Raw genomic sequence first — 144,179 nt, forward strand, 5'->3', positions numbered from 1 at the left:
CATTTGGTTAACTGTTCTTTCAACTTAGCATCGTACTCTGGATTCAATGGAATATTTCTGACCTTCACAGGTTTAGCTCCAGGTAACAATTCTATATTATATGTCATTAATCTACAATCACCAATATCTGAATCATTCATTGAAAAGATATCAAAATTTTCCAAACAAATTTTAATAATCCTAGGTTTCAATTCTGGATTTTCCTTAATCATCTGGTTTTCATCTAACTTCAATTTTTGAATAATAAACTGTACCCGTTCATGCATTTTTTGCCCCGACAACTTTTCTGGCTTATCCAACTCATTAATTGTTTTATTACAGGTGACATCTTGATTATCCATGATGAAACAATGTCCCATCTTCACATTTCTCAGCAAGGTAATAGGTTTTATTGACGCATTAACTACATTAACCACGCAGGACCCATCTTTCCGTGAATAACAGGACGTTACATTTTCAGGTGAAACGTGTCCAGAACGAGCCCAGCTTATATAATGCTGACCTCTGCGAATCAAATAAGTCAAGAAAGCACTGTAATCTTCCAGGTAATGCATAGATTCAATGAAATTAGCCATATCTCTAGCTAAATCAGAAAACAGCAAATTCTTAGCCACATTATTGTAAAAATCACGCCAAGATTGTCTAGAAATTTGACCAGGATGCATAAGCCTAAACAGCCGCAACTTAGCATTGAAAAACACATCCACATTCTGACCACTCTTTTGTTTCAGGGCGTAAAAGAATTCGGTAGCCGACTCTGTATCAGCAAAGGGTATCACCAACCTTCTTATCAACAGGTAATAACCTAAAGCACTTAGGGAAGCATTAGCCTCCGGCGTAATAAGCCTCCCCATCTTCTTCCCTTTGCACTCAAAAATCCTATTGTACAGGACGTCCTTGAAAAGCATAGGATCCTCCAACTTTGCGAACCTAGCAACCCTCCATAAGGATAAGAAATAATCCTCAAAATCAATGTTTCCATCCCAAAATGGAGCATCCCGCACAAAAATAACTATCCCACTTGACTCCTCTTACAAGACAAAACTCCTTAAACTGCTCCTCTACAGTCTGTTGGCTTACACTACCGCCGGCCACCTTTTTATAGGCCTTAAGCACTTCAGCCCTTTCCTCAATTAAAGGAAATATATCCAACAATTGATTCTCATATTCGGTCAGACAACTCTCACGAACATTCATCCAATTTCCATTCCCAACAGGACCCAAAAACTCAATCTGCGAAAACTTCAAATGTCCAGGAGCACTTTTCACCCTTTTAGCCTCAAAATTTGTAGAATCCAATTTAGCCTCCACACTCAAACGATTAATGAAAGATGTATTAAACGAATCATCTCCCGTCGCTTTGACTGCAGATACACTAGCCCCCATACTTGTCTCATACAAAAAACCGCTAATATCCCCATCCGCTGGCAATTGCGCCACCTTTTTCTTAATAGTAGCCAAATCAACATCATAACCTAACTTCTTATGCTCATCAGAGTTCTTAAACTCTTTCACCTTATTCTCCAGCCGTTTATTCGCCGCCGTTAACTTATCCACCTGACCTTTGACAGTCGTATGCTCCTTCAACATTGCCCTAACATATTTTTTTATGCTTTCAGGCACAACGTCATTCTCCACCTCGCCCAACGCCAACTCCACATTCGCATTGGCACCTGCACCAGCATCCTCAGCCGCAGCATCCTCCTCCTCCCAATTTTCGGGAGTTCCATCATCATCCTGACTGTCAGTCTCCCGAGGACGTTTAGGCGGCCGTCCACGCTTGCCTTCATTTTTACCCCGCTCTCCTTTTTCACCATCAGCCATATCCGAGCACTAGAACTAGATCCGCCGTGAAATTTAGATCAGAAGAGTTAAAGAATGAAATTCCACAGAAACCTGAAATATAAATCAAGTTAAAAATATAAAAGAATAAAACAAAACTGTGAAAAATCCGAGATAAAAAAATATCTCAAAAAGTGATTGACTCCAAATTAAACACCACTTCCCCCACCCTTAACTCAGCAGTAGGCCTAAATAACACGTAGCACAATAAGACTGCGCCAAATGTGATATAGACAGACTTACATAAGTTAATGATAGAGTAGACTTAATGTTCAATTCAAAATGCAAACAGATTTTTAAGTATTTATTATATTGGATTAAATGCAGTTTTTGAGTAAATAAGATTATATATTGATACTATATTTAGAAATGATTAAATATGTTAATAAGTCAAAACTACTGATTATTCAAAGCTGGAAAGTTCTGAAGTAGCAGGATGTCTGTCTGTATATCAGGACACCAAGCAACAGGATGACTGTCTGTTTAATTAATACAATGTATTAATTAACTATGCACTTTGAAGGGGTAGAATATCTGCCTATGCAAACTATCTAAAGTAGTAGGATGTCTGTGAATAGCTGTATTGGTCTTAATAAAGACTCGAACCCAAACCAGATAATGTTCTGTGTTAGGACTCTCAATATCAACTAACTTAAATATATTTTCTCTTTATTCTTTCTGAGAGCAATTAAAGAGTAATTAAGAGTAACAACTAACATATGTCTGCAAACTTAAATATATGACATCACAACATAAATATATGACATTTGAATATTTATTAAAAATTTTTGTCCTCTCCTAACCATTAAAATAAAGTTCCAAAATTTTATCCATATTTCTTTTCCCCTTATTCTTGCTATTTTGAGTAATTGGCTCAGTGGTGTTCTCGCGATCTAGCCAATAACATAATTTTATACACAGCAAACAATAAAAAAATATTTTGTGTTCGGGTCTGGATATGTTTGTAGTACAATTATAATTACTATAGGGTAAACCCTATACATTTAACATCCATGAAAGTAAATTATAACAATTGTAAACTGCCATTATAATATTTTGTCAGCCTTAGCCACTTTTATTCAATACCTTATAATCGACATACTTGGATTATTGTAGACAGAATACTATGAGTTGTAATATTTTTTATCACATCGTAGTATAGACAGCTTTCCACGGACAGTAAAATGAAAAATTTTAAGATTATTTTCAGTTTTGTTGTCCCCAAATCGGCTCAATACCGGTTCTAATCCTGCAAATATTTATCGATTTAGATATTCTTAATTAACTTACTAACATTTAACCCCATAACGCTACATTAATAATGGCACATATCTAAAGTATGCAATAAAATATGTATTTAATTACGGTTTTGAAAGCTAACCACTGCTTTAGTAACTCATATTATCTAATAATCAATATGGGAAGGAAAGCCCTTTTTATACAGGATAGGAATTTATATTCGGAATTTTTAAAACTTAAATCATAAAATTTTTGTGTATATATATTCATAAAGGGGTCATTAGACAGTAAATTACACTTGTACCCAAAGTTTATCTTTTTGTTAGCCCAAAAACTAAGGGTACTTTTATTGAATTTTGATTGATTGGTTCAAAACAATTAAACCAATGAATCTAATATAAAAAAAGGGAAATTTTGTTTATCACCATTAGGGAGTTATATCAATTTATTATACATTGTCTTATCCTCAGAGATCTCTGTATTTATATAATTTTGCTTCATAAATATAAAATTTAAAGTTTCTGAAAACATTCATTATCTAAGATCTTTTATAGTACATTTATTTAGAATGTTATACAGTACATGAATTATTGAACAGAGAAAATTTACCAAAAAAATATATTTAACTAAAATCATAAAAAACTTTATTTATTAATTTATCAAATTTAAAGTAAACATATACATACACAGCTAGCTTAAGCCAGGTACAGGTTTACCTGAGCACGCCAAAGAAACTAACTAGCAGGGGTGTTCTAGGAAGGTATTGTGAGTTCATAATCACTCTTACTTAAATCGTAGCTGTAGCTTCCCTACTATGATTTTTTTCAAAATACATTTTCTTGGCTGCTGGGTTTCAATTTTTTTTTCTACTATAAAATAAAAAGAATTGTTTATTTCAGCGAGCTGGTTTACAAAGTTTAAAGAGCAAATCTAAATGTTAACTGAATATTTCAATCATATAATCTAATCCATCAATGAAAAATAATAGAAAATTCATAATCTTTTACTAATTATAAAATTTTAAACAGTATACTTTTAAAGTTATATAATCTACATTTAGGCTAATAAACTATCCTTATCTTTAATTTAATTGATGAAAGCAATGATAAAAGCCTGGTGAATCTGTATCAGATTGTCCCAGAATATTTTTGAGACAATTCTGAAACACCAAGTCTATTTTTCATTTCTCTACTGCAAATTATATCTTTGAAGTCACAGATAAATAAGATTATTTTAAACTTAATCATCTAAACTAGGATATGTTTAAAACAAGTATACTGAAATAATCCTTACACTAACAGGTAAATATGGCAAGGACTGTGTCCATTGTGACAAAAAAGACAAGAAGACTAGGTGATACTAAAATAGTTTACATAGTATAACTAATTCTCAAAAAATACGCTGTTAGAGCTATACTACACAACAAGAACAAACTTCTTAGTAGAAAATATATTTCACTTTATTCAAGCCTTCTCAATTTTAATCATTTGAGAGTTTCTGTATATTTAATGAATGTGAACTATAACATTAACAATCCTGTGTTTCCAACTGGCACATGCAGTACATGTTGAAATATCTTAAGTAGTGCCAAACTGGTAATTTAACTAAAGTACTTGCTATGCTTGATTATGAAGATCTTATTCTGCAAAGAAATACCTGATCAGATGATAAAACAGAACAGAAATGCAATTGTAATATTAGTTTGACTGCAAGATCCCAAAGATTGAAAACAATACAGGTCAGTATAGATCATCTGAATTAGTATATCAGATTCTAAATAGTAAAACACCTTAAAAAAAGAAAAGACCTTTTTTTAATAATTTGTTCAACAAACAAGAAATAGGTTCTGGTATCAATCATCAATGTAATTTGAGTCAATTATCTGATCATATTGTTTAACATGCACTGATATTACCTGTCAGAAACTCTCAAATGATTAAAATTGAGAAGGCTTGAATAAAGCAAAATTTAATTTCTACTAAGAAGTTTGTTCATGTTGTGTAGTATAGCTCTAAAAGAATATGAATTTTTTATTACTTTTCATTGATGGATTGGATTATATGATTGAAATATCCAGTTAACAGTTAGATTTACTCTTTAAAACATGTAAGCCAGAGCTCGATCTTTAAATCGTTTATAGGTGATTTAAACCGGGGCGATTCATTTGGCGCACCATCAAATTATTAATATCAATCTTTAAATCGAATTTGCATGGGTGATTTGAATCGGGCAGTGGCGCGGGCCCGGCGCGCCAATGCCACTCACCGAGTGGCATTGGCGGTTTAAATCGGGGTGATTTATTTAATAAATAAATATTTTTTTTTAATTACTTTAATATTTTATTGCAAAACTATCGTGAAAACATTTTTATAGTTATTTTTAAAATAAATTATATATTAATGTTTTATATAAAATACTATACTGACACGGTATTTTATATAAAATACCTTACTGACACTGCTTAAGTAATAAAGTTGTACTGGCGCGGATCGATATTTTAGTGAGTGCGCAAGCGATTTAACAACACCGCACCGAAAATCTTTTAAAAATCAGGTGCGCTGTGGCTTACCACCAGCGCGCCTACGGTTTACCTCTGAATCGCCCCGATTCAGCGCGGCATAAAAACGATTTAAAGATCAAGCTCAGCTCGCTGAAACAAACAATTCATTTCATAATTATAGTAGAAAGAAAAATTGAAACCCAGCAGCCAAGAAAATGTATTTTGAAAAAAATCATAGTGGGGAAGCTACAGCTACGATTTAAGTAAGAGTGGTTATGAACTCACAATACCTTCCTAGAACACCCCTGCTAGTTAGTTTCTTTGGCGTGCTCAGGTAAACCTGTACCTGGCTTAAGCTAGCTGTGCATATAATACAATTGCACTTAAAATGGTAACATAAAATGTGTCTGAACGGTAAGACGAAAAAATTACAAAAAATAAATGTCTTTTATAAATACAAAATGTAAATTATGATTAAAATAATGAAATGAAAGTAAATATATACATATACAACAAAAAAGTATAAATTACTGCAGAGTGCATGTTCAGCACTGAAACTGGACTTCCCCCCCCCCCCCCTCTTAATATTGAAATGAAATAAGAATAAAGGAGGAGGAGGTATTTTTTTCTCTGCCTAATTCCTGCAGGGATTTCTAACCTTGCAGAGCATATACTTGCGATTCCCTAACCCTGCGTGTGACTACCAAGTACCCAATATAACCTAACCTAACTTTACATGAAGTAATTAATGTAAACAAAAATTTATTCCTACCCCTCACCCCACTTAATTTTTTGCCTAACTCTTCATTTTAAAATTTTAGATATAAGATACAAGACTGATTAAATGGAAACAACGAATATTGTCCAATAAAAAATAACGTTATATAATGAAAATGACAGATGATAGGCCAGTATACAATTTTCATTGGTCAATTACAATGTATACTGACCTATCATTGGTCATTTGTATTGTATGACGTCATTTTTTATTGTACACTATAAGCTGTTCATTAAATGTACAAAAGGGTTTGTTTGAGGTTCTTGTAGCCCACAGATTCACAGATTAGAGTCTGGTTTTAAATCAAGTTTGGATTCCAGATTTTCAATTCTTCTTTCCAGTCGCTCAATAACTTTGACAAGTGCATCTGTTGAGGGGTGGGGGGACACACTTACATGGCTCTCCTCATTTAAACAACCTAAATATAAATTTACTATTTTCTAATAGCAAAAAGGAAGGGAGGGATGGGACATTGAACTGAGAATTATACTTGAACCTAAACTTAATACAAATGAGTACTTTTTTTTTATTGGGTGAATCAAGCTAGCAGGGCCATACCGAGGTTTAATTTTGTTTAGAGTCGTCAGCAAATTTAAGATCCTTGGACAAAAGTTACCAAATTTATGTCAAACGCTTTGCTAAATTCAAAATATACGGTATTGTTAAACATAATAAACCTCTTTTTATGACATTTTTTGTAGCAGCACAAATACTCTATAATTAACGTTACACTGTCCTAAAAATATATGCAGATTTTTAAGAGAAAATATAATTTTAAAAAAATATTTTTCGTAAAAGAAAACAATAATCTTAATTTCGAAACTCCATTTCTCCTACTTTAAAAACTATTCCTATAAAGTAGTATGATGCCAGTCTGTTTGTATGTACGTATGTATACAAAGGAAAAGTTTGACTTTTTAGGAAAGTTAATTATTGATACAGGCCTCAGGGTGTCAATCGTGGGGATTAAAAATACCAAAATATATTTTTCTCTCATCTTTTTTAACAAAAATCATCTTCTTTAAAATGATCCACATATTTTTATCAAAATTAATAGGAATTAACACAGGAAAACAAAAATTTCTATCATTCAAAATCATGCAAAAAATAACCAAAAACCATGAAGAAATATACAATATAAGTCTCGTGCAAAAGCAATCATTCATTAAAAGTAGTAACAAAATAAAAACAAACTTTCTTTCAAATTCAAAAGATATTATACCAAAAATTATTTTTAAAAAGATTAAATATCATATGAAAAACATGCTAATTAATTACCAGATAGGGAAATTGCACCAAAAGAATAAAATCATTTTACCCCAGAAAATACAAAAATGTATTTCTTAACATTTGTTATACATTAAGAACATTGGTTTACAATGCTGACAAAAATTTTAAAAATAGTATGTTTTTCATCCTAAATTTAAAAAAAGTACACTATTCTAGAAATAAAGATATATTTCGATTTTGGCAATCATTTTCAATTAATTTTGTCTCTTGTATAAGTGAATCAAGCAATATTAGCTTGGTCGTTTTAGACCTTGCATAAACTGTACTTTTGACTCTTGAATAGTACGAGGCAATTAAGTTTTTCTTCTTTGGGTGCAAAAACCCCGATTTCCCCATTGAAGAAAACTCACTCTGACTACCTGTAAATACATTTTCCCCTAACACCGATTCAGTTGTTAGCGCTGAATATTTGATGTTGTTAAATTGTGAGTGGCGTATATACTTTATAAATATAGATATGTAAGTACGTCTGACTAGACGTTAAAATCTACTTGACAAATAAAAAGGTGCAACGGCTTTTTTCTCAAAGGGTATTGTTTTGCATAGAAAAAAACTCCCCCACCTACTATATTTCCCATTTAATTAAAAAGAAACGATAGTGAACCTTATTGGTCAACAACAGGCAATTATAATTAATTTATGATCTAAAGCAACCTATTACAACGCAGTGTTCGGACATTCAGACATGTACAATAAAAAAGTTGGTTGGCTGTTATTAGCAAAGGGTTTTGTTTTAATCCAATTATCCAATCCTACTCTAACCTACAGCGTTTGCAAAAATGTTTTTTTAATTCATTAATTTTCATTAGCACTTTATTTTTGTACTTGCGGCTAGAAGAGTCAAGTAAAATGTTTTCTTTTCAATCTATAATAAGATTAGTTGTTTACCCAATAATATTTTTTTCGCTGCTAAATGAGGTTAGTTATATTTTTTGTGATTTCTCTTGGGAGATTGATTGGTGGTACTCTCCCACAAAATAGCTATAAACACTCACAGTACTTATGAAAAGCAACAATGTAAAGGAGAACCACTTCAGTTCAGCGGTTAGCGAGATCCTTCGTTACAGACAGAAGGGATTGTCAGAAAATAAAATTACCTTCATGTGTTGTTGTTTTCAGAATATCAATCACCTAAACAAGATTGCTTGCATTTTTAGATATCAGAACATTTTTTAAATGTGAGCTTACCCCCTCTGATGGTTTTTTTGAATTATTTATTTTTATGTTAATTTGTATACTTTAGACTAAAGCAAAGAGTTTAATAGTCCCCAAAGTTTTAAAGTAACGTTTTTTTATTTTCTTGAATTTTGATTGGTTGGTGTATTAAATTAAGTGTCTAATCGTTTCAACCACTAGTTGTAATATACAGAATGAGCAACTTTGTGTAACACAAATGGGGATATACATCAATTTATCAGCTATTGTCTTATTCCTGATATATATAGTCTGGATTGAAGAATTCCTTAATTATATAATTAGGAGCAGTGTATGTAATATCTGACCACATTATTGGGTAGGAAGTGTACACATTATAGTGTCTAATTTTGCAACAAATTGGTTTATTTATATTATGAGATTATTTGTATTATTGACTATTAAGAATAATAAATTAATTGATCCATGAATTCTCATGTTTATAAAGGGGGGAGGGGGTTTGTACAAAAACATTGAATTTTTTATTTTACCTTTTTCAGAGTGTCTCTTGAAGCACCATAAGACCATGAACGGTTGGTTTTACTATCCGTTATATGAAGCTTTTGGGCGTTGCAATACCTACCTTCCTAGATAGAAAGAAATACAAGGATGACAACATCCACAAGTAGCGAAGTACTAAAATTTTATGGAAGGACAAACAGACCAAAGGGACGATGTTCAGTTGATAAATGTAAATAATTCTTAGAAATCACGAAACCTTACATATATATTAATAAACAATATTTTCAATGTTTTTTATGCATGATTATGACCGACAGGCTGACGGACAAAGTAAATTATAGAGTAGGTTCGCTTCTAATAAGTAGATAGAAAAACATAAAGCATGTATAGTTTTACTAACTGTTACGATAAACTTTAAATCAAGAAGATACCTGTAGGTCTAGAAATATTTTGTAATGATTGCATTCTCTTCTTTGTTTTATCCTAATTTAATAAAATTAATTGTCAAAAATACAGCAAAACTTCTTTTCCCAGTCCTTCCTTACAAATTTGGGTGCTTAAACGCTTCAATGTATTAAAGCCAAAAGAAATAGCATATTCCTCGAAAAAAAGTTCTCATAACTAATGGACTGACAGACAACCAACTGTGACTGCAGAGAAGCCTCGCTTTGATAAACATTTATCTTACCATTTCTTTAAACATGGAACATATTGAAAGAAAACCAAAATTTCATCGACAATCCTTAATAAATCATAAACATCTTAATAAAAATCAAAACATAGATTAGATACTTTGTTTATGATGTTTTGTATTGGTAGTCCTGATTCTCTTAAATTAGGATCCAGATGCAAATTGTAAGCAAAATTTGTTGCAAAACTACAAGATATCGTTTAAACAACATTTTTGGAGCGATATAGAGTTGCTTCGCTTTCTAAATCATACCTACCTGTTATTAGAATTTTCATGTAAAGTTTCAAATCGACAACATGTCTAAATTAACGAAAAGTGCTAGCTGCCTAACTGTTACGGACGGACCGACCCTAAATATAGAAACCTTCACTTTTAAAAATGCTTACTTTATTCCACTCAATGTTCCAATTTGCTTGTAAACATTCGCATTCTAATCAAGTTTTCCATCAGTATTTTATTTTTTAAAAGCGAAGCTTTTCTATAATAAGGGTCGGTCCGTCCGTCCATCACGGATAGCTTTTTTCATTATTTTAGACATGTTAGAATTGTCCTATCGATTTCAAATTATGCATGGTGATTCCTTTAGTAGTTAGTTACGATTTAGAAAGCGTAGCAACTCTATAATCATTACCAGAATGTCCGTACGTCCATTTTAAACATGTTTATTTTTTTTACATTTTTAACAACAAATTTGTATGTGACCTAATTATCCGATTGGTCTGATTTTTGGTATTCTGATTCCTGGGACAACAAAGTACAATTTATAAACGAAGCAACTCTATAATCAAGTCCTAAAAATGTAAGTATGTCCATAATCATTTTCCTGTATCAAGCAGTTTTTCAACAAATTTACTTACAATTATGCTTTGACCCTTATACAATCGCATTCTGATTATTCAGTTCTGACATTACACAAGTGTTAATTAGGCTATAAAAGTTTTCCGGAATTTTAATAAATATAATAGATTTGAAATCTGCATAAAATTTTAAGGAATTTTTATAAAATTCGTTTTTTGTATAATTCTTTATCTATAAGCGCAAATACAAATTAAGTTAAATAATTTTGACATCTGTGATTGGTGGATTGAAAACTATCTGCGCTCTGATTGGAGAAGCTTAAGTGACGTACATCATTCAACCAATTAGAGCGCAGGTAGTTTCCAATCCACCTATCCTATTGGTCAAAATTTATTAACTAAAATTGGATTTGCGCTTTTAAATAATGAATTATATAAAAAACGAATTTTATAAAAAATCCTTAAAATTTTATGCAGATTTCAAATCTATTATATTTATTAAAATTCCGGAAAACTTTTATAGCCTAGTGTTAATGTCCGTTTTTCCTACCGTTTCAGAGCTTCGCTTTTATGGATGTTGTCATCCTTGTTTAAATATGTAGAATTATTATGGCAATTTTGAAAACTATTTGCACAGCAATGATTCTTATATAAAAGTAAGAGGATAACAGTCTGTGTGTGTGTGTCTGTCTGTCTGTGTGTACCGAAGAATCCCGAAAACCGCTGAAACGATATGGTTTTCCTTTACAGTGTTGCTTCTCATAAGTCCTTAGAAGGTGTATAACTATTTTGGGGGAGGCTACTACATCCCCTTTCAAAAAAATTATTCCAATAAAAATTTGAACCTTCAAAAACTAGTATTTAAAAATTTGGGTATAGTCCTTTCCATGACATCGCTCCATATGGGGCGATGATTTTCTATAGCTCCTTCAAGGAGCTATAGCATAGCCTCTTATCATATGGAGCGATGTGATAGCCCCTTTTAAGGAGCGTTCATATCGCCTCTTATGATAAGAGGCTATGCTATAGCTCCTTCATGGCCTCTTAATAGCTCCTTTGAAGGGGCGTTAATATCGCCTCTTATGATAAGAGGCTATGCTATAGCCCCATGATGGCTCCTTCATAGCCTCTCCATCGCCCCTCCGTAGTCCCTTACCTTAATTTATATAACAACCCACTTGATGGCCCCTACATCGCTCCTCCATCGCCCCTTCTCCAAATTTATATTACATTGTACTTTGATGGCCCCTACATCGCTCCTACATCGCCCCTACATCGCTCCTACATCGCTCCTTCATCGCTCCTTCTCCAAATTTATATTAAATTGTACTGTGATGGCCCCTACATCGCTCCTACATCGCTCCTTCTCCAAATTTATATTAAATTGTACTGTGATGGCCCCTACATCGCTCCTACATCGCTCCTTCATCGCTCCTACATCGCCCCTTCATCGCTCCTTCTCCAAATTTATATTACATTGCAACTTGATGGCCCCTACATCGCTGCTACATCGCTCCTTCATCGCTCCTACATCGCCCCTCCATCGCTCCTACATCGCTCCTTCTCCAAATTTATATTAAATTGTACTGTGATGGCCCCTACATCGCTCCTACATCGCTCCTTCATCGCTCCTACATCGCCCCTTCATCGCTCCTTCTCCAAATTTATATTACATTGTACTTTGATGGCCCCTACATCGCCCCTCCATTGCCCCTCCATCGCTCCTACATCGCCCCTCCATTGCTCCTTCATCGCTCCTTCTCCAAATTTATATTACATTGTACTTTGATGGCTCCTACATCGCCCCTCCATCGCTCCTACATCGCCCCTCCATCGCTCCTACATCGCTCCTTCTCCAAATTTATATTAAATTGTACTGTGATGGCCCCTACATCGCTCCTACATCACTCCTACATCGCTCCTACATCGCTCCTTCATCGCTCCTACATCGCCCCTTCATCGCTCCTTCTCCAAATTTATATTACATTGTACTTTGATGGCCCCTACATCGCCCCTCCATCGCTCCTACATCGCTCCTTCATCGCTCCTTCTCCAAATTTATATTAAATTGTACTGTGATGGCCCCTACATCGCTCCTACATCGCTCCTTCATTGCTCCTACATCGCCCCTTCATCGCTCCTTCTCCAAATTTATATTACATTGCAACTTGATGGCCCCTACATCGCTCCTACATAGCTCCTCCATCGCTCCTCCATCGCTCCTTCATCGCTCCTACATCGCCCCTTCATCGCTCCTTCTCCAAATTTATATTACATTGCAACTTGATGGCCCCTACATCGCTCCTCCATCGCCCCTTAATAGCCCCTTACCTTAATTTATATAACAAAGCTCCTATATGGCCTCTCTATCGCCCCTTAATAGCCACTTAATTTAATTATATAACATTGCCCCTACATAGCCTCTCCATCGCCCCTTAATAGCCCCTTACCTAAATTTATATAACAAAGCTCCTATATAGCCTCTCCATCGCCCCTTAATAGCCCCTTACCTTAATTATGTAACATAGCCCCTACATAGCCTCTCAATCGCCCCTTAATAGCCTCTTACCTTAATTTATATAACATAGCCCCTATATAGCCTCTCCATCGCCCCTTAATAGCCCCTTACCCTAATCTATATAACATAGCCCCTACAAAGCCTCTCCATCGCCCCTTAATAGCCCCTTACCTTAATCTATATAACAAAGCTCCTACATAGCCTCTCCATCGCCCCTTAATAGCCCCTTACCTTAATTATGTAACATAGCCCCTACATAGCCTCTCCATCGCCCCTTAATATCCCCTTACCTTAATTATATAACATAGCTCCTACATAGCCTCCCCATCGCCCCTTAATAGCCCCTTACCCGATTTTATATAACATAGCCCCTAAATAGCCTCTTCATCGCCCCTTAATAGCCCCTTACCTTAATTTATATAACATAGCCCCTACATAGCCTCTCCATCGCCCCTTAATAGTCCTTTACCTTAATTTATATAAAATAGCCCCTATATAGCCTCTCTATCGCCCCTTAATAGCCAATTTATATAACATAGCCGCTACATAGCCTCTCCATCGCCCCTTAATAGCTCCTTACCTTAATTTATATAACATAGCCTCTCCATCGCCCCTTAATAGCCCTCCATCGCCACTTAAAAGCCCCTTACCTTAATTTATATAACATAGCCTCTACATAGCCTCTCCATCGCCCCTTAATAGCCCCTTATATCCTCCTTCAAAACAGTTATACACCTTCCCAGGATCTATTGGAAGCTACCCTATAAAGGAGAACCATATTGGTTCTGCAGTTAGCGATCTTCTTTGATACATACAGACAATGATCCTGTTACTTTTTATAAGGATTAAAAATAAAATGGCCTAAAGCCATCTCATTACCCATAGGAAGCTTCACTGTAAAGGAGAACCATGTCGGTTTAGTGGTTAGCAAGGTACAGACAGACATACATACAGACAAAGATCCTGTTACTTTATTATAAGGATTAAAATAAAATAGTTATTAACCTCCCCAGGACCTATGAGAAGCTACCCTATTAAGGAGAACGATCTCAGGACCTATAGGAATCTTCACTGTAAAGGAGAACCATATTGGTTCATCGGTTAGCAAGATCCTTCGGTACAGACAGACATTCATACATACAGACAAAGATTCTGTTAATTTATTTTAAGAAATACAGATAAAATTGTTATAAACCTTTCCAGGCCTAAAACCATCTCAGGACCTAATTTCTGCCGTTGACAACTCGAGTTAAGTTACTATATTATTTTTACAATGTTTAACTTATCTGTTATTATTGGCTGGCGAAAAGTTTGGGCAAAAAAAAAATTTATTCTTCAATGAAATATCTCTCCAGTATAATTTTGCCAAGTGCTAATTTATTAAGAATAAAGTTTGCCACAAATTTACCAAAAAATCTCATTGTCATTTCGCCAGGGAGGATTAGGATAGTTCCCAAAGTGTTATAAGTTGGCTTATCCAAGAGTGCTGTCTAGTCTCCAAAGTTTTATAATACCGTTTTCTTATTCGTTAGATTAACAACCTTGGGGACTTTTTATTGTTTTGTGATTGTTTAGTTCATTAAGTTGAGTGTCTAAATGTTTCAACCACTAATTCTAAACTAAAGAAGGGGTAATTTTGTGAATCATCAATGGGAATAATTAATATATAAACATACATATATATACAGTGTTTTTTTTTATGAGAGCATTTTTGAAAGCAATTTTACCCTACTTATAGTTATCAGAATTTAATGATTAATGGCTTATTCTCTTCGTTTTTTATAACCATTAACAGAAAAGCAAAAAAATATTTCAGTTTTTATTTAAAAAGTACAGTAAATTCAAAATTTCAAAACATGGGTGTCAACATCTAAAATAGTTATTTCTCGCATCGTATTATAAACGGCTTTCCGCGGATATAGAAAGTACAATTATGAGATTAAAACTAGTTTTTTTAGCCCCGAGGTGCAGAAGGCACCGGCTAAAAAAACTGGGTTTAATCTTATGATTGTACATATCTATATTCGTAGAAAGCTGGATATAATACGATGCTAGACATAGTTTTTTTCGTATGGATGAGAACCGGTTCCTATCCACCGGATTCAAATGAATACGAGAAATGGTTTTAGCGCATTTTTCTTATGCTCAAATCTTCTACCCTTTCCAAGAATGGAGGGAGTACATTGGGGGGCCAGTATTCCCTCCCTGGTTGAGATATGGCCTTCAAATTTCAAAATGTTCTAGTACATGTCACAAGTAGTATCTATATAAATTTTTAGCTCAATATCTCAACTTTGAAGCGTTTTGCAGCCATTCTTGCAAAGGTAGATTATAAGAAAAATGCACTAAAACCATTTTTAGATGTTGACACCTAAGTTTTAAATTTTTTAATTTACTGTACTTTTTGAATAAAAACTGAAATATTTTTTGCTTTTCTATTAAAGGTTATAAAAAAGAAGAGAATAAGCCATTAATCATTAAATTCTAATAACTATAAGTAAGGTAAAATTGCTTTCAAAAAAGTTCTCATAAAAAAACACACTGTATATATGTATATATATCATTTTATCGACAATCGTCTTATCCCTGTAGATCTCTGATTATCAGAGCATTTTTGAAATATTTGCTGCTTATTTTTTGGCTGCCTTTGGCAAAATAATTTTTTTTCATAAAAAATGTATACAAAATTATCGTATTAATTTGGTAAATATATCATTGCACTTGAATTATTTTTAAGTCACTAACGGCTAATCCCATAGATGACCCTAGGAGTACTTTAATGAATAGATGTGGTGGAGAGGGGGGGGAGGGGGAAGGTTAAGAATTTAAGGGAAGTGATACCTTCCGGGGGCTGAAAGTGTTAGTCCCCTCCCCAAAATGAAAACTTTTCCTGCGAGTAAAATAAGCTTCAATGTAAAGGAGAAGCATATCGGTTCAGTTGATACTGATAAACATCCTGTTACTTTAATGTAAATATTAGTTTAAGGATAGTCTGTATAATCTCAGGGATAAAGGAAACATTAGGCAATTTTTACAATAGTCTCCAAAGTTTTATAATGAAGTTTTCTTATTCGTTGGCTCAAAACTTTGGGGACTTTTGTCATATTTTGGTTGTAGTGTTGCAATTTTGTGTATCGTTATTAGGGATGGATAAAAATTTATCGGCCATTGTCTTATTCCTTTAGATCCTTGGTATAATCAACTGAATAACAGTTCCAACAACAAAAATTAAGATATTGCTTCGCTTTTTATGGACAAATATCCTGTTATTTTATTATAAGGAAAAAAAATAAACTATCTTAAAATCATCTCAGTACTCAGCGGTTAGCAAGATCCTACGGTATAGACAGACAGACATACATCATATCGGTTTAGCAGCAAACGAGATCCTTTGCTACAGACAAAAAAAAACTTTGTATATCGACTAGCGGCTACGCCCCCAGCATCTATTGGCTCTGTATTCAAAGGGGAATGAATAAAAGCCTAAAGCCTTCCCAGGACTTAAAATAGAATAGCCTAAAACCATCCCTCGACTTAAAATAAAATAGCCTAAAGCCATTACAAGACAAATATTAAGCTTACCTGAAATAGAAAGCCCAATCTGTTTAGTAGTTATTGAGATCTTAAGTTTCAGAACAGAAAGCCTTACTAACGTGGACAAACACAGGATATTTCGGACAAATGTCGGAGTGGACATTATATAAGTAAAACGCAGAAGTGTCTATAATATCTTAAAAATTAGGTTTCAACAACATTTGTTTAGTTATTTCTACACAGGTTAGGTTAGGTTAAGATATAAATATACAAATAAGCCCCCTGCAGGGGTTAGGCATATAAAAAAACCTATTTGACAGTTGTAAACAATGTGAGAAAAAAATATGTTTTAGTTTAATGAAATGTTCTATCTGTTTCAAACCTTTGCCTTTCGATAGAACTTACCTACTTTGGAAAACTGTTAGACTGATTTTAAAATTTCAGTCTGTGAGAAAAGATATTCAAGATTTTTTTTTGTTTTGAAAGATTTTTATCTTATAAATAAAATAAAAGACACTCCTGCGTTTTACATAAGCAATGTCCACTCCGACGATTGTCCCATTCCTAGGTTTGTCCACTCCAACGTTTGTTTATGTTTTACTACTTTATATAATAGGATAATATGTATTCTTCTTTTATATTTCTCTTTTCTTATTCACTTGCAGCTGCGCTCTTTTTAATGTAAGGAGGCAGAAAAATAGCCTAAACCAATTAGGGGCTTAAATCTGAAAATGAAAAAGCAAAAAACCATCCCATGACCTATGTGAAGCTTCCCTTAAATGGAGAATTTAGTCAGTTTATGAAATTTTTAAGCTTCAGACCAAAAAAAATACTTTTTTTGTTAAAAGAGAGACTTTTCTACAATTAGGGCTAGTCCTTTCGTCATTGCTCTTCTCATTAAGTTAAGCATGTGGTTTTCTCTGCTATTGTTAAAGATAGACTGTTGAGATTTTTAGTGAATATTCCCATGACATATGTATATCCAGTCTATAAATTATTTTGTCTGTCTCTCAATTATGCTTCAAAAGACTTAGGTTTCGTGATAATCTTTGAGTAATAGCATATTCTCTTAAAGTCTGCTCTATAACTTACTTTGTCTGTTTGTCCATTATATGATCCTTATTCAATATTCTATTTAACTAAAAAATTTCATTCTCTTAGTTTATTTTTTTTCTTTATTTCATTATGTTATTATATTATTTATATTTATTTTATTAATTCATTATATTTTCATTATAATTTTCCTTTTTAAATGCGAAACTTTTCTATAGTAAGGATTGGTTTGTCCGTACGTCCAAACGGTTAGACGACATTTTCTTTAATTTAGACATGTTATAAATATCCTATCGATTTCAAACTTTGCAGAATGATTTCTATAACAGTTGGGTACAATACTATATTCATTACTAGAAAGTATGTACGTCCATTTTTTTGTATAATATCATTGTCCCATTCATCTGGGTTTTGGAGTAATGTTTCTTAGGACAACAAGGTTTAGTATTATAATCAAATACTAAAAATAAAATTATGCCCTTTTACTATATTCTATACTAGCAGATTCGCCCCTAGCCTCAGGGGCTTTGCCCCAAGAGGTGATAAAATTTTTTTTTGGCGAAATTCGTAATAGGACCAAGAAAATCTTCAGCAAAAAAAAAAATGGGGGGGGATTTTTTTGTTTTTTGGGGGGTTGGGGGTATCCCAGCCCCCAAGAAAATAGCCTAAAACCACCACAGGACCAGTAGGTATATTCCCTGAATAGTAGAATATAATCGGTCCAGTGGTTACCGAGATCTTAAGGGACTGACAGACGGACAGACAGACGGACAGACAGACGGACAGACAGACAGACGGATGGACAGACATCATTCTACTTTGTATTATAGATTTACGCTAATTTTAACAAAATTTATGTTTGACCTCCTGATTTTAGAGCTTTGCTTTTGTGAATGTTGTTATCCTTGTTATCTTGCTTTTTTTTCCTTTTTCATAACCTATTATATAAAGTAGTAATCTTTTTTTTGTCTGTAGAAAAGCTAACCGCTGAACCTATATGGTTCTCCTTTACAGTGAAGCTTCTTTTAAGTTCATAGAGGGTTTATAATTATTTCGAGGGAGGGTATCTCCACCCTCCCAGAAAATTCACCCCAAGAAAAATATTACCCCATCCCCTCAAAAAATCTTTTTAACTTTTTAAAAGCAAAGCTTTTCTATATTAAGGATCAGTCCGTACGTCCGTAACGGTTAGCTATTTTCGTTAATTTAGGCATGTGATTCCTGTAGTAGAAAGGTACGATTTAGAAAGTCTATAATCATTATCAGAATATCCATACGTCCATTTTAAGCATACTAATTATTAACTTACAACAAATTTTTATGTATCAAAATTATCCGATTAATCTGATTTCTGGGATACTGATTCCTAGGACAACAAAATAGAATGTTATAAGCGAATCATATCTATAATCAAGTCCAAAAAATGTGAGTACGTCCTTAAGCATTATCCTGCATGTTAGCAATTTCTCAATAAATTTACTTACAATTTTGTTTCGAATTTTAAATTTATGTTCTGACTATTCAGTTCTGACACTCTACATTATTAATGTTCATTAAAGGACGCCTGCAAGAAATAACACGCTTTAACTGCTAAAAGACTGCCACAAGAAGACCCAATACCCCAAATTATAAGCCTTCAGCTTCAATAACAAAAAAGTTCTAGGCATTTCAAAATAGCATTTTATGTACAATGGAATTTTTGAAAGATTTCCAATGCTCATAAAAGAAAAAACAATATTAAATTACGTTGCCTAGACATAAAATTATAACCTTATCTTTGTCAGAAACTTAGATTGCCTGTAACTGATTACATTTTTACAATAAAAACACCACATTTCATAGTCAAAATCTATGAAAAAAAATCGATTTAAATTGCATTTTTAAACGAAAATCATAGCGGAAACAAAGGGGTAAACTAATACAAGCTTAGCTGTGATTGGTTGTTAAGCTGATTCAGCCTTCTGATTGGCTACAGTACATTCGGTACAACGCAAGTAAAACTTATTTTTTTTTTAATGATTTTGACTATAAAAATGGGTATTTTTATTGTAAAAATATAATTAGTTACTGGAAACCTAAATTTATGACAAAAATAAGCTTATAATTTTGTTTCTAGGCCACGTAGTTTAATTTTAAAGTTTTCAACATGAGCATTGCAATTCTTTCAAAATTTCCATTGTACATAAAATGTCATTTTAAAATGCCTAGAACTTTTTTGTTATAGAAGCTGAAGGCTTCAAATTTGGGGTATTTGGTCTACTTGTGGCAGTCTTTCAGCAGTTAAAGCGTGGTATTTCTTGCAGGCTTCCTTTAAACTTTTTTCTACCGTTTCAGAGCTTTGCTTTTATAAATGTTGTCATCCTTGTCATCCTTTTAAAACTTAAATTTAAAACTGTAGAGGGTCACATTCCTTCCTTACCTTAATGCCCTACCTTCTATAATGAAGGGGCAATACAATTACAGAGGCTGTACAGGAGCCATAAAGGGCCTATGTTATATAAATTAAGGTAAGGGGCGATGAAGAGGCTATGAAGGGGCTATGTTATATAAATTAAGGTAAGAGGCTATTAAGGGGCGATGGAGAGGCTATGTAGGGGCTATGTTATATAATTAAGGTAAGGGGCTATTAAGGGGCGATGGAGATGCTTTGTAGGGCCTATGTTATATAAATTAAGGTAAGAGGCTATTAAGGGGCGATGGAGAGGCTATGTAGGGGCTATGTTATATAAATTAGGGTAAGGGGCTATTTAGGGGCGATGGAGAGGCTATGTAGGGGCTATGTTATATATATTAAGGTAAGGATTATATAAATTAAGGTAAGAGGCTATTAAGGGGCGATGGAGAGGCTATGTAGGGGCTATGCTATATAAATTAAGGTAAGGGGCTATTAAGGGGCGATTGAGAGGCTATGTAGGGGCTATGTTACATAATTAAGGTAAGGGGCTATTAAGGGGCGATGGAGAGGCTATGTAGAGGCTATGTTATATAAATTAAGGTAAGGGGCTATTAAGGGGCGATGGAGAGGCTATGTAGGGGCTATGTTATATAAATTAAGGTAAGGAGCTATTAAGGGGCGATGGAGAGGCTATGTAGGGGCTATGTTATATAAATTAGGGTAAGGGGCTATTCAGGGGCGATGGAGAGGCTATGTAGGGGCTATGTTATATATATTAAGGTAAGGATTATATAAATTAAGGTAAGAGGCTATTAAGGGGCGATGGAGAGGCTATGTAGGGGCTATGCTATATAAATTAAGGTAAGGGGCTATTAAGGGGCGATGGAGAGGCTATGTAGGGCTATGTTATATAAATTAAGGTAAGGGGCTATTAAGGGGCGATGGAGAGGCTATGTAGAGGCTATGTTATATAAATTAAGGTAAGGGGCTATTAAGGGGCGATGGAGAGGCTATGTAGGGGCTATGTTATATAAATTAGGGTAAGGGGCTATTTAGGGGCGATGGAGAGGCTATGTAGGGGCTATGTTATATATATTAAGGTAAGGATTATATAAATTAAGGTAAGAGGCTATTAAGGGGCGATGGAGAGGCTATGTAGGGGCTATGCTATATAAATTAAGGTAAGGGGCTATTAAGGGGCGATGGAGAGGCTATGTAGGGCTATGTTATATAAATTAAGGTAAGGGGCTATTAAGGGGCGATGGAGAGGCTATGTAGGGGCTATGTTATATAAATTAAGGTAAGGAGCTATTAAGGGGCGATGGAGAGGCTATGTAGGGGCTATGTTATATAAATTAGGGTAAGGGGCTATTTAGGGGCGATGGAGAGGCTATGTAGGGGCTATGTTACATAATTAAGGTAAGAGGCTATTATGGGGCGATGGAGAGGCTATGTAGGAGCTTTGTTATATAGATTAAGGTAAGGGGCTATTAAGGGGCGATGGAGAGGCTTTGTAGGGGCTATGTTATATAGATTAGGGTAAGGGGCTATTAAGGGGCGATGGAGAGGCTATGTAGAGGCTATGTTATATAAATTAAGGTAAGGGGCTATTAAGGGGCGATGGAGAGGCTATGTAGGGGCTATGTAATATAAATTAGGGTAAGGGGCTATTTAGGGGCGATGGAGAGGCTATGTAGGGGCTATGTTATATATATTAAGGTAAGGATTATATAAATTAAGGTAAGAGGCTATTAAGGGGCGATGGAGAGGCTATGTAGGGGCTATGCTATATAAATTAAGGTAAGGGGCTATTAAGGGGCGATGGAGAGGCTATGTAGGGCTATGTTATATAAATTAAGGTAAGGGGCTATTAAGGGGCGATGGAGAGGCTATGTAGGGGCTATGTTATATAAATTAAGGTAAGGAGCTATTAAGGGGCGATGGAGAGGCTATGTAGGGGCTATGTAATATAAATTAGGGTAAGGGGCTATTTAGGGGCGATGGAGAGGCTATGTAGGGGCTATGTTATATATATTAAGGTAAGGATTATATAAATTAAGGTAAGAGGCTATTAAGGGGCGATGGAGAGGCTATGTAGGGGCTATGCTATATAAATTAAGGTAAGGGGCTATTAAGGGGCGATTGAGAGGCTATGTAGGGGCTATGTTACATAATTAAGGTAAGGGGCTATTAAGGGGCGATGGAGAGGCTATGTAGAGGCTATGTTATATAAATTAAGGTAAGGGGCTATTAAGGGGCGATGGAGAGGCTATGTAGGGGCTATGTTATATAAATTAAGGTAAGGAGCTATTAAGGGGCGATGGAGAGGCTATGTAGGGGCTATGTTATATAAATTAGGGTAAGGGGCTATTCAGGGGCGATGGAGAGGCTATGTAGGGGCTATGTTATATATATTAAGGTAAGGATTATATAAATTAAGGTAAGAGGCTATTAAGGGGCGATGGAGAGGCTATGTAGGGGCTATGCTATATAAATTAAGGTAAGGGGCTATTAAGGGGCGATGGAGAGGCTATGTAGGGCTATGTTATATAAATTAAGGTAAGGGGCTATTAAGGGGCGATGGAGAGGCTATGTAGAGGCTATGTTATATAAATTAAGGTAAGGGGCTATTAAGGGGCGATGGAGAGGCTATGTAGGGGCTATGTTATATAAATTAGGGTAAGGGGCTATTTAGGGGCGATGGAGAGGCTATGTAGGGGCTATGTTATATATATTAAGGTAAGGATTATATAAATTAAGGTAAGAGGCTATTAAGGGGCGATGGAGAGGCTATGTAGGGGCTATGCTATATAAATTAAGGTAAGGGGCTATTAAGGGGCGATGGAGAGGCTATGTAGGGCTATGTTATATAAATTAAGGTAAGGGGCTATTAAGGGGCGATGGAGAGGCTATGTAGGGGCTATGTTATATAAATTAAGGTAAGGAGCTATTAAGGGGCGATGGAGAGGCTATGTAGGGGCTATGTTATATAAATTAGGGTAAGGGGCTATTTAGGGGCGATGGAGAGGCTATGTAGGGGCTATGTTACATAATTAAGGTAAGAGGCTATTATGGGGCGATGGAGAGGCTATGTAGGAGCTTTGTTATATAGATTAAGGTAAGGGGCTATTAAGGGGCGATGGAGAGGCTTTGTAGGGGCTATGTTATATAGATTAGGGTAAGGGGCTATTAAGGGGCGATGGAGAGGCTATGTAGAGGCTATGTTATATAAATTAAGGTAAGGGGCTATTAAGGGGCGATGGAGAGGCTATGTAGGGGCTATGTAATATAAATTAGGGTAAGGGGCTATTTAGGGGCGATGGAGAGGCTATGTAGGGGCTATGTTATATATATTAAGGTAAGGATTATATAAATTAAGGTAAGAGGCTATTAAGGGGCGATGGAGAGGCTATGTAGGGGCTATGCTATATAAATTAAGGTAAGGGGCTATTAAGGGGCGATGGAGAGGCTATGTAGGGCTATGTTATATAAATTAAGGTAAGGGGCTATTAAGGGGCGATGGAGAGGCTATGTAGGGGCTATGTTATATAAATTAAGGTAAGGAGCTATTAAGGGGCGATGGAGAGGCTATGTAGGGGCTATGTTATATAAATTAGGGTAAGGGGCTATTTAGGGGCGATGGAGAGGCTATGTAGGGGCTATGTTACATAATTAAGGTAAGAGGCTATTATGGGGCGATGGAGAGGCTATGTAGGAGCTTTGTTATATAGATTAAGGTAAGGGGCTATTAAGGGGCGATGGAGAGGCTTTGTAGGGGCTATGTTATATAGATTAGGGTAAGGGGCTATTAAGGGGCGATGGAGAGGCTATATAGGGGCTATGTTATATAAATTAAGGTAAGAGGCTATTAAGGGGCGATTGAGAGGCTATGTAGGGGCTATGTTACATAATTAAGGTAAGGGGCTATTAAGGGGCGATGGAGAGGCTATATAGGAGCTTTGTTATATAAATTTAGGTAAGGGGCTATTAAGGGGCGATGGAGAGGCTATGTAGGGGCAATGTTATATAATTAAATTAAGTGGCTATTAAGGGGCGATAGAGAGGCCATATAGGAGCTTTGTTATATAAATTAAGGTAAGGGGCTATTAAGGGGCGATGGAGGAGCGATGTAGGGGCCATCAAGTTGCAATGTAATATAAATTTGGAGAAGGAGCGATGAAGGGGCGATGTAGGAGCGATGAAGGAGCGATGGAGGAGCGATGGAGGAGCTATGTAGGAGCGATGTAGGGGCCATCAAGTTGCAATGTAATATAAATTTGGAGAAGGAGCGATGAAGGGGCGATGTAGGAGCAATGAAGGAGCGATGTAGGAGCGATGTAGGGGCCATCACAGTACAATTTAATATAAATTTGAAGAAGGAGCGATGAAGGGGCGATGTAGGAGCGATGGAGGGGCGATGTAGGGGCTATGTTATATAAATTAAGGTAAGGGGCGATGGAGAGGCTATGTAGGGGCTATGTTATATAAATTAGGGTAAGGGGCTATTCAGGGGCGATGGAGAGGCTATGTAGGGGCTATGTTATATATATTAAGGTAAGGATTATATAAATTAAGGTAAGAGGCTATTAAGGGGCGATGGAGAGGCTATGTAGGGGCTATGCTATATAAATTAAGGTAAGGGGCTATTAAGGGGCGATGGAGAGGCTATGTAGGGCTATGTTATATAAATTAAGGTAAGGGGCTATTAAGGGGCGATGGAGAGGCTATGTAGGGGCTATGTTATATAAATTAAGGTAAGGAGCTATTAAGGGGCGATGGAGAGGCTATGTAGGGGCTATGTTATATAAATTAGGGTAAGGGGCTATTTAGGGGCGATGGAGAGGCTATGTAGGGGCTATGTTACATAATTAAGGTAAGAGGCTATTATGGGGCGATGGAGAGGCTATGTAGGAGCTTTGTTATATAGATTAAGGTAAGGGGCTATTAAGGGGCGATGGAGAGGCTTTGTAGGGGCTATGTTATATAGATTAGGGTAAGGGGCTATTAAGGGGCGATGGAGAGGCTATATAGGGGCTATGTTATATAAATTAAGGTAAGAGGCTATTAAGGGGCGATTGAGAGGCTATGTAGGGGCTATGTTACATAATTAAGGTAAGGGGCTATTAAGGGGCGATGGAGAGGCTATATAGGAGCTTTGTTATATAAATTTAGGTAAGGGGCTATTAAGGGGCGATGGAGAGGCTATGTAGGGGCAATGTTATATAATTAAATTAAGTGGCTATTAAGGGGCGATAGAGAGGCCATATAGGAGCTTTGTTATATAAATTAAGGTAAGGGGCTATTAAGGGGCGATGGAGGAGCGATGTAGGGGCCATCAAGTTGCAATGTAATATAAATTTGGAGAAGGAGCGATGAAGGGGCGATGTAGGAGCGATGAAGGAGCGATGGAGGAGCGATGGAGGAGCTATGTAGGAGCGATGTAGGGGCCATCAAGTTGCAATGTAATATAAATTTGGAGAAGGAGCGATGAAGGGGCGATGTAGGAGCAATGAAGGAGCGATGTAGGAGCGATGTAGGGGCCATCACAGTACAATTTAATATAAATTTGAAGAAGGAGCGATGAAGGGGCGATGTAGGAGCGATGGAGGGGCGATGTAGGGGCTATGTTATATAAATTAAGGTAAGGGGCGATGGAGAGGCTATGTAGGGGCTATGTTATATAAATTAAGGTAAGGGGCGATGGAGAGGCTATGTAGGGGCTATGTTATATAAATTAAGGTAATGGGCTTTTAAGGGGCGATGGAGAGGCTATGTAGGAGCTATGTTATATAAATTAAGGTAAGGGACTATTAAGGGGCAATGGAGAGGCTATGTAGGAGCTTTGTTATATAAATAAAGGTAAGGGGCTATTAGGGGCGATGGAGAGGCTATGTAGGGGCTTTGTTATATAAATTAAGATAAGGGGCTATTAAGGGGCGATGGAGAGGCTATGTAGGGGCTATGTTATAAAAATTAAGGTAAGGAGCTATTAAGGGGCGATGGAGAGGCTATGTAGGGGCTTTTTTTATATAAATTAAGGTAAGGGGCTATTAAGGGGCGATGGGGCGATGGAGGAGCGATGGAGGAGAGATGTAGGGGCCATCAAAGTACAATGTAATATAAATTTGTGGAAGGAGCGATGAAGGGGCGATGTAGGAGCGATGGAGGAGCGATGGAGGAGCGATGTAGCAGCGATGTAGGGGCCATCAAGTTGCAATGTTATATAAATTTGGAGAAGGAGCGATGAAGGGGCGATGGAGGAGCGATGTAGGAGCGATGTAGGGGCCATCAAGTTGCAATGTAATATAAATTTGGAGAAGGGGCGATGTAGGAGCGATGAAGGAGCGATGTAGGAGCGATGTAGGGGCCATCACAGTACAATGTAATATAAATTTGAAGAAGGAGCGATGAAGGGGCGATGTAGGAGCGATGGAGGGGCGATGTAGGGGCCATCAAAGTACAATGTAATATAAATTTGAAGAAGGAGCGATGAAGGGGTGATGTAGGAGCGATGGAGGGGCGATGTAGGGGCCATCAAAGTACAATGTAATATAAATTTGGAGAAGGAGCGATGGAGGAGCGATGAAGGGGCGATGTAGGAGCGATGTAGGGGCCATCAAGGGACTAAGATATATATAATAGTGAAGGGGCCATGAAGAGGCGATATTTAATTAAATAGCCCCTTGGGATAAGAGGACATATCATCTCCTCTTTAGAAGGGGCGATAAAGGAGCGATAAAGGATCATTTAATCGCCTCTTAGGGCAAGGGGCTATTAAATCGCTCCTTTCAAGGAGTCATAACATCGCCTCTTGTTATAAGGGGCTATTAAATCGCTCCTTTCAAGGAGCCATTACATCGCCCCATGTCATAAGAGGCGATCAATTAAAATCATCGCCCCATATGGAGCGATGTCATGGAAAGGACTATACCCATTATCTTTTCCTACTTTCTTCTTTTGACATAAAAATTAAAAGATTGTCCGTCCAGGTCTTATAGTTTCATTTACGTGTCCACGGAACACTACATGATAATCCAATGAATGAAAAACTTCCTTGCGCATTTTCTTGATATCTCCAATAGCCAGACCAACAATTAGATTCATCAAGGTTATACACATAGTCACCAAAAAGAAGACGAAAAATATTCGGGTCATCCAATCTAAATCGATTAATAATAGAATTAGATAAATTATGGATAGGGAAATAAATTTTGAATAGGGAAATAAATTTTGGATAAGATAGAAAGGTAAAAAAAGGCTATACATAGAAATAGACTTGTAGGCACCAAAAAATTATTAAGAACTATGTAAGTTTATTTTACCTCTAGACTAGGCAAAGGATTTTCGTAGACAAACATATATCCTATTAATATAGCAGAAAGACTTCTACTGGAAATTTGCTTCTAGTCGAAAAATTGAGCTTAAACTTGCTAACTTTTTGGAGATCATTGGAGGTCCCAAGAGCAAAACACACGTGACGAGAAAGCATGACAATATTTAAGCCATCATCAACCACGTGCACACAGGCCTAAACAGGAAGAAACCATCCCACAGAACCGTCTCTGTAGCCATAGACCTGTCCCGTGCCTTTGACACGGTCGACCACCAGATCCTCCTTGATGACATCCAACAACTGGATCTGAACTGCTACATAAAGAGGTTCCTTTGTGCCTACCTACGAGGACGACAAACCTACGTAGTCTTCAGAAACTCTGTATGTAAATACAGAAAGGTAAAACAGGGTGTACCGCAAGGTGGAGTCCTGTCGCACGTCCTGTTCAACCTGTACATGTCTTCCATGCCAGCTCCACCAGGTAACATTGTACTTGTTTCATATGCAGATGATGGTAACATTTTAAACTCGGGACCAAAGATCAAACCAGTAGTGTCAGAAATTAATTCCTATCTGAATACACTGGATACTTGGTTCAAGAGCAGGAACCTGTTTATCTCGCCCTCCAAATCCTCCGCCACCCTCTTTACCACCTTCTCCAATGAAGTCAGTGAAGAGCTAGGCGTCGAGATCTCTGGCGAGCAGGTCCCCACAGTAAAGAAGCCAAAGATTCTAGGTATCACTTTTGATGGAATGTTATCCTTCAGAGAGCACACTAAAAATCTGAAAACCAACATCCAGTCCAGGAATAACATCCTCAAGGCGCTCACTGGAACCACCTGGGGAAAGGATAAAGAGGCCATAGTGAATACCTACAAAGCCACTGGCCAATCTTTACTTAATTATTGCTGCCCCATCTGGACGCCCGCCCACAGCGACACATCTTGGAAAGAACTACAAATAGCCCAAAATACAGCATTAAGATCCGCCACAGGTTGTCATATCATGACTGATCCAGACCATCTTCACACTGAAACAAAAGTCATGCAAGTGAGACCACATTGTGAGATGCTAAGCAAACAGTTCTTATTGGCCACACAAAAACAGGGCCACCCTAACAGGATTGACCTGAATGCGCCAGCGCCAGCACGCCAGATGAACGAGACCTTGCAGTCAAAATTCGGAGCTGAAATTAAGGATTTATCATATCCTAATCTCTCTGAAAATGACTACAAGACTAACCTGAAGAAAATTCACACTAATACAGTGAAAAGAGTAATCAGGAACAACGAACCAAATAAGGTCCTTAGAACCCGCCCTCATGAAATCAACAAAACTGAAAAGGCCCTCCCACGAACTACCAGATCCACCCTCGCACAACTTAGATCAGGTTACAGTGTTTATCTTAACAGTTTCAAGGCCCGTATAGATAAAACTGGCACGGTTGTAGACAAATGCCCTAACTGCGACAGTTCAGATACAACTGAACACCTGTTCAACTGCCCCAACAACCCCACTAGCCTCACAGTCCGAGACCTATGGAAAAACCCTCCGGCAGCCGCCAGATTCCTAAATCTGGCAGCAGATGATGATCATGGTTGAGAGTTGGGCTAAAAGAAGAAGAAGATGACAATATTTTGAAATGGCGGAATAAGTAAAAATGTCTTGTAAAAAAGGTGGAATGAATCACCTGAACTTTTAGCAACAAAATTTTCTGAATAGTCAAACTCTCCCAGTAACATTGTCATCACCTTAAACAAAACAAAAATTGGATCATGGAAAGAAAATGAAGTAGCGGGTTTTGTCGTATGTTCAGAATCACAGTAGTGTTTGATAAGTTATTTTAGGTAAGGTATGGTAAGATAAAAGTTCATTATTGTCCAGCAGGGTTAGAGCCCCCAGCCCCAGGGACTATTTATGGGAGAAAAGCTACTGTTTAAATACGACGAAACCCACTACTTCGTTTTCTTTCGATGCTCCCAAAAAGTATTAAAGAGCAGACAAAGATTATGGATTTAATGCCTACAAATTAAAAATGTGCCCTTAGAAGTAAGAAAGTCCAAAGTTTAATATTTTGAATCCTGTGATAAAGAGTATATGAATGAATATACTTAAACAAGGACTCAAAGAGGGGGGGGGGGAGGTCTATTGGGTAATAGCAAAGTAACCCAACCCAAAAAAAAAATTCTGGACTTCTTAGTACTTTTAATTTGCTTTTGTTCCATTGCAATGGAAAAAATATAAACTTGAATTTTTGGTCAATAAAATCATTCAATCCTTAAAATTTTTTTTTTCGATTTAAGCTTCTTATATAAAAAAATAAAAGTTACCTTGATCAAGCTATCTCCAAGATTTGAAAAGGTTTCCACTATAAAAAAAATTGTTTAATATTAATATCAGTTCTATTAATCTAATTTAAAGACTATTAGGCAATAACCAATTATTTTGAGTTAAAACTCAAAATAAACAGATCCACGTCATAACTAAAGATGTTACACCTGGTGTTATGTCATATGCGCGACATTAATTAAATGAGTAGGGGAAATGTCGGGGTCAAAAACAGGCGCAACTTATTACTATGTTATACAGTTAGGACTTTCAGACTAGGGTAATACAATCAAAAATCTGGTTGTCTGCAAAAGTTTGGATGTTAGTGCATTGAGACTTACTGTTACTTTAAAGGCCTGGCACTACGATATTAGCAACCGTACTTAGATAGGTGGCACAATTCAGGGATCTAAAGGGATAAGACAATGGCAGATAAATTCATTTTGATGTAACACAAAATCACTCCTTCTGTAGATTAAAATTAGTGGTTGTAGTGTTTGGACACTCAACTAAAGGAACCAACCAATCAAAGTTAAATAAAAGTCCCCAAGGTTGAAAAGCCAACGAATGAGAAACTGTTATTATAAGACTTTGGGGACTAGTGTAATAAAAACAGGTCAATGTCCCTTTCCTTCCTGTAATTGTAAAACTTACCTTCTTCATGGAAAGCAATATGAAAAGTGATGGTATAGCCAAGAATAACAAAAATATAGGAGAAAAAGAATTCAGTGATGGTTCGCAGCACTTTCCCTGACATAAACACATGACTTCCCATCCTTTAGAAGTATCACAATATTGTTTACTTTTTTAACCCGTGAAATTAGCGTAAATGATAGCGCGCCTGCTTGCTGGAGGTTGGGAGTTATTTATGTAATGTAATCCATTTTTAAGATTTTAGAAAAAAAATTATTGAATATAGCAGCAAGGCCCCTAGGACTTGGTTTGGATTCGAAAGAGGGAAATAGTTGCTAGAAAGATAGATTCAAACCATCCAAAGGCCTAAATCTGAAAATAAACTAACGTAAACCATCACAGCACCTAGCTATTTAAATCTTGCCTAAAAATGAGAACCATATTTGGTTCAGTCGTTATAGAGATCTTAAGCTTCTGACAAAAACCTTAACTACTTTGTGAAAATATATGATATATCCTATTTTGATAAATATTTTATAGTTGTGATATTCCTTGGTATTCTAGAGATGTTTCCAAGAACATTGTAGGTCCTACAAAATTATAACATCTATAAGTAGCGAAGCACAAAAAAATCAATGATACTAAGCAGAGGTTCAGATGACAAAAAAGAAAAAGGTAGATAGAATGTAATATGATTTGTAGAAAATCATTATAAGAAATAACTAATAAATATTAATGTTTAAGAAGCATAACCGACAGACCAACTGACTAGGTAAATTGTATACTGTTTACCCGAATTGAAAAAGTACTGCTAGTAAACTCAGGCTTGGCTACACCATAAACAAGAACAAAAATGTCTATAGAAAGGAATTGTTGTTTATTGCATCGTATCATAAACAGCTTTTCGCGGATATTAAAATGAAAAATTTGAAGATTAAAACCAGTTTTGTTAGCTCTCAGAGGCCAAAGGAAAATTGTCTGTAATATGATACTACACATGATTTTTCAGAATGGCTGAGAACCGGTATTAATCCAGTGGATATTAATCGGTTTCGAAGCCATACTGGAAAATATCTTACCCAAGAATAAGAGCTAAACTTCCCACTGATTTGCTCTGAAATAGTATTGCTACCAAGGTGAGACTTGGCTCCACCAATTCTTTCACTAAAATAGATAGTAACTTTTATATCCAGGGGTGTATATTCTGCACTAGATTATTTTCTTTTTACTGGCTGCAAAATATTTAATTTCCCCCCCCCCCCCCCAATTTTTTTTTCTCCAGGAAGGGAAAAAACTGGAAAAATATTACCAGTACTCATTATTTCATTCAGTTGTTACCCCTCAACATTTTAAAATTATCCCTTCTGTAGATTAGAATTAGTGATGGAAACGTTTGAATACTCAACTTAATGAACCAACAAATCAAAATTCAATAAAGTTCTCCAAAGTTGTTACGCCATCGAATAAGAACAAGTTATTATAAAATTTTGGAGATAAGTGGAAAAAATAGCCCAATTTGTCTTCCCTCTCTACAACAAGAACAATCTGTTACGGACTCTAAATAAAAATTTCTTTTTCAAAATATTAAAAAGAACTTACAGTAAGTTATCATGTTGTAGATTTCCACAGAGTTACAAAGATAGTTTAGTCCTCTTTTTCTAAAATATTAATGTAAAACTGTAAACAAGGGCATAAAATGTCCAGAGCTGCCAGAAAAAGAAATACGAGACAAAAAGTTGTTTTGTTCTTAGGAAAATCACATCAATGGTGCATAAAAAGACGACTCGGCTGTAAATTAATAGACAATGTCGGCTCGACTGTGAATTAATAGACAATGTCGATTCGACTGTGAATTAATAGACAATGTCGATTCGACTGTGAATTAATAGACAATGTCGACTTGGCTGAATCCAAAAATGATGTGTAATATTTATTTCCGCGAATATGAAATGTACAATTATAAGATTAAAACCAATTTTGTTAAACCCGAGATGCCGAGGTTAGAAAACTAAGACTAATGTAAGTGGCTGTTTTGCTGAAGAGTTGATATTTTTTGAGCTCATGATAAAAGAAAACTGTTTTTCGATACTCAAAAAAAATAATAGAACTGACCTGTTTATTATTTTGTTTCTTATGTAGTATAGCCACTTTATACAAAAGAAAAATTATATTTTCAAATTTACCTTTAATTTACCAGGAATCTAAAGGGATAAGGCAATGGGCAATAAATTGATGTAATCCCCTATGATGATACTTAAAATTACCCCTTCTGTTGATTATATAAGTGGATAAAACGTTTGGACACAGAACTTATTAAACCAACCAATCAAAATTCAATAAATGTCCCCAAAGTTGTAGAGCCAACAAATAAGAAAACTTTATCATAAAACTTTGGGAACTAGTGTAATAGGTAAACAATCCAATGTTTTCAGGAAGGGAGCTATACTGACCTCAAACGGAAATATGTTTTAGAGATTTTATTGGATACACAAAGGCAAAATATCTTAAAAGTTTGTTTGTTGCAACCCTTGGATCTCAACAAAGCACTTGATGGTGCTAAAAATAAATTTTCTTTTCCTCGAACAGGACAACTATTATGGAAATGGAACTAAATACCATTGTTATCCAACGAAACACTGCACTCACACATCTATCATCACTGATATGAAACTTAGCATCATTAAGGTGCTCGTAACTTCCAACATTGTCACCACTAAAATCCTTGTAACTAGCAATATTGTCATCACTAACATTCCTCTCGCCAATAAAACACTTTTGATCATCAAAATAGTTCGGTCCGAATTCTGAAATTAATTTCAATATTATTAAATATATCTTTAAACACAAACTAACCGCTGCATTCCTTGCATAAGGAGACATATCCAGTGAGGAAAAAAGCCCAAAACAACCATAAGAGATGTAAGAAAAGTCTTACGTAATCGGATCAACTATTTCCGTGATATTAGCTTTATCTTTGAATTCAACGACATTCTAGTTATGTAGTAGATATAATTAGAGGAGTCTCTCACTTTTTGTCTTCCAGTCCCACCCCTTCCATGGGATGGAAGCAGTGCATTGTACAAGATTTGACACCCATTGACGTCTTCATTAATCTATAATCGAGGACGTTGTATTACCGACAAAAAGAGAGGTGTAATTTTATTGTCAGTGGAGGTGATCCCTGAGAGGTGTGAATACAACCCCTCTCGGCACGCCTCTGGATGGAAGTCATTTAGATTTACGTGTTATAGAATAGCTTCGCCAATGAGTGTAAACTTAAAAAAAAATTCTTACCAAAAATAAGGTAGAGAGCAAATGTTATCAATCTTATGAACAAAAAGATCATCAGGAAGGCAAATATCTAAAAAATATGAAGGTCATTTCCCAGTAGTAAATAAAACAAGGATTAAGTGTTGTTAGCCTGGGACTTCGGCCTCTCGGGTCAAACAAAACCGGAATTAATCTTATAATTTATGATAAACTATCCGCGAAAAGGTGTCTATAATACTATACTATAATAGTCATTTATTGCATCGTATTATAACCAGCTTTCTGCGGATATAAAAATGTACAATTAAGAGATTAAAACCATTTTCATATTCGTAGAAAACTGGATATAGCACGATAGAATACATGATTTTGCAGTGTGGCTGAAAACCGGTTCTTATCCCCCGGATATTTATCGGTTTCGAAGCCATACTGGAAATAACTATTGTGCCATTGTTTTTGTATGTTTATTTTGTTTAAATGTCGTCTCTTTACCTTCCAAGTTCTGTACCACTTGAGTTCTATAAATATTTCAATCAAAGGATGCTGCAATAAATGTAATTTTCCACTCTCTATGATCAAATCTGGAAAATATAAAAAAAAAAAGAATTAAATATTGAAATTGAGAGGTTTTTAATATGTGCTTTTTTTTATCTCTATCTATAAGTTTAAAAGAAGACTAATAAATTAATATGGAAATAGATGAATTTTTATCTTATCATACATTTATATGATTTAGTTTAGAATATTTCAAAAAGTTTCTGTCTTTTTTTAAATTCCACCAATTTTTATGTATCTTTAATTTGGCTTGAATGTATTGATTGGCAAATCCCTAGTATTCGAATAAAATCTTTTCAAGACTAATCCAACGCTCACCTAAATCTTTGGTAAGAAAGTATAGAAAACCTCGCAAAATAGCCTTAAATCTGCTCAAGAAAAATTGAGAACCTTTTAAAGATCATTCATTATAAATTTAATCATTCAAAATAGCCTAGAACCTGCTCCCCACTCCCTCTCAAGACCAATACAAAACTCTCTTAAATATTGTGTTACCGAAATTTTAGTGGACAGAGACAACAATAGTTTGAAATAAAGGGGGTCATTTTATTTATTATCCGTAAAATTGTGTGGTACCATTTAGTCCAAATACGCTTATTAAGTCAAACTCTTCTCAATATGGAATGAAACGGTTATGAACAGTTTAATAAGCTCATTTGACTAAACGTTAGCACAAAACTTTACAAAAAAATACCCGAAAAAGACCCCTTCTGTTACCTATGACTGTGCTTTCAGCAGTCTTGTGCTCGAACAAAAATAAATCAAATTTAACTTTTGTATAGATGGGTCTGTCACTAAAATAAAATCATATTATTTAAATTCAAGTGCAAAAATTTTTATAGTTAGGGTCTGTACGTTACAATTTTCAACTACGAGACAAAGATTAATATATAATAGAATTATGTCAGTAAAAATAATTTATATGATTTCTAGTTGCAGACTGGCCAGCCAATTTTGAAAATAAAAAACGTACATAACGTACACAAAAAAAATACGTTACGTACAAAAAAAAGTAAAAAAACGTACAAAAACGTACATTCCTAATAAAAATAAGTTAAATAATTTCCTAGTTACCTATTATCAATACATTTAAGTCTACTAGCAGCTACCTGTAAAGGAGAACCATAGCGAACTGACAGACACAAGATATCCTATTACTCTATTCAAAAGAACTAGCGTCTACGCTCCTAAAGGCCTCTAGGGGCACTTGAGGAGGGGAGAGTTGAATTCAATAAAAAAACATGGATGACAACATACATAAGTAGCGAAGCTCAAAAGTTATTTATAGACATCTGAAAAAAAATTAACTTAAAATCGCAATTAAAATTCATTTTTGGGGGGAGGAGGAAGTTTTTTTTCTAAAGTCAATTTCTCTTGGGAGGGTGGATGGTGATACTCTTCCCCAAAATAGTTATAAAACTTCCAAAAGCTATCCTGTTAAGGAGAACCATATCGGTTCCGTGGTTAGCGAGATTCTTTGGTTCAAACAAACAGACATTCTGTTATTATGTACAAAGTATATCCTATTATAAGGACCAGCGAGTTGAATTCAAAAACCCATTTTTTTATTTAAAAATAAAAAGTAAAAAACAAGGATGACAACATCCTTAAGTAGCGAAGCTCAAAAGTTATGGATGGAAATCTGGGAACTATATAAACTATAGAGTAGTGTTGTAAAAAATAAGCATTTAACTTATTTAAATAAATCACAAAACCTTTTAAAAATATATAATAACGTGAAAATCTAGGAATAAATTCAGCCCCCCAAACAATAAGCAAATCTCAATGAAATTTAGTGGAAGTATTAAGAATGAAAACTAATACAATCCCTGAAAATTACAACCGTCTATCAGGAATATGAGTTGTGAAAATCACAAAAACCTATACATCTAGGAATCGATCTAGCACTGCAACAAATAGACAAACCTTAAAGAAACTTTTTGAAAATGTGTAGAATGTGAATTTATTTATTCCCTGAAAATTTCAGCCGTCTATCTTGAATAGAAGTCGAGAAAACCATGAAAAAAAGAAAATCTAGGAATAGATCTAGCACCCAACCAAAAGGCAAATCTCAATGAAAATATGTAGAATGTGAACTTATTCAATCAAAAAACAGGAGCCGAGAAAATCACGTTTCTCCGATAGCATAATGGACTGACAAAGTGATTATAGAGTAGCTTCGCTAATAATTTTTTTAGTGAGGGAAGGGGGAGTAGACCACCCCCATTTCTGATTTCAATTTTAAAAAGAAAGAAAAAATAGGGTAAGGGTTGTGATTTTTTTCTAAGAGTAGTTTCTCTTGGGAGGGTGGTTGTACCCTCTCCCAGGACCTATGAGAAGCTACCCTGTAAAAGAGAACCATATCGGTTTAGCGGTTAGCGAGAACCTTCGGTACAAATAAACTGACAGAGAGACATACATCCTGTTATTACGTACTAAGTATATTCTATTAAATAAAGTAGTAAGTTTTTTGTCTGATGCTTAAGATTTCACACAGTTACCGAGATGGTTTTAGGCTATTTTTCTACCATTTTGAATACAGGTTCTTGAAGGGATATGGAAGGACAGAGAAAATAGCCTACAACCTCACAAAGATCATGTCGGTTCAGCAGTTAGCGAGATTCTTTGTTACAGAAAAAAAAGGATTTATAGGATAAACAATAAACATATAATAGGATATAGGGTTATTTTGTCTAGAGTGTGGGAAACCCACCCCCCCCCCCCCAAAAAAAAATCAACCACCCCTCAATTTATTTTTGTAAACTAATGCAAATCAGCGGGGTGGGGGAACCCCCACCGCACCCTGGGGCGAAGCCTAAATGAAAAAAATAATCACAATCTTTTTTTATATTTTTTTTGACAAATTTCCAACAAACGATTCTATAAAAGAGGGATACGAAGCCTCTAATCCTAGTAGAAAGTAAAAAGCTTTGAGTGTCCCTCCCCCAAAGAAAATAGCAAAAACCCATCACAGGACTATTAGGTATATTCCATGAAGAGTAGAGCACAATAGGTTCAGTGGTTACTGATATATTAAGCTTCTGATATACAGACGGACAAGCAGACGGACAGACATCATTCTACTTTGCATTATAGATAATATACTATTTTTGTAATACTTTTTGTACAAATACAAATAAATATACAAATACTTTTATACTTATATTTGATTCTTATTCTTTAAAAACTGAAGATACCAAAAAATAAGACTTCTTAATCCTACACTGTGCACCATATGATATCTCGGAAAATTTACCCAAGTATATAAAGAATTTGAAAAAAATTATCGTAAAATCTATTAAAGGGGTAGTAGCATGAAATGCATTTAAACTTGAATTTAGTCAACTGCATATCTCTTTCTGTTCAATAGTTTAAACTATATCTATAGGACATATATTTCAAATCCATAAATTTAAACTGTAAGTTCTAATAACATATATGCATAATTTACATACATATTTTTGTTCTATGAAAATTGAAGATATTATTGAATTTATTTAAATAATACACCTATTGTTTTTGCAAAAATTTTCGTACAAAACATACAAATTACTTTTCTGCTAATTTTGATTCTTATTATTTTTAAAAAAAACGTAAAACGTACAAAAATACAAATTTCAAAATACGTTACGTACACATATCAAAATAACGTCCAGAACGTACACAGATTCGATGCGTAACGTACAAAACGTACAAAACGTACACTCTGGCCAGTCTGTAGTTGTTTCACCCCTAGTATCTAGGGATTCTGGAATTGCCAAAAACTGTAATTTTAAATCAAAACTATTCATGAAGATATCCTGAAACTTCCCTAAAATGGGAAAACCAATCAGTTCAGTGGTTCACAAGATCATTACGATCAAACAAAAAGCTATCTACTTTATATTATGAAATTTAAAAAGTCTTACTCCTGTTGGTCCATTCGGATGCATCTGTCAAAAAGACTTCCTAAAAGAGTAGAATTAGTGTTGTTTTGACTTAATCAAAGCATTTAAAACCAAAATAGATTTAAAAAGCTAGGTAAGGTTGGTCCTTCCGCACGACCGTCCGTAACGGTTAGTTCTTTTCGTTAATTTATGCATGTTTTAATTATCCTATCGATTAAGAACTTTGCATGATAATTCCTCTAATAGTTAGGTACAATTTAGAAAGCGTAGCAAGTCTTTTTTTTACTATGTTTATAAATCAGGGATCTTAAAGGATAAGACAATGGACGACTACTTGATATATACCCCCCCCCCCCCCAATATGTGAAAAACAAAATTGCCCTCTCTACAAATTAAAATTAGACTTCAAAATCAAATTAAATAAAAGAACTCAAGGTATTGGGCCAACGAATAACATTACGTGGTTATGAAACATTGGGTACCGGTGGAATTTAAAGTCCAATTTCCCCTCCCTCCCTACCTGCCACCGTTGAGTTGATATCTAGAATTGCTCTCAATGCAGACTCCGATTCCTCTGGACGATCCACTATTTCTTTTGTCATATCGCTGAAAAAAACAAGGATGACAACATGAATGAAGGCGAAGCTCAACTAATTTTATTTCGGAATCTGGTCAAATATATAATGTAATTTATGCAAAAAAATATTTTATTATTTATAAATATCAACATGATTAAACATAAATGAACATACGGACTTTATAAAAAACAAGAATGACAACATCCATAAAAGCGAAGCACTGAAACGGTAGGACAAACGTACATTAACACTTAAATAGTGTCAGAACTGAATAATCAGAATATAAATGTATAAGAGTCGAAGCAAAATTGTAAGTAAATTTGTTGAAAAACTGCTTTATACAGGATAATGTTTTGGGACATACTTACATTTTTAGGACTTGATTATAGAGTTGCTTCGCTTATAACATTATACTTTGTTGTCCAAGGAATCAATACACCAAAAATCAGATCTATCGGATGATTAGATCACATAAAATTTGTTGTTAAAAAAGTAAAAAAATCAACATGGACGTACGGACATTTTTGTAATGATTATAAAGTTGCTACGCTTTCTAAATTGTACCTAACTACTGAAGGAATCACCATGCAAAGTTTGAAATCGATAGGACAATTCTAACATGCCTAAATTAACGAAAAGAGCTATCCGTTAAGTACGGACGGACGAACGGACGGACCGACCCTAATTATACAAAAGCTTCGCTTTTAAAAAGATAAAAAAATAAAGGACCAAGGAAATCTTTAGCAAAAAAAATGGGAGGGGATTTTTTTTGTTTTTGGGGGTTGAGGGTGTCCCATCCCCCAAGAAAATAGCCTAAAACCACCACAGGACCAGTAGGTATATTCCCTGAAGAGTAGAACCCGATCGGTTCAGTGGTTACCGAGATCTTTAGGGACAGACCCTAATTATAGAAAAGCTTCGCTTTTAAAAATATGTATACACGTTAATTGTAATATGCTTTTTTAAAGTTAGTGAATCGAAATTGGATTAATAATAATCTATAATACAAAGTAGAACGATGTCTGTCTGTCTGTCTGTCTCTAAAGATCAAATGGATTCTGAGAAAATTAAGGTTAGGTTCATTTTAAGGGTTAATTTGAGCCCCAGAGGGCTAGGGGTTGGCCATAGAAGGGTAACTTCGAAACTATAAGTAAGTTAATAAGTATAAAAACTTAAGTTTAAAAATTAACTCTATTGATCAAATGGTTTCTGAGAAAATTAAGGTTAGGTACATTTTTAGGGTTTTTTTTGAGCCCCAGAGGGCTAGGGGTTGGTGGCAGGGGGATGAATTCTAAACTAGAAGTCAGTTTATAACCATAAAAGCTTAAGTTTAAGAAATCATCTCTATTGATCAAATGGTTTCTGAGAAAATTAAGGTTAGGTTAATTTTTAGGGTTAATTTGAGCCCCGGAGGGCTAGGGTTTGGCAGCAGGAGGGTAACTTAAAAACCATAAGTAAGTTAATAGGCATAAAAACTTAAGTTTAAGAAATCATCTCAATTGATCAAATGGTTTCTGAGAAAATTAAGGTTAGGTTCATTTCCAGGGTTTTTTTGAGCCCCGGAGGGCTAGGGGGTGGGGATAGGGGGTTGACTTCGAAACCATGAGATGTTCATACTCATAAAAGCTGAAGTTTAAGAAATCATCTCTATAGAACAAATGTTTTATGAGATAATTAAGGTTAGGTTCATTTCCAGGGTAACTTCAAAACTATAAGTAAGTTTATAAGCATAAAAACTTAAGTTTAAGAAATCATCTCTATAGATCAAATGGTTTCTGAGATAATTTTGGTTAGGTTCATTTCCAGGTTTTTTTTTGAGCCCCAGAGGGCTAGGGGTTGGCGGCAGGAGGGTAACTTCAAAACTATTAGTAAGTTTATAAGCATAAAAACTTAAGTTTAAGAAATCATCTCTATAGATCAAATGGTTTCTGAGATAATTAAGGTTAGGTTCATTTCCAGGTTTTTTTGAGCCCCCGAGGGCTAGGGGTTGGTGGCAGGAGGGTAACTTCAAAACTATAAGTAAGTTTATAAGCATAAAAACTTAAGTTTAAGAAATCATCTCTATAGATCAAATGGTTTCTGAGATAATTAGGGTTAGGTTCATTTTAAGGTTTTTTTTAGCCCCGGAGGGCTAGGGGGTGGGGGTAGAGGGTTGACTTCGAAACCATGAGATGTTCATACTCATAAAAGCTTAAGTTCAAGAAATCAACTCTATTGATCAAATGGTTTCTGAGAAAATTAAGGTTAGGTTCATTTTTAGGGTTAATTTATGTCACTTTGAGCAAATCAAAGCGTTTGATAGAAATTTCGTATTTTTTAAAGAATTTCCAGGTACGGTAATCAAAAAACAAAAATTTTTTCTCTATTGTTCTATTCAATAGGGAATACATATATCTAGAGCACCTTTGCGTTCTACTACTATTTTTAGGCCTTAAAACACACACCTTTACGGAATTTACTAGAAAATGACCTCCCCCTTTTTATGTGATCTGATCATCCGATTGATTTGATTTTTTGTATACTGATTCCTGGGACAACAAAATACAATATTATAAGCGAAGCAACTCTATAATTAAGTCCTAAAAATGTCAGTATGTCCATAAACATTATTCTGTATCAAGCATTTTTTCAACAAATTTACTTACAATTTTTCATCGACTCTTAAACATTTATATTCTGATTATTCAGTTCTGACACTATACAAGTGTTAATGTCTGTTTGTCCTACCGTTTCAGCGCTTCGCTTTTATGGATGTTGTCATCCTTGTTTTTTTAAGATTTCCTTGGTCCTTTTATGAATTTTGCCTTAATTTTTGTTTTGATCCCCTCTTGGGGCAAAGCCCCTACAGGCTAGGGGCGAGGCCGCTAGTATTATCATATAAAGTAGCAATGCTTTTTTTGGTTTATCTTTTTGACAACAGAACCGATAGATTTTCCTATTTAGAGAAGCTACACGTGGTTATAAGATGCAGTGTGGCCACAACCAAAAAAATACTGATACTGAAGAAAAAAAAGGAAATACTGAAAATACTGAATCCTAAAATAAGAAAAAATACTGAAATACTGAACAAAAAAATACAAATACTGAATAAGTATTTTTTTATATGATTCCTCATTTCAAAATTTCATATATCATAGCTTTATAATTAGGGGGATATTTTAAAGATCTTTTAATTTTGCCTCTTAGATTTTCTTGCAGTAAAAAATATTTGAATAAAAAATGGCGGCGGTACCGCCGCTCCCGCCGTCCACCGCCATTTTCCGCCGCCGCCGCCAAAAAAAATTTATTGCATTTCTCGCCAAATTAGGCAATTTGGAATCATTTGAGACCATTTTTTTTTCAAAAAGTTTTCCCCTTATAACCATAACCTAAATTTAGTGCTTCTCCTGTGCTTTTAAAGATATTGAAACAAAATCAGGATGGCTTGTAAGGGGAAATTTAAAAAAAAAATTACATGGTCTCAAATGATTCCAAATTGCCTAAAAAATTTATTTGGCGGCAGCGAAAACGCCGGTAGAAGGCGGGAGCAGCAGTACCGCCGCCATTTCTTATTCAAATATTTTTTAATGACCTTTCAATATATTTAAAAGCACAGGAGAAGTACTGAATTTAAGATATCCTGCGGCGGCGGAAAACGGCGGTAGACTGCGGAAGCGGCGGTACCGCCGCCATTTTTTATTCAAATATTTTTTACTGATCTACCTCAAAAGATTTTGTTTCAATATCTTTAAAAGCACAGGAGAAGTACTGAATTTATAAGATATATCTTGATAAACGAGAATTTGAAAAAAATGACGAGAAAATGAAAAAGTCCAACGCAGGGTTGGTTATAAGAGAAAAAATTTTTGAAAAAAAATAACATGGTCTCAAATAATTCCAAATTGCCTAATTCGGCGAGAAATGCAATATTTTTTTTTTTGGCGGCGGCGGAAAATGGCGGTCAACCATAAAAAAAGCAAAATTAATGTAAAAAGTTATAGGGTAATTTAAAGGAAAGTAAAGTGAGGCGCTAAGCGCCGAAAAAAATCTGACATCAAATACTTGAAAAAACATCTTATTTATGCAAATTTTTTTGGAATTTAAGAAATAATGAAAATACTGAATCATGAAAATTTCCAAAAACTGAAAAATACTGAATAAAATTTTCAAATACTGAATATTCAGTATTTACTGAAAATACTGAACCCCCAATTTCCAAATACTGAAGAATACTGAATATTTTCAGTATACTGAAAAATGTGGCCACGCTGAAGATGGTTATGGGTCATATTTCTGCCCCTCAAAATTCAGAGCCCCTATATGTTAGCGGCGCATACGTTAGTAATACCTCAAAGCAAAGTCTTGATCAGTAACTTCAGTATTTAACAGACAAGAGCGCCGTCCAATACAGATCTCATCTAAATTAGTATTTTTTAAATATTTATTCTGTGAAGAAAAAAAAATTCAGTTTTTAATTCAATAATATTTAAACAATGGACAGTAAATTCTACTGGTCCCCAAAGTTTCATAAAAAAATCTCTTTTATTTCATAGGCTTGAACAATTAGAAGATTTTTCATTAAATCTTGAATAAATTGCAGAAACTATCAACGTCTAAACTTTTTCACCAAAATATTATAATCTACAGATTCAATAATTTTTGGTATAATAACGGGGAATGTAGGTCAATTTATTGTTCATTGTCTGATACAAACTAAGAACTAACTTACTTATTGATTCCAGGGCTTTGATTTTATATCTTGATTCCATAATTTTATTGAGTAGAATCCTGCATTTCTTTTCACAACCAACATTCAATACTAAAACAATGACAGTTATTTTACAAAGAACATGCTACAAATAATTTTGATGAGACTTTTCATACCTACACAAGTAACAGGATGCATATATGTCTCTTTATGTAATGAAAGGATCTCGATTATTAACCGTTATCCGTTAGAGTTAAGCTTCTTAAGATCGAGAGATAAATTTTTGGCGGAGTATACCTCAACCCTTCCAATAGAAATCGATCAAAAAATGCCTCAAAGGGCCTTTTGAGAGCACAGAAACTAACCACTCTTAATTTTAAAAAATTAGGGATGGGGGGTAGTTTTCGTTTGCTTGTTTACTATATTAGCTCAGGTTAAATTTGGTTCTATTGGTAAATAGGACCCGTAGGGTTAGGTGTAGGTTAAAAAGTTACCCTCCCCTATCTTACTTTAATATTTTTTAATAATTGGGGTTTAGTGCTCGACATGCACTTAGTAGGAAAGCACCAAGAAAGTTGTACCTTGTCTCAACAAAGAATCTGATTTTGAATCTTGTTGTATAAATATTCCATCCACTTTCTTCCATTTCCTTCAAGTAAACAAGTATGATCACATACATAAAATCAGGGATTGGAAGCCGCGCGTAAGCCGCGTGTAAGCCTCAGTGAAATCGTCATTTTATCACTATAAAATTTAGCTGGATGTATAAAACTGTCTCTTTAGTAGACAATCCTTCTTTCAAAAATTTCTTTTTCTGCTCACAAGCAGGTTTAAAACTGAGGCTTATGCGCGGCTGAGGCGCGGCTACCGAACCCTGCATAAAATAAGCTAAATACATTAGACAGTACTTTTTACTTGTATATCTGTCTTTCGCTCTATGTATATTTAAATCTTTCTATTTCTCTTTCTATATGTATTTAATATCATCTACGCCCTTAGAGACCTCTAGGGGCAATTGAGAAAAAAATGGGGAAGTGCTTTCATCATTTTTTTTTAAAAGTAAAAATTCGTTTTAGGGGGGCAGTTTTCGGGTAAGATTTCTCTAATGAGGGTAAAGATACCCTCCCCATAAATAGTTAAATATAAGTCTTTCTTTGCATAGACTTCCTGTTACTTTATATTAGGTTGTCTGTAAACACTAGTCCCCAAAATTATTAATTACTGTTTTCTTATTCGTTGACTCGACAACTTTGGAGACTTCTATTGAATTCTTAATTGGTTGGCTCATTAGGTAGAGTGTTTAAACGTTTCAACCACTAATTGTAATCTACAGAAGTGATAATTTTGTGTATCATTATTGGGGATGTATATCAATTTATTGACCATTGTCTTAGCCCCTTAGATCGCTGATTAATTACTGTCTGTAAACCTATGTATCAACCTGACAGGAGCTCCTTTCTCCAGCAGTAGTTGGAAAGCTTCTGAAGTTCCTGTTCTGGCCGCGTAGAAGGTTGCTTGCTCCCCATAATTATTCTTATAATCTAGAATATTTATTCATCGCATCATATTCAAGACAGGTTTCTGCAGATATTAAAATGAAAAATCTAAAGATTAAAACCAGTTTTGTTAGCGTTGAGGGGCCAAACTTCCGGTCTAACATAACTGGTATTAATTTTATGATTTTTATTTTAATATTCGTGAAAAATGGTCTGCAATACGATACTATATATGAATTTTCAGTATGGTTAAAACAGGTTCTAATCCAGTAGATATTAATTAGATTTGAAGCCATACTGGAATATATTTATAATAAAAAAAAGATACATTAAATATTTAAATAAAGAGAATAGCAGGACTAAGTTTAGCTACTACACCCAGAGGGGTAATATTATTATTATTTTACCTAGAGTAGCTTGCTCCATAGTTTAGGAGTATCTGTACATGGTATGGTCTAGCAGGACTTAGTTTAGCTCCTACACCCAGGTGTAGGGGAGTAATATTATTATTATACCTAGAGTAGCTCCATAGTCTAGGAGTATCTGTACATGGTATGGTTTGGCAGGACGTAGTTTAGCTCCTACACCCAGGTGTAGGGTAGTAATATTATTATTATACCTAGAGTAGCTCCATAGTCTAGGAGTATCTGTATATGGTATGGTTTGGCAGGACGTAGTTTAGCTCCCGCTGCTAGGTGTAAGGGAGTTTCTCCTCGCTTGTTTCTGATAGGAATAACTTTTATATTTTAGGTGCTTTATCTCAAAGTGCAGCGAACACAGATCCCCCCCTCCTAATTGAAGTTTAGGAGTTTCTGTGTTGGACTCAGATCTTCAAGTGAAACCCGCCATATTTTCTATTTAAACTTTTTCAAGGCTATTCAAGTAGTTAACTTATTTAATTGAATAGGTTTAGAATATCATGAAGTATAAGTTGAATGCGAATACATAATGGAATTAATCCCTTATCTATTGGCCTTGAATGTTCAAAATATAATGTTGTCCTTTCCTTGCATTAACCTAAAACAAAAATGTTGATTATTATTTTTTATTTTGAATATTTTAATAGTAGATGGAAGATTGATATTCAGATAGACAAACAGATAAACTAAAAAAAGGGAAATACTGAAAATACTGAATCCTAAAAAAATAAACTAAAACAAAAATGTTGATTATTATTTTTTATTTTGAATATTTTAATAGTAGATGGAAGATTGATATTCAGATAGACAAACAGATAAACTAAAAAAAGGGAAATACTGAAAATACTGAATCCTAAAAAAATAAACTAAAAAAAGGAAATACTGAAAATACTGAATCCTAAGATAAGAAAAAATACTGAAATACTGAACAAAAAAATACAGATACTGAACAAGTATTTTTTTATATGATTCCTCATTTTAAAATTTCATATATCATAGCTTTATAATTAGGGGGATATTTTAAAGATCTTTTAATTTTGCCTCTTAGATTTTCTACAAGGATGACAACATCCATAAGTAGCGAAGCACAAAATCTATAATAAAATAGACAAAATAGTAAATCAGTTTTAAGCTAAAAAGCTGCTTAAAAGCAGTCCAACTGCTATTGATGTTTTATACTTAATAATGCTTCATATCAATAAGATTGTTGACAAGAAGTTTCAGCCTTTTCTCTTCTACAGGTGCCGACCAAATCAGTTTTGAAAAATAAAAGCGGCCAAAAAGCTGCTTAAAACCAGTTCAACCGCTATTGATGTTTTATACATAATTATGCTCCATATTGATGGAAATGTTGACAAGAAGTTTCAGCCTTCTCTCATTTACAGGAGCCAAGAAAATCAGTTTTGAAAATTAAAAGCGGCTAAAAAGCTGCTTAAAAGCAGTCCGACCGCTAATGATGTTTTATACTTTATTATGCTCCTTATTGATGGGAATGTTGACAAAAAATTTCAGCCTTCTATCTTTTGTAGGAACTGAGAAAATCACATTTTCCCCAAAACGTTTCAGACATACATACAGACATTTATACAGACATTTATACAGACATACAGACATACAGACGGTAATTTAAAGGAAAGTAAAGTGAGGCGCGAAGCGCCGAAAAAAATCTGACATCAACTACATGAAAAAACATCTTATTTATGCAAAAATTTTTGAAATTTAAGAAATAATGAAAATACTGAATCATGAAAAATTTCCAAAAACTGAAAAATACTGAATAGAATTTTCAAATACTGAATATTCAGTATTTACTGAAAATACTGAACCCCCAATTTCCAAATACTGAAGAATACTGAATATTTTCAGTATACTGAAAAATGTGGTCACGCTGCACATATATATATGTAGATATATCCTTACATAAAAGTAACAGGATGACTATGAGTCTTTGTATGTATGTCTGTCTGTTTATACTGAAGGATCTCGCTAACCTCTGAGCCGATATGGTTCTCCGTTACAATATAGTTTCTCATTTCTCCTAGGAAGGTTTAAAACTATTTTGTAGTAGGGAAATCGTCACTAGAAAAAAACCTCCCCCCCCCCCCCCAATTAAAGATAAATATATAGACAGACAAGCATATAGATAGATTACTTACTTGATCAAGAAGATATCTCATAACATCAAATTGCCCAAACTCTGCGTATTGATTGATAGAAAGATAAATACAGATAGAGCTTCATATACATCAGAGATTGATAGATAGATAAACATATAGATAGATTACTTACTAAAGCTCCTTGATCAAGAAGATATCTCATAACATCAACTTGTCCAAACTGAGCAGCGGCATGCAAAGGTGTGTCCTGAAAAAAAATCCTGTAAAAAAGAAAAATTCTTGCTTAAGAAGCACAGAAATAATTATCCGAATGGATTGTACTTTTCAGGAAAGCTCTATGAATGTCTTGGGGGTGGTTGTGGGTTATTTTCTTGACATCCTCTGGCCTCCCACAGGGGCAAATCAACTACTTGTATATAAAGCAGTACGGTTTTTTATTTGGTTGTGTGTTAAAATTTCTCAAACCATTATACCGATGGTTTAAGGCAATTATTTTAAGCCTTGGGATGGTTTTAGTCTATTTCACTGCCCTCGCTCCCCTAGATGCTAAGGGCGCAGTCGTTAGTATATCGAATAGAAACAAAAAAGAAGATATTGAAAGGTGACATTAGATAATAAAATAGCTTGAATATATGTAAGTATTGGCATGTTCTTTCATTGTTAGCCAGGAAGGGAGGGGACATTGGGCTAATACACTAGTCCCTAAAGTTTTATAATAACCTTTTCTTATTCATTGGCTTTGTAACCTTGGGGACTTTTCTTAAATTTTGATTGGTTTGTTCAGTAGATTAAGTGTCCTAATGTTTCATTCATCCACAAATTGTAATTTACAGAAAGGTTAATTGTAGGTATAATTATTGGGGATATACATTACACATCAATTTATCAGCCATTGTCTTATCCCTTTAGATCCCTGATTTTAACAGTTGGTTGTAAGATTGATTTAATTGCTACCTCTTCACTAGATTTACAAGAATGAGGTTCACAAATACAGTTGATGCTTCCTTTCAGCTCTGTCATGTAATTCAATAATAACCTAAAAACAACATTTCAGTATCAAAATTTATTACAGTCATTTTTCTATTCTAGTTTTTTTTTATGAAAACATGCATAAAATAAAGTGATAAAGTACAATTAGTTTTTGAAAATAAGTTGTGCTGTAAATAGAAGAAATCAAATTCATTATTTCTTTGTTTAAATATGTTATGCAAAATAAGTTTCTAGAAGCCCTACAGTGTAAGTAAACCATACATGTGTAAAATTTACCGAATTAATTTATGATACCTACCTAAAATCTTGAAAACTTTTAAACAATTGAATTAGTAACTGTAATAGATTTATTCTCGTATTCATTCGAATCCGGTGGATAGGAACCGGTTCTCATCCATACGAAAAAGCTATGTCTAACATCGGGTTTAAGGGAATGAATTAAGGGGATGGATATTGTTAACGTTATTGTTGCCCACTGCGAGTTTCATTTTAGTAGAAAATCTGGTGTAACATCCAAGTAATAATATATTTTCTCGCATCGTATTATATCCATTCCCTTAAACCCATCCCCTCCAATGTTTCTTGATAAAGAAACTGACCAATAAAAGCTTGTTATTGCTGCGCAACTTATTGGCATAATAGTCCTTGTCCTTTCTATAAATCATGATTCACATTTATGTATTGTTTAAAATTACAAAACATGTATAAAATATGAAAATAATTTGTTTAAATGAGTCATCGTGTAATGCTCAGGGGTACAGGGAAAAAATATTGGATAAAAATAAACAACCCCCAATTGTGTGTATTATTACATGTCTTCATACATTATACAAAATGCGAAAAGAAAGAATTTAAAGTCGAGCATAGGACTCACCACCTCCTTATTTTTATTAATTTTGAGTTGGGTGTTTTTCATGTGCTTATTTTGAACATTATGTGAGGTTAGGTTAAGTTACATTGGGTAGCCCCGCAGGGTAAGAATTTCCAGGAAGGAGTAAGCATATAGAAAAACTCTTCCTTATTTTTATAAAACCAAAGGTGGGGGGGGGGGGGTGGTTTCGGTGCACTAAGGTATTTTGAGAAAAGCTCCCATTTATTACTAATTATTTATTGCTACAGTATATCAAAATTGTTTAATATCATTGGGCCATAACTTTCATTTATAAATTACTCAAACTATCCTATTTGCAATTTTTTTATGATGGACAAAATAGTAATTTTTCCTTTGTCACTAATTTTGTATTCACTTAAAATAATAATAGCTATGAGTTTACAAAACTCACTCATGTAGTAACAAAATAACAGGGCTCGGCAGCCGCGCGTCAGCCGCGACAAAGCCTTAAATTAAAACCAGTAAGGATGCTTTAAAAAATTATTCGAAAAGAAGAATTTCTATATTTGGATCAGGTTTAGACTTCCAGCTGTTTTTTTTTGTTAAAGGTTGATATATCTGAGGCTTATATGAGGCATACGCACGGATGCCGAGCCCTGCAATATGAATATGATTTAAGGCCTCTCTAAATTTAGGGGTTGTACATTTAAACAGATATTCAATCAGTTTTTAGTACTTTTGAGAAAGTTCCTTTTATTGAATCTATTATATAAAACTAGCGGGTTCGCCCCTAGAGACCTTTGGTGACACTTGAGAGAAGGGCTGGACAATTTCAAGTAAAAAACTATAGGGGGAAGGAAGGTCTTTTTTCTAGGATCGATTTTCTTGGAAGGATAGGGAAACCCTCAATCAAAAAGAAAACTATATTGCAACGGATGGACAGACTCACAAATTGAAAGATATCCTGTTACTTTGTCAAAAAAGATGTACGTAAAATTATAACATACACGCGTAGACAACAAATGTTTTTTTTTATAATTAACCTATTTTAATTATCAGATGAAAATGGCATTTTTATGCATTTTATTTATTTATATCAAAAAAATATGTTTAATGAAAGTTTATTTCTACAAATTTCAATATTAAATGTTTTATGCCAAGGTCGTTTTTGTCTGGAGAGGGGGCAGGGACGTCCAAAGGGTGTTTGTCCCCTCAAACGAAGTTGAGGTTACCATAGGCACCATCAAAAGTTTTAGAAAGAATATTTATTTTCATCCCTTTAGAACAAATTACCCCCCCCCCCACGTTTGAGGGTTCCTTAAGTAAGTTTTTGAAAATTAAATTTTTAGTCATTTTAAGAAAACTTCATGGCGGTCAAACTGCCTTTTAGCAGGTGTTTGGCTATTTTAAAGTCTTTACATATTTCCTCTTATATGTGGTGTCGTTTTTCTTCTCCAATAAATCTATTCTTGATTTTAACAAATACTCTATATATCTATATGTATATCCATTCAAAATTTTTTTGTTATTGGAGGTTCTTTCAATAATTTCTATGTTAAAATCATGAATTGGAATTCCATTTTTATAGCACAAGGTACATTACTTTCTCATTTTCTGACGTTTGTCAAAGATAAAGAACCCTTTGAGCCTGTTGATAAATTTTTTACAGCCCATGGCTCTATTCTGCAGGTTCATCCAGTCACAGATAATTGTAAATATAAATTGAAAATAAAACACATTTACAATAACAATCATACCGAATGACAACATCCATAAAAGCAAAGCTTACAAAACAAAAGTAAGAACAAATGAAATATTACTTTAGTAGAATGTCAGAACTTAATAAGCAGAATATTAATTTTTAAGTCTAAACAAAATTGTACATTGTTACAAAATTACAGTAAAAGGATATGCTTTCATTCTTAGGAATTAATTAGAGATGACTCGCTTAAAATATTGTTCTTTGTTATCCCATGAATCATTATTTTAAAAATCATATGAAAAGGATTATTATATTATGCAAAAGTAAACATGAGCATTTGTTGTAAATTGATGTATGGACTTTCATTATTTTATAGAGTTGCTATGCATCCTTCATTGTACCCAACTGGTATAGGATCATCATGCAAAGTTTGAAATTGATAAAAACAAATCTAACATGTCTTAATTATCAGACGGACAAACTGACCCTAATTATAGAAAAGTTTAGCCTATATGTTTATTAGTAGATTCTAGTATCTAGGATCCAGGTATGAGTCAACAGGTCTGTATCTTCCAAGTATCCAGCAAACTTAGACTACCTCCGGTGGAGGCATTATTTTAACTTTTAAACAGGGGTGGGAGTTAAGTAAACAACACTCTCTATTATAATATAATTTATTTCTGTGTGTGTTAGAAAGCTTTTAAAATATGTGTTTATATATATGTTTATCTTCTAGACTGCATTAAAAATTGAATATCATACAGGGTGTTTCAAGACAAACTAAATCTTCCAAAATAAGGCCTTTGGAAAAACCGGTTTTTAAGTCATAATTTGTTGAAATAATCATTTTTAAATATTTAAACATAAATGTCCCAGAACAGGTTTTCCAGATATATAAAGCATTTTGTATAAATTTTTTTTCTATGCATAACTAAGTTTTTAAAAAAGACATATCTCTTGAAACACCCTATCAAGGTTTTCAGCTAAGATTTTTTTGTAACCATACTGAAAAATCCTGTAGCTTATTTGAGAAAATTTTCCACAATAATCGAAAAAAATCATAAAATCAACAATTTTAGTTAACCAAAGGCTCTGGCCCCCCAGGGCCAACTAAACTGGATTTAATTCTTAATTTTAAGTTTTTATTTTACTATCTGCGGGAAGCTGTCTATAATACGAAAGAACTATTTTCATTATTCATTGATCAAGGTAATAATCATCAAAAAATAAGTTTTTTTTCGTGTTTAAGAAATGGTATCTTATATTCGCAGGAGTTTATGAGATCTTTTGCTTCAAAATGAAAGGTATACATACATAAAAGTACTTTTTATTAATTTGCGTTTAATTTTAAAATATACACTTGTTTTGTTTTTAATCCATAATAAACATTTCAAAATATCAGATAAAAAGGTCATTATAGGCGTTTTCTCTCAAATTACATTTTTGAGCCCTGATGACCCCCCTCTCTTATTTTTTGAATGAATGAAATAATATAGGGGTATTTTTGCGTTTTCATATATTACTTTTAATCAAATTTGTTATGTTAAATTGGGCACTGGGTTAGCCTTGCAGAGTTCGAGACCCTTGCAGTGGTTAGAAAAACAGCGTAGCCGCTACTGAATACATAAAAAAATAGATAGACATACAAACAGATAGGTAGCTAAATATCTTACTTGACAACTGGTAGATTGCCAGCTGCAGCTGCCACATGGATAGGATAGTCCCCGTCGATATTTCCTTGCAGTATACACACAGGAGTCAATAGCAGCTCCACTGTTTTACAGGTTCCTCTAAGTATAGATACATAATTAGGTACAAATGATTTATAGTTTTAATTTAAAAAGCAGAGAAGTTATTTTTTTGTCCGTTTAGATCTCAGTGACAACAGAACTGATTTAGGTCCCTGGACCCTGGATGTGTTTTTTAAATTAAGTTTTGGGATAGTTTAAGGACATTTTACTGCCTTTTCCCCCTGGATTTAAGTGTTATTAATGAAATTAAGAAAAATAAAGGTACTAAGAAAGAGAGGGAATGTCTGATTGAGCCAATAGGAGAATCGCATCGGAATGGAATTTACATTGGATCTCATTGGTTGAAATTGTGTACACATTTTGCTACGAAGGCATGTTTTTTTTCATTTCATACATACATAAAAGTCAGCTGTAAACAGTATATTTTCTTAGTAGAAAGCTTTGCGGAATCAGAATTAATTGCCCAAAAATTTCGTTTAAATTTGAAAGCTTAGTAACGAGGTGGATTCTTAAAAAAAAGTTAGGCTGGCTACTCGCTGGTGAGGCAAAATTATTTTTGTGAAAAATCCTCCAAAATCGAATAAAAAAATTTACAAAAATTAAATAAAATCTTAAAGGGTTATTAACATATGATTTTGTTTCATTTTTGTAGATTTTCAATGTGCTTTTGGATGTTTTTTCTCAAAAATAATTTTGCCTCACTATCGAGTAGCGAGTCTATAATTTCTTAAGAATCCACATCAGCTTGAGTCGAAAGTAAACAATACTTTTGTCTGCTAGAAATGTTCCTTCTTAGATCTGACGAAAAAAGGGTTCAGAATATGCTTCTATTCTTCTATTTCTATTTTAAGAAAGATAAGTAATTTATTATATATAAAAACAAAAAAATAGTGATAAGAAAATGTGGATCTAGTACCTAATAGATTGATAATAGATAAATAGACAAGACAATCAATTTTTCTTTTTATTAAGATCTATAAGAATAGATACAAGTATATATAAAATAGGTTGATAAATAGATATATTTATATAGAAAAAGAAAGAATGGTTGAATAAATAATAGTTGCTATAGATAGATTGATGGAATCCTTAAAAATAAAATTACATGGTGTTTGACTGTCAAAGGATCTCGCTAACCGCTGAACCTATATGGTTTTCCTTTACAGGGTAGCTACTCTAAGGTCCAGGGAAGGATTATACCTATTTTTTGGGGGTGGGTATCACCATTCTCCCAAAAGAAATCGCCCCTAGAAAAAATTACTCATCCCTTAAAAAATCTTTTTATATATTTTAAAAACTTAAATTAAAAATGGGGATTAGGGTGGTTCACCACCCCCCCCCCCCCATTTTTTTCCTTTTAAATCTAAAAAAACTGGGTTATCGAACTCAACTTCCCCTCCTCAAGTGCCCCTAGAAACTTTTAGGGGCGTATCCGCTAGTAATATATAAATAGATGAATTATATATAGATAGAAAGATAATTTCTCTACCTGACACTGGCTATATGAAGCGGAGTATTTCCATTTATATCAGTTTTACCACACGGGGCTCCTTTGGACACCAAAAATTCAACCACACTCGACCTAAAAAATCCAAAATTTACCGAACAGACAAATGAAATCAAAATTGTTTTATTATTAATATTGTAATATTTTTTTATTACAAAAACAAATGCAGCATGTTAATATTCAACAAGCTGTAAAAAATAATACATTTTGTCTTACTGATCATTGGAAAGATTGTAGGAAATTAAGAATGATAGATAGATGATTTGATACGTGAATGGATAAAAAGATAGATAGATGGTTAGTTTTATTGATGGATAGATAGATATAAGCAGCTTCTATGGATGGTTAGATATGAAAATAAAAAGATAAACAGATAAAAGGATACATAATTAATCTCACAATAAAATGAACAATTTATCAAAACTATATAGATATAAAAATATAGAATTTAAATAAACAGTTAAATGCAACGAGCACTATGAAAATTTGTAGATTTTTGTCTTATTATTAAAATAGATTAAAAAGAAGCATTAGAAAAATAGAAAGATAAATTTATAGATACCTATCTCTACAAGCAGCATTATGAAGATTTGTAGATTTTCTGACGCCATAAGATTTATTTATCATCTCAGGAGCATTCTGTTAATTAATATTAATTATTTAAAAAAAAACCTATATACAGTATGTTTTTTTATGAGAACTTTTTTGAAAGCAATTTTACCCCATTTATAGTTATCAGAATTTAATGATTAATGGCTTATTTTCTTCGTTTATTAATGCAATTAATAGAAAAACATAAAAATATTTTAGTTTTTATTTAAAAAGTACAGTAAAATCTAAAATTCAAAACTTTGGTGTTAACATTTAAAAATGGTTTTAGCGCATTTTTCTTATGCTCAAATATTCAACCTTTTGCAAGAATGGCTGCTAAACACTTCAAAGTTGAGATATAGAGCTAAAAATGTATACAGATACCATTAGGGACATGTACTAGAACATATCAGAGTTTGAAGGTCATATCTATACCAGGGAGGGAGTACTGGCCCCTCATAGTCGACTACAGAAAATCCAATTTTTATCTTGCAAAGGGTAGAAGATTTAGGCATAAGAAAATAAAGGGGGGGGAGGTAGCCTAGTTTTGAGATCTGTATGTTTTTTTTTCTAGAAGGTTTTCTCTTCGGAGGATAATTTCATTCTTTGATTGATGCTACGAAAAGAAACCGGTGAGGGGGGGGGAGACATCAGCGGTTAAAAAAACTACATACTTTTTGCCAATCCCCTAAACAGCTACAAGCGGCAGAATTTCATACTCAATGAAACTCCTTTATTGGTCAGTTCGTTCATCCACTAGGAGGGGAGGGGATGGGGTAAATCGTTGTTTTAACCCGCTCCCGGGTTGTACTTTATTAGAGAAAAATCTGGTTAAATATCCAAGTAATAATATTTCTGTTGTTGTTTCTGTATTCAATATTAATTTCCTGAAATATTTCTTCAGCAAGTTTTCTGTCGTTTTTCTCACAAAATGTGAATTTCATTTCACCAACATTTCTTTCCTTAACAGAAATAAAAAAATTAGTTTTATGTAAAACAAGGATGAAAACTTCCATAAAAAGCGAGAAATAAAATATTCATGGATAGACAAACGAACAGATAGGGGACAATGAGCTTTTTATCACTTTTTTGTCCCCAAAGTTTTAATTTTCTTGTTTATAAAATTGAGTGTTCAAACGTTTTATCCAATAATTTTAATCTACAGAAGGGCTAATTTTGTGTATCATCATTGTGAATGTACGTCAATTAATAGGTTATTGTCTTATCCCTTTAGATCCTCAGTAGTAATTATCAGTAGACCAATGGACCAAGTAGATTCATGCTTGCTCTTAAGTCAAGGGTATCTACATGCAAAGTATCAGTTTTCTATCTTAGGTAGCAGCTAAGATAATCACATTTCCCCCATAATGTTACGGAAGGAATGACGAACAGACAAAGTGAATTTTGGGTGTTCTTGCTACACAAAATATACATATATAATGGTGGGGAGAGATTCCTAATAATTTTTAATTTTCATCATATAAACTGTATGGGGCAAGAAGGGGAAGGGATTCGTACATAACAAAAAAAAATTTTTAGTTAAAAACTTAAAAGTTTGGATTTAAAGTGTCTGCGTTTTCAATGTAAATGTTTTAATATTGCGCAATTGCACTTTTTAGTAGCGAAGCTACTCTATAATTCGAAATGTCCGTCCGTCTGTCCGTCTGTCCGTCCGTCTGTCCGTCTGTCCGTCTGAGACAAAGTGGGGGAAACGTGATTTTCTCGGCTCCTATAAAAGATAGAAAGCTGAAATTTTTAGTGAAGATTCTTATAACATATGCACATCTAATCTATACATTGTTTTGTCCATCCGTCTGTTATTTGGGGTGCTAGATCGATTCCTACATTTTCATGTTTTTCTGATTTTCTCAACTCCTTTTTAAGATAATGGGCTGAAATTTTCACAGATTGCTTAAATTTACATTTTACATATTTTACATAAGTTTTATTACGATTTTTATATTAATAGGGGTGCTAGATCGATTCCTAGATTTTTAGGTTTTCTATTCTTTTCTCAATTCCTATTCAGGATTTGCGGCTAAAATTATCAGGGATTGAATATGCTCATATTCTACATATTTCCATCAAGTTTCATAAAGATTTGTTTATAAATTGTGGTGCTAGATCGATTCCCAGATTTTTCATTTTTCGTGCTTGAAAGGTTGCGTGATTTTGAAGTTTTTGTCATTTCCCTATTTCATCAAATATATAGGATGACACTGGTATATTGTAAATATATTCATAATATACATTCATAATTTCTGAGCTTCGCTACTTATGGATGTTGTCATCCTTGTTGAACTTTCAAATGATGAAATTTTTATAAAGTTTTCTATCTGGTATTTTCCACAGACAAACAGATAAGGAGTACACTCTCCACTTTATAAATGGTTATAAACCTATGAGAAGCTTCCCTGTAAAAGAGAAATGAAATAAATCACGAAACCTTTTAAAGATGTATAATATCGTTTGGAGCATTAAGCTAAGTAAAATCTAAGTAAAATCTAGGAATCGATCTAGCACCCCAACCAATAGCAAGTCTTTAATAAACTAGGTGAAAATATGTATAATGTTGACCTAATTAATCCCTAAAAATTCCAGCTGTTTATCTTGAACAGGATTTGAAAAAATCATGAAAACTTGAAAAACTAGGAATCGATATAGCACCCCAACCAATTATGATGTCTTTAAAAAAACCTTTATAGAAATGCGTAGAATGTTGACTTAATTAATCCCTAAAAATTCCAGCCGTTTATCTTGAACAGGAGTTGAGATAATTATGAAAACTTAAAAAAACTAGGAATCGATCTAGCACCCCAATCAATATACAAATATTAATGAAACTTAGTAAAAATATGTAGGATGCAAATTTACTTAATCCCTGAAAATAACAGTTGTCTGTCTTGAAAAGGAATTGAGAAAATTACAAAAACAAAAAAAAATCTAGGAATCGATCTAGCACCCCAATTAACAAACAGATTGACAAAACAATGTAAAGATTAGATGCGCATATGTCATGGGAATCTTCACTAAAATTTTCTGTTGTTTATCTTTAATAGGAGCCGAGAAAATCACGTTTCCCCCACTTTGTCTCAGACAGACGGACGGACATTTCGAATTATAGAGTAGCTTCGCTACTAAAAAGTGCATCGTGTTTATAAATCGATATAGCCAGATGAATATCTAGTCTACAAATTGTTGTGTCCCTCTGTATGTTGGTCATACTTACAAAGACATATACCTTATTTTTAAAGTTTCGTGATTTTCTTTGAGTTTACATATTATCTTTCTTTTCTTTGTTATGCCAAATGAACATCTGCTCTATTATTAACTGTTTTACTTTGCCGGTTCATTCCAGCATTTTTTTGTGCTTCGCTACTTATGGACGTTAAAAATATTGTTTCGCTTAATATGTTAATCATTGTCGAATTTTGATCTGAAATTTTGCATGAGTAATCCTTGGTAGGTCTATTTTCCCTAAATCGAAAAAAAAGTTGAAAAAGTTACGGCTAATGGCTCAGCAGTTTAGCCGTTTTTTGGCTATTTTTAGGGCAAATCTGTCATAAATTACGTAGAAATCAACTTTTTGAAACATATTTTTGCTTTAAATCATGTGAAATGATACAAAAAAAACATTTTTTAGATTTCTAGTACCAGCAACTACCGGGTAGAACCGTTTGAAAACGTTTTAGATCGGAAAAGAGCATTATGTGGAGAGAGGTTTCGTGATGGATTTCGCTTGAAAATACCCAACAAATGGCTAAACGGATGAGCCGCCAGCCGTTAGCCGCTACTTTTCCAACTTTTTGTTCGATTTAGGGAAAAAAAACCTACCAAGGATTACTCATGCAAAATTTCAGATCAAAAATCGAATTCTAAGTGCCATTTATACATTGATTACGAGATGGTTGCATTAAACCCCCCCCCCCCCCTTTGTTTACTTTTAGCAAAGAAAGATAACATGACTAATAAACACAGGAATCTTAAGGGATAAGATATAAGAACGATATATTCCCAATGATAATAAAAAAAATAACCAAGATCCAACCAAACAAGATTAAATAAAAAGTAATTATAATTTTTTAGCCAAAGAATGAGAAAATATTTTATTTTTTTATTTTGTTATTTATGAGTATAATTAATAGACCAATGCTAATTTTTATTAATGAGTATAATAAATAAACCTACCTGATTAACACAATGAATAAAAGTTAAGTGGTAAGATATCATTTCCGCATAAAGCATTTCTTTATATATCAACAAAAGCAACCAGTTCTAAAATTTATTACTGCAGCACAATGGCCCCTTCTCCTTGACTTCAATAAGATCAATCTCCCTAATTTTCGATATTCACACTTAAGTATAAGTTACGCATTATGGCAAGAAAACGAAGTAGCGGGATTGATTGTATTTTTACTGTAGCTTTTCTCCCATTTCTAGAACTGCGAGGGGCTCTAACCCTGCGTGGCAATCATTAACATTTGCCTAACCTAAAATTAGGGATGGGAATCCGTCGAATTTTTGGGCCGGATTCGGATTCTGAAGAAATCCGTCAAAAAAGTGACGGATTCTTGCGGATTCCGGATTCTTATTTTTGGCGGATTCCGGATTCGGATTCCGGATTCTAGCAGTATTTTAAAAGGCCGTCCGTCACAGAGGGATAGCTTTTTTCGTTAATTTATCACTATGTTACTTGGTTGAAGCCTTGATTTGTTTAAAGTGTTGACTTCCTGCATAACTAAAACATTTACATCACATTAGTAATTATTAAAATGGGAGGGGGGGAGGTGGTGTGTTGGGGGGGGGGGGGGGTGATCTTTGCCTTCAAAAAGAGGGAGTTGTAAGAAAAAACTCAAGACGGTAATTTTAGCCTACCAATTTAGAATCCGGAATCCGCTATAAAAAAACGGATTCCGGATACGGATTCGGATTCCAAAATTGGCCGAAAATTGGGCGGATTCCGGATCCGGATTCTCATCACTACCTAAAATAACCTATAAAAAGATACGTTGAAAATACGACGAATCACACTACTTCGTTTTCTTTCCATGATCCGAAGTTACTTCACACCTGAAAAATTAGGACAAGTTTAAATGCGGCCTAAAAAAGATATAAACAATACACATCGAGGGAAAATCCGCGAAAAAGAATCGATATTTGCAAAAAGCCATTTAAAGTTGACTTTAAATGTTAAACAAAAGGGAAACAACATAAAAAAAAACTATTTGTTTATAAAGATAAGCATTTCAATCAACATTAATTTGACGATAATTCTTTTTTCTGTTAATTAATGACTCTACATTTTTTTCCGCGTAAAATCTTAAATTAACATATTTAAAATTTTTATCATTGTATATTATGTAAAAATTACTGCTAACTGAAGTCAGTTACAAATTCACAAAAACTTGTTTGTATGTTTTATGACTCAAACTTTAAACATGCATAAACATACTTTGTAATAATGTGTATTGTGCATCTATAATACAAAGTATAATGTGTCTGTCTGTCTGAAGCTTAAGATATCGGTAACCACCGAACTGATTGGGGCCTATTCTGCGGGGATATAAATACTGGTCCTGCGGTGGTTTTAGCCTATTTTGTTGAGGGTTGGGACATCACAAACGCCCCTTAAAAGAATAAGCCCCCCCCCCCACCCATTAAAACTCAGTAGTTTAACTCAGTTTGTAAGTATGTGTATTTTTTATTTCCAGTAAGATCTTGAAAATTTCTTAATTATTTACAATTCATAAAACAGTTTCAAAATAATCATTACGGCGTTCAATATTGTAATTTGTTGTCGATAAATGAGGACTATTGTAGCAACCTAATTTCCCCATCACAATATCCGAGAACATTATATCCATTTCTAGACATTAATTTTGTACATTTCATAGATCTCAAAAATGTGTGTTTTTAAAGATTAGTTTTTGTGGGGAGTTTAACAAACAAATGTCACTAAAAGACGAAGCTTTTCTACAAATAATGAATGACTTTTATTAAATTTAGGAATACATTGTTCTATTAAATTTTATAAATGTTACAGGATTCTTGACATGATTTGGTACAATTGGTGATGTTATGTAGTCTGACAAAAACCTATGTTATACACCGATTATGTTGCTTTTCAAACTTTACATGATGATTCCTATAACAGTTAGGTACGATTTACGAAGTGTAGCGATTATAATCATTACGTACGTTTATCTAAAACATGCATTTTTTCAACAAATTTACTTATAATTTTGTTAAGACTTATACATTTATATTCTGATTATTCAGTTCCGACACTCTACAAGTTAAATGTTCGTTTGTCCTACTATTTCAGAGCTTTCTTTTATGGATGTTGTCGTCCTTGTTTACCAATATTTTTGGTGTTATTTTTAATGACACAATTACAGCACAGCTCTAGGTCTATTTCAATTTCAACTCATTTGAAAGATCTTCACTTTTTTGGATATCGGTATTACTGTTGTTTTTAGATATTTAAAATTTTTAAGTACAATACGTTTTTGTATTATCTATGAGTAATAGATACTTAAGTACACAGATTTTTACGACTATTTGCTTATTTCTAAGTTTAGCATTTATGAACATGCCAGAAAGCTAAAAATTCACTTACAACTTCCTATAGACAAATTTAGCATGTCATTTTGATCATATAAAAACCGCAATTAGTCGCTAGTTGTATGCGTTCGATAGCAACAGATAACCAACACTATAAGTGAAAGACCTCTGCCTGGAAGTCCTAATTATGCATGGTATTCTGTTCAGCCAGTTTATTTGCCAAGGCATTCCCCCTACTATTATTATTGATGTCACACGCCTGACACAGCTGCTTTAAGTACTATTTTTATTGTCTCTAGTAAGACGCAGTAAAGTCCAAAGTTGAACCCAAAATTTTCACTGAATTTTTTTATATCTAAAATACTTTCTCTAAGTAATGGACAGACGGGCATTCCAGGGATCTAAAGAGATAAGACAATGGCCGATAAATTGATAAACATCCCCAATGATACACAAAATTACCCCTTCTGTAGATTAAAATTAGTGGTTGAAACGTTTGAACACTCAAATTAATGAATCAACCAATCAAATTCACTTAAGTTCTCAAAGTTGTTCAGCCAACGAATAAGAAAACGTTATAATAAAACTTTGGGGACTAGTCTAATAAATAGCGCATTGTCTCAACTCTCTGCGGGCATACCCTACTTAAATATAGAGTAGCTGCGCTACTAATAAGTACCTCTGTATTATCCATCATTGGCAAAGAAGTGAATCCGTTTAACAAACTTTTATTTTCACTCATTTTATATCAAACTTAAACTTTAACAAAAACTAATGTATCTTGCAAAACACATGAGGAGATACAAGAACTGACATCTGTACGCTTTGACTATCAACACTTGACTGTGCTTGCCAGAAGTTTGTTATTTTAACAATTTAGAATAATCATTATCACATAAAGTGTATGTACAGAGTAGTACTATCAATAGCAAAGCATTTCTACCGTTAGGGTGTATCGCTACGTCTAAAGAGGAGTAAATATGTTAGAATTTTGTAATGGTATTTTAATTGTTAGTTTTTTATAACATTTTGGGTACGTCAGACAAAACAGTTTACTTCTTTATACAATAGGATAATTTTGTTTATGTTTGCTATATGATAAGCGTTGCTTTTAAAATGGGTAGATGGCTGATTTCAGAGGCAGCGGCGGTTTAAATCAGTGGCGGTTACACAATTTCATGATTCCAAAATCAGCAAGGTATGGTTTAGAAAGCGTAGCAACTCTATAATCGTTACCAGAAAGTCTGTACGTCCATTTAAAACATGAATTTTTACTTTTTTGACAACAAAGTTTTGATTCCAATTACAACAAAGTACAATGATATAAGCAAAGTACCTCTGTAATTAAGTCCTTATAATTCAAGTATTTCCTTGAGTAGTATCCTGTATGTAAAATTGCAATGATTTTAAATCCAATTTTATCTATTTATACCCTAAATCTATAATCTGCTTTTTAAATTCTAACACTCTACAAGAGTTAATGTTCGTTTGTTCTACTGTCTGATTGTAGAGCTTTGCTTTTATGGATATTGTCATCCTTGTTTATACCCCAGGCCCTTGTATATATTTTAGCGTCAACTTTTTATGTTCCTTAACTTTTATAATACCAACCTAACATTGTAGAATGATGATTCCATGGACGATATGATTTAATGATAACGAAGAATCTCTTTCCGTTTCCTAACATTAAAAACGCAGCCGCTGTGTGTTTGGAAATATCCGTTTGATCCGCTAAACTTCGCTTTTGTTGATTTAACAAGGATGACAACATCCATAAGTAGCGAAGCACAAAAAATTGTGGATTGGAATACGTACAAGTAGATTTAAATGGGGAAATATGTCAAACATATAAAAATAGCCAAAAACCTGTTAAAAGACAGTCTGACCGCCATTGTTGTTTTCTTCAAACGACGGGAAATTTAATTTTGATATCTTTAACTGAAAATATTTTGAAAATCGGACCATTAAAACAAAAGATATGGAGAAAAATTGGAAAATATAAAAAAACCTGCTAAAGGAGCCGAGAAAATCACGTTTCCCCCAATTCATTAATTACGGACGAACAGACGGACGTACATTGTGAATTATAGAGTAGCATCGCTACTAAAAACAAATTCAAAGCATGCCTTCTAATGTTAAAAGTAAGGTAGGTATATTTATTTATTTGATTTGATTGTTTTAAACTTGAACGCTTGCTAAATATCAAAACTTAATAAGCAGAATATTAATTTAAAAGTTTAAACAGACTTCTTGTAAAATACCTGTTGCAAAATTGCCTAAATATTGAATTCTTTTCGAGGACATTCTTATTTTTAGGACTTGATTATTGAGATGCTTTGCTTAACATATTGTAGCTTGTTGTCCTAGGAATATTCATTATAAAAATCAGATGAATAGGATAATCATATCATATCAACATTTTTGTCAAAAAGTTTATTTGTATTAATTGAACTATGTATTTTCTGCTAATGATTATTGTGTTGCTACGCTTTCTAAATCATACCTAATTGTTGCAGTAATCATCATTAAAATTTAAACTCGACAGGACAATTATAACTAGCCTAGATAAATAAGTGAATGATTCTTCGCATTTATCAACTATTTTTTAGGAGATTCCAACATCTTAAGATGTTTAGCTGATTTTTTGTGCTTTGCTAAGTTTGAATAAGTTCTTGACATAAATCACATGTGAATTATTTCTCGCCGCTGTTATGAATTTTAGAATAGCTCAAAAATTGTACTTTCTCACATGAATCCCAAGAGTATGGTGGACTGGTTATCACCCATGTGATTCATTTAAGGTTGAGTCAAAGCATTACTAGAAGAAAATTCAACTATGCAAAATCACAATTAAATGGCAATTTACCCGAATTGTTATGTATGTTTATACCTAGTAAATTGAGAATTGGAAACCCGTGGCTGTTGCGAAACACGTAGCAAATCCTTTTGTTGTCGGGAAGGTTTGAATCTCGGCCTGACACCACGTCATAACTTACGACGTTAAAAATGGTTTCTTCTATTTATATATCAGGTGCGCGACATCGAATAGTTAGAGATGGGGAAATGCCTTGGCACAAAACAGGAGCAACTCATTGCTATGCACAGTTAAGTCTTCTCACCTAAGGTCGTGCAATAAACGGATTGGTTGTCTGATGGACATGGACACTTCACACCGCAATCATAAGAGTATAATTCAAGGTGCATGGAGAGGTCTCGAACCCAAATCGACACCAAGCCCCCTAGAGTCATCATCAAATTGAGAATAGAAAGAAAATTCACATATAACACATAGTAACTAATTCTAACAATCTCGATTGTTTTCAGAAACTTACAATCTGAAAAAAGGCGATGTATACAAAAATACATTAAGATACACACAAACAACCTACTTTGGCATGTAGACATCCAATCAATGTATTTGACGACTAAAATTATTTTTGAGTGCTTTTATTGGAAAAAACTTTAAAATTCAATGAAAGATGGCTGATCTTAACAAAATTTCATATCGATAGACAAACAAACTTCTTACTACTTTAGAACATCGAGTTTCAGCATAGGATGACTATGTATAAATGTTATTAGAAAAAAATTTAAATCCGTTGAATATTGACCAAAAAATGTTAAACTTGATATTTCAAAATAATATACGAACAGACAAACTTTTTAAAGACCACGTTTTGGGGGTCCCAAGGGTCATAAGAGAAAGTATTAATTCATTTTAATTGGCGAATGAAGTAAAAGCTATTTGCTTTTATTATTATAATATTAGATCAAGAAACGCATTGGATTTTAGATTAAAGAATTATTTTATTAAAAAAATTTAATAATTAAGGTTTGGCACAGTAAGAATGTTCAATTTTTATATTATGATGAAGAATGTCAATAATATCAACTTTATCTTCAACAGAATACTCAACATTTAAGATAGGATTTTCCTTAGCATCTATTTCATCTTTAATATTGTCAATTCCATCTTCTTTCTCAGTTGCATTCAGTTCAGTGTGAACATTAAGAGGATCATGATCAAGAGTTTCTTCTTCTTTATTTTCTCTTTCAATATTGTCTTCATAATCAACATTGGAGATAGGATTTTCCATCTCATCTATTTCTTCTTTTATAAGAATAATTGTCTCTTCTTTCTCAGTTGCATTAATTTCAGTGTGAACATTGAGAGGATCCTCATCAAGAGATGTTTTCTCTTCAATTTCTCCTTTAATGTCTTTACAATCAACATTAGAGATGGGATTTTCCCTCTCATCTATTTCATCTTTTATAAGAATAATTCTCTCTTCTTTCCCAGTTGTAATAATTTCAGTGTGGACATTGAGAGGATCATCACCAAGAGTTGTTTCCTCCTCAATTTCTTCTTTAATATTGTCTCTATGCTTAATGTGTTTAATAGAAATACAATCTATTTTGTGCATGTCCAAGGAACTGCTTAAGATAAAACTCTTGTCACACAAATCACATTTAAAATCCTTTTTAGGAAGGTGTTCTTTTTCATGTGACTTTAGTTGGTCTATAGAAGAAAACGACTTTTGACAAAAATCACATTTTATATCTTCACTAGTAACTGAATGTTGGTTTTCGGGTATGGTTAAGTTTCTTTTAGAGGTTGGTGATTTTTCACATGATAAACATTTAAAATTGTGATAAGATCTACTTTGATTGTTATCACTGTGCGCTTCTTTGTGTTTTAACAGGTTATCATTGCAACAGAAAATGCTATCACAAATACTACACTCAAATGGTTTCACTGCTATGTCAGTTCTATCCTTCTCATTTATTCCAGTGCAACATGAGGAGAAAAATTTATTACAACTTTTACATTTAGATAGGTTTCCAACTGTATGAATTCTATGGTGGGACTTTAAATCTTTACTATACATGAATACTTTATTGCAAATCTCACATTTGTATGGCTTTTCACCTGTATGTTTTCTTTTGTGTAGTTTTAAACCTTTACTCGTGATATATGTTTTATCACATTCGTTGCATTTAAATGGCCTTTCACCCGTATGAATAAATTGATGAAGTTTTAAATTCTTCTCCATAACAAATGCTTTATTACAAATTTCACATTTATATGGTTGTTCTCCTGTATGAGTTCGCATGTGTATTGCCAGTGTACTCTCAGAGGAAAATACCTTATTGCAAACATTACATTTTAATTGACCAGTATGCATCTTTTTGTGCATGTTTAATATACCATTGCTTCTATATGATTCATCACAAATATTGCATTTAAATGGTCTTTCACCTGTATGAATCCTATAGTGGAGCTTCAATTTATTATTACTACAAAACGCTTTACTACATATGTCACATTTAAATGTTTTCACAACTCCTGTATGGATTTTTTTATGACTATTTAATATGCCTAATGAAACAAATGCTTTACTGCAAATTTCACATTTAAATGGTCTCACACCTTTGTGTATTTTTATGTGAGTTTTCAAATAATTTTCATGAACAAAGGCTTTATCACAAAAATCACACTTAAAAGGCTTTTCCCCCGAGTGTATCAGTTTGTGCTTTTTTAAATGGTTACTTGAAATAAAGGCGTTATTGCAAAAATCACATTTGTAAGATTTTTCTTTTAAATGCACACCTTTGTTGTGAATATTTAAAGTACCTTTGCAATGAAAAGATTTGCTACAAATATCACATTGATATGGCCTCTCTCCAGTGTGGGTTCTTTTATGAATTGTTAAAGCACTATTTTGAGAATAAGATTTGTTGCAGACATTACACTGATATAATTTCTCCCCTGTATGTGTTCTCATGTGAACTTTCAGTGCACAGTTTTTGGTAAATGACTTGTTGCAAATATTACATATGATTTCCTTCTTCATTTTACTTCTTAATAAGGGTTTCTCCTGAAAAAATAACATTATTACTAGGTATACAATTATATTTATATATTAGTTTATAATGAAAACTACTTTCGAACCTACTTTCAATCATAGTTTTAAAAAGAAAAAGTTAAAAAAAAATTCGGAAGGGGTAATACAAGGGGAGATTTCTCTTAGGAAGCTACATTGTAAAGGAGAACTCTTTCGGTGGTACAAACAGACACACACACATCCTGTTACTTTATATAAGGATAACCAGGCTATTATAAATAGAGCGATGGACCAGCTAATCTGGTATAGAGTACATGCGACACCGAACTCTTTTTAAAAAATTCTAAATTCTGGTAACAACAAAGTAATTCTCAATTTCCCACTACCTTTACAGACTAACAGACAAAGTGACCTTTAGAGGATCTTCATTACAAAAAGCACCTGTTCGTGGCTGTTTATAAAAGCTTGATTAAAAATGCCGTAGCTTTAAATTGTTAGATTTCTAAAAATTAGCATTTTCTCTTTTCTGAAAATAAAAAAGTTACCTATCAAAATAAAAAAATCATTTACTTTCAGTTTTAATAATTCGTACATAAATAAAAAAAAAATATGTTGTCCACGGTACACTGATAAAGTACTAGATGGACTAACGTACTTGGTTAGAACGAGCAAGAATTTCTAAAATTTATACATAATATAATCTATGTTATAAAAATGGAAATATTTATTACCTATTAATTTTACCGATTAGAGAAGTTGTAATATGATTTATATAGGTATGTATGTATTTACTCACAAGATTTAATAAAAAAATCTTTCTTTAACTAGAAAAAAAAGGTTTGTTGCATTAGAAGGTTCGTCCCACAAGTAAGCTTTGTCAGTGTACCGTGTACTTTACACAATGAAATAGATTCTTTATATTAAATTGGAAGCTCTCATTAATATATTATATCTCAAAGGATAGTTCCATGAAATACATCTAAATTTCCATTTAGTAACTGCATATTTTTTCCTGTTTAATGATTTAAACTACATCTATAGGTCATGTATTTGAAAGAATTTAATTTTCTACCACGTAGTTTTAAAAAGATAAGATGATTTTATTATTGTGATATGCCTATTCCACTTATATAGTTGTCTTGTTTGAACAAAAACAGCACGAGGGCTGTTTTAGTGGTGCCTAATTAATAGTTATATAAAATTGTAAGTAAGTTAGACGGTATTTATGTAACTTATGCTTGCAATAATTTTTCTGAAAATGTGGCTTTTCTCATCACAATCTTGACATTTTTTAACTTAAAACAAAAACTGCCTGGTAAAAGTTAATTTTCTTATGATTATCTTCATGGTTAACCTATATTTATCAAATTGACTACAAACAAAATTTAAAGGTTCTCTACTTCAAGTACCCAAATTCGTTTAATGCAATTCATGCAACTATCCCTTTTAGATGATTATTATTTTCAAATATGAAAAAAAACGAAAGAAAAATGTTTTTTTTCTTGTAATAATTATCAAGAACAAATAGATAAAGGGTCTTTTTTATATTCTATTTCTTCTTTAATATCTTCTACTTTAATATTTGTAATATCCTCACTTTTAATAAAGATATAATTTTCCCTAACCTCAGAAGGAACACTACCAGTAATAACATTATGAGCATCACTATTAAAAAAATCCGTGTCAGTAACACCACCAGCAGAAGAGTTATTAGTGTCATTAGTAGAACAATCCTCTTCAGCCCAACTCTCGGTAGTATCTACCATTTCACCATCATCAGTAAATTCACAAAAATCCAATTCCCTATCTAATAGAGGATCAGCCTTGGCATCACTGGAATTGTTTCGTGCATCCTTTATTTTTTTCCATGCATACTTAGTGGCCTGGTCAACTGAAATTCCAATTTGTTTACAAGCCTTCGCAAGATCCCTTCTAGCATTTTTCTTACCTAATGCATCAGTAGTAGGATTCTTCAGCATTTTTTGACATTTTAAGATGCGTAACGCCCTGCTTAACTCAAGATTCTTGACAACTTGAGAAGGCTTTTTAATATGATGTGCTGATGTATGAAAGAAATTTATACCAAGATAGAAATCAGCTGAATCCATCTGATGATGATAAAAATGAAAGTAATATTCTGCTAACTTGAAATGTCTCCAACACAGCATAAGAAAAACATTACTTGGTGATAAATCCTTGGCACTCTGATTCTCCAACATGCTTTGTTTCAGCTGTGGCATAATGTCTCTCACAATGAGCTCCTCATCACCATTTCTTACAAGTTGAATAATTTGACCTTCCAACTCTTTTCCATTGTGGAGCTCATTGCAAAATTCATCATAAATTATGCCAACACTGGAATAATTCTTGGGATTGAAAACTACAGTATCATTAAAATTGTAACCCAAGGCTATTCCAATATCCCATGGATCAGCTATCCTTAATGATTTGGGCACTGATTTAGAGGTCAGAACTTGTACATATCTTAACATAAATTGCAGACATTGCTTATCTGTTAAACTTCCACCACCTGTTACTCCCCGCCACTCAGGTAAAAACAAAAGTAAAATGTCTGAACTCCAATATTTGACCTTGGAATAGGATAAGAAGGACAGCATTCTTCTAGGTTGGCCAACATAATCAGCTGTACAAGGTAGTTCAGCTCCATAAAGAATGTCATTGAAAAACATGATAATCCAGGTTAAACAGGGAACAGGTCGTCTTTTGAAGATAAGCCAAGCCATGCCAGGAGTTGGAGCTATCTGCATTGTGAATAAAATTTGACATATTACTGCAATCTTCCAAATTATTTTTGAAGTGTTCTTCAAAAACAGCAAATACCCAGAACCATGACTTTTTGCTTCAACAAATGACTGTATGTGATAAATACCCAGGAAATGATAAGCAAGAGCACTCACATTGTAGGGAACATTTGTTATGCCGGTCAAGATAAGCAGTACAGACAAATCAGCACCTTTTATCACAAGGGGACCATTTTTATTAATAAATAAGTAATTGTCTGAGAGAAAATCATTTAGGGATTTCAAATCTTTAGAGTACTCAAAACCAACAGCTACTCCTTTCAGCTTTGAAAATAAACCTTTGTAGATGTCATGTGTCTTTCCTGTGATAGACAGAAGTAGTTCTTCATGTTTTCTTACCCAAGGGAAGATTATGTGGAAATGTTTTTGGTAGATAGTAAAAGAAATTCTGGCCGGAAGTAATGTATTTGTATACTCTTTTATATGAGTAACAGCTTTCCTACTATTCTTCTTACTAGGCTCTCTAATAACTTTGGCATAATTTCCATCTTTAACTTCAACATAATATATCTTGAAACTAAATAGGGAGGTTGGAACAGATTGGTTCAATTGAGATTCCATGCTCTCATTGAACAAATTAATAAAATGCTTCACATTATCTGGATCATCATCATGAAAAGTAATAGTAGTAGCTTCATGGGAATCATTACAATTATCTACAAGATTCTTAACATAGTCACCCATTAATGCCTTGTAGGATCCTCCTGCTACATCTACAGGTTGATAATTAAACTGTGCAAGAATATGGTTGACTATACACTCTCCGCCAGGATTCATATCAGCTTGCAAAAGATCCCCTAACATTAATTTTCCAACATTTTGAAGGTCAGTATTCGTTTTGCACAACCCCAAAATATCAGCTTTTCTCATATTAGAAAATGTTTCTTTGTGTACTTCATTTATAACATGACCAGTAGGAAAGGGAACTGTATCCATTGCAGGGTAGTCGATAGAATTGAAGTTGATATTGTTGGGATGTGACTTATCATAATCTCTCATTTTGAGATGGAAGGAGGCAATCTTTTCATCCATGTCTCCCCTACAAAAAAATACATTTTAAACATATGATTTACCTTATTTTAGCCATGTTATCAATATTTTAAAATTAATTCTTAAATAATTAAAGGTATCGAAGCTTTGCCATGCCACTAAAATAAATGAAAAATATTATTTGAAGAAGTTAAATTATACTAAAATATTCAAGTTTGAAATATCCTTAAATAGTCTAAAAAATTTACTAACAGCTGAGCAGCGGCCGTTACCCAGCTGCTATATGGATGAGCCAATACTATTTTTGGTAGTATTTTTGAGCTCAGTGCCCATAAAAACCTACCCCTAGACACGTCGCAAGCCCTATCTAGGCATCATACTCTTAGGGCTCCCAACCGTTTCAGCCGGTTCTAGCCGTTAAGCGGCTTGTAATAGAAATTTTAAAAATGTTTATTTGTATCAGTTAACATGAATTAAAGCAAAAATATGTTTCGAATGTTAATTTTTACGTAATTTGCCTGGATTTATTAAAAACCTTACATTATTACCTAATTACAGAAATGGTTTTAAAATTGAAGAAAAACTAGCCTTAAAATTTGTTGTAACCCTTCTTTCTTTCTCCTTTTCCCCTGTCCATTTAATTTTACCCACATTTATTTTGACATTATTATCTTTTTATTCTCGTTAACTTAATGCCAACCTAAAAAAAAGGCAATGCAAACATCTCGGATACGCATATTCCTAATTTTAGGGAAGCCTAATCAGTGCCACACCAAACATCTAGTGTTAGTCATACAATTTTTTTATAATTATTATGAAAAATTGTAAAGTACACCTGGTACTAAGCAGTAGCTTGGTGTACTATTTTATGTACTGCTTTGTAAGACGGGGCGTAATCTGTCACTGAATAAATGTTTTTTATGTTTTATGTTTATGTTTTTTAATTTGCCCTGAAAATGACCTAAAAACTGCTAAACGGCTGAGCGGCCAGCCGTTAGCCGTTACTTTTCCAACTTTTTTTTCAATTTAGGGAAAACAGACCTACCAAGGATTACTCATGTCAAGTTTCATAACGAAATTCGTATTCCAAGTGCCATTTGCGCATTTATTACGAGATAGTTGCATTACCCCCCCCCCGGCCCCCCCCTTATAATTGGTTATATTTGATAAGGGAAAGTATTAATAATTAGCAACAAATTAAATAGTTAGTATGTCACCTGGATTTAGAAATTATCAAGGGTAGGTAACAGTTCTTATTACTCTTGCTCTTTATTTATTTTCATCTTTTTGATCTGAAAATAAATGACATTTAAGCAAATATTGAAATAGCTCAAAGAAACAATTGGTATACAATATAATTATACATGTGTTAATCGAAAAATAAAAAAAGTTAATGTACCTAATATATATATAAGTATACCTTTACACAAAAAATCAGAAGTAGATTCTTAAAAACTTTTGCCTCACTAAAAATTCTTTGCCTCACTAAAATTAGTGAAGCTCGCTAAAAATTTAGTGGGGATAATTTTAGCTCACTATTTTAGTGAGGCAGTGAGCCAAAAAAAGATTTTTAAGAATTTACCTCTTTATTAATTCATAATTTGGGACAATACTAAGAATATTGAATTTTGAAATAAATATCTGATCAATTTGGAAATCTAAAACTTGATTTAAAAAAAATACACCAAAAAAGATTAGGTAAGATTTTTTTCTTCTTAAATATCAATAATAAAATATGTTAATTATGACCGGTTTCTTCTTCTTTTACATTGACAGCTGCATAAGCATTGTCATCATCAGCAGGCTCCTCTTTAATAGAGAGAAAATCATTATCAAGAGTTTCTTCTTCTACTTCTTTAATTTCTACGTTCACATTCATAATATCAGGAGTTACATCAATATAAGCAGATTCTTCTTCAAAGGAAGGAGGGTCATATTCAAATTTTTCTGCCTCCTTTTTAACAAATTCAGGATAATTATAATTTTTGTCATCAGTGTCAACTTTATGATTCTTAACATGTTTATTTCTGCTGTTTGAATGAGCAAATGATTTTCCACATATTTCACATGAATATGGTTTCTCTCCCGTGTGTGTATGAATTCTCATATGCGCATCTTTACTTTGAGCTGTGGTGAATGATTTACAACATATTTCACATGAATATGGTTTCTCACCAGTATGTGTTCTCATGTGAGTTTCTTTATTATAAGCTGTACCAAATGTTTTGTCACATATTTCACAAGAATATGGTTTCTCACCTGTATGTATTCTCATATGTCTATCTTTATGATTTTTTTTGGAGAATAATTGACCACATATTTCACATGAATGGGGCTTCACACCAGTATGAGTTCTCATATGTTCATTTTTATGACCAGATAGAGAAAATGATTTTCCACATATTTCACATGAATATGGTTTCTCTCCTGTATGTATCCTCATATGGATATTTATATAATTAGTTGTACTGAATGTTTTGCCACAAATCTGACAAGAGTTCTTCTCTTTTTCACTATCCATTATTCTATGATGTTATATAATTATAGATATTTGATATTCTTCAGTGGCATCAGTCACAAATCTGAAATATCAAACTCATATTATTTCACATAAAATAAGGACTTTATTTCCTTTTTAGTTCATTCTTTACTTTATTACGATAAGCTATTAGAATGGTATCAAAATAGGACACCTGGCACACTTAATGGTAAATAATATATGTATTATTAATGTATTAAGATGGCTAGTTAGTCTAGTCAAAGTGTTGAGATTTATTTCATATCAGGTAGGATTAAGGTCACAATCATATAAATCAAACTGGGAAAGCAGAGTTGTGGATCCGGATTTGCAAGGATCCGCATGTTTTTGAGTCCAAGGATCCGGATCCGGATCCTGGGGTATAAATTTATGGAAAAATCTACCTAAATTTATATAAAATAGTCACTTACAAAGACATTCTCGTGATGAGAGCCAATCTTTAAGGTTTAGGTTCAGACTTAAAAATTAAAAGTATTTTTGACTTCGAGATTAAGGAATAAATATTTTTTGAAAAATTTGGTGATTTTATTTTTATGGTCAAGGATCCGGATCCGCACTGACCAAATTTTGAGGATCCGGATCCGCTTACAATCAATGCGGATCCGCAACACTGTGGGAAAGTATAAGCAACATTATCAATAGTTAATAAGTCACCTGTATTTAGAAATGAATGTTGTTTACAGGTCTTATTCTTCTAGCTCTTTATTTCTTTTTCATTTTTTCAATCTGAAAAAAAAAATACAGTGATATTTTTAGAAATAAGTATTGACTTTATAAAATTCATTATTCTACAAAATTATTTACACTAAGTAGGTAATATTTTAGCACAATAAAAGATGAAATATAGTATAGTATTTAGTCATTTCATTTCAAAGATAAAAACTAATAATGACTGAAATATTTGCACAATTATCTACTTTAAGGCAATACTAAGAGGTTAATTTACATAAAAATATGAATTATTATACAAAAAGTTAAAAAATATAAGGGGGGGGGGGGGAAGTTTGTACACTTATAGGAAATGAAATTCAGTACCAAAGTTTGGGAGGGTCGTATGGGCTTGTTTTTAAAGTTATCAACCTAATTCTTTTTGTAGGCTCTCTTATATGACTTGATATACACGGAAAACTTTGAAAATTGAATTTCGGTACTTTCCTTCTAGGGGCTTGTGGAGCAAAAGACCCCACAAAACACTAAAAATATGAGTTCTGACCTTATTTTTAAAGATATCGACCTGATTTTTTCTTTATAATACTTTTTTAACATACCCGAATCAACGAACCATTACAGATTTCATTTTGGGACTTTCCTTCTAGGGGCTTGTGGAGCAAGAGACCCCCAAAACACAAAAATATGAGTACTGGGCTTATTTTTGAAGATATCGACCTGATTTTTCATAACCGAATCTACGATCCATTACAGATTTCATTTTGGGACTTTCCTTCTAGGGACTTGTGGAGCAAGAGACCCCCAAAAATCATAAAATATGAGTTGTGGGCTTCTCTTTTAAGATATCAACCTTATTTTTTTATATAATAAAAAAATACTATTTTAACATAACCGAATCTACGAACCATTACAGATTTCATTTTGGGACTTTCCTTCTACGGGCTTGTGGAGCAAAAGACCCCAAAAACACTAAAAATATGAGTTCGGAGCTTATTTTTAAAGATATCAACCTGATTTTTTATATAAAAATACTATTTTAACATAACCTAATTTACGAACCATTACAGATTTAATTTTGGGACTTTCCTTCTAGGGGCTTGTGGAGCAAAAGACCCCAAAAACACTAAAAATATGAGTTCTGACCTAATTTTTAAATATATCAACCTGATTTTTTTAAGAACACTTTTTTTAACATAACCGAACTAAGAAACCATTACAGATTTCATTTTAGGACTTTTCTTCTAGAAGCTAGTGGGGCAAAAGACCCCAAAAAAATATTTTTAGAGATATTGAGCTGATTTTTATCATGAAAACTTTTTTCACATGTTTGAACTAGGTAGCCACTAATAATTTCATTTTGGCACTTTTCTTTTAGGGGAAAGTAGGGTAAAACACCTCCAAAACAAAATAAATTGAGTTCTCAGGTTATCCTAAAAAATAAGCTCAGAACTCATATTTTTAGTGTTTTGGGGGTCTTTTGCTCCACAAGCCCCTAGAAGGAAAGTCCCAAAATGAAATCCTTAATGGTTTCTTAGTTCGGTTATGTTAAAAAAGTATTATTTTAAAAAGATCAGGTTGATATCTTTAAAATTAAGCTCAGAACTCATATTTTTAGTGGTTTTGGAATCTTTGCTCCACTAGCCCCTAGAAGGAAAGTCCCAAAATGAAATCTGTAATGTTTTCTTAATTTGGTTATGTTAAAACAGTATTACTTTTTAAAAATCAGGTTGATATCTTAAAAAATAAGCTCAGAACTCATATTTTTAGTGTTTTTGGGGTCTTTTGCTCCACAAACCCGTAGAAGGAAAGTCCCAAAATGAAATCTGTAATGGTTCGTAGATTCGGTTATGTTAAAATAGTATTTTTATATAAAAAATCAGGTTGATATCTTAAAAAAGAAGCCCACAACTCATATTTTTATGATTTTTGGGGGTCTCTTGCTCCACAAGCCCCTAGAAGGAAAGTCTAAAAATGAAATCTGTAATGGTTCGTAGATTCGGTTATGTTTAAATATTATTTTTTTATAAAAAAAAGCAGGTTGATATCTTCAAAAATAAGCCCAGTACTCATATTTTTGTGTTTTTGGGGTCTCTTGCTCCACAAGGCCCCTAGAAGGAAAGTCCTAAAATGAAATCTGTAATGGTTCGTTAATTCGGTTATGTTAAAAAAGTATTATAAAAAAATCAGGTCGATACCTTAAAAAATAAGCCCAGTACTTTTGTGTTTTGGGGGTCTCTTGCTCCACAAGCCCCTAGAAGGAAAGTCCCAAAATGAAATCTGTAATGGTTCGTTGATTCGGGTATGTTAAAAAAGTATTATAAAGAAAAAATCAGGTTGATATCTTTAAAAATAAGGTCAGAACTCATATTTTTAGTGTTTTGGGGGTCTTTTGCTCCACAAGCCCCTAGAAGGAAAGTACCGAAATTCAATTTTCAAAGTTTTCCGTGTATATCAAGTCATATAAGAGAGCCTACAAAAAGAATTAGGTTGATAACTTTAAAAACAAGCCCATACGACCCTCCCAAACTTTGGTACTGAATTTCATTTCCTATAAGTGTACAAACTTCCCCCCCCCCCCTTAGTTCAGGATGTTAAAATTTAAAACAGTATAAAACTGAAACTTTCTTAGATGTAAGCAATGGACCACAATAAAAATTACATTACAAAACATTTAATTATTTATAATGAATTCTCTAGGCTAGAAATATTTCCTATATTTGCTCAAAATAATGAAAAAAATTTTTTTTTTAATTTTAAAATTGTATAAAGGTAGAAAATGAATTTTTATTAAAAAAACCCAATAGATTAGATTAGATTAAAAAGGTAAAGATTAGCCTACAGATTTATTAATATTTGTTTTTTTAAAAGTATTATTTCTTTTAATTATCAGATAGATAGAGCACCAGTTTCTTCTTCTTTTATTTTGTTTGTGTCATAAGCATTGTCATCATCAGCAGGCTCATCTTTAATAGAGAGAGAATCATTAAGAGTTTCTTCTTCCTTATTTCTAACTTCTACATTTATAATATCAGGAGTTACATCAATATATACAGGTTCTTCTTTAATGGTAAAATGATCATCATCAAAATTTTCCTCAATTTCTTCTTTTATATTTCCACCACAATCAACAAAGACAGAGTTTGGACCGCTGTCATTTGTTTCATTTTTGTCCTTGTGTGTTTTCATATGTTTATTTTTATTACTTAAATCAGAGAATAATTTACCACATACTTCACATGAATATGGTTTCTCACCAGTATGTGTTCGCATATGAGTATCTTTTTGGCCTAACTGTGAGAATGATTTATTACATATTTCACATGAATATGGTTTCACTCCTGTATGTATTCTAATATGAGAATTTTTTTTGGTTGCTGATGAAAATGATTTACCACATACTTCACATGAATATGGTTTCTCTCCAGAATGTATTCTCATATGGATTTTTTCATTATCTAATCTTGAGAAACATTTACCACAAATTTGACACGAATAAGGTTTCTCACTAGTATGTGTTCTCATATGTTTATTTTTGGTGCTTAAATCTGAGAATGATCTTTTACATATATCACATGAATATGGTTTCTCACCAGTATGTGTTCTCATATGTGTATCTCTATGTTGAGCTTTACTAAATGATTTATTACAAATCTGACACTCATGCTTCTTCTTCTCTTGAGTTTCCATAATTATCTGCTGTTATTATTTCTTCAGTAGAGGAGTATGACTCTAAATATAATATTATAATTAATAAACTATAATTCAGTTAAAACTACAATTCAAACAAAACTAAGTCAAAGGAAATCAACTAAAAAAAGGTACCTACAGACAGGGGCGTCCAAGCTTTTTATTTTGGGGCGGTAAATTTTTTTTTCAGGGGGGGGTAATTCTTTTTTTTTGGGGGGGGAAAATGGCGCAAATTTTTTTTACCCCCCCCAAAATTGTTATTGTTATGCCTACAGAACTGAAATTTGGCATGGCAGTAACCACCGCTCTAACCGAAAACCCCCAAGTAAGACAATTTTTGACTCAACTTATATTTATATGGCAGTTTCTTTAATGGAGTATAACGTGGATTTGTGAAGAAAAAAGACGGCGGCTGAACCACTGCTCCCGCTGAAAGTTTTTGCTTTTTTCTCGCAAAATTAGAAAATTTTGAATCAAATGAGCAAAAGGTTTTAAAAATCTTCTTTATTTTCACCTGTCGTTTTTTGTTGTTGGTAGAGTTGGAACATGTTTCTAATATTAAAATCAAAAGTGCAAATAAAGGTCAACTTTATTAGAAATGATATTTTTCTCTTAAATTCAGCGAAAAAAGCAAAAACATTTGGCGTGATTTACCAGTTTTTTGCGTGTCGGCAGTTTTACCGCAGTTTCTTTATAATTCTATATTGTACCATATTAGAGCAACTGCTATGCCAAATTTTGGAGTTCTACTCCTGTTCTAAAGTCTTTAAAAACCTATTTTACGGAAAATGCGCGAAAAAAATACTCACTTTTTTGACGGAGATCAAAACCTTATGTTTAAAGTTCATTATCTTTCGATTATATTTATGTCATACCCAAATTAATCATATTCTACAAAAATATTTCCATGTTCAACTCAACTCATTAAATGCACTTCATGGCACTATTTAAAAAAGTAGTTAGGTAAGGAAAAGAAATTTTCCCCAAATTAGATATATTTAAAAGGGAAAATTATAAGCAATAAAGTAGCTAGTTCATATCTCACCTGAATTTTAAAATGACAAGACAAGGGGTACAGATATTACTCTTCTAGCGCTTTATTTATTTTTTCTTTTCAATCTAAAAATAAAACACAGTGTCATTTTAGTAAATATTGAAATTGCTGAAAGGAAACAAGGGGTGGGGGGGGGGGGCCAAAAACCTTTCCAATGCATAAACAAAGCTTCATATACACACTCCACGGACTTTTAACCTTAAGGGAAAATGAATTAAATTTTTTTTTAAATACATAATTCATCTGCATTCGTAAAAAGGGGGGGGGGGCGTAATGACATTTATTCGTAATCCGTGAGCAAAATGGTCTAAAAATTTAGCTAGACCCTTCAAACTTGGTATATAAGCCTAGTCCTATAGGTATTACATCTAAATGGCAAAAAAATCCAAAATTTTTTGTTTTAAGGTTAGGTTAGGTAAGAAAAACCCTGCGGAAATGGGGTTTTTAGGCTTTTTTGGTCTATTTTGATGTGGAAACTTACCTTAAATTGTTTATTCTTAGGGTTTTAATTTAAATACACTGTATCTATTCATATGGACATTATTTAAGATGATTCAGCAAGTCAGGGACCGACCTCAGGGGGCTAGGTGGGTGGCCCGCAGGGGTTAAGTGCATTTTTCCCAATACATATGTTGTGATACATCTAATCATAGGTTTTTTAGGTCAAGGAACTCAAATTTAGAGATAAAACAAGCATTAAACTATTCTGAAGCTAACCCCAGCGGGCTAGGTTGGTGGCCCGCAGGGGCTAAGTGCATTTTTTCCAATATATATCTTGTTATATATCAAAATATAGATTTTTTAGGTCAAGAAACTCAAATTCTGAGCGAAAATTAGCATTAGACTAACCTGAAGCTAACCCTCCGGGCTAGGTTGGTTTTCTGCAGGGCTTAAGAGCATTTACCTAACCTAACCTAGAAACTTACTTATATTTTACAGGTTTTTTTCTTGAATAAACTGTCTCTATTAATGAGGACTTTATTTAAAATGATCCAGCAAGTCGCGGAACGACTAATCTGAAGCTAGCCCCAGCGGGCTAGGTTGGTGGCCTGCAGGGGTTAAGTGCATTATTTTCCAAAATATATCTTGTGATATATCAAAATATAGGTTTTTAAGGTCATGAACTCAAATTCAGAGCTAAAATAAGCATTAGAATAATCACAGGTCTCCTTAACAAAACCTTAGATTAAAAAAAATCTCCAAAGAAACGGACAATGGGGCCTTCAAATAGGGTACATTGGTGGTCAGAATCCGTTGGAGATTAAATCTTAGCTGCTCCTTCTTGCCAGATATTGCAATTTGAAGTTTTGTGGTAAAAATGCCTAAAATTACATGGATTCCAAGGATATATGCATAAGTGAACACCTTAATTCATCAAATAAAAAGGGTGAGTTTAACATTTGAGGACTTTAGATATCTCTTCATATGTAAACTACACACTACATCCCCATTCAAAACAATTTTTACTACTATAAATGATATTTTTAACTTAAATAACAGTAATAAATAAGGTACTATAAGCTTAAGGAGGTTTGTCCACTTTATAACTTTATCCTAAAAACTATTACCCTTAAGTTTACACATGGCCCAAGTTACTTTTAGTAATTCTGCTCCCCCCCCCCCAATTCTCACAACATACAAACTTTAGGGTGGAGAGGGGGGGGGGGGAGCATAATGATACTATTATGTGTTTCTCAAAAACTAATTGAAGTATAGTGAGAAAAATTTTTATGTAAGGTTTTTAGGCCAAAAGTTTGTACAAATTATGTTGACCACCTTCTCCCCCCTCCGCTCCCCTTCTTCCTAACCCAATTGAGAGGGGAAGGGGGGTGGCAAAAGATCATTCCAATGTGTTTTAAAAGACTATTAGATATGTATATAAGCTTTTGGATTTGTATTGTTGTAAGACCCAAAGCACTTTTTCATATATTGCTGACCTCTTCCCCTCCCCCAATAAATCAAAAACATAACATTTTGTAAAGAGAGAAAGGGGGGAGGGTTGCAGTTGATAGGGTACTACTCTCTTGTGTTACTAAGAGACCGCTAGAATTATAGCAACAAAGCAAACCTTTGAGATATGCTTTGGTTGGCCAAAAGTAACTTTTACAAATTTTGCTGAAACCCCCCCTCCAAGCCCCCTTTCCCTCCATATTGCTTTACAATCTCCTTCCCCCCCCCCCCCCCCCCTCCAATTAAGTAATAGAAGCGAGTATAGCAATACCCTTGTGATTTTCTTGGAGATTACTCAAGATATAGTGTGCTTTTGGATTTAAACTGTAGTAAGTCCATAATTACTTTATACTTGAACAAATATTGCTGGCCTTTCCCCAACTTCAACCAACCCCAACCAGAAAAATTATATTGCTGCATACTCCACCCCCATAAAAAAAATATTAAAATTATTGCTTGCCCTCCCCTCCCTCTACAGCTACCTTCCATACAATCTCACCACCTGTGTTATACTCAGGAACCACTAAAGTAATAAGGAACAAACTTTGGAATAAAGCTTTTAGATTTCCAAATTGATTTATATGTATTACTTATTCAATGTTTGGGGAAGGAGCAATGGGTTGACAATATTTCTTTTATAAGTCCAATAGGTTGGAGAACATTATGCAGCAAAATAATTGTACTAAATGGGGAGGGTTGTAGTTGGAATAGATATTTATAAAAGAAAATATTGGCCTATATAAGTTGAAATATCTCTAGAGATTTCTAAATGATACACAATATTATTTACCTATGCCACTAGTCACTATTTCCAACAGATGGGGGGGGGGGGGAGGGGATTCAGTAATGTATGTAAAAGTAATATTTGCAGGAGATTTTGATGCCTACTAAAGTTTAAGTACTAAAGCTTATATATTTCTTTAGTGATATCTAAAGAACTCTGCCCCTTCACCCCCTTCCTATTAGATTTCTTAGAGGGGGGGGGGGGGGGGGAGATGGAGGGTAGTCAACAATATTTCCAGAAACTTTGGGCCTAAGAATTTTACATATAAATTTATCTCACAATACTTTAAGTAGTTTTGAGTAAAACATAATACTATTACTTTGCCCGCCCCCTCCCCCCTTAAATTTATGGGCTGTAAGTGGTGGGGTTGTAGGGGGGAGGGGAGGTAGTGAGTATTTTAAGAATTAACTTTAGCTATATGTAAACTTGAACTGAGGATTTTTCCTACTGTACCAGGGTAACAGCCTTCTAGCTTAAAGTTATAAACTGGACAGGACATTGTACCTTTTTCATTACTCTTGTTAAAATAATTTCTTAAATGTTTTAAAATTTTCTAAATGGGGAGGAACTGTGTAGTTTACATATACAGAGACATCTAAACTCCTCAAATTTTAAACTCACCTTTTTATTTGATGAAAAAAGGTGTTCAAGTATGCATATATCCTTGGAATTCTTGTAATTTTAGGCATTTTTACCACAAAACTTCAAATTGCAATATCTGGCAAGAAGGAGCAGCTAAGATTTAATCTCCAACGGATTCTGACCACTACTGTGCCCTATTTGAAGGCCCCGTTGTCCGTTTCTTTGGAGATTTTTTTTAATCTAAGGTTTTGTTAAGGAGACCTGTGTAATCTGAAGCTAACCCCAGCGGGCTAGTTGGGTTGCCCACAGGGCTTAAGTGCATTTTACCTAACCTAACCTAGAAACTTACATTCAATATTTTTTTAGGTTTTTTTTCTCGAATAAACTGTCCATTCATGAGGACCTTATTTTAGATGATCCAGCAAGTCAAAGACCGACCCCAGCGGGCTAGGTGGGTGGCCTGCAGGGGTTAAGTGCATTTTCCCAATATATATGTTGTGATACATCCAATTATAGTTTTTTTTAGGTCAAAGAACTCAAATTCAGAGCTGAAATAAGCATTAGACTAATCTGAAGCTAACCCCAGCGGGCTAGGTGGGTTGCCAACAGGGCTTAAGTGCATTTTACCTAACCTCACCTAGAAACTTACATTTAATATTATTTTTTTAGGTTTTGTTTCTCAAATAAACTCCATTCATGAGGATCTTTTTTTCAGATGATCCAGCAAGTCGAAGACCGACCCCAGCGGGCTAGGTGGGTGGCCCGCAGGGGTTAAATGCATAAAAGTATGTGTTATCATACATTAAATTATAGTTTTTTAAGGTCAAGAAACTCAAATTTACAGCTAATAAAAGTATCAAACTATGAAGCTATCCCCAGCGGGCTAGGTGGGTTGCCTGCAAGTCTTAAGTGCATTTTAACTAACCTAACCTGGAACCTTACTTGTTTTTTAGGGTTTTTTTCTGGAATAATCTGTGTCTATTTATGAGAATATTATTTAAGATGATCAAGCAAGTCAGGGACCAGGGACCAGGGGCCCGCAGGGGTTAAATGCATTTTTCAGTCCTTAGGCCATCATTTAAAGATTCTTCATACAGGAGGCTGACCCAAGGAGGTCCCCAACTTGCTGGATCATCTAAAAGAATGTCCTCATTCATAGACACAGATCATTCAAGGAAAAAATAAAAAAATAAATAAGATTCTAGGTTAGGTTAGGTAAAATGCACTTAAGCCCTGCAGAAGATCTACCTAGCCCGCGGGGTTAAGCTTGGGGTAAGTCTTATGCTAATTTTAGCTCTGAATTTGAGTTTCTTGACCTTAAAAACCTATATTTTGATATATAACAAGTTGTATATTGGAAAATAATGCATTTAACCCCTGCGGGCCACCGACCTAGCCCGCTGGGGCTAGCTTCAGATTAGTCTTATGCTAATTCTAGCTCCGAATTTGAGTTAACTGACCTAAAAAACTTATAATTAGATGTATCACAACATATATTTTGGAAAAATGCACTTAACCCCTGCGGGCCAACCACCTAGCCCGCTGGGGTCGGTTCTAAACTTGCTGGATTATCTTAGATAAAGTCCTCATTAATAGACAAAGTTTATTCAAGAAAAACATGTAAAAATATAAGTAACTTTCTAGGTTAGGTTAGGTAAATGCTCTTAAGCCCTGCAGAAAACAAACCTAGCCCGGGGGGGTTAGCTTCAGGTTAGTCTAATGTTATTTTTCGCTCAGAATTTGAGTTTCTTGACCTAAAAAACCTATATTTTGATATATGACAAGTTATATATTGGAAAAAATGAACTTAACCCCTGCGGGCCACCAACCTAGCCCGATGGGGCTAGCTTCAGAATAGTCTAATGCTTATATTAGCTCTAAATTTGAGTTCCTTGACCTAAAAAACCTATAATTAGATGTATCACAACATATGTATTGGGAAAAGTGCACTTAACCCCTGCGGGCCACCCACCTAGACCCCTGGGGTCGGTCCCTGACTTGCTGAATCATCTTAAATAATGTCCATATGAATAGATACAGTGTATTTAAGTTAAAACCCTAAGAAAAAACAATTTAAGGTAAGTTTCCACATCAAAATAGACCAAAAAAAAGCCTAAAAACCCCATTTCCGCAGGGTTTTTCTTACCTAACCTAACCTTAAAATAAAAAATTTTGGATTTTTTTGCCATTTCGATGTAATACCTATAGGACAAGGCTTATATACAAAGTTTGAAGGATCTAGCTAAATTTTTAGACCATTTTGCTCACGGATTACGAATAAATGTCATTACGCCCCCCCCTTTAGAGAGGAATTATGGTATAACCATACAGACTGTCCTCCTTTATAATATAAGGATTACCTGTGAAAAGATTCAATAGAACACTGTAGCTTTTAATTTAAGTCATTTTAAAATACTCTGAAATTTAAACTTATAGGTATTCATTAACTGTAAAATTATTTACACTACACTGAGAAAATATATTTGTTCAATACCTATCTTTAAAAAATAGTTATATATCCATAACTAGCGCAGCAAAAATATGTTGATATTTAAAAGAAGATACATAGGGCAGTAAACAAATAATTCAGAGAAGTAATACTTTTTTAAAAAAATAAAAGTGACGGACATGCGTGATGAACCTAAGGGGGGGGGGGGTCGTAATGACATCTATTCGTAAACCGTGAGCAAAATGGTCTAAATATTTAGCTAGACCCTTCAAACTTGGTATATAAGCCTAGTCTTATAGGTAGGTATTACATCTAAATGGCAAAAAAATAAAAAAAAAATATTTTAAGATTAGGTTAGGTAAGAAAAAACCCTGCGGAAATGGGGTTTTTAGGCTTTTTTTGGTCTATTTTGATGTGGAAACTTTCCTTATACATCAAAGGGGGGAGGCGGATGTGCCACTTTTTGAAACCAAAACTAAAAGTCAACAAAGGAACTCAACTAAAAAAAGAGTTACAGGTCTGAGATTTTGCATGGCAGTTGCTTTAAAGAGGTACAATATGGAACTGTGAAGAAACTGCGGCGCATTCGCCGAAAACCGCCGTTTCCCGCCGAATTTTTTTTTGCAATTTCTCGGCGGTTTTCGGCGGATGCTCCGCCGTTTCTTCATTGTTCCATATTGTAACCCTATAAAGTAACTGCCATGTAAAATCTCAGACCTGTAACTCTTTTTTTAGTTGAGTTTCTTTGACTTTTAGTTTTAGTTTCAAAAAGTGACACATCCGCCTCCCCCCTTATAGGTTTTTTAGGTCAAGGAACTCAAATTCAGAGCTAAAATAAGCATTAGACTAATCTGAAGCTAGCCCCAGCGGGCTAAGTTGGTGGCCCGCAGGGGTTAAGTGCATTTTTTCCAATATATATCTTGTTATATAACAAAATGTAGGTTTTTCAGGTCAAGAAACTCAAATTCTGAGCGAAAATTAGCATTAGACTACCCTTAAGCTAACCCCTTCGGGCTAGGTTGGTTTTCTGCAGGGCTTAAGAGCATTTACCTAACCTAACCTATAAACTTACTTATATTTTTACAGGTTTTTTACTTGAATAAACTGTGTCTATTAATGAGGACTTTTTTTAAGATGATCCAGCAAGTCGGGGACCAACCCCAGCGGGCTAGGTGGGTGGCCCGCAGGGGTTAAGTGCATTTTTTACCAATATAAATGTTGTGATACATCAAATAATAAGTTTTTATGATAGTAACTCAAATTCAGAGCTAAAATTAGCATTAGACTCATTTAAAGCTAGCCCCAGGAGGCTAGGTCGATGGCCCGCAGGGGTTAAATGCATTATTTTCCATTATATACCTTGTTATATATCAAAATATAACTTTTTAAGGTCAAAAAACTCAAATTCTGAGCGAAAATTAGCATTAGACTAACCTGAAGCTAACCCCCCCGGGCTAGATTGGTTTTCTGCAGGGCTTAAGAGCATTTACCTAACCTAACCTAAAAAACTTACTTATTCTTTTTGTTTTTTTTCTTGAATAAACTGTGTCTATTAATGAGGACATTATTTTAGATAATCCAGCAAGTTGGGGACCAACCCCAGCGGGCTAGGTGGTTGGCCTGCAGGGGTTAAGTGCATTTTCCCCAATATATATGTTGTAATACATCCAATTATAGGTTTTTTATGTCAAAGAACTCAAATTTAGAGCTGAAATAAGCATTAGACTAATCTGAAGCTAACCCCAGCGGGCTAGGTGGGTTGCCCAAAGGGCTTAGGTGCATTTTACCGAACCTAACCTAGAAACTTACATTTAATTTTTTTTTCTTCTTAAATAAACTGTCCATTCATGAAGACCTTATTTCAGATGATCCAGCAAATCGAAGACCGACCCCAGCGGGCTAGTTGGGTGGCCCGCAGGGGTTAAATGCATTTTTTTTTTAAGTACATGTTGTCATACATCGATGTATAGGTTTTTTAGGTCAAGAAACCCAAATTTACAGCTAATAAAAGCATCAGACTAATCTAAGTCTTAAGTGCATTTTACCTAACCTAACCTAGAACATTTCTTGTTTTTTTTAGGGTCAGACTAATCTGAAGCTAGCCCCTGCGGGCTAGGGGGGTTGCCTGCAAGGCTTAAATGCATTTTACCTAACCTAACCTAGAATCTTACTTTTTTAAAGGTTTTTTAATTGAATAAACTGTGTCTATTCATGAGATAAAAAAAATTGAGTTTCTTGACCTAAAAAATCTAGGTATAATTTGATGTATGACAACACATACTTTAGAAAAAAATGCACTACACCCCTGTGGGCCACCCACCTAGCCCGCTGGGGTCGTTTCCCAACTTGCTGGATTATCAAAAATAATTTCCTCATTAATAGACACAGTTTATTCAAAGAAAAAAAAAAAAAAATAAGTAAGTTTCTAGGTTAGGTAAAATGCACATAAGCCCTGCAGAAAATCTACCTAGCCCGCGGGGGTTAGCTTCAGGTAAGTCTTATGCCAATTTTAACTCTGAATTTGAGTTTCTTGACCTTAGAAACCTATATTTTGATATAAAACAAGGTATATATTGGAAAATAATGCATTTAACCCCTGCGGGCCACCGACCTAGCCCCCTGGGGCTAGCTTTAGATTAGTCTTATGCTAATTCTAGCTCTGATTTTGAGTTACTGACCTATAAAACTTATAATTTGATGTATCACATCATATATATTGGGAAAAATGCACTTAACCCCTGCGGGCCACCCACATTGCCCGCTGGGGTTGGTCCCCGACTTGCTGGAACATCTTAAATAAAGTCCTCATTAATAGACATAGTTTATTCAAGAAAAAAAACTTGTAAAAATATGAGTAAGTTTCTAGGTTAGGTTAAGTAAATGCTCTTAAGCCCTGCAGAAAACCAACCTAGCCTGGGGGTGTTAGCTTAAGGTTAGTCTAATGCTAATTTTCGCTCCGAATTTGAGTTTTTTGACCTAAAAAACCTACATTTTGATATATAACAAGATATATATTGGAAAAAATGCACTTAACCCCTGCAGGCCACCAACCTAGCCCGCTGGGGCTAGCTTCAGATTAGTCTAATGCTTATTTTAGCTCTGAATTTGAGTTCCTTGACCTAAAAAACCTATGATTTGATGTATCACAACAAATATATTGGGAAGAATGCACTTAACCCCTGCGGGCCACGCACAGAGCCCCCTGGGATCGGTCCAAGACTTGCTGAACCATCTTAAATAATGTCCATATGAATAGACACAGTGTATTTAAGTTAAAACCCTAAGAAAAAACAATTTAAGGTAAGTTTCCACATCAAAATAGACCAAAAAAAGCCTAAAAACCCCATTTCCGCAGGGTTTTCTTACCTAACCTAACCTTAAAACAAATTTTTTTGGATTTTTTTGCCATTTAGATGTAATACCTATAGGACTAGGCTTATATACTAAGTTTGAAGGGTCTAGCTAAATATTTAGACCATTTTGCTCACGGTTTACGAATAGATGTCATTACTAACCCCCCCCCCCCCTTATATAACTGCACTACTAACAACGAATAAATAAATGACAATTTACATGAAATGTTAAATACTTTTTATAATTTTGAAAATTTAAGTATACAAAGCAGTTTATTTTAGCCGAAGTAATATATAAAAAATAAACAAATAAAAATCATAGCATTTACCTAGGTACTAATTCAAAAGATGATATTATTTTAACTTTTTAAAAGTATAATAGGTACCTATTTTCTTTTTAAAAAATAACAAAAGAGTATAGGACACACAACTGAGCATAATATAAAAAATTATTAATAATATAATTGCTTGTTAATAAAATACAATGTTTTCCTGTGTTTATCTAAAATAACAAATAATAAAAATTAAAAGAAGATAATTTGGTCAACTCCATAACTAAAACGGCTGTATTAAAAAATAAAATATACCATGCAAACTAAAGCCAAATTGATTTAGGTACATTTTGTTTTTCGCTCTAATTTGGTTCAATACGCTCGTCAGTCCTTTAAATTATCCATTATCCAACATACCTACACACATATTACAAAACATACACATGCATCATAGACACTGTTTGATATATCCTCTATGTTTAAAAAAAGTTTAATATTCCTTACCTAACGTTTCAACGTTATTGCTTTTTTATTGTGATCATTGACATTGTTAACTTGATGTTGCTGCGTTACTTACGGACAAAATTGTCCATGCTTTATTGGCATTTCACAGTTTATTGATCCTTGTTATTACTTAATCACTGTCCCTACTTTCATTGTCGCTATCACTAGCATTATCAGATCCACTCTCATCTGTCCCGCTGTCCATCTGATTAAACAGAAACTGTTGATTTGGATTCTTATCATTGTCATTATTCCTAGATACATGTTCAGGTGGTGCGTCCAGGCTGACAAAGCCTGTGGAAGTTGCCACAACAGCTCTGTCAGCCAACATTACCTTTAATAAATGTGAATCTGTTGTATTGTGCTTGTTCAATCTTTGCACATTTTCAAAGGATTTATTGCATAAACCACATGAGTATGGCCAATCACTAGTATGGATTCTTTTGTGGCGTACCATGTTTTGTTTATGCGTAAACGCCTTTCCACATTCATCACAAGCAAATGGCTTCTCGCCTGAATGTTTCCGCATGTGATTGCTAAACATACTGATATATGGAAAAGTTTTGTCACAAATAGTACAATTAAATTTTTCGTCGGTGTTTTCGTTCTGAATATTTTTCTCGCCCTGTCCAAGAAGACCTGTGCTTGTAGATGGAGCCCCGATAAATCTATTAGCTGCCATGACTTTAGTTATGTGGGAAGAAGTTGCTTCGTGTTTTGTCATCTTTTGTTTGTTGTCAAAAGATTTATCACATAGAGCACATTTAAATGGCCAGTTGCCAGTATGGGATCTTTTATGACGAGTTAGATTATGTTTTTGTGTAAATGCTTTACCACAAATATCACAAGAAAAAGGTTTCTCATTTGTGTGCAAATGCATGTGGCTTTTTAACATGCTAAAATATGGAAATGACTTTTCACATGCAGTGCAGTTAAATATTTTTTCACCAGTTGATGACCCTTCATAGTCTTCTTCATCAAAATTTTCATCATCAAGTGGCTCTAGCTTCACAGCAATATCCCCATCAGCTAGCCCTGAATTTTCAGCTTGGATCACTTTTTGTAAGTGCATGGAAGTCTTTTTATGTGTCTTTAACCTATTCTTATCTGCAAAAACTTTTTCACATAAATTACATGTTATAAGCTTTTCGCCAGTGTGGGTTACTTTATGGCACTTAAGGTTAAATTTTTGAACAAAAGATTTTCCACATTCGGCACATGAATATGGTTTATCATCTTCATTCATATCTTCGTCATTTCCTTCTTCTTCCTCTTTAATTTCCTGTTTAATAAAATCTGCTTCTGTTTCACTTTCCATTTGAACGGACAGAAAATCCGCAATTGAAGTTTCACTTTTAGTATTTTCCTGGTTAGATTCATAACTATTATCAGAGCCATCAGCCATAGCATTATTATTTTCCTTTAAATATTTAATTTTGCTTAAATGTGATGATGTTCTTTTGTGCTTATTTAACCTATCTAGATCTAGAAAAACTTTATTGCATGGCTCACATGAGTATGGCTTTTCGCCCGAATGTATCTTTTTGTGTCTTGATAATGCACTTTCATGTGCAAATGCCTTGTTGCATTGCTGACAAGAATATGGCTTCTCAACAGTTATTTGTACATTACACTCGACACCAAGCGGATCCATTACTGAATCAAATTCTTCTTTGTTTAAAGAATCTTCTCCTTTTATTTCTATTTTAATACTATTTTCTTGTCCAATATTATCTTCAATTGAATCACATTCTAGCTGAAGTGAAGGTATTTCAGCCTCACTCCCACCTAAAGAAGGCAATTCTGAATTATTCCCTTCAGTTCCCGATACATTTTTTTCATCATTTTGGTCCTCAATATTACTTTGCACAAATATATTTTTCCTTCTAAACACCATATCAGGACTAAACGCAGCAGTCCCATGTTTAAGAACATTTTCTTGAAATAACAACATTTTTGCATGTAACACTGATTTATTGTGCGTTGATAATTCTGAACTTGACTTGAAAAATTTGTTGCATAATTCACAGGAATATGGTTTCTCGCCGGTATGAATTCTTCTATGTTTAGTTAAATCATAATTATGGGCAAAGGATTTTTCGCACAAATCACAATGATAATTCTTTTCCCCTGTATGGATTACTTTGTGTCTTCTAAGTTCGCCGCTTGTCTTGAATGCTTTTGAACATACTGTACATGAAAATGGCTTTTCTCCGGTGTGAATCCGTCTGTGTTCAGTTAAACTAAAGTTTCTGCTAAAAACTTTATTACAATATTCACATGGAAATTCTTTTTCTTTTTCTGAACTCATTGTATATATTATGATTCTATCACACTTTTAAAAGGTGTCTTCTTAATATCAGATGTTTTTTTCTACATATTTGTAACTTCAGATTGATTATTGTCCAAATTAAAGTTGATCTTCAAACATTGCATCTAAAAAAAATAATTTATTTTAATTAAAATGATATAGATAACATTGTTACATTGAAACAACTATATCAAAGAAGAGTCTGCACTTTACTGCTAATTATTGGTCAGAATGTTTTAAGGTAAACATATAGCTAAAGTTAGGGTATACTATTTAGGGAATTTTGTTCTAGAATATAGGATCCAAATTTTATTGTAAGTCCTTAAACAATAACTTCCAAAAACAACCGAATAATTTATACACTAATTATTTGGTTCTAATGTTTCTTCATAATTTATTTTTTATCGAATAAAAGAGAAGATATATTTAATAGAAATAAGACAACATAAATAGTTCACTGCATGAAGGCGATAAATCAATCCAAATTAATGAGTGAATAATATTTTTACAATAAAATTTATCCCCAATAGTTTTGCAATTGCTATAACAACAAAGAAATAATGTATGTTAATTTACCTTTCTATCTACTTGTAATTGTATATCATTGGAATATAATCATCTTTTCAAACATTTAACTCTCTTTCTGAAAAAAAACATAAATAAGTAAAGAACTTTAATTTTTAGATTTATATTATGCTATTGAATTTTTCTTGTATTCAACATTACTAGATACTAAATTTTATTAGGCTGTTATTACAAAGAAACAATTTTATCATGGTTGGACAAACAGACAAAGTCAGTTATAGAGAAGATGTACAGTGTCATAAAAGACACTCAATGCTTTTTATATATGGTATAGAGTTGGAATCTCAAATAAAATTAAGACATCTATCTTTAATCACAGCAGAGAAATTCACGTTTCCAACATTAGACACACATTTCAAATTAAAGTGTAGCTACGATACTATAAACTAAAAAAGCACAAAAATATATCACTTTTTCCTTTTTAAGACCGCGAAACCCTTTTTTTACATTTTTCCTGTGTTTGGAAAGGTGGTAAACAAATTGAGAAAATTATGTCTGCTAAAAATTATGAAAACTTGGACAAAACCTTTATGATCAAATTTCCCCGTTAAATATTTAATAATTTGATATGATAACTCTTTACAAAAATATTTTTAAAAATTTTCACGCAATTTAATTTTTGTATCTTAATAATACCTAAAGCATAATATTTTCATTTTTTCAAAGTTAATATATAAGTTTTTTAGAGGAAAATTTAATACAGAGCTTATTCGGTACTAAATTGCTTTCTTAGTGAAGACATTTTCTGTGAATATTTTTCCCCGTAAAATTTTTAACAATAAAAATAAACATAACATAAAAATATGTAAAAATGGTACATCAGATAAACAAAAAATATTTATTTCAAATAAAAACCGGTTTGTTTAATCTAAGAATGTAAAAGCTTATTTCCTTACTGACCTCTTGTGGGGAAATTTGTCATGGTGGGTTTAGTCTCAATTTATTTGTTAGCAGACATCTATTTGTTTACAATTTTGTATTTATTTTAATTTAACATACTAATATAAACTTTTTGAAGCAAAGCTTCTATTCTAGCTAGTTCTCTATAATTAGAATCGTTCTATACGACCGTAAAAATAATATTTTTATACAATTTATCATTCATTCTGTTATTACAGTTTGTTTTTAATTAAAATCAAATGTGGTAATTTTATTCAACATAACTAGTTTAAATTAAAACCTTCTGGTCTTAACAAGAGTTTTATTGCAAAGGAGAACCTAACAGGTAAAGGTTAATAAGTTAGCGAGATCCATCGTTACAAACACACATACAGACAGACATCCTGTTGCTTTTATATAATGATAGAAAATTTCAGTTTTATTAAAATTATTTTATTTCAGATATAAAATGTTAAAAATGATTCTGTATTGATTTACATTCAGTTATAACATATTAATTTTCTTAATGTTCAACTTATCCAGGTAATATTCATAACTAGTGGCTGGAATGTACGCTTGGAGTATACCTAACCGGTCAGTGCCAACCGCCTCTCTTCAAATCGATTTTTGACCAACTTCTAGTTCCGAGATCTTAATGACAGAAACCTCCGTTATTTCCTACCCCATCGTATGCACCAAAAATACCTATTTATAAAAAGTTTTTAGAAATATTTTTTTCATGAAAAAACAAAAAAGTGACAGGTTATACCCCACGCTACTCTAACTCGAACCTAATATCTTCCCGATTATTATTGGAGGGGGGGGGGGGGGGGGAGGGCGGTCTACCCTTTATGCAAAATCAACAGTGTATTTAAAATATATATTTTAGTTTATTTCATTTTCAATTAATGGTTATTTTTTCAGCCGTAACACGCTACAAAGAGGTAAAATGGAGAAGGAAATCATATGCAACGTTTGCAACAAGTCATTTACCAAAAACTGTGCACTGAAAGTTCACATGAGAACACATACAGGGGAGAAATTATATCAGTGTAATGTCTGCAACAAATCTTATTCTCAAAATAGTGCCTTAACAATTCATAAAAGAACCCACACTGGAGAGAGGCCATATCAATGCGATATTTGTAGCAAATCTTTTCATTGCAGTAATACTTTAAATATCCACTATAAAGGTGTGCATTTAAAAGATAAATCATACAAATGTGATTTTTGCAAAAAAGGTTTTAGTCAAAGTATCAAATTAAAAATGCACAAACTAATACACTCAGAGGAAAAGCCTTTTAAATGTGATTTTTGTGATAAAGCCTTTGTTAATGAAAATTATTTGAAAAATCACAAAAACATACACAAAGATGTGAGACCATTTAAATGTGAGATTTGTAGTAAAGCATTTTTTTCATTGGGCCGTTTAAATGGTCATAAAAAAATTCATACAGAGGTGAAACCATTTAAATGTGACATATGTAGTAAAGCGTTTTCTAAAGAAATAGTTTTGAAGGTCCACTATAGGATTCATACAGGCGAAAGACCATTTAAATGTAACATGTGCGATAAATCTTATAGAAGAAATTGTCACTTAAAGAAACACAAAATGATGCATACTGGTGAAAAGCCATTTAAATGTGATTTTTGCAATAAGGCATTCACCTGCAGTACACGTTTGAAGTACCACTATAGAACTCATACAGGAGAAAAACCATATAAATGTAAAATGTGTAATATAGCATTTGCTATGGAGAGGAATTTAAAACGTCATCAATTTATTCATACGGGTGAAAGGCCATTTAAATGCAACGAATGTGATAAAACATATATCACGAGTAAAGATCTAAAAATACACAAACGAATACATACAGGTGAAAAGCCATACAAATGTGAGATTTGCAATAAAGCCTTCATGTATAGTGAATCTTTAAAGTCCCACCATAGAATTCATACAGTTGGAAACCTATCTAAATGTAAAAGTTGTGATAAATTTTTCTCCTCATGTTGCACTGGAATAAATGAGAAGGATAGAACTGACATAGCAGTAAAACCATATGAGTGTAGTATTTGTGATAGCATTTTCTGTTGCCATGATAACCTGTTAAAACATAAAGAGGCTCACAGTGATAACAATCAAAGTAGATCTTATCACAATTTTAAATGTTTATCATGTGAAAAATCACTTACCTATAATAGAAACTTAACCATACCCGAAAACCAACATTCAGTAACTAGTGAAGATATAAAATGTGATTTTTGTCAAAAGTCGTTTTCTTCTATAGACCAACTAAAATCACATGAAAAAGAACACCTTCCTAAAAAGGATTTTATATGTGATTTGTGTGACAAGAGTTTTATCTTAAGCAGTTCCTTAGATAAGCACAAAATAGATTGTATTTCTAGTAAAAACATATTAAATAATATTAAAGAGGAAATTGAGGAAGAATCAACTCTTAGTGATGACCCTCTCAATATACAATTACACAATGACAATAATATACCTGAGAAAGAAAATGGAATTAGTTATATTATAGAAGAAATAGATGAGATGGAAAATCCAATCTCCAATATAGATTGTGGAGACAATATTAAAAGAGAAATTAAAGAAGAATCAACTCTTGATGATGATCCTCTCAATATACAAACTGACAATAATACAAATGAGAGAGAAGAGAGAATTATTCTTTAAGAAAAAAGAAGTAATATATGAGATGAAAAATCGTATCTTATTCTCCAATGTTGATTGTGAAAAAGTATAAAAATAAAGGGGAATAAGATAGCTAAACAAAACATTTATTTCAATTAAAACACTTTTTTGTTTATCTAAGAATAAAAAGGCTTATTTTCTTTCTAACCTTTTGAGGGGAAATTTGTCAATGTAGTCTCATATTATTTGTAAGCAGACTACTATTTGTTTACAATTTTGTAGGTATTTTTTTGGATCTAATTTTAACATAACAATATAACTACACTTTTTAATGCAAAGCATTTCTTTAATTAGTGTCGTTCTATACGTCCAAACGACTATATTGAATATTTTTTTTTCTTCTATAAATATATCAATCATTCTGTAGTTACAGTTTCTTTTTAAACTAAATTAATTTTAGCCAAAGTAGTTTTGATCCTTCTGGTCCTAATACTACAAAAGAGAACCAAACAGGTTTATAAGTTAGCGAGATCCTTCGCTACAAAGTCAAACACACATACACTCAGACATCCTGTTACTTTTATATAATGACAGATAATAATTGATGCCTACTGATTTTTTTTTATGTAAGAGTCATTAAGGTTTTTATTTTGTAATAAACCCTTGGAGCGGCTAAGCATACATTTATTTTTTACAATAGGTTTGTTTTGTCTATTACATTGTTTATGTTTAAGAGCTCCGCTATTTAATGTTACCTATGGAAGATATCAGTTTGATTCAATATGTAGATCAGGAGAACATTAGAAAGTATTTTTATCTGGGAATTGAATATACCTACTAAATTTGTTAAAATATTTTTTTTTCAGATTAAAAATGTTAAAAAATAATACTGTACCTACCTATTGTTATAGAGAGACAACATCTTTAAAACTTCTTAATGTTAACATATTTAGGTAATACTCATAACTAGCGGCTAGTCTTTCGCAACTAGAGGGTTCTATTTTTGGTCAGAAAATAGCTTGTAACAATAATCATACCATAATATTATTTGTTATCTAAAAAAGATGTTTTTATTTCTTGCCTTAAACGAACGTCCTAGTGCTTTATTTTCTTAATTTATTTAAATAATAGTTTATATTCTTTCGTAAATATATGGAGTCTGCATGGGGTAGGAAAGGTTGGATAAGAGGTATGTTGATATTCCCCTAACATTTATTTTACAACAGGGGTGTCTAAATTCCTGAAAAATATGTGCTTCCTTCTTATCTTATAGGTAAATATTTCTTGTTTTGGGTGTCTAATGTCTGCATTTTTTTTGTCCTTGCAACGTTGTCGCTCAACCCATATCTCTCGTGGTAGCAATACTAAGTCACCCGTTCTTGAGAGGTAGCGCCTAGTATAGCATAATTCTACCTATAATGCTATGTATCATAAGTTAATATTAAATCAATCATTAAGTTTATTTGATCAAAGTATTCCACAAAATCCTTCCTATCCCTATAGGTAGAACAAACTCGATTTTTTTTCTATTTATTATTATCGGGTGTTTTTTCGGTTTTTTGAAAAAAAAGGGGGTAAAAAAGGGGGGGGGGCGGATGTGCCACTTTTTGAAACCAAAAGTAAAACGCGCATGATCTCAGCCCATAAAAGAGTTACAGCTCTAAAATTTGGCACAGCAGTTACTTTTGTGGAGAACAATATGGAACTGTGAAGAAACGGCGGCGGAACTGCCGCTCCCGCCGAAAACCGCCGTTTCCCGCCGAAATTTTTTTTTGCCTTTTCTCGCCATAATAGACAATTTTCAATCATCTGAGATAAACTTTTTTTTTATAAAAATTTCCCATATATTTTCACTTGACACTTAAAAGATTTTACACTTTTAAATATTTTTAAATATTGACATGTTTGACATATTACAAGTTTCACGTGAAAATATAAGGGAAAATTTTTATGAAAAAAAAAGTTTATCTCAGATGATTCAAAATTGTCTATTATGGCGAGAAAAGGCAAAAAAAAATCGGCGGGAAAACGGCAATTTTCGGCGGGAGCGGCGGTTCCGCCACCGTTTCTTCACAGTTCCATGTTGTTCTCCACAAAAGAAATTGCTGTGCCAAATTTTAGAGCTGTAACTCTTTTATGGGCTGAGATCATGCGTGTTTTACTTTTGGTTTCAAAAAGTGGCACATCCGCCCCCCCCCCCTTATTATTTTTAAATGGGACCAAGACCATTAGAAAAATCTCGGAAAAGCCTAACAGGTCCTAGAAGGACATTATCCTAGGACTTTAGGACGTTTGTCAAAATTGGACCTAAAAATGTCTACCGACTTCGCCCCGCTCTAGGCGAAGTCGGTGGTCGATTTTCAGGCTTCCAAAAATCTATGACATATTGATTTAATTACAGCATACCCCAAAGGTTAAAGTTGCTTAATGTAATAAAGAGCATGCTCAAAAATTTTTATAAAAATCGAACATTTTTTTCAACAAAAAAATTAATTTTTTCAAAGTACGAGAAATTTCACTTTTTATAGAATTTATATAAAATTGAAAAAGTTAGGTAGTATAAAAAAGCAATTTTCTGAAAAAACCTAAAAAGCATTTTTTATGATTTCAACGGAAATGGATAGCCCATTGAATGCTTGTTAAGACCCCCGAAGACGTCTAAGCTCTAGCTCTTACCTTAAAAAAATCGATTTTTTTTCGTACGACTTTGAGATCCAATAAGTAAATCATTCATCTCACAAAAATTTCTGTAATACTTTTTTTTTCATGTTTTTTTCTGTCAGTCGATTAGAACATGGAGATAAAGGTCATTTAATGAATGTATGTCGAAAAATACTAACTTCGCCTCGCTACTGACTTCGCCACGCTTTACCCTACTTGTTCCTATACTTTAATTTTAAAAGATTTTCTTATTTCAGCTGATTTTTCGTCTGATTAAAATGAATAACGTGATTAAAACTCCAACATGTGAAGTTTTCAACAAAGAATTGCCCTGTGAGAGCGCGCTGACAACTCACATGAGAACTCATACAGGCCAGAAACCATTTCAGTGTACTGTTTGCAATAAATCTTTCTCTACACCGGGATACTTAGAGATACACAACAGAATACATACAGGAGAGTGACCTTTTCCATGTGATACTTGTGGTAAAGCATTCATTCATAATAGTGATTTACAAAGACATTTCAAAGTTCATACAGGAGAGGAGCTTTTTCAATGTGAGGTTTGCAACAAATGTTTTGCTCGTGCACACACATTAACTAGCCACAAAAGGACACACACAGGTGAAACTCTGTTCCAATGTGATATCTGTAATAAGTCTTTCCCTCAGCTTGTATCGTTGAACAAACACCAAATGATACACACCGGAGAAAGACCATTTGAATGTGACATTTGCAATAAAACTTTTATATTACATTTGTTTAAGTAACTAGCCTCAAGGGGAACCCCTGTTCAATTTTTTTTTACAACTCTTGTGAAATATGCAGCAATTCATTCTCTAATACTGGTGTTTTGGGTATACATTAGGAAAAAAATAGACCATTCTCATGTAATTTATGTGGCAAATCACTTAAACCTTTTTAGATATTGTCAAATAAAAAAAGTTTGGTTAGGTCAATGTTAAAAGTTCTTTAACACATAATCATATCTATCCAATGCCTAATATATTCTACTAAGACATATGAAAGTTCACTACTCTAAGTACCTTAACTCTTTAAATACACTTCGTGGACCTTTTTTCTTTTATTCCACTGATGAGCTTGATTTTCATGAGAAAATGCATTTTCCTAAAAAGAACTTTAAATGTGATTTATGCAGGAAGGAATTCATCTTGGCCAGTTCTTTAGATAAGCACAAATTAGAATGTGATAAATATCTGCAAGTAAATGATAAAGTTGTTGTTAAGGAAAATTGTCTCTTTATTAAAAGTGAGGATAGTACAAATATCAAAGTAGAAGATATAAAAGAGGAAATATTAAATAAAGAAGACAGTTTACTTGATAGATATGAGATAATTGACATTGTTCATCATAAATTGAAATTCAAGATACTTAGAATTATTGGATCATGGAAAGAAATCGGAAGGAAGTAGCGTTTTTTTTCACATTAGCTTTTCTCATATTTCTAGCCACTGCGGGGGCTCTAGCCCTGCGGAGTAATCATCAACATTTGCCTAACCTAAAATAACCTATCAAAAGCTACTGTGAAAATAAGATGAAACTCGCTACTCTGTTTTCTTCCCATGATCCGAATTATTTTATTGCCCTGTTTTTATATATCTCATTTTATAATGCCTCGTTTGTTAATATATTATTCACCCACCCTCGATTTTAAAACTGGAAATGTAACCATGTTGATAGTTTTACGTTTTTTAAAATATACAATATACTTATTTATCTTTAATGTCTAATCATATCTGTCCGTCAGTCTAAAGCTTAGATCTCGGGGATTTTAGATCTTAATTTGAGTATCTGGCCCTAAAAAATCTTTTATTTAAATAAATCTTAATTTGTGTGGTTAAACTTTTTCAATAAATATTTATTTTGTATCCTGAATGAGTAATTTTGTATTTCACAGTTAAGGTCATCATCTGTTTAGCTAGTATAAAGTTAATTCTGGTTAATATTATTCCTTGAATGTAATTTATTTAACCAATCTCCTATAGTAGGTATAATTGTCTGACTAGTGAATATTAAGTAGAATAGAAGCTAATTGACCCTAGATTAATTTTAAAAAGAATTAAAAGTATCGGCTACAGGCTTATTGCATCAACAAATTTATGTTGGTACAAATCTTTTTTTTATTCTATCCTATCGTTAATTTGGATAGGATAAGATTGTCCTATCGTTTTCAAAGTTGGTAAGGTGATTCCCACACTAGTTGGGTACAATTTTTTAAATCGTGTCCATTTAAAACGTGTTGATTTTTTTTATACCTAACTATTTTTTATGTGATTTAATGAGCTTATTTATTTGATTTTTGGAATACTGATACCTAGGACAACTAATTACAATTTTCAAGTCCTAAAAATGTAATATTTAAACAGTACATTGTATTTGAAATTAAGCAGTTTTTTAAAGTACCTCACAATTTTGATGAGACTCTTACATTTAAATTCTGCTTTTGATATCATTGCAACTCAACAAGTTTGTCCTTCGCTTTCATGGAAGTTGGCATTCTTGTTAGAAAAAGAATGTAATGTAAAGAATTATCCAATTTTTGAAATGATGCATAAAAGTGACTTGAACTGTTGCTAAGAATACGCTCTATATGGTGAAGAACGGTTCAAGGAGAGGATCCTTCTTATATCTCTTATACTTGTTTCACAATCTATAATACAAAGTAGCTTGATGTCTGTCTGTCCGTCCGTCCGTCTGAAGCTTAAGATCTCGGTAACCACTGAACCGATCGGATTCTACTCTTCAGGGAATATAACTACTGGTTGTGGTGGTTTTAGGCTATTTTTTGGAGGGGTAGGACACCCCCAACCCCCCCAAACAAAAAAATCTTCCCCTCATTTTTTTTTACGAATTTTGTGAATTCGTTATTTAATCGCAAAAATTTTTCCTGCTGGGTAGGTGCGAAAATTTGCGATCCGTTCTGCTGGGTAAGTAATAGAAGATGTAATTATATCTCTTTTGCCAAATTCCCTAAAGGCTAGGGGCGAAGCCGATAGTCTATAATACAAAGTAGCTTGGTGTCTGTCTGTCTGTCCGTCCATCCGTCTGAAGCTTAAGATCTCCGTGTAACCACTGAACCGATCGGATTCTACTCTTGAGGGAACTGGTCCTGTGGTGGTTTTAGGCTATTTTCTTGGGGGGTGGGACACCCCCAACCCCCCAAAAAACAAAAAATTCTCCCTCCCCCATTTTTTTGCAGAACATTTCCTTGGTCCTTTTTTTTTGCAGAACATTTCCTTGGTCCTTTTTTTTTTGCAGAACATTTCCTTGGTCCTTTTTTTTGAAGAACATTTCCTTGGTCCTTTTTTTTTGCAGAACATTTCCTTGGTCCTTTTTTTTGCTGAAGATTTCCCTGGTCCTTTAACGTATTTCGCCTTAATTTTTTTATCATCTCTTGGGGCAAAGCTCCTAGAGGCAAGGGGCAAAGCCGCTAGTCTAAAATACAAAGTAGTACGATGTCTGTCTGTCCGTCTGTCTGTCTGTCTGAAGCTTAAGATCTCAGTAACCACTGAACCGATTGGGCTCTACACTTCAGGTAATATTATATACCTACTGGTCCTGTGATGGTTTTAAGCTATTTTCTTGAGGGGTGCGAACCCCCCCCCAAAAAAAATATTTCTTTTTAAAACAAACTAACCACCCCCATTTTTTTCTTTTCTTTTTAAATTTAAATAATAAAAAAATTGGTTAAACAAACCTCTTGGGGCAAAGCCCCTAGAGGCTAGGGGCGAAACCGCTAGTTGCTGTATAAAGTGGGAGGTAAGTTGTGCTAAAATTCCGTAATGGTGTTAGTTTTAAGGCTTTAAAACAGTAGTAGTACGATAATATTCACTAGATATAAAAAAATTTGTTTATGGTTCTATTCAATAAGGAATACACATATTTGGTGAATATTATCGTTCTAATACTGTTAAGCCTTAAAACTTACACTTTTGCGGAATCTTAACCCAACCTACCTCCCCCTTTGTCAGATTATAATCCTGCAATCTTCCCCGAGATGCTCAAGTGTTGTAGGAAGTAACGTACTTGCCATGTTAATGTAAAAACAATAAAGGAGGAAGAGTGTTCGAAAATTATATGTCCCCACCTTGTGCATTTGGGTCTTAAATATCAGCAAATAGGATCGGAAATATTACCACAATCAAGTCATTACAAATGACCAGAAAGCATTATGCTAGCAAGCAGACTAGAAAGGTCCCCATTAATTCTTGCCATTAAACAGGATATACAAATGTCTAGGCTAGTGAGATGTTATCATTACGGTCAGCTTGAAATATTGCACAGAATACTAACAGCTTAATACAAACACAAAGCTTATCAAGGATTATCATTTCCAATCTAAGTATTTGAAACCTAGCTGAAGATAATCAGCACTACATACTTAATTATGCAGTAGCGCTTCTTAAAAATACAGGGAAGGTTATTCAACTCTTAGGGTGAATAGTTCAAGATATCATACGCCCAAATCCACTAAAATATCACTCACTGTAAACTTCTCATGACCAACTTTAACTTAACTTTTAGATTTTCATTGAACAGTCAGACTCAACACATTGATTTGCAGAAATAATTTTTCTCGGATTTATTCGAATCCGGTGGATAGGAACCGGTTCTCATCCATACGAAAAAACTATGTCTAGCATCGTATTATATCCAGTTTTCTACGAATATAGAAATGTACAATCATAAGATTAAAACTAATTTTTTTAGCCCGTGCCTTTGGCATTTCTGGGCTAAAAAACTAGTTTTAATCTTATAATTGTACATTCTATATCCGCGGAAAGCCGTTCATAATACGATGAAAGAAATAACTAATTCTCGTATTCATGCGAATCAGATTCAAATCCAGTGGATTAGAACCGATTTTCATACATAAGAAAAAACAATGTCTAGCATCGTATTATATCCAGCTTTCTACGAATATAAAAATGTACAATCATAAGATTAAAACCAGTTTTTTAGCCCGGTCCTTCGGCATTCTTATAACTGTACATTTTATATCCGCCTAAAGCTGTTTATAATATGATGCGAGAAATAACTATTAAATAACTGCAAAAACAATCTTGAATAATTTTGCTAAAATATATTTCGTTACATATAATTACATATTTATATACACCATTTTATTAGTTATATAGTAAAATTTTATATTTAAGTTTTTAATTTGTCTTTTAAATACAGTAGTTTTTAATGGATTTTTAAAATTCAAATAATAGCCAAAAAATGTTCTTTTATAAAATAAATATGATATACAAGTTTAATTTAGTGTATTATACACAAAAGCTATGTAAAATTCATACAATCATCATTAAAAATCATTTATAAAATGTCAACATTTTTTCAACAGAAATTTAAGTCCTTTATGAAATATTTAAAACTTAATATTAACAGATTTTTAAAAATGCTTTGGACATAAAATTGTAAATTATTAATCACATTTTAAATTAAAGGAAAATATTAATTTATTTCCATTTTTAATCACTGCTAATAATACAAAGAGTATTGCCATAATACAAACTTGGTCCAAGTTAAATTTTGCAGATTTATGTAGAAATCTGTTTATTTCTTCAAAGGATCTAGATCAGCAAAAATATCCACCTTGTTCTGAAAAATATATATTTAATTAATGGATATATTATTACTTTGATATCACACCAGATTTTTCAAGTGAAACTAGCAGGGAGCAAAAATAACGATGCCCCGGCCCCATCCACCACCTTTACCACAACCCCTCATACTAGATGAACAAACTGTCCAATAAGTAAGTTCCATATTAGCAACCTAAATTGAAAATGTTTCCCCGGCCGTGTATTATAATATCTACGAATAATATATATACATTATTAAATCAAATCAATTATCTAAAAACCATTCTATATGGATATACGCTGAGTAAAACATTTAAAATAAGGAAAAATGGATAGTTGCATGAAGTGCAATTAACAACTTTGATCGCAAGCATAAGTTACAAGAATACCATCTAACATTAATAATTTTGTATTAGAATTAATAGCAATCAATTGGGCACCACCAAAATTGTCATCATGCTGTTATTGTAGAAACAAGATAGCCATATAAGTTACATATGTTGTACATCCAAAAAATAAGATTTATAAGCCTTGATATTTTCAAAACTATCTGGTAGAAAATTTAAATTCTTTCAAATATATGTTCTATAGATGTAGTTTAAACTGATGAACAGAAAAAAATATGCAATTCACTAAATTAAAGTTCACATGAACTTCATGCAACTACCCCTTTATCACAAATTTTGCTAGATAAAAGACAAATAAAGTATTCACAATTTATAACATTAAAAAGGCCTTAAATGGAGGTAAATACAAAAAATCTTATACCTCATACTTAAAAATACATTTAAATTTTTACCTGTTCCGCTGCGTTAAACGACGACATTCCGAAAGGATCTGAACCCACGGCACCAGTGTTAAAACCAGCAGCAAACGGATTCTTGGACTCCCTTGGTGGAAGAGCGGGCGGAGCCGCTATTCCTGCCCCAAAACCGGCCCTGACAGGCGCTACGTTGGACGGTGTGTTCAAGTTTGGCGGGGGAAATGAGGGTGGCGGTGTAATACCAACCATCTGCACGGGAGTAGACAAATTATGGACCGGCGTGTTGTTTATGTGCACGGCGGTGTTGAATTTATTGTTGAAATCATCGCTGCTGTCGCTATCGCCGGCACGCGGGTCAAAATCTGCGTCATTGATGTCGTCAATGGTGAAATTGTTGACGGGAGCGTCCAGGTTGATGAGTTGGTCTACACTAGTCTCATCCTGATCGCAAGCGTCCACACTCACGTCTTGGCTTGTTGATAAACTGAAATATAAATTATTTAATAGAAGCAAGGCTACTATACAAGCAATCATTGACAGCTAGTCAATTTGTAATCAGACTAACTGAATATTGTTTAAATAGATACTGCTTAATTATTGTATACATATGTATATACTTCATAATACCAGAGATTTAAAGGGATAAGACAATGGCCAATAAATTGATGTACATCCCCAATAATGATACACAAAATTTACCCTTAAGTAGATTAAAATTAATGGTTGAAACGTTTGACAGTCAACCTTATGAGTCAACCAATCACAATTCACTAGATCAGAAAATGTTATTAAAAACTTTGGGGACTAGTGTAATAAACAGTGCTTTGTCACCTCTCTGATTCATAAAAGTTTAACATATTGTAAATACCGTTAAGAAAAAGAAATCATTTAAATTATCAAGCAAATTTCTATAAGGTTAAAAATAAAACTTGCTTACCTCATATTTTTGAGATTATCCCCAGAACTTTTCACCTCACAAACATCAGATATCTAAAATTAAGAACAAAATTTAATAGAAAATCCCTGCAGGGTGCCAACCACCATTTTTGGAAAACCTAACCACAGAACTCCCAAAGCCGGGGCTAACTTATTTCTTCTGTTAATTAGGAGAAATGCCTCTCAATAAACATCATTCTATATCTACTACGTTAGTCATATCAAGCAAAATTTATACTTGGATAATTGGAAAGGAAAATAAGAGTAACCATGAAATTGCTAATTAATTTTAATAGGAATGATAATTTTTAAGAGTAGGATAACATTAGTTTAACAATAAAAATCCAAACAGTCATCGTTAAGATATGTCTTCTTTTATAAGTCATTTATACCAAAAATTTGAGTTTGTTGTATATGTGAAATTAAAGCAATTTCCTATACAGATAACATTCAATCCATATTCTTTCCCTCGAAAAAATTCTACAAAACTACATATTTACAACCACTAGAACCATCCAAAATGATTCCAAATTATCTCGATGTAAAGATACTTACATTATGCTTATTGAGGAAATCATTAAGTTGTGCTTGGGACAACAAAGACGACATTTCTTTTAATCTCTCCTTCAGCACTTTATTTACTTCTTCTAAAATAGTAAAAAAAACTATGTTAATAGTATTACTAAATCATCCTAATATTGAAAGATAACAGTATTTTTGGTCTGAAGCTGAAGATCTAGATAACTTGATAAATTAATTTTTTTTATTTTAGGTAAGCTTTACGTAGGTCTTGAGAAAGTTTCGGGCTATTTTATTTTTATATTTAAGCATGGATCTAAAGGGATAACAAAATTGTTGATAATTTATAATCCTTAAAAAAGATTGTACACAAAACTACACCTTCTATAGATTACATTTAGTGGTTGAAATGTCTTGACACTCAACCAACCAATTAAAATTCTATAAAATCCGCCTACACAACGAATAAGAAAACGTTTTAAATTCAAACAATATTTCTGCGAAAATGAACTGTGCCTGTCACCATACATACCTAAAGAGTTAGACCCCTCCTGGCCTTGTCCATTGATGTATCTCTGGTACGCCAGGTCAAATGCTTGGCCGATGGTCAACGTAATTTCTTCCGCCTAAGATATTTATAGAAATGAATATAGTATATATGCTAAAATGGACATCACTTATTGGTCAGCTCGATCATCAGTAGGATGGGAGGGGATGGGACAAAGGGGGTGAATGGAGAGGGTAGAAATTTTAGCCAGCTACAAGTTTCACTTTATTTGAGTACATGGTAATCTGGTAGGAAGGATAGGTTAAAGTTTTCCCTCCAAGTAAATACAGCACAGAAAGAAAGATTCCGACCTTATTTATGAAAAACAAAATAGGGGGGGGTGGGAGTATAACCCAACAGTGCTACCAAGAAATTATGACCTAATCAGACCAAAACTTATAAAGAGACGGAAAACCACTACTGTTTATTTTATTATTTTTTCCCTTACACGAATAAAAATTTTAAAAACATACCAATTTATCGCTGACAAAAACAAAGCATGTGTGTCTGTCTGTTTCTTCCTCCTATAAAGATTATCATATATAAAACATAACATAGAAGAGAGCAATAGAAAGTTTTTTAGAATATCAACAAGGATAAAATGGTCAAAAGAAGTGTCATATCTTTATTAAGTCAAGTAGCCAAGCAGTTTTTGAAAACTAAAACGAAAAGAAACAACATTTTCAGATTTTTCTTACAATAATGGGGTTAAAAATGTTCTATATTCTTCCAAAAAAAGTGTTGGGTATATTAAAGTCAAGATAATTTATTTTTTCATCCCTCCATACATATTTAAAGACAAACCTTTGCAATAAAACTGAAAAATCTCTTCTCTGCTTTATCGTCTGCGCAGTATGAAATCCTAAAAAATAAAACAATTAGATTAACACAATATCTATATATACTCGCGGCGGTTACGTCCAAAGGGACCTATTGGGACACTTGAGGGGTAAAGAAATCGTCACTTCCCACCCCACCCCATTTAAAATTTTTGCTTTTAAAAGAAACCTTAATTTTTTGTGGAGGGAGGGGGGGTATTTTGGGGTGGTGGTGGTACCCTAATCGAAAATAGTTCTTATTTCCAGGACTTAGGAGAAGCTAACTTGTAAAGGAGAAACATATAGGTTCAGCGGTTAGCGAGATTCTTCGGTACAAACAAGTAGACTCACAGCATCATGTTACTATTTTTTATAAGTATAAACTTTTTCCTTCTCTTTGAAATTTAATAGTTATTCCTCGCATCGTATTATGAACGGCTTTCCGCGGATATAGAATGTACAATTATGAGATTAAAACTAGTTTTTTAGCCCCGGGGTGCCGAAGGCACCGGCTAAAAAAACTGGATTTAATCTTTTGATTGTAAATTTTTATATTCGTAGCAAGCTGGATATAATACGATGCTAGACATAGTTTTTTCGTACGGATGAGAACCGGTTCCTTTCCACCGGAATCGAATGAATACGAGAAAGATAATTATTGCAGCTTTCGATAAAGTTTAATTCTCAACATACCATACTTAACATTTTATAATTACTACGGCCCTGTAGAGGGTTCAATCCGTAGTTAGCTCCCTCTAGCTCTAAAGGTTCTTACACGATTCGAATAAACATCCCCCTTGAACAAAAATTCAAATATTTAACAAAATCTAACCTATTTCGGATTGCAACTTGTTTAGTAGCAAAACCACACTACAGTTAGTTGTACTGACCTGTGTAACGGATACTGGTGCTGAACGACTTTAGTTTTGGGCTCCTGGATGGCCACTCCGTCAATGGATATCGTCAACTCAACCTTAAACAAAAACAATTAAAATTCAAAAAAAATTAAGTCAAAATCTTATTCTTTAATATAACGTATTGCCACCAATTTTTCCTACAATTTTTTTTTGTAATAATACAATTCCTGCATACAAATGTCCTCTGCAATGCAAAGCAAAAATTTTAACAAATCCTAGAGCAAATGATCAACCTTATAATTGGCATGCTATTGCCTGATTTATTATTTGCAAATGAAAATAAAATTATGCAATGATACAAAAAAATCATCAAATGTTATACTCCCATTTCTAGATAGTGTTAATATAGATTTATTTAAAACGTCAAATAGCAATACTAACATTGTAACTACCTCTGCCAATTAACATTTTACAAATCCGGACAATATAGATTTACTTCATAATCATAAAAACAGAAATGTGTTTAGCTGTTTGTCTGCAGTCAATTCACTATGAAAGGGAAAGAGAAAAAATTGCGAGTGTTATACCATTTACTAAAATATATATGCTTCGCCCCTAGCCTCTAGGGGCTTTGCTCCAAGAGGTTTAATCAAACCAATTTTTCGTATTTTAGATTTAAAAGATTTAAAAAAAACAATTTTTTTTTGGGAGGGGTATTTTTCATTTTTTGAGGGGGTTGGGGGTGTCCCACCTATGAGAAGCTACCCTGTAAAGGAGAACCCGATCGGTTCAGCGGTTAGCGAGATCCTTCGCTACAAACAGACAGACAGACATCGTTCTACTTTGTATTATAGATAGATTTACAAATCAAAAAGATAAAAGGGTGGGGCGGATTTATGTTGAAATTGATTCAGCTAATTTTTGTACCATCCAAATATAAGGGGATAGATAGCCGGATTAAGGAAGACTGGCAAATTGCTAAGATCTTGTTGTTTGGCGTTTAAATTAGAACACAAAAAAATAACATAGCAGTTTTTCTACATTTTTATATTGAACCTCATGAAAGCATCAATGGGTTTATTATTACTTGGATCTTACACTAGATCATCATTTATTCAAATAAAGTGAAACTTGAAGCTTGCTAAAATAACAATCCCCTCCTACTGGATGAACTAACTAAACAAAGAATAATGTACACGATATCTAACTAATTGACAACTTTACATCAGTGATAATATCCACGAAAATGTCCATTACATTTAAGTCAAATTAAACCGCCAAAAATTCAAACTAAATTCAGTTAAATATCCCTAAAACTAAACGGCTATCTAATCCTGTCATAATTGTAAAATTGTTATATAATAGAAACTGGTAAACAGTAGTTTAAAATGTAGTAATATTACTTTAAGTACATTTCAATTTTCAACCAAGCATAAAAAATATAATAACATATATTTCTTTAATTAATATTAGTGTTTTAAATAAAAACAGTTATTTGAATAATAGAAACATAAAAGGGAAATGAAGGTTGCGGGTAAAATCCGTAAAAGTGTGTTTTAAGGCTTAAAAATATTAGTAGAATGATAATATTCAATAAATATGTGTATTTCTTATTGAAAAGAACTATAGACAACAATTTTTTTTAAAAAGTTAAAATAAATGTTTATCGTTCTACTACTGTTTCTAACTTGAAACACACAACCTTTACGGATTTTACCCGCAACCTACTTTTCCCTTTTTAGCCGTACAGAAAAAAGTAGCAAAATAACAACAGACGGACGGATAGAATCATACAAAACTTTGCTATTAAAATTATTTTGAAATTTTTTTTAACAAGAATGACAATATTTAGTAGCAGTAAAGCATAAAATTTACAATAAATAAGAAAATGAGAGACTGAGACAACATGTAAAGCGGGTGCGCTGGAAAAGAAAATAATTTAACTTTTACCAAGCAATTTACTAAAAAAATTGCTCTCGGCTGAAAACAATAAGTGAAAATTGGGTTTACACGGATTAAGGAGAATAGTAAACAAGGAGAATAATGTCCAAAAGTATATGATTGACAGTTTAAATGTAAAAAACGCAGTAAAAATACCAAACGCCTTATGCCAATAGAACAATTTTAGTCAGCTGTTGTCAGTAAGTTAAACTGTTAAATGAATATAGAGCACTTAATTTAAATGATTAACGTCTTCAAGTATCTTTAATCAGTCAAAAAAAAGATAACTTATGGAAGTGTACGGATAAAACCTTATCATTAAGATACAGCTATTGAATTTATCTAATTATGAAATAAAAAGAAATAAGTTAAATGAGACATTCCTTTATACCCTGGTTTAATCAGCTAAAAAAAAAGATGGGTTTCACGAATAAGCCACTCCCACAAATAGCGATTCCTAAAGTCTTTTTATTTGGAAAGCATCACATTATAGTAAACTTATACATGTGAATGTAATTATATCGTTAAAGTTACTAAAATAATTATGAAAACCGCCAAAATTCCTTTTAAAAAACGCCTTCCCGGCAATTTATGTAATCATACATAAACAACATCAATTCGTTGGCTCATTACGCTTGCAGCAGTCTGTTGCCATATTATTGCAAGTGCACAAGGATCTAAAGGGAGAAGACAATGGCCAATGATGCCACACTAATTTATCCTTTCGGTAGATTGCAAATAGTGGTTGAAACTTTGAAACTCAACTAAATAAACCCACAAATAAGAATTCAATTAAAGCTCCCTAAAGTTTTCAAGCCAACGAATAATAAAACATTTTTATATACATTATTATTATTTTTGAACTAGTGTAATAAACAGTGCAATGTCCTCACCCTGCCTGGCGAGTGCAGCTACTCTATAATTAGATTCAGTTTTAACAGTAGGAGTGAGAGAACAGGGAAAGTTTTGGGCTATTTTGAAGAGAGATACACCACCCTCCCTACTCCCAATCCTTATACTAAAGTAACAGGATGTGTGTCTGTGTGTTTGTGTGTTTGTATGTTTGTATGTTTGTGTGTTTGTTTGTACCGAAGGATCTCGCTAACCGCTGACCTGATCGGGTTCTCCTTAACAGGGTAGCTTCTCATAGGTCCCGGGAAGGTTTATAACTATTTTCTTGGGGGATGGGACATCCCCAACCCCCCCACAAAATGAAAAATCCCCCCCCCCCAAAAAAAATAGAAAATTTAAATTTTTTTAACTAAAATTAAAAATTAGGGGTGAGGGGGGGGCACCCCCCCCCCAAAAAAAAAAAATTTTTCGCCCCCAAAATTTTTTTTTTACTTTTTCTTTTAAAATCTAAAATAAGAAATTGGGTTATCAAATTCGACTCTCCCCTCCTCATGCCCCTAGAGGCCTCTAGGGGCGTAGCCGCTAGTAATTAAATACATAGCCAATAGAAAAACTTTTTTCCAAAAAATGTTTTCATACAAAATTGAGATACCTTTCAAAACCCTTCCCCCAAATAAATCTCCTAACCACAATTTTTTTATGTAAGATATTTTAATTGGTTCGTTCTCTTAAAGCAGCTCCTAGAGGCTATGGTCGAATCCACTAGAAAACTTAGCAATTTTTTAAAAAGCTAAAGGATTTATCTATAAAAATTAAATTTCTTTTTAACTTGCAATTTCTTTTTATTGGCTAATAATGACTTTGAATTTTAAGAACTTTATTTGCAAAATTTGTCATCTTATAGTGTACAAAATAAAGAAAATATTTAATAAAAATAAAATATAAAATCATAAGATTGATGACTATTGACGCTTGCAGTGAAGTGGGGAAGTGACTTTTTCTGTCAATTTTTGTTAAAATTACCTAAGAAATTTGAGGCAGGGAGGAAGGGGAGGGTAAAAAAAAGACACTGGTACACTAAATTTAATAAAAACAATCACCCAAGTGTTGATTTGAAAAACATAGTTCTTTATCAAAAAAGCTTCAGTGTCCAAACTTTTTAACCATTAATAGGAAGGGTATTTTATCTATAATGATCTGAGGTTTAAATATATTTTCTTCCACTGTCTTGTCCCCTTAAATCCTTGGTATTAAGAAAAACAAAAGAATTTTGACATTTTCCTAGTTAAAAAGAATTTTGGTAGATTTTTAAATAATCAAAATTAACAAAAAGTTAAAATAACTGTTAGAAATGACAACTGCAAAGATAAACTTCTAACATATGCACATGAAACTAAAATCATGAGCTATTCGCGTGAAATATATATATAAATTGCCATTTAATAGCGCAGCTTCCCTATAAAACACTAATTTCAAGTGGTCGAAGGCTGCAATACAATAATATTACAAATGAAAGACAGAAATCAAACATATTCGTAGAATTCTTGAAAATTTACAGACAAGCATCCATTTTTTATTCTTATTTCGTGCATTAAAGTCCCCTGTTAATGAATATTTAAAAATGTTTTAGCTTAATTTAGACTGTTGTCATTCTTGTTAAAATTTGCTTTCAAGAGCGCAAACATGCACACGATTAGAAATGCATAAAAACTAGTTTTTAAAAGAATAGAAAAAAATGAGTAATAATATTTTGAGCGTTTTTGCAGCTTTTGTGTCCTTCAACAAGGACGAATACAAATCCAAAGTAAAAACAGCAAAAATATAAAAATTTAATAGGTTAGTGTTAAAGTAATATAGGGCACTTAATATCTCTAAAACGGCCAATATGATAATAGATTTAAAGTAAATAGTGTTGTTCTAGGATTGATTTTAGCCTAATAAAAAAAATGTGAAGGTAAAACACTGAAATAAAGCCCCTAAACACAATAAACATAACAGTCAAAATCATTAGCGATCTTTCATTAGTAAGGAACAAGACAAATCTACAAACTTACTTAATCAAACTACATAATTGATGGAAATGATAAATTTTCATTTTATTCTTATTCTTCAACGAAAAGGTTATTCAAATAAAGGCAAATCACTGAAGACTGTCGGTATAAAAAGACTAAGCAATCATAGACATCTAATTTAGGCAACCTAAGATTTATATGAAAAGGACAAGCAAGCTAAAAATGGCTATTAAATATTGTTGAATGCACAATAAAAATAATATTAAACATCTAAAGCATTATCTAATCATCTATGCAATGCAATAAGGAGGAGTTTTATTCAAATTGGACAAAGATTCTTACAAAAAAAAAATATTTTATTTATAAGTATAAGGTTAATTTTGTTTTACTTGAGTTCTCGTAAATAAGAGGCTATTGATCTAGCTCAAAAACCTTTATGAAAAGCATAAAAATGCTTAATAAGCATGTTGTGCATAAAAATTATGGCTTTAGTCTAGTAATCATAAAATATGGAACCTTTGTTAATTTAATATTTATCTAAATGTCAAATTATGAAAGTAATAAAAATGAAAGAATTTAAAATTTTACCTTTTTAATGATAATTATCATGCAAAGATGAAACAAGGACAACTAAACCCAAATGTAGCACAGCAATTAAAGACATATTCAACAGAAATTTAAAGATTATTATGAGTAATTAATTTTTGATGGTACAGTCAATAAATCCCAGAAAATTACATTTTTTATCAGTTACCTATTTAATCTCATATCTTTAAATGAAAGGTAGTAATTCATTAACCTATATGACTAAAATACATACGGATATACATACTCGTAGAGTAGCTGCGCTACTAAAAAACGCATAAAAACAGCCAAAATATTGAAGCGTAACCAATGAATTTTGTTCTTTGTACAATATATTAAACTTACTAGGATGACTACATTTGTTCAAAGCAAATATATTTTAAAGTTGGCAGTAAAGTTAAATAAATCAGGGCAGGTTTCTTCATAGTGAATAGCACAGAAAACTCCGCCATTTTATTTTGAAATCAAGGGGGATTGTGAGTTCTTCATGTGTTGGTGTTTTACAACTTAGGTTAGGTAATTTATAATAAGAACAGGGTAGCACCGCATGGTTAGAGCAACGCAGGTATTGGCGGCAACCCGCAGTGGCTGAACATTTTAAAAAAAGATTATCTTAATTTCAATAATCCCTGTACACTTTAAGGTAAAGCACCAAATTTGCCCTCTTGTTTAGTATGCTATTAAAAAATAAACTAAATCCAAAAAACTAGTTGTAATTAAAATGCTGGAATTATTTTGCTCATTCCATAACTGAAGGTAAAATAAATCTAATATCATGCTCATTCTAATATTAACACATAATGAAAAATTGTTTTTTAACGAGACTGGAAGAATATTTGTAGAGTAGCTGTGCTACAAAAAAAGGTAAATGAAAGTAAACATGGAATCTTGTTTTTTTGCAATTAATATGTACACAACCGTTACACACAGAGGGTTCAATAAATATTATAATCCAACAGTAGAACTAGGCAGACAAACATTTAGATTGGGAACCAAATAAACGCGTTCTGTGATTGGTTTGAAATCTCATAAAAACCACATGAAAAAAATGAACATTAAAAGGTTTTCAAAAAAGTCCGAAGAGATAAGATAATGGACAATTAATTAATAATAAACAAAATTACCCCATCTGTAATTTAAAATTATAATTGGGGGTTTGGACGCTTGTAGAGTTTTATTAAAATTTAATCCTTCTTCAATTCAAAAAGAACAAATATGGACAACAAAAGAAAGATATTATTTAGTTTCGATAGCTTAGCTATGGAAATGGACAGGGCACTAAAAATGAATTAATCGTCCCCCAAATCAGATGTATGAAATTCGGTTTTGGGTAGCATATGAATATCTAGCAAGATGAGGATATAAATTAGTGCCCGGCAAGGCCAGGAAAGATTTGGTTAAACCACTTCAATAGAACCTACCTTAGGCGTTTTTGTGCCCTCCGCTTTTTTGAGCTGTTGGCTGAACTTGAGTTTTCTAATTCCATCTTTAACAACTTCTATTCCTTTGGGTTTGTCAACCTCTGTGCTTCCAAGATACTAAACAGATAATGATAAAATAGGATATCTTTCAAACTGTCTAAAATCCAGGGAGTAAGGGAGGGGACAATGGGCAGTTAATTCAATTTTATAGTTGTGACCCTTTAAAGGTTGAAAACCCAGATATTTCCAGATAAAACAAGTATTTGCAATATGCAACCTTAAGTGGAAATTTATGACTTTTTGAATTGTTTTTAATTCGAAATGCACCATCCTTAAACTGATGCTTTACTACAAGCCTTTGATTCTAGAGATCAAAACCCTTGTTTACAATTCAATTCCATAATTGTTATTATCTAAACTTCGGAAAATTAAGGAAACATACCATTTTACTTTTACAACATCTTTTACCCAAATTTTTTTATTGTATTTATTAAAAAGCTTAGACATGAAAAAGCCTTTAAATATATACAAAACTTACTAAAACAATTACCTTCCTACAGAATCTTTAACTCGAGTTATTTCATTTAACGAAATAAAAATGAGATACCTTGCGTCAAAATTTCATACTACATAAATAAAATAGTTGAGAACATTAGTACATCTTAATTTTAAAGATCTTAAGGTTTAAGTAACATATCTTAGGATAACTGGTAGCTGCGCTCCTAGCATCCAGGACAGAAAAATAAAATAACACCATCTTGAGATTTTAATGATAAACAAACCTTGAACAACTTAGGACTTCGTGAATTTTCCTTAAAATTTTGAAATTAATCGGATCATTAATTACAGAAATATTAAGCTAAAGACAAAAAACTTTTGCCTTTACATTAAATCAATAAGAAACATCTAACATGTATAAAGTAACGAAAAGAGCTAACCGTTATGGACGTACAAATGTGCGGGATCTAATTATAGGAAGGCTTTGCTCATAATAACTAATAATCTTAATATAATTTCTTTCTACAATGCACTAATCGGAATGAATTTACATTAAACAAGAATTAGATATAAAAAATGTAATGATTCAATTTACAAAATAATTTTCAAAATCAAAATATTCTGTCTGCTTGTTATTGTTTATCTTTTTGTTGACGCGCTAGTTTGCCGCGAGATTATGCATGATTTTGCGTGACATCATTCATAATTGGTCCCCAAGATTGGTTAGAAACTGCTAAATTCTTGCATGTTCCCTTTAAGCCAGTCCCCAAAGTCTGAGACTCCTAAAAATTGAATATTCGATCCATTGTCCCCTCCCTTACTCCCTGCTAAAATCTATCTTTATATTGATTATGTATAGTACATATAATAGTTTGTAGTCTAAGTTTATAAATAAGGGTATTTATAAATTTAATAAGGGTCATATAAGTTTCCAAGACTGCACACACCCCTCCTTGACCGAACTTTATATTAAACAAATGTCCAAAACATTCGGACAATTGGGAATTCAAATGGGACCTAGTGGCAGTTAGATATCAGTTGTTAGTTTTGGGAATGGGTTCGAATCTCTACTTGTGTTAACACATTAAGGCACTCTCTGTTAGAAACTCCAGGCAGTCAGTTTTGCCACAGAAGCGAAGATACTCTGTTTTGGGACTGTCCCACTAAAATTACACTAAAAAAACTAAAAGATTTAAGTTCGTATTTGGATATTTAGTGTAGTTTTACCTAAAATCTTAAAATGGCCATATCTGGCGAGAACGAACGACTAGGATTTTGTTCTCAATTGATTCTAACTACCACTAGGTCCTATTTGAACGCCCAATTGTCCGAATGTTTGGGACATTTTATCAATATAAAGTTTGGTTAAGGAATGGTGTGTGCAACTTACATTGACGTAGTAAGCAACATGACCAGTTTTAAGGATAAAAATAGTCATATAAATCTTTATGACTGCTACTGACGTTAATAAAGTAAACTACATAACCATGACAACTAGTAAGGGTATCTATATATAGGAAGAGTCATGCAAATCTCAAATACAGCTATTAGCCTTGACCAAAGTAAGCAACATGACCATTTTTTATGGTGTCTATATTGAATGGTCATGTAAATCTCCATGATAGCTACTTACCTTGACTAAGTAAGCCACGTGACCATTTGTGAGTGTGTCAGCTGAGTGAATCCATTTCTTCTTATCCTTTTCTTTTCCTAAACAAGAGAAAAAAAACAGTAATGCTTTTGATTTTTAAGTCTTACTAGATCTTAAACATAACGTTCAACAGACATAGCCCCCCCCCCCCCTCCCTTTATTTATATAATTTAAATAAGTAAGTAGATGGGGGTATGCTTAGCCTCTGTTGGGGATCTAACTCTTAGTTGCATATTCCATTTGCGTTATAACACTGCACTGCAAGGCTACCAAATACTCAATATAATCTTAACTAACATAGCCTTGGATAACAATCAAAACTTATCTTTAGTTTATATAAAGGGGTGCGGGGGTTTATGAGCACGACTAGGAACTTTGAGGGAAACCGCCAGATCTAAATAAGTGAAGGACTAAAATTTCAGATAAACAAAGATAATAAAATTAAACTGTCAAAAATGCTTATTCATGATAATATTAATATAGTATAAGGTACTTGAAATCTATACTTGTTAATTAAGGCTTCATATTGCTAAGTACAGGAATATAATACTTTGCATAGTAAGGATTACTTCTAAATATATACAAAAGAACAAGAATGAGTTTATATAAGCAGCGTAAATTCGTAAAAAAAACTTTCATCATTTCAGATAAACAGAGGTACAATAAGCAAGAAATTTTGAAGCCTACTGTTCTTAAAATTATATATATCTCAAATAATTAATTATTGCTTAATCATAGTCTAATTTAATATAAATATATTAATCTACGATCTAAATAATAAGATAGAGTAGCTATGCTCCTAATAATGTTATATTCAAATTGAAATGACCTCAATGTATGTTTTTACGGCTTCTACAGAGTGAAAAACAAGCTAAAACAACAAAAAGGTGTTCCTGTCATGAGAATAAGAATAGTGTATTGGATAGCACAAACAAAAGAATTTTTATCGTAGGTAGGAATACAACTTAATAATTCACGCTTCCTTATTTATTTTAGTTGTTTCAAGATATTTATGTTACAGTCTTTGCACACCGTCATAATCTAAACAATAAAAAGTAGGCGAATGCCATGACCTATAAACAATAATCACTCGCTTACGAGCATATTTAAGACTTTTACACTAAGAAAGCCCAATGAAAGTGCTACTCGTAGAAAATTTTCACGGAAAGAATTATTATTTTGCTAAAAAAATACGCTAAAATGAAGACACACTAACATAGTAATTTAATCCACAGTGCATTTCTATCTACTAACATATTATTTACTAAAGTTAAGGCATTTAGATAGAGGCTTTATTCATTACAGCTCATTATTAAACAAAGTTTTTACTCTACTTATTGAAAGAGCTTTAATTCATAAAAAAAGTTCAAAAAGGTGGTACGTTATTTACTAAGCCTTCAAAACAGGAGAACGCTTGAATTAGGCATCGCAGTTGGTTTTATGTTGAACTGTGAAGAAACTGCGGCAAAACTGGCACTCCCGCTAAAATCCGCCAACTACATTGCCTCCTTGTAGCGGTTTAATCCTATTTTATAGCCTTAAAAAAAATTACTTAACGGAATCTTAGCAAATGAAAACACCCCCTTATTTAATAGGGCCAACCAAAATCCTCCCTTAAACTTGAATTTTTAAGAAGTCTCTATAAATAGTAGCTCTAAAATAACCAAAGAAGCAGATCTTTTATTTTGATAAAGTAGCCAGTGCAGGGGCAACCAGGTATTTTAAGGGATAAGACAATGGACAATGAATTACCCCTTCAGTAGATTAAAACTATTGGTAGAAAAGCTTGGACACTATAGAGTTTATAAAAGTACATGAATCCATAATCCAACGATTCAGAGAACATGTTTATAACTTGGGTACCGGTATATTTTAAGTCCAAATACTCTCTCGCCCCCCCCCCCCCCCCAGTATCAGCTCAGTATCAGCAAAAAAATAATAATGCCGTGCTATAACAATCTTATTAATTTTGATCTCTTTATTCTATGATTTTAGAATGTAGATTGAGTACAAAGTTTAGCCATTATATTCAGTGCAGATATTTTTAAATAGGGGATCAACACTTGGTATTTAACCATTTTTACATTGAATGATTTATTTTTTAATAAGACCAATACTCATTGGATGTGTACATAAAACACTTTTTATAAACCTTTCACCAAAACAGCATATAGTTATTTATTTTTAAAAAAATGTTTAAACGTTTAGTGCCAGCGATAGTTCCTCTAAAAATGAAAAATGCACATGCAGTATAAAGACTTGCCCTATTAGATATTCTAAAAAGGAAAGATGCATTTGCTCTCAAATTTATTTCTTGAACACCAAACAACCCCCAAATTTGGTTTAATTCTTAAGATCAGATTAGGTTGGTTTTTATTGGGTAATGGGTAGCCATGGAAAGTTAGTCCAACGAATGTATAGGTGTTACAAAGTCAGGTCCTCAGGCACCCACAAGTGTGAGACATAAGAAAAAAAGCTATTTATTATAAGTACTAAATAAATAAGAAAAAGTTAAGCTGAATAAGAAAGCGTGTTTTGAAACTGAAAGGTACCAGTGAAATTTACAGTCCACTATCCTCTCCCTCTCTGCTCATGTCCCACATATGCAAGCAATGCAAAAAAAAATTGCAACCAGGGAATAAATATCGCAGACCACGTTTTTGATTTTAAATAAAAAAATAAAACACTTATGATTGCTAATCCATTATGACTGCTGTAATAATATAAACTCTTAAATCCTTAATCAAAAGTAAAAGGATGACTGCCTGTGTGTGAAGGATCTCGCTAACCAATCAACCAATATGATTATGTTTTGCAATGGGGCTTCTAATACGTCCTGGAAAGGTTTTAACTATTTCGGGTGAAAGAAATCCTACCCTCCCAAGAGAAATTGACAATAGAAAAAAGGCCCCCTTGATTATTTTTTTTAAACTGAAATTAAAAAACCTAGCTGATACAAAATTTAACAGTCCCTTATTCCTCTAAATGTTAACGTTTAACTCAGGAAGGGTAGGGATATTGAACTCTAGTTACACCGGTACGTTTTATAACCATGTTAGAGCATATTCGTTGGCTTAAAAAAATCAGGTACTTCATAGAATTTTGATTAGTTAGTTCCATACTGTAACTGTCGAAACTTTCCAACTAATGTTAATTTTGTTTGTAATCATTGGATAAGTACCAAACTATATTGTCCGCTGTCTTATCCCTTAAAATCCCTGGTAAAACTGCACTGCACACACTTTCTATTTTTAGCTACAACGCGCACCCAAGTATCAAAATAACATGTCAACAAAAAAGAATTTTAGTTTTACTGCGTAGCAACTCTACAAGTACGTAGTCTTCCAAAACTTTAATATCAAAGAGTTATGAAATAGAGATAATCTAGAGACACTCTCTAAATCAGTTAAAATATTAAAACATCTGAAGTACAACCCGACCATGGTATTGGTTGAAATTTTGTACAGATTTCTGTAAGGGCTTAATTTTTTCATTTCGTTCGAATAATTTCTTAAGATAAAGCTAGCCTGGGTTAATTATATCGTGTAATTTCCTAGTATAGTATGAAGCATATGTCAAAACCTATATGAATAAGCTAAAGTTATCTTTAGCCCATTCTTTACCTTGAAGTTACCTTTTTCTTTAAAATTTATTAACTTACCCTTTGTGCTGTTCTTATTATTGTTGAGGGACCATTTCAAAATACTATTATCTTTCATTTTACCCATCTTCAATATTATAATATACAAATATCTGAAAATAATAATTAACATTAAAAATCATAAAGTTCAAATATTAGGGTTATATTAGTCTAAGAACCAATTTCATGGAAACTTAAGTAACTATACAAAAATAGGGTGATTTCCATTGAAAAAACGAAAAAAAAAACTGTAAACTTTCAATTTGCTACTATTTTTTATAGGATTTCTTTCTGTAAGGGTGTTTTTGCAATTTACACAGTGGCGTGCGAACCGAAGGGGGCATTTGGGGCAATCGCCCCCCCCTAGCGACCAAAACGCCCCCCCCTGCCCCCCCTAGCCACTGCCCCCCCTGCCCCCCCCTAAATGTTGAAAAATGCCCCATTTTGCCCCCCCCTGGTCAACAAAAATGCCCCTTTTTGCCCCCTACCCTACAAAAAGGAAAACTATCCCAGTTTCCAAAAAAAAGATCAAGAAATACTCACAAAAAAAAATTTTGGCGCTTCGCGCTTAACAGACAGTTACTATTCATTTAATCTTACCAAATTTTTTAATTAGTGTAGAAATTATGTTATAATCTTTTTTCCCTGAACATAACAAACAAGGTAATAGGAAGTATTTTATTTTGTATAATATAAACTTTTTACCAAAGAAATTTTGTACATCCCTAATTATGATACACAAAATTACCCCTTATATAGATTACAATTAGTAGATGAAATGTATGGAAACTCGACTTAATTAACCAACCAATCAAAATTCCATTAAAGTCCCCAAAGTTGTTGAGCCAACGAATAAGAAAATTTTATATGAAATATTGGGGACTAGTGTAATAAATAGCCCAAAAACCCCTCCCTCCCTGCATAATTGAAGAAAAAAATTTGCGCTTCGCGCCCTTCCAAATAGTTTCTGCTTTTTATCACATATTGTATATTTTGTTTTTATTTCTATAAAAAACATTTGTAACCAACAAATATTTAATCAAAAAGTTATTTTGTATAAAAAAGAAACAGCGTTGATATTTATCTAAGCCTTTTTCTCAACACTGTATGTCTGTCTAAATGAATAACTATATATGATGTCATATTATTTTCAGGATAAGTTTATAATTTTTTTGTGTACATACCCGTACATACCCTTACATGCCCCAAAGTTTTCCATATTTCTAAGAGATTTTTATATCTGTAGATGAAAGTACAAGTAATTTTTTTTATTTTTTACATAGTTCTTTATATCTTTGGTGTTTATGGTACGATAAATTTTTTTGTGGATTATAATAGTAAAAAAAAATTAAATTTTCGCTGTTTCAAGCATCCGGTATGTAATTTACTTTGACTGTCATCACACAACATAAAGGAAAAAGGATTTGTGACTTTTTCTACCTAAAATATATATTTATTTCAACAGATGCTTTTTAAATCTACTTGTCTGTATTCTTATTAATGATTTTTTGTGCTTTGCTACTTAAAGATGTTGTCATCCTTGTTGTCATACAATAAAGAAATATTTAAAATCAGTTTTACATATTAGGTTAATTTTTGGTAAATTATTTCCAAAATGAGGGTTTTTATCTCCCCCCCCCCAAAATTTTTTTTAATGGGGTTATTCATCCTTTCTGCTAAGATTTTATAACATCCCCTTCCACCCATAAAAAATGTTTTGTAGTGGTGGGGGGGGGGGGGGGAGGTTAAATTATCTTTCGTACTTTTCTTTCAAAGATGCTTTCTAGCTCCCTTCCCTTCGGTCATTGCAGGTTGGGGAGAAGGGATGGGGGAGAAGAGATGGGGGGGGGGGGAAGAGATGGGGAATATAAATGGGAAATAGGGATGGGGAAGAAGGGATAAGGACTAGAAGGCCCTTAAACAAATAATCCCCCCCCTTAAAACGCCCTTGTTTAAAAGGGGGGAGGCGGATGTGCCACTTTTTGAAACCAAAACTAAAAGTCAAAGGAACTCAACTAAAAAAAAGAGTTACAGGTCTGAGATTTTGCATGGTAGTTGCTTAATAGGGGTACAATATGGAACTGTGAAGAAACGGCGGCACAACCGAGAAAAGGCAAAAAAAAATTCGGTGGGAAACGCCGGTTTTCGGCGGTTGCGCCGCCGTTTCTTCACAGTTCCATATTGTACCCCTATAAAGCAACTGCCATGCAAAATCTCAGACCTGTAACTCTTTTTTTAGATGAGTTCCTTTGTTGACTTTTGGTTTTGGTTTCAAAAAGTGGCACATCCGCCTCCCCCCTTAGTATATATATTCAAAATGCCCCCCCCTAAAGCAAAGTGCCCCCCCGGGGCACTTTGATTTAGGGGGGGGGCAAAATTTTACAAAATCTTCAAAATGCCCCCCCCTAGACAAAGTGCTTCGCACGCCACTGAATTTACACTAATCTAAAAATGCCTTTTAGAGCAAGTGAAAAAAGTGCTTTCAGCATGAAATAAATTTCTTGGAAACATCTTTATATAAGTTTTATAAAAAGTATTGAAATTATGAGGAAAACACGTCATTTCACTTTAAAAAAAACATTTTTCTTGAAAAGTTACTTTTTCCTCAGCCACTTTTTCAAAACTTTGGCTCTAAAAATCTCAGCTGTTAATTGATGTAAAAAAAATATTTTTATATCTACTTATGTGGAAATCTACAGAGAACAAGGACATATACATTTTTTGATAATTCATTGAGAAATATGGGCTGCAGATGCTTAAAAACACTTTTTTCAGATGCTTACAAAAACTCTTTTTTCGAGGGTCATGCTGTATATCTTATGAATCATTCTAAGAAGCATTTAAGTATATATTGTTTGAACCTTGAACGAGAGGAGACATTGGAACTGTAAATTACTGTGGTATACAAATTTCTAACACTTTCTTATTAATTTGCTTAAAACTTTAGGTAATTTTATTGAATTTTATTTGGTTGGTTCCAAACTAGTTGTGCCCAAACTTGAAACCCATAATTTAGATCTACAGAAGAGAAATTTTGTTTATCATTAATGAGGTTTTATAAAATATAACTTGTCTTGTTCCTTATGATTCATAGCTTAAACCCTTAAATTTTAAAGGTAATGACTAATGCGTAGTTTTTATTTTTATCTTATAATATATGTCTATAATTAACCTTAATCATTTTGTATTAAGCCCACCTTACCTCCCGAATAGAATCCCCTGGATGCTATATTCGCAGCCACTTCCTTGTATCTATAAAAAGAAGATTGAAACCATACCACCTAATTCGATGTTTATTTAAAAATAACATATAACAAATCCTCGAATAGCCAATGTTTTTTTTAATAAAAACTATAAAAAAAACTTTACTTAAAAATTTACACAAACCTGTATTGCTAAATTACATATGTGAAATAACAATTTTTTGTCTTTGTGCTACTTTGGTAGCTATTTTTTTCTGAAAAGTTTTTTTGTGATTAACCCTTACAGATCGGGGGGGGGGGCTCCAAGAGCCCCCCCCTCTAGTTTTTTCAATCTCATTTTTTTTGTAGGTAAGATGGAGTGCTGTGACTTCATGACTTTTTAAGTTTAGTAATTATACGTCGGCAAGAGTTGATTTTATTAGGATATCTGGTCTGTGTCGGTCGTGGTGTCCGGTCAAAGTCGGTTGGGTAGCACCAAAATTAGAAAAAAATTCTAAATAAATCTTAATTTCTACATTATGACTTTTGTGTATAAGGAGAAACCTAAAAATTTTTTGGTGAATACTTAGATATCAATGACCTTCTGAGAAAAGTTGTGTTATGACCGTTTGACCGCTCCCTGACCGACTTTATGACCGATTTTTGTCCGGCTTTTACTACAGACATATATCATGAATATCGTGGCTTCTATTACAGCTAGAGTCCTATAAATTTTTTTGGTAAATCCTTGAGCAACATCAAACAGATAAAAATATTAATTGGCGCCGCCAACCGCCGTTTTACCGCCGTAACCGCCGAAAATGGAGGTTTCCGTTATTTGCCGTTTTTTGGCGATGATCAGAAAAAGTAATTTTTTTGTTATGAAAAATAAAAGTTCGTCCTAAAATTTGGTCATCCTAGCTGCAAAATTGGCCGCTCTACAGCTGTTTTAAAATTTAGCGGCTGGCCGCTAAAAAGCGGCTAAGGAGCGGCCTGGCCGCTAAGACTAGAAAAAGTAATTTTCTCTAAAAATACACATGAACCACCAGAAAAAAATTTTACGTCTTCATCTGTAACAGGAGCCGAGATAGAGGGGGGGGCTCTTGGAGCCCCCCCCCCCCGATCTATTAAGGTGGGAATTGGGGCCCGAGCTGTAAGGGTTAAGAATGTTATAGGTTATATAGGTTAAAACCAAAGATTCATTTTTAACGAGTGAGGAAGATAGGTGGGTAATATTACATACAAATCTCTTACTAAAATTGGAAATGGGCCTTTTTCAAATCACTCAAGGATTAAATCCTTTGGCAAAACCCTGTGCACGTTACTGTTTTAAAGAAATTAAAAACAAAAAAGAAAATGTACATTTCCCCTAAATAGTTTGAGGATTTTTTTTACATTTAAGTAACACTCAGCCGACAAACCCTACAATTTAGACAAACTTGTCAAAATTTCTGACACAAATTCCCAGGCCCTGGCACATTTCTATTTCACTTTCATCAGAGAATAAATACATTCCTTTCAGACCAATTGAAATCAAACTAACGGTTCAAATAAAAACTACCAAGAACAATCATCTACTTAGGAGAATATATATCAAAGGATAATTGGTAAAAAAGTTTTGATCATGGAAACGAAGTAGCGGGTTTAGTCGTATTTTTACAGTAGCTTTTGATAGGTTACTTTAGGTAAATGTTAATGTTTGACCTGCAGGGTTAGAAAATTGGCCCCGCAGGATTAGAGCTCCCCGCGGGGGCTAGAAGTAGGAGAAAAGCTATTGTGAAAATACGACGAAACCAGTTACTTAATTTTCTTTGCATGATTCAAAAGTTTTGGTTAATATTAAAGGTTTGGCAGGTTTTGAAAATAAATCATCGCATCAAAAATAAGCAATTTAAGCTGGCTAATACATGAAATATATCCCTATACATTACATTTTAAAATCACTAAATAAACAATGATAAACGCACGACATAACTTATTTTAATAAAAAGCGTCGCTACAAAAAATGCAAGATATATAAAGAGAAAATTGAAAAAACTGTTTGATTAAAAATGATAACTATGATAATTGCCTTGTGTATTATCAAATTAAAGTTAAATTGCTATGAAATTAGATATAATCACAGAAAAATGATACATATATTTTGTAAAAAAAATCATCTATAATACAAAGTAGCCTGATGCCTGTCCGTCTGTCCCTTAAGATCACGGTAACCACTGAACCGATCGGATTCTACTATTCAGGGAATATACCTACTGGTCCTGTGGTGGTTTTAGGCTATTTTCTTGGGGCATGGGACACCCCCAACCCCTCCAAAAATAAAAAAATTAACCCTCAATTAATTTTTTTTGTTGATCTATTATACAAAGTAGCTTGATGTCTGTCCCTTAAGATCTCGGTAACCACTGAACCGATCGGATTCTACTATTCAGGTTATTTACCTACTGGTCCTGTGGTGGTTTTAGTCTATTTACTTGGGGCGCAGGACACCCCAAACCCCCCAAAAATAAAAAAATTACATGACAATAACATGAATAGCAATAGAATGAATGTCCTCAAGGGACTTGCAATATTTATTTTCAGCTAATTTACACTTCCTATTATCTCTAGATATCTATCAAAATTGACATTTTAACCCGCAAAGTTCGGTGACCTCTATTATTATTGAATTGATAAAAATCAGCGAAGAAGAGATAGATTAAAAAAAAATTTTAAAATTGGTTAGAAAGATGGAATGAGCTATATTGTATACTAAATTTCATAGAAAGATAATTTACTTTTGAATTAGCTAATAGCTATGAAAATATGAGCACAGCAGTGTCACTACAAAAAAAGCAATTTGCTAGCAGACGAAAAAAGTCTCTGCCACTTGGGACAGGTAGTTGTCTGGATGATATCTTTTTTACATTTATTATTTTAAGCTAATTCTGTCTTCTGTTATCCCCGACAACGACGAACAACTATTTTAGGTTAGGTTAGGTTTTAGGCTAGGGGGCCGAGCGCTGCGGCTAGGCAGGCAAGGGGCAGAGCGCTGCAGCTAGGCAGGCAAGGGGGCCGAGCGCTGCGGCTAGGCAGGCAAGGGAGCCGAGCGCTGCGGCCAGAGTTCATAGTTTGCTGTGGGGGGGGGGGGGTACTCAAATTTTCAAAATTGAAAAAAAAATTGAAAGAGGATCATACAGTCTTCACTAATGATTATTATTGTTCTTGTTGATTTAAAATATAAAATAAAAATTCCGCAATATTATATCTAAAATAATCAGGGATCTTAAGGGATTAGAAAATGAACGTAATTATACACATTCCTAATGATGATAGTTATCATAACCCCTCAGTAGATTAAACTTATAGGTTGGAAAGTTTGGACACTGCTACTTTAAAATTGCTAATATCAAATTAAGGTACAAATAGTTTTAAGCCAACTGATGAGTGAAAGTGTTTATAGTCCCATTGCTTCTCCCTCTCTGAAAATGATACAATGTCAGGGAGATTATAGATTAATAAAAAGCTTTAGGGCGTTTCTAAATGGTGTCACTTTTTATATTTTATGCATACAACTTAAATCAAAATTAAACAAATACAATTTTGTTGAAAGAAGAACAGCTATTTAAAGTTTTATAGACTAAAAAACTTTTAAATTCTTCATTTTGGGAGTTACTAAGATATTTTTGAAAACAAAAAAATCAGTAATTGATATGTGCTTTTTGAAATCTGCAAGTAAATAAGGAAGTTAAATACTTATTGTTTATGGTCTGTTGATCTAAGTATGTCAATGTCTACTTATCATCTGCTTTATCTAAACCTTTTTATCATTTTGTCTTTTGCATTTCTGCTTAACTTTGGTAACCAGTTTTTTATCAAGTTAAAATTGCATAATACTAGAATATAGCCTTTTTGGTTCCTAGTTGTATTTCAATAATGTAACTAAAATCGATTTATAGCTAAATAAGAAAAATATGGTCCATAAGTTACCCTACAATAATATACAAACATTATTTCTTAATACAACAAGTATTAATAAATCTATTGGGGAAACAGAAGGATAGACTGCAGAGTTTTAGACTGCTTAGTAACTGCACTCACAAACACCAACCGAACGAGACTTGAAGAGTAACCATACTATTGAAGAGTAAAAATTACAAAGTTCGTAAAAACAGTTCTTATTTACAAGAAGTATTTTCTGGAATCAAAATGTAACAATTCAATGTTAACAATATAAGAAAACACTTAGCCGGTTTGTTTTAGTTTTAACTTTAACATCCAACTAAACTCAAGACTGAAGAGTGTGCAATGTCCACCGAAATATATTTCAATGAATAGCTGGGAAGTATCAAAGACTTTTTTACTCAGTGAATTTATCATTTAAATAGTATAAAGTTATTTTTAAAAGCGAAGCTTTCTATTGTCTAAACTTCAAACAGATAAAAGTAAAGTAAAAATTAATATTTAAGAGTGAGTGCAACAAGTAAAGTAACAATTTGACCAACATATAGAATAATATAGTAACTCTGCTGATAAAATGTAAAGTTCCTAATGATCAGTAAACAAGCACAATACCATCAATAAATAGCGCAACCATCAAAACTGTACTGAAGAATAGAATGCCAGTAAAAAAAGGATATAATTTAGAAGCAGACTGTGTGGTAATATAATTTTCTAAATATGCCTTATTAGTTTTACAAAAGTTTCTAACACATATAGGAAAAACTAATTTAAACTTATTGACATTAGAACACAATTGAACGACTTACAAACATATGATACAAAGTAGTTCTGCTACAAAAAAACTTTCGATATGAAAAAAAAACTTGCTTTGTGAAAATTTTAACATTTTAACTGATTTTATGTCCTTATAAAGACTTCATTAAAGAAAACTGCCTCGAGTTAATTAAATCAAAGACATTTGTCCAGTAACAGATAACATTAATCAAGAAAGAATCAACAAATAAGGACTATATTAAATAAACTCTAAAGCTAATACCCTCAAGATTAAAGCAATATACATACCAAATATTTTACAGGTTTAATCGATAAATTACTCTAACTCAATATTAAGTTCAAATTAAAATATTATAAGCTTATCTATGTTACACTACATAAAAAATCTCTTTTGTTTTGAATTCTCCACAAAAAATGTTACTATTTAATCATTCTAATAAATTTTGATCTATTCATTTCCACAATCAAAATGCGACTGACTTTGACTGAATCAAACAAAATAAAATATGAAAACGAACTGCTCAAATTAAAAAGGCAATGAAACGAGAAACTCCTTCCTACTTTCTCTCTCCCCTTTGTCATCCACATCTCATAGAGACATTTTCTCCCCCTTTGAGAAAATCCTTCCCATTTTCCCACATAGCGCTTGCATAAAATACTCAAAATTTAAGGCGTTTTTACGATACGAATATTTTTAAAAAGTTTTTAATCCAATAAGAATCGAACTTATAAGGTTGATTCCAGGAAGGAAGTGTTATATATTAATGTTATCAGTCATTGATATTAAACTTTTAGTACTTTTTAAATATTGATTGGTTGATTCAAACTGTGTCCAAACTTTTACAGTTATTTTCTACAGAATAGGTACTTTATTGGGGATGTACATTAATTCATTCCACAATGGTATATCCCTAAAGATACCTACTATTGCCTAAGACAACTTTTTTTATTTTCTACATTACAAGAACACACAATTTGAAGTAAAATTTCCCAACTTTCTGAGCCCTTTGTATTCTAACGGGAAATATAAAAGTGCAACCAAAACAATGCACAGCTGAGGTAGGAAAATAAGGCAGGTATAACGGCTAAATAGCAGGTTTTATAAACATACAAAAAGATCATAATATTTGTCAACAATATTGAAACTTAAGGCTAGCACAATTAATTCTCATGGAATTATTTCTTTAAATTAGTATTTAAAAAATCTAGAATTATGTTCTCAAGTAAGGGGTTGATAACGATTACTACTGAACTAATTAAGTTCTCCATTATAGGAAAGCTTAACAAAGGTCATGGGATAGTTAAAAGCTATTTATTTTTAGATTAAAGTCCTTTTTGGATTAAGGCTACTTATCTGACCAACACTTCCTGTTATAAGAACCATCATGTATTATTTGAAATCGAAAGGGTGGATCTACCGAACCGTATTATAGGAAAGCCCCACTTTTAAAAATCTAAAATAGTTACCAAAGGGCATTAGGGTAATCGTTATGAAATTCAGAGAATAGGGAAATTTCCTAAAATGACAAGATCAAACGCACGTTTCAAACGCTATAAGGGTGTATTTTCAAATATAAAATAAGCAAAATTGTCAAGACGATTTTGTCCATATAGAAAGTCTATTAGAATTTTAAAAAATAGCAAAATGAACAAAATGTAAGCTTGAAAGATTTTTAGGCCAATAATAAGTTCTTATTAAAGCTGCTTATTACAGTAGTCGCCAAAGTTTCATTAAAACGTTTTCTTATTTGTTGGCTTTATCACTTTTGGGACTTTATAGAACTTTGTCTGGTTGGTACACGAAGTTCAACGTCCACTAACTGTTATCTACAGAAGGGGTAATTTAGCGTATTATTGGGGATGTTAATCAATTTATCGAACATTGTCTAGTCTCTTTAGATCCATGGGAATATCCATCAACCAACTACCAACTGACCGACAGGTCTCAATGAAAGTGAAGTGATACTTCTAAATTTTCATGAATGAGGAAAATTTTGAAATTAGGGACAATCAGATAAATCTCTCAGTAATAATGAGAAGCAATGCTCGGTAGCCGCGGCAGAGTTAAATCGCGGTTTCATTAATCAATAATCATATAATCATACTAGCAGGGATCTAAATGAATTAGACAATGATCGATTAATTGATGTTGCAAAGAAATCGGTGATACACAAAATTACCCCTTCCCTTCCGTAGATTACAATTGATGGTTGAAACACGAACCAATCAAAAGGGGGGGGGGGGGTTAATGCAACCATCTCGTAATCAGAGAGCAAATGGCACTTACAATTCGAATTTCGATCTGAAATTTTGCATGAGTAATCCTTGGTAGGTCTATTATCCCTAAATCGAACAAAAAGTTGAAAAAGTAACGGCTAACGGCTCAGCCGTTTAGCTGTTTTTGGCTATTTTTAGGACAAATCTGCCATAAATTATGTAGGAATCAACTTTTTGAAACATATTTTTGCTTTAAATCATGTGAAATGATACAAAAAAATCATTTTTAGATTTCTAGTACCAGCAACTTGCGGCTAGAACAGTTTGAAAACGTTCTGGAGCAGCATAGAGTATTATGTGGAGATAGGTTTCGTGATGATTTCCCTTGAAATAGTTTTAAAAATGGCTAAACTGCTGAACCGCCAGCCGTTAGCAGTTACTTTTCCAACTTTTTGTTCAATTTAGGGAAAATAGACCTACCAAGGATTACTCATGCAAAATTCCAGATCAAAATTCGAATTCTAAGTGCCATTTGCACACTGATTACGAGATGGTTGCATTAAATCCCCCCCCCCCCCCCTTAAATGAAATTCCCAAAAGTTGTTAAGCGAGCGAATAAGAAAACATTATAAAACTTTGGGGACTAGGGTAATAAACAGCCCAATGTCCCATCCCTCCCAGTTATCCTAGGCTATTTAAAATCTGCAACCGAAAGAAATTAAAGCCAAAGCTTAAGCAAGTATGAAATCTGCAGCCAAAAATCCATGTTCAAAATAATCTTAGCAAAGCCGCGATAAAAATATGCGGCTGCCGAGCCCTGATGAGAATTATTCTGAATATTGCAATATGAGATCTTGCGCAAAATTCTGATGAATTTCAGGGATTTTTTTAATAGCGCAGATTCTCTATAAAAGTTCATTTAAAACAAACAGTTTTCCCTTCAAAGTTTCTTGTTAAGCCCAGAGAGATCCCCCAACACCCCTTAATAATTAGGTTTTTCAAACTGTAGTTCTACAGGGCCGGGTTGGTCCCTCTTTTTAGGGTTTAAGATAAAGGAAAAAAACTACCCACATCTTTGCATTTACATATTTTATTTCAAAGGGGGAGGGGGTTTCGTTGCTTGACAAGAATTTTGAGGAAAAGCAACCAAAAAAAAAAGATTCCATTAAAAATCAATAAAAAAGCAGAAAAGTATAACTTACAGAGTCGAATTATACAGAGTAATACGGCTAATTAAACACTAAATAACAATCTAATAAACGGAAGCCATAAAATAAAAATAAAATATAACTGTACTTTCAACTTTATGTGAATTATGTAACTAACATCTAAGTTTACATTCATATTATAACTGATCAAAAAGAAATTTCTTATATAACAGAGGCATAATTAAGTATATTAAGATACCTGGGTAAAGTGTAAACCAAGTAAAAGTAATATTTCATCAACAGTTATTTCACAATACAATTCTTTACCATTAAAATACAATTAAGATCCCCTAAGCTAAATTTTATATCATTTAGCGGCTGAACGTTTGTGTCATAATGTTTTAAGTGCCAAAAATATCGAAACAACTCATTAACTTCTTTATAAAGTTTGTTTTAATGTTTTTTTATATTCATAATATACTCTAAAAATCAAAAATGCATGTTAAAAGAAGGGATATAATGACAAGGGAAAATTTGTCGTCAATTTAGCTTGCAAATACGGACCTCATTTATTGGTCAGTTCGTTCAACAAGTAGGCGGAGAGGAGATAGGATAAAGATGATAGATGGGGGGGGGGGGTATCATTATTTTAGCCAGCAGCGAGCATCCCTTTATCAGAGTACGTGCAATATCCATTTAATAATATTTAAATTATTACGAGCTTTTCATTAAAAAAAACAAGGATGACAACATCCATAATGGTAATGATTATAGAGTTGATACGCTTTCTAAATCGTACCTAACTACTACAGGAATCACCGTGCAAAGTTTAAAGACAATAGGACAATTCTAACATGCCTAAATTAGCGAAAAAAGCTATCCGTTACGAACGGACGGACGGGCGGACGGACCGACCGACCCTAATTATAGAAAAGCTTCGCTTTAAAAATAAAAAAAGCAATCAAATTTGTGTCTATAGATTTAAAATAGTTAACACTAAAAAAGACCCTAGATGGTGATGAGACCCTTTGTTATAAATTAGAATATCAGTATATCTATCAAACTGTTTGCGTTTTCCCTTTTTGGGAATATTTACAATCACAAAGATCCCGGGAGGGTTTTAGGCTATTTTTTTTCCCTAGGGGTGCAACTAGTGTTTTATAAAAACAAGGATGACAACATCCATAAAAGCGAAGCACTGAAACGGTAGGACAAACGGACATTAACACTTGTATAGTGTTAGAACTTAATTATCATAATATATATTTATAAGAGTCAAAGCAAAATTGTAAGTAAATTTGTTGTAAAACTGCTTGATACAGGATAATTTTTATGGACATACTTAGGACTTGGTTATAGAGTTGCTTCGCCTTTTACATTATACTTTGTTGTTCCAGGAATCAAAATACCAAAAATCAGATCAATCCGATGATTTGATCACATAAAAATTTGTTGTTAAAAAAGTAAAAAAATCAACATGTTTAGAATGGACGTACGGACATTTTGGTAATGATTATAGAGTTGCTACGCTTTCTAAATCGTACCTAACTACTAAAGGAATCACCATGCAAAATTTGAAATCGATAGGACAATTCTAACATGCCTAAATTAACGGAAAAAGCTATCCGTTACGGACGTACGGACGGACCGACCCTAATTATAGAAAAGCCTAGCTTTTAAAAAAATGAAACTACACTTTTTAAGACATTAGCATAGCAAACCCCTTTAGTGTACATAATACTTGTACACTTGGGTTTTCTAAAAGATCAAAAAGCAAGATCTATGTAAATTACATAACTATTAAGTCATTAAACCTGTTAAATGTTTTGGCATCAACGATTTTAAGTTAGAACATTGTAAGCGCAGCAATATAAGACAATACGGTATAATTAATATGATATACTGTTTAAACGAATCAGAGGGTCTGACTTACTTACATAAAAATTGATAACTAACGCATTTAATATTTAAGATTATTTAAGGGTCTAAACGAAAATTCCATATATCTATCCCAAGATTACTTAAGTATAAGACTTAATTAATCAATAGTTTATAAATTATTATATCAAAATTTAATAAAAATGAATGAATATGTCAAGTAGACTTGCTAATTTTCTGGCAATGATTACAAAGCTAGGTTCTCAAAATTGTACCTAAAAGCTACAGAAACCTTCATACCAATTTTGAAACCTCTAGGACAATTCTAACATGTCTAAAAAAAAATACGACGTACAAACATACGGACAACAATATAGAAAACCATTTAATTTCCTTTAATAAGCCTGTTCAGAGGCGACGTAGCCATAAATTATTAGTATATGTGAATTCCAAAATTAAAAACTAATGCGTAGCAAATTAAAGCTATCTAAAAACGCATTTATATTTTAACGGAGAGTGGTGGTGCAAAATGATTTCAGGATGTAATGGTAATGTTAACTATAATTTAAAACGCGTATAGGCCTAATAAATCATACAACTATACAGTTTGATATTATAATTAAATTTGAATTTGTTATATTCTAATGTTTTACTATTTCAATATTTTGTATTTTTCGATGTGCTGTTAATATATTGCTTTATATTGACAAATATCATTGAAATATTTGATTCAAAGGGCGATTAAGCAAAAAATGAAAGGAAAGCATCCAAAAAGAAAAGTTCTTTATCCTTCCTTTTATGGAAATGACAAAAACTAAAAGGCATAAAAAATGTTTGTTGAAACATTCTGGCTGCATTTTAAACTGGCAACTTTATGGCCCTTCGAATCAGTTTAAATTTTCTTTGTTAATAACAATTACAGCACAAAATACAAAGAATCTTTGAGTTGCAAAAAGTTTTATATACAATATTATTTCTTTAGATGAAACCTCCCTCCTCCCTGGCTGATGCATATAAATTAATTCCTAAAACTTATGGGAGGAATTAGAATTATACATTTCATTGAAATTAGATGAAATAAAAATTCATGCTTGCGTGTCAATGTACTCCCTTTAACAGAAAAAACGAATAGGGCAAAATGGACGTATTATTACTAAAATGTTACACCAGATTTTTAAGTTCTCTAATAAAGTGAAACTCGCAGCGGGCTAAAATAATGATCCAAGTCCCTTTCTACTTTATGAACGAACTGGCCACTAGATGAGTTCCATGTGTTAGCATACATTGATAATTTTTCCCTTGTCATATTATCCACGTATATTCTACATCCATTTAGGGCAATAACTTTAATTAAACAAAGGAGTAAAAATGAGATAAAGATTTATTTGTCATTGTCCTCTCCCTGCTAGGAAATAATTCCTGTATATTATATTCAATGAACTTAAATAAAGATTATTTAGAAATGTGTCAATCTAATTGTTATGGTTCAGTTATCACGTTTACCTTCATTTATCAAACTACCATATCATTCAAGTTACTTAATCTTTAATTATAATAATACCGTTTTCCTTAAATAGTTCTTAAAAGTTTTTAAAAGTAAAGCTTTTCTGTAATTAGGATCTGTACGCCCGTCCATACATCCATTTTTTTTACAATATTTTGTATGATAAAACTAGCCTATGCATCTGATTTTTGGAATAACGATTCCTATGTCAACAAGTTACAATATTATAAGCAACGCATCTCAATCAAGTCCTAAAAAAGTAATTTTATCGATAAACAGAATCCTTTTAAAACACAAAAAAAAAGTTTCCATTTTCACGGTTTTACTTTCTATGATTTATAAACAATAAATATTAAACCATAAAACACTTAAATCTTTTAACAAATATTTTGGAAATATTTAACATTTATCATTTACTTAATGGTTTTGTGTGAAGTAAGCAAAATGTTTAGCAATTTCTCTTTCAAACAATTCTCAGAAGGTTTGCATTAATTAAGATTGTATAGTAGTGGGGGGGGGGGGGGTATAAGTTAATAATACCCACCCAATCCCCCAAAAAAGGGTAAACACCCGTAAAATTCCATGAAATAAAGTGTTAAGGTTTTGTTTATCCGTTAAGATCTCACTAATAATAAAACAAACAGTTTAGGGAAGCTTCACATAGGTCCGATGATAGTTTTAGGCTATTTTAATTTTGGGATGGTTTCTGGCTTTTATCCAAACATATAAAAATACAAATCCCCATCAAATACGGAGCTACTATATGCTAGGGGCACAGCTATACAGTAGTTGAACATGAACAATAAGAACACTGATTAAAAGGATTTCCCAAATTTCGTGCATTTTCTCATCCTAATACACAGTTTTACTTACATCTATCCACCTATTTATCTTCTCACTTTACAAATATCTAAATCTTTTTGGTAAATATTATAAAATCTTTGCAAATGACTAACTTAATTGTTTATTGTTGCGTTCCTAATAGGCTTTATTTGTCAATTGATCTATAATAGATTTAATATTACTTTGATCCTAAACCAGTGCAGAGTATCATGAATCAGAGAGAAACAAACGGACCATAAGAGATGTCCATATTAGCAATCTAAATTAACGATAATTTCCCCGTCATAATATCCACCTATATTCTATATCCATTATAAGTGCTGCTCATCAAATATTTTTCTTTTATCAATTTGTTACTCCATAAAATATTGAAAATCTATCCATCCAACTATATAGATGACATTATATAACAATTTTCACAAGGGAAATTATCCCTAATAAGTGCAAATACCTTACAACCAAATAATAAACTCAAAAAGAGCCAAGTATAAAAAAGTAGAGCACAAAAATACAAAAAAAAAACTGAAAGGACCTAGATTAAGAAGCTAAACTGAAATAATGAGTTAACTGTTTAAAGTAGCTTCGGTATTAAAAGGTGAAAGAAAAGCTACAATCTTAATATTGATGTAAAAATCTAACAGTCTTTAGGCGTTTCTTAATTTGACGGATTTATGAATATGGACAGATGTATTTAAATACCCAATTTATAGAGTAGCTATGATTTTCCATACAAAAAAATCATTCTTTTTTTCATATTATTCAATATTAAAATTTGCACCCTTATTACGTTTACAATTTTCTCATGGTGTGTCCTATTATCCATTAAAAAAAGGCTCAATTATCAAAATTATGTAAAGAATTTCTGTAGAAATTATAAATTACCTAATCAAATAAGAAAAGACTTTGAGTCTAAATTTTCTAGGGGAGCATTTATACCTATCCTAACTTCGTTCAAAATTCTTAAGAATATGACATTGTGAGGGTCCTGGTATTTAAAGGCGGCGTTTCTTTTAAGTCATTTTTAATAGAAAATCCTTTAAGAAAAAAGTAAAAATCCTCAAACTCTTAAGGAATTAATACTTGATAAAAAGAACTCAGGGATAATTATGGGATAAGACATCGGAGGTTAAATTGATGTACATCCATAATTAAATTAAGATACCTTTTCTGTTAGTTAGTACTAGTTCTAATTTGTACCAAACAATCTAGATTTAAAGCGATTGGATGTGAGAATATGTTTATAAAACTTTGGGGACCAGTAAAATTTACCAATATCCCCGCCCTTCCTCCCTGTGCAAACTGCAAAGTTGCTCAACCTTGGCCCAATGCTATAGCAAGTCATGTATACGGGATACAGAGATAAGTCGATGGACCATACATCAGTTTTGGTCCCAAATTATTATAGTTGGAAGTATGATTTTAGTTTCTGGTTAATATGAGAATGAAGTGAAGGGGTTGTAGTATTTATTCTGCCATTATCCTCACCCTGACTTTTGTCCTCCAGTAAAAAGTTATAAAAACATAGTTTAATCGTAGGTATGTAAATGATTTGCACCTGTTTATAAGACAAAGCATACCCCCCACGGCGCGGTAAATCAAAACTAATGGATTTCTGCTCCGTCACAAATTTAACCAATAGATTTCAGGGTCGCCACATTTTGTCGATATATTTCCCCAGAGTTTATAGTGATTTTTTACATGTAATAAAACAATTTTTGAAGTTAAATTATAGCTTAAGATAAAGAAAACTAGTTTATTTATCTATATTAATTCTTAAATTAACTGGTTTATAAATAAAATTTCTCAAAAATGACGACTAAAGTTTAAGAATTTTAAAGTCTGATAATTTTTAAAATAGAGCTTTTACACTCATTTTTTAGAAAGTATTTAAAAGAAAATACATTTTTAAACATTCCCTAGCAATTTCTTTTCATTCTGATCACTAGAACCAACTGTCAATTACTTTTTATAAAAATGGGGTCATTATATTCTTCATTAAGGTATGTGTTTTAAGACTGTAATACAGGAGTAGAATGCTAAAATTTGAAATGGCAGTAGCTCTAATATCATACAATATGAAATTGTAAAGAAATGGCTGCAAAACTGCTGTTGCCGCCGAAAACTGGTAATCCCCCCCAAAAAATTTTGCTTGTTCTTAATAAATTAGACAATTTTGAAAAACTTTAAGGCTCAATGAGTAAAAACAATGTCCTAGTTGGACCCAAGCATAACTGAGATAAGTAAACCTATAGTAGAAACCAATCCATTGCTTTGACCTAAGAAGGAAGGCACAAATTACGGGTAAGACGGTACTAACCACTACCGCACGTAGTATAGCTAGATATCTTATGTTCAAATGCAGATTTTCACAACCATATTTAAAGTTTTAATTTGTTCTTTAGAAGCTATGCAATACAAAAAAATGTATTTCCTAAATTTTAATGAATATTATTTTTCAAGGGGAAAAAGTTTCCAAATTGGCAACCATGTTATAAACTATTACTGGCTGTACTCTGTACAGCTGATATAACAGCTGATCCTAAACATTTCAAATGTTCAGAAGTTACAATAGGATTAGAAAAATATGTTCTTTAACATACTGTGATTATTTGGTGTAAAGTGACTCTTTAGATGCAAAATGATTTGTAGTGACTCAAATTTTATAGTACAGTAGAAGTGCTTGCCTAAGGCGCGGTGCCCCTGATCCTATTTTATCACACGTTTAACCTGGCAGTCGTAAGTTTTAAGTATGGACCCTAACCAAAAATCACTTCCATTTCACTTCAATCAAATAAAAATTTTTAGTGTTTAACAATTTTTCTTATCCCTATATTTGAGTAGAAAATATATTTTGAAACTGTAGGGTGAAAGTTTACATAGTTAATCCTTCCCGTACAAATATAACATTAAGTAGAAAAAGACACTTTCCCTCAAGTTTTATAGGAAACAATTAGTAAAAAAATAAAATGTCATATGATAAGGTTACATATAAAAATAGCATCTCTGAAATGCCAAACCATATAATACATTTGCAACCACATAAGTATTTAAAGTATTTAAAAACAGAAAGCTATGAAATATCATAAATAACCAACAGTTTCACCTTTGTTTTAGGGCTAAGAAACCAGAAAATAGCCTGAAACCAACCCATACAGATTTGAATAGAGATTCTTAAAAAGGCACAAAGTCTTTGCTATAAAAACAGTCTTAAATAATATCTAGCAAAAACAGAGTGTAATATATTAATTTATCTTCAATTGTCATATCATTGTACCCCGCCTTCCTACCCATTATATCTTACAAAAAAAACTTGATGTGCAACTAAAGAATAACTTATAAATTAACTTGACAATGTAACAAAGCTTCTTTAGAATGCATTGCATTTAGATTACAAGGATATCAAGGGATATTTTGTTGTAAAGAAAATGTATTAAACTGAGGTGCTAAAAATTTAGCAATATTGTAATTTGAAAATTTTCGTCTCAGGGTCTTAACCTCCCTCCCCCAAGATTGAAATATAAAAGCTATTTTACCCTTCTAAGCTTAAATTCCCAAGCATTTATTACTATGATTAATGATTATGCACGCCACTAATTTTGATACCATTCATAAGAAACAAACAAATAACAAAACTTTGCCCAGAAAATAACTCTAAAAATATACTTCATGAAAATAGCCCTTTTATCCCTAACTATCCTTGTCTTCGAGGAAGAAAAATCCGTCAACCATTTTTAAATAATCATTCTTAGTAAAGCCACAACAAAAGGACTTTAGCGCAAGATTTTCAGGATATAATGGTATTAGATAACAAAGATTCTTAGGTTTAAAATAGCAAATAAAAAAATAAAAGTAATAAAAAATGGCAAAAATATACATAGTAAAAAGTATAACAGGAGTATGTTACAGAAGACCTAAACTGACACCCAAAACTGTGATTTTCATAGCAGCTTAGCCAACAACAGTTAAAATGTATAATTTTTATAACAGTATAAATTCTACATATTTATCTTACCTGTAATTTTCCTTATTCAATACATCGAATATAATTTCAAACATTAATTTGACATAATCTTTATGTTGTAACCAAAGTAATTATTCGGACAAAATTAAACATATGCAACTATTTTTTTGGTAAAGTTTTAGTATTTTCATTAGAGAAGCTATTCTATTATTCTCGAGGCCTCTAGGTGCCCTTGAAGTGTGGAGATGGAAGGGGAGAGGTGGCACTTCTTCCAATAACTTTTCCTTCATATTTTTAGTATTGTATAACAATTTTCTCATTACATAAAAAAGGCAACAATGTTACAATACATATTGACCTATATTTCAACGAAATTATCCTTGTTTGAAAATGAAATAAGTTTATCTCAATGATTAATTGAATTATAAAACTTCTATCATCGTATTACATAATTAGTTGTAAAGTGTTAAGAAGTAAAATTTCAGAAGTTTTATCTATAATAAACATTATGCTATATATTTAGTTAAATTTAGAGTATCTTTGCTACTAAAAAGCCGTTCAAATAAAGGAAAATAAAACCCAACAAACAATTTAAACAAAGTCAGACTGTAAAAAATTACAATTTACGCAAAAAAAGTCAGTCGTGCGAAAAAATTTCGCAATAATAAAATGTATATGTATGTACACTAAAACATAAGAGTAAATTTTTAAGTACATACATACAGCCCAAAAATTATGCTATGTTTGTTCTAAAAAGTAATCCGGATATGAACGAAACAAGAGGTGTCTGTGCGTACCAAAAGATCTCGTTAACCACTGAACCGATACAATTTTCCTTTGCAGATTAGCTTCTCATTGTTAATGGAAAGGTTTAAAGCTTTTCTTGGGAAGGGTATATATACCAACACCCTCCCAAGAGAAATCACCACTAGAAAAAAATAAACTTAAAAAATAATAACTCAAAACTAAAATTGAAAGAACCCGGCTCAAGAGGCCTCTAGGGGGGTATCCGCTAGTACATAGTAATAAATTAGTAGAGCTAAATTCTGAACATAGACACTCTAAAACAAAAACAATTAAAAATCACTGTAGACCTGCAAATAAACGTCTATTTATTATTTGATTCATAAATCTTGTAACATGGTAACACAGTCTCTGGCTAAAGCAAAAACGAAATGACTAACGGCATGGCTAAACGTTTATCATTATGATTCACTATCAAAGTAGGAAAACCCTAGCTCGCTTTTCAAAACTGAAATCAACACGGAAACTTACTATGAAGTGTATAAAAATGCTTATAGACAAGTTAAAATGCAATATCCTTTAAAACACCAGTAGAGCAAAAAAAACCTCCCAGTCCCAACCCACTAACAATTTTTTTATGAGAATGCTTTTATGTAGTGAGGTTGACCAAAAAAAAACCCAGAGGAATTATCCCAAAAATAATACTGCCGTAAAAACTATAATATTATATATATTTTATTCCTCCCCCTTCCCAAAATTTTATCACCAATTTAGGGGAACCCCAAAAGTTTCTTTTTTAAATATAGTGCCAATACATTTAAGCGATTACTAATCATTTAGGATGAAAGGAGGTAGAGATTGAAGGTCCACTGATCGATTATAGGGATTCACCTAGTTAACTGAATACACACAAAATTGGATCAAATTTCACATATTAGTTATAGATTTTAAAACAAGATTCACAGATTAGCAAAAAATATAAAAACAAGGACAAAACAATGCGTATGCAGCACTGCTAAACTTGAAAAAGAATATAAATAAAAATTTAAAAAGCGGTCAATCAAATCATTTTAAAAATCTGATTGACAGACTAGCACAAATAACACTGTACACAATTGAAATGTCACTTTTAGAATATAGGAAATAATCACGTTTCAACCACCATAGTTTAGTCCCAACTAACCAATTTTTGTAAACAAACTGTACATATGTATAAAACAGGTTTTTAACAAGAGATTGTGTATACATAGAAAGCTTAATATAGATTTTAAAATTTCAATATCCATGTACCATTTTTTTCAAGTAAATTAATTCCCCTTGTAACTTATAGTTTTTTACTAAAACTTTAGATATGTGAAACCATGCGGGGCATCCAATCCCAACCTAACATGAAGCAGCTTTTAGTGCCTAATAAAAATGACGTCATACAATACAAATAATCAATGATATGCGATTATACATTTTATCATTAGTCAATATAAATGTATGTCTATCATTGGTCATTTGTATAACGTCGTTTTTAAATATTCACTCTAAGCTGCTTCACCTGACATAGCATAACCTTAAATTAAAACAAAGTATGATTGATTATTGTCAAATAGTCAATAAAGAAGTAGATTTTTTTTATAACATGCCTTAAAAAATAATTTATTGATCTTTCCCTCTAAGTTTACTCCTTTATTAGTACTTTATAAGGGCGTAAAAAGTATTCTTATAAAGGGGTAGATTAAAATAATGAAAGTATATCTTTATTTATTATTATTTAATTAAAAAAATATTTTAATGTAAAAACTTTTTATATGTTTTTACATACCTATGTAACAAAATTCATTAAAAATCACTTATTTTTGGCACTTTTGTAAAATGTTATTTTGAATTTTCTATTATTGTTAGACCTTAATAAACATTACTAGGCTTTGACGATTTTTCATTCTTGTTGTTATATAAATTTATTTTTAAATTTCTCATTAAATAAATAACTCAAAGCTTTCTTCGATCAATATTTAAATATCGCGACTACTCAATAATTCAAATTTTAGACTGTCCGTCAGGGGGGTTTATGATTTTCTCGGCTACTATTAAAAAACAGACTTCTGAGACTTGTTGTAAAGTTTCCCTATAAATGCATACCTATAAATCCAGGTTATGATTTATAAGCTGCTTATAGTACTTAAACTGTTTTTAACCTATTTTTGAATGGGGGGTCAAAAATATACTAGGACACCTATAGAATCAGACTGCAGAGCCCAAATTTGAATTAAGTCCCCAATAAACTTTTTTTGGGAGATTTAAAAATTAATTTTTAGTGTTGCTGTAATCATTTTGACTGAAGCAAAAGCTCTTTTTTTACTTCGGGTAATATTGTGGCTTACAGAACATTTTTATATAATTCACTTTATATTGATACAATAAAAAAATATTACTCTGTTCATTGGAAATATTTTTTTTTCCAAAACAATTAATTTCATTGAAAAATCTAACATTTACAATAAAACAAATAATTCTGAAATCTAACCAATAAGAAGTCTTGTTTTATATAATTCTTTACAATTCAAAAAAAGAGTGTTTTCACAAAGTGACGTATTTCCAATGTAGTTAAATATTTTTTATTTAATTAAAATGAAAAGAATGAAAACCATACACATAAAAGATACATACTTTTTAAAATTATTTTAAAAGATAAGTTTGAATAATCTTATTTTATAACACATTTGTATATGTGACAAAAATAAATTTGTTGTATTGTATAAACATTTGTTGTCATTTAACCCTTTACAGCCATTTTTTATGTTTTTAAAATAAGTGAGAGAACACAAACATGTTAATGTTAATTCGTTGATATATTATAAAGAATTAACTTTTTAGTGAATTTTTATAGTAAAATCATAAGGCCTAATTTTACTCTATACCAGAATACAATATTTATGAAGCAAAACACTCTAAAAGCTACGAATTTTACCCAAATAAAAAAAAGACCTTTTGCTTCGGTCAAAATAATCACGGCAACAGTAAAAATTAATATTTAAATCCCCCCAAAAAAGTTTATTGGGGACTTAATTCAAATTTAGGCTCTGCAGTCTCATTCTACTGGTGTCATAGTTTATTTTTTATATACGTTTTAAAAATAGGTTAAAAACAGTTTAAAAATATGTCGTCAAAAAAATGACCAATGATAGGCCAGTATACTTTTTAATTGACCAATGATAAAATATAT

The 144,179-nt window shown here is 32.9% G+C and overlaps 7 protein-coding genes across 8 annotated transcripts; 1 reads left to right on the forward strand and 6 right to left on the reverse strand.

The window, feature by feature from the left end:
- Window positions 1–5,952: 5,952 nt before the first annotated feature.
- On the reverse strand, window positions 5,953–45,909 carry LOC145326587 (transient receptor potential cation channel subfamily A member 1 homolog). The gene is made up of 27 exons (XM_080169957.1): window positions 45,903–45,909; window positions 45,576–45,707; window positions 45,006–45,105; window positions 44,146–44,213; window positions 43,586–43,675; window positions 43,205–43,274; window positions 38,820–38,905; window positions 38,321–38,360; window positions 35,130–35,206; window positions 34,350–34,438; window positions 33,882–33,948; window positions 33,165–33,391; window positions 32,700–32,734; window positions 32,187–32,245; window positions 31,667–31,751; window positions 31,137–31,177; window positions 30,609–30,728; window positions 29,957–29,994; window positions 29,317–29,377; window positions 27,347–27,453; window positions 10,383–10,426; window positions 9,994–10,047; window positions 9,737–9,788; window positions 9,335–9,430; window positions 8,747–8,780; window positions 8,009–8,050; window positions 5,953–6,777 (listed from the first exon to the last, which is right to left on the reverse strand). The coding sequence occupies exons 1-27, from the start codon at window positions 45,907–45,909 to the stop codon at window positions 6,638–6,640; spliced, it is 2,061 nt and encodes a 686-aa protein (XP_080026083.1). The 3' UTR covers window positions 5,953–6,637.
- A 102-nt stretch (window positions 45,910–46,011) lies between these two features.
- LOC145326794 (alpha-latrocrustotoxin-Lt1a-like) lies at window positions 46,012–63,434 on the reverse strand. 2 transcript variants are annotated; one of them, XM_080170207.1, is made up of 8 exons: window positions 62,213–63,434; window positions 55,857–55,931; window positions 54,941–55,017; window positions 54,361–54,453; window positions 52,794–52,910; window positions 48,551–48,632; window positions 47,769–47,843; window positions 46,012–46,077 (listed from the first exon to the last, which is right to left on the reverse strand). In XM_080170207.1, the coding sequence occupies exons 1-8, from the start codon at window positions 62,273–62,275 to the stop codon at window positions 46,027–46,029; spliced, it is 633 nt and encodes a 210-aa protein (XP_080026333.1). In that variant the 5' UTR covers window positions 62,276–63,434; the 3' UTR covers window positions 46,012–46,026. The 2 variants fall into 2 exon arrangements, with proteins under 2 accessions (XP_080026333.1, XP_080026334.1); XM_080170208.1 differs by lacking the exon at window positions 62,213–63,434 and adding an exon at window positions 59,158–59,407.
- A 1,861-nt stretch (window positions 63,435–65,295) lies between these two features.
- Window positions 65,296–67,924, reverse strand: LOC145326793 (uncharacterized). Its single transcript, XM_080170206.1, has 2 exons — window positions 67,821–67,924; window positions 65,296–67,412 (listed from the first exon to the last, which is right to left on the reverse strand). The coding sequence occupies exon 2, from the start codon at window positions 67,386–67,388 to the stop codon at window positions 65,361–65,363; it is 2,028 nt and encodes a 675-aa protein (XP_080026332.1). The 5' UTR covers window positions 67,389–67,412; window positions 67,821–67,924; the 3' UTR covers window positions 65,296–65,360.
- A 409-nt stretch (window positions 67,925–68,333) lies between these two features.
- Window positions 68,334–72,485, reverse strand: LOC145326792 (uncharacterized). The gene is made up of 2 exons (XM_080170205.1): window positions 72,409–72,485; window positions 68,334–71,240 (listed from the first exon to the last, which is right to left on the reverse strand). The coding sequence occupies exon 2, from the start codon at window positions 71,231–71,233 to the stop codon at window positions 68,894–68,896; it is 2,340 nt and encodes a 779-aa protein (XP_080026331.1). The 5' UTR covers window positions 71,234–71,240; window positions 72,409–72,485; the 3' UTR covers window positions 68,334–68,893.
- Window positions 72,486–72,929: 444 nt separating this feature from the next.
- Window positions 72,930–84,935, reverse strand: LOC145326588 (uncharacterized). Its single transcript, XM_080169958.1, has 4 exons — window positions 84,817–84,935; window positions 79,132–79,205; window positions 77,290–78,128; window positions 72,930–73,716 (listed from the first exon to the last, which is right to left on the reverse strand). Exons 3-4 carry the CDS (start codon window positions 78,084–78,086, stop codon window positions 72,930–72,932), a joined length of 1,584 nt encoding a protein of 527 aa, XP_080026084.1. The 5' UTR covers window positions 78,087–78,128; window positions 79,132–79,205; window positions 84,817–84,935.
- An 8,334-nt stretch (window positions 84,936–93,269) lies between these two features.
- LOC145326796 (uncharacterized) lies at window positions 93,270–95,642 on the forward strand. Its single transcript, XM_080170209.1, has 2 exons — window positions 93,270–93,352; window positions 93,734–95,642. The coding sequence occupies exons 1-2, from the start codon at window positions 93,336–93,338 to the stop codon at window positions 95,502–95,504; spliced, it is 1,788 nt and encodes a 595-aa protein (XP_080026335.1). The 5' UTR covers window positions 93,270–93,335; the 3' UTR covers window positions 95,505–95,642.
- A 7,570-nt stretch (window positions 95,643–103,212) lies between these two features.
- LOC145326799 (PTB domain-containing adapter protein ced-6-like) lies at window positions 103,213–120,930 on the reverse strand. The gene is made up of 11 exons (XM_080170214.1): window positions 120,794–120,930; window positions 117,115–117,191; window positions 114,984–115,100; window positions 108,206–108,288; window positions 107,302–107,359; window positions 106,971–107,021; window positions 106,483–106,576; window positions 105,987–106,078; window positions 105,433–105,485; window positions 104,532–104,979; window positions 103,213–103,748 (listed from the first exon to the last, which is right to left on the reverse strand). The coding sequence occupies exons 1-11, from the start codon at window positions 120,903–120,905 to the stop codon at window positions 103,704–103,706; spliced, it is 1,230 nt and encodes a 409-aa protein (XP_080026340.1). The 5' UTR covers window positions 120,906–120,930; the 3' UTR covers window positions 103,213–103,703.
- Window positions 120,931–144,179: the final 23,249 nt, after the last annotated feature.

Source organism: Acartia tonsa, chromosome 8, assembly GCF_053477335.1.
Source record: "Acartia tonsa isolate MP-2025a chromosome 8, ASM5347733v1, whole genome shotgun sequence".
Taxonomy (NCBI): domain Eukaryota; kingdom Metazoa; phylum Arthropoda; class Copepoda; order Calanoida; family Acartiidae; genus Acartia; species Acartia tonsa.

What these genes read in the sequence shown, in the direction of transcription:
- LOC145326587 (XM_080169957.1), bottom strand. An exon ending in ATCCGAATGGACCAACAGGA is followed by an intron (nt 35,207 to 38,320) that starts GTAAGACTTTTT and finishes ATTTTATTTTAG; the next exon opens with TGACAGACCCATCTATACAA. An exon ending in TGCTGAAAGCACAGTCATAG is followed by an intron (nt 34,439 to 35,129) that starts GTAACAGAAGGG and finishes TATATTTTCCAG; the next exon opens with ATTTGATCATAGAGAGTGGA.
- LOC145326794 (XM_080170207.1), bottom strand. Translation starts at nt 62,275, where the DNA reads ATGAGTGAAAATAAAAGTTTGTTAAACGGATTCACTTCTTTGCCAATG. An exon ending in CAATGATGGATAATACAGAG is followed by an intron (nt 55,932 to 62,212) that starts GTACTTATTAGT and finishes ATTTCTGTTAAG; the next exon opens with GAAAGAAATGTTGGTGAAAT. An exon ending in TTGCTGAAGAAATATTTCAG is followed by an intron (nt 55,018 to 55,856) that starts GAAATTAATATT and finishes ATTAATTAACAG; the next exon opens with AATGCTCCTGAGATGATAAA.
- LOC145326793 (XM_080170206.1), bottom strand. Translation starts at nt 67,388, where the DNA reads ATGAAGAAGGAAATCATATGTAATATTTGCAACAAGTCATTTACCAAA.
- LOC145326792 (XM_080170205.1), bottom strand. Translation starts at nt 71,233, where the DNA reads ATGGATGAAAAGATTGCCTCCTTCCATCTCAAAATGAGAGATTATGAT.
- LOC145326588 (XM_080169958.1), bottom strand. Translation starts at nt 78,086, where the DNA reads ATGGAAACTCAAGAGAAGAAGAAGCATGAGTGTCAGATTTGTAATAAA. An exon ending in GAAACTGGTGCTCTATCTAT is followed by an intron (nt 73,717 to 77,289) that starts CTGATAATTAAA and finishes ATAACATCATAG; the next exon opens with AATAATGGATAGTGAAAAAG.
- LOC145326799 (XM_080170214.1), bottom strand. Translation starts at nt 120,905, where the DNA reads ATGTTAATTATTATTTTCAGATATTTGTATATTATAATATTGAAGATG. An exon ending in CACCAGTATCCGTTACACAG is followed by an intron (nt 107,360 to 108,205) that starts GTCAGTACAACT and finishes TTTATTTTTTAG; the next exon opens with GATTTCATACTGCGCAGACG. An exon ending in GGAGGGGTCTAACTCTTTAG is followed by an intron (nt 106,079 to 106,482) that starts GTATGTATGGTG and finishes TTACTATTTTAG; the next exon opens with AAGAAGTAAATAAAGTGCTG.